The 130832-nt window shown below is 39.7% G+C and overlaps 1 protein-coding gene across 9 annotated transcripts; it reads left to right on the top strand.

Annotated features, from left to right (window-relative positions):
• Positions 1–17661: 17661 nt before the first annotated feature.
• Positions 17662–91381, top strand: LOC105061404 (uncharacterized protein At2g33490). Of its 9 annotated transcripts, none has more exons than XM_073261563.1 (10): positions 17662–18171; positions 18465–18551; positions 21361–21433; positions 49459–49533; positions 50775–50836; positions 50938–51006; positions 65476–65718; positions 65805–66056; positions 69253–69306; positions 82387–91381. In XM_073261563.1, exons 3-10 carry the CDS (start codon positions 21364–21366, stop codon positions 83449–83451), a joined length of 1890 nt encoding a protein of 629 aa, XP_073117664.1. In that variant the 5' UTR covers positions 17662–18171; positions 18465–18551; positions 21361–21363; the 3' UTR covers positions 83452–91381. The 9 variants fall into 9 exon arrangements, with proteins under 9 accessions (XP_073117664.1, XP_073117662.1, XP_073117663.1 ...); XM_073261562.1 differs by lacking the exon at positions 18465–18551 and adding an exon at positions 65411–65439 and having other exon boundaries at positions 17663–18171; positions 65511–65718; XM_073261561.1 differs by lacking the exon at positions 18465–18551.
• Positions 91382–130832: the final 39451 nt, after the last annotated feature.

Here is a 130832-nt window from a genome sequence, read left to right as displayed (position 1 = left end):
TGGACTCATGATCAGAGAATCCTGATTCTCGATCCTAGAGTCCCAGACATGTAGGACTCATAGTCTATGAGCATTAGGACTCTTCATCAGCCATCAGATCAGATAGAAACCTCTAATGTGTGTGACCCATAGGTTCGAACCTAAGCCGGTAGCACAGGAACCAATTCCTGTACTAATCGAAGTGACCATCTAGCAATGGTACCCCGATGACCGGATAGGTCGAATAGTCGCAATCGCAACACTCAGAACCTACGTGAATATGGTTACTGTAATAATCATCCTTTTGACCTCTGTGTTTAGGACGACTCAGGGTTAAACTGTCAACCCTGATTAGATCATCCGAATCGTGCTCAACTCAAACAGTCCTGTGACTCCTCAAAAGACTACCTTGGCCAAGATTTTACTAAATTGAAACACGACTGTACACAGCTCCTAAAACTGGAGTGGTCAATCCCATCTTGACACACGCACCGATAAGTCAAGTACTTGACTACACCAACAGCCTTCCGTCACTGAATTAGAAATTCAGGTAGTCCAGTGCCTAAGTGCAGTGAGTTGCTTGCAAGTCACTGTGGTGGTCTCAGGTCGGAGGGACATTTATACTCATATTCCATCGGAGCAAATCTTGACAGCAGAAATAGCTCCGGAGTCGGTCATGTTCAGTGCAGATATACCCTTACATCTCACCTGTATGCCATACCAGTGTCTCCACACTCATTGGTTTAGAGGACAACCAACCTATATGGCACACAATGACCTATGCTTGATAAATATTGTCGTCCTTGGTAACAACGTATCATTTGATCGCGAACAGATTTAAGGACTAAACGACAAATCCTCCTTTGTCGAGTCTAAATAGTCCTAAAGACTTCACCACAACATAGGAGTTCATTAGAAGATGAAACATTTTGTGATGAAAAATATCAAAATAATTTTTATTAATTCATAATCATGTACATAATAAAATGAGCACAACCGTCAACAGGCTGACGATTGACTTTGGGACACTATTCCCAACACGATGGCCTGGCGATCAATCCAATCCAAGTATTTGCTAATCGGATCATCTAATCTAATCACATATCATACATGCTTGAATTTAGATTTAATTAGATCTAATCACAACCTTAGATCATATTTAAATCAGATCAAAATATATATGTAATATATAAATCAGATTTTATCAAAGAATCAGAACAAACTAGGATAATCTTTTCACTGTAATGGATAAATCCTACAGCAGGGCAATCTTATTTTAGTTTGTGCGATCTATCATTAATTAAATTTAAATCTAAGATATTCACTATTAGATTTAAATAAAATTTAATTTCAGATCTAATATGCACATATAACAAGTCATCATGAATCTAGGCTCCGATATCACTATTGAAAAATGTAGGCCACTATATGCATGTATTTTAAAATTTTTTTAAATAAATTATAGTAAAAAATAACTAGATTAATCATATTAATCTAATATACATATGATCTAATCATCAAATCAATCTACTCTAAGATCTATGACATGATATGTTGTAAATAAAATCTGAAAAATCAAGAGATAAAATCTGCATGCATGGATGTAAGTAGTTAGATCAAATCTATATATAATTTGAGTTCATAACTCAATACTGAATGTGGATTGATGATCATCATTGCTGAGAGATATGGTAAAGAAGATTTTCATTGGTTGCTTACAACTGTACATATGTTCGGCCTCTATGAAAATCCACTCAAAGCTCCAATCTGATCGTCTCCTCGGGAGTACTAGCTCGCACAAAGACCATCTTGTCGACTGATCTAAATCTTTTATTCAAATCTCTTGAATCTTTTTAGAGGTTGAAGAAGGATTTCTGGAGGAGATGATGATAAAAAAGAAGTATGGAGAGGAGACGCTCTTCTCTCTTCTTTTTTTCTCTTCCCAAACACTTAGGAACAAACCCTAGAATTCTAGGTTTTTCCCTCACCCAAAGAGGAGAGGACTCTCCTCTATTTTTCATGTGAAGACCACTTTCTCTTCTCTCTTACACACACACAAAGAGAATAAAACCCTTTTATTTGGCATCCAGTTGTTAGGGTTAGAAGAGTCCAACAATGTTTGGACTTTACATGAGTTGTCGCTCCTTCTTTCAATTCCATGCTAAAAATAAATATTGGATGCCCCAACCAAATATTTTTATGGTAAATCAGATCTCCATTTGATTTTCCCCACCAAAAATTCCTCTCAAAATTGTTGGGAATAGTATCCCAAAGCCAATCGTCAGCCTGTTGATGGTTGTGCTCCTTTTGTATTAGTACATGAATTATAAATAAATAAAAATTATTTTGATATCTTTCATCACAAATGTTTCATCTTCTAATGAACTCCTGTGTTGTGGTGAAGTCCTTAGGAGTATTTAGACTCGATAAAAGAGGATTTGTCGTTAGTCCTTAAACATGTTCCGACCAAATGATACGTTGTTACCAAGGACGACAACGTTTATCGAGCATAGGTCGTTGTGTGCCATAGGGTTGGTTATCCTCATAACCAAAGAGTGTGGAGACACTGGTATGGCATACAGATGAGATGTAATGGTACATCTGCACTGAACGTGACCAACTCCGGAGCTATTCTGCTGTCAAGATTTGCTTCGATGGGATATGGGTATAAATGTCCTCCGACCTGAGACCGTCACGGTGACTTGCAAGCAACTCACTGCACTTAGGCACTGGACTACCTGAATTTCTAATTCAATGACGGAAGGCTGCTAGGTGTAGTCAAGTACTTGACTTGTCAGTGCGTGTGTCAAGATGGATTGACCACTCTAGTTTAGGAGCTGTGTACAGTCGTGTTTCAATTTAGCAAAACCTTGACCAGGGTAGTCCTAGTGAGGAGTCACAGGACTAATTGAGTTGAGCACGATTCGGATGATATCATCGGGTTGACAGTTTAACCTTGAGTCGTCTAAACACAGGGGTCAAAAGGATGAATTATACGGTAACCATATTAACGTAGGTTCTGAATGTTGCGATTATGATTATTCGACCTATCCGATCATCGGGTACCATTGCTAGATGGTCACTTTGATTAGTACAGGAATTGGTTCCTGTGCTACCGGCTTAGGTTCGAACCTGCGGGGTCACACACATTAGTGGTTCCTTCTGATCAGATGGCTGATTATGAGTCTTATGTGTCTGAGACTCTATGATTGAGAATTAAGATTCTCTGATCATGAGTTCCACACATTTTGGGTACAGGATCAAAATTTTAAATTTAAATTTTGAATTTGAAATTTGAACTCTTTGATCAGGGTTTCATATCGATGGTCTTTGATGCCTGATTGCCCATCGGATTTGGACTCAATATTTATGAGAGGTTTAATTAGTGATTTCATCACTAATTAACTCAATTTGATTGAGTAATTATTTTTGGATCAAGTCCAATTGAATTGGATTCAGTTTGGATTGACCCGATTATGTTAAATGTTGACCTAATCGCTAAGGTGGTTTAGTCCCTGATTTGATCAGGGGTTAGGTTTAGTTAATTCCTGATTTGATTAAAATTTTATTGAGCCTAATTAAGCCTAATTAAGTTGGATTTAATTTATTCTAATTGTGCTTAACCTATTTAGATTAGGTGGCTCAATTAGGTTCAAACCACCTTGACTTTTCTCCCTGCCCACCTCACTTCTTCTGTGGATATTTAAATTCATGAGAAGCAACTTCTCGTGAATTTTCTCCACGCAGAAGCCATCCCACACCACCCTTGTGCGCCAAATATCTAGATAAAATAAGTTGGTTGGCCACTCAATTTCAGTGGGAGGATTGAAATTGGCTGGATGATTTCTTCTCTACTATTCTTTAATAAAATCCTCAAAATTATTAGGTCCCTAAAATGATTAAGTTATAATGATAACTAAGTCATAGCCTCCCATTAAGTGAGTGATAATGAGTCCATTAGTTCAATGATCATTGGAGGCCCAAAGGCCTGGTGCTCATTGGCAAATGAATTATTATTCATAATATGATAATTGATTGAGTCTTTTGATGTGGTTAGGTTGGCCGCCAAAGTCGGGCTGATCATTTATTGTCCATTCACTAAATTAAGTCATGTTAATGGTTGGACCTAACCAGTCTTTTCAGTGGAGGCCAAAGCCTACTGATTAGGTTCTGGGCAAAATCAATTACTAGAAGTGTTTAGAGAAAAAACTGTTAAGAACCTACCCATAGATGCACATGGTTGACCAACCAAAGTTGGCTCGTGTGTAGTCTGTGTGGATTCTAGTACCCATTAAGAATTAAAGTAATTCTCGAATTGGAGGATGAGGCTACCAGTTCGTAAAAATATTAGGAAAAACTTTAGACTAAAGTCCAAGTCTTTAGTATTAATTATGTACTAATAGAGGTCTCGTTTTCCTTTAGCAGCTATGGCCACTACCCTGTCGCTCCGGTCATTATTAGATAATGACAAGCTCATGGGACCCAATTTCGATAGCTGGTATCAAAATTGAAAATCTCCTTGAGCATGAGCGGATCCTTTATGTAGTAACGGATCCAGCACCTGAGGAGCCAGCTCCGAACGCTAGTAGGCGATCCGAGACACTTACTTGAAGTGGCTCAATGACCGCACCACCGTTCGATGTATTATGCTGGCAGCAATGAATGACGAGTTCAGCCGAAGGTTTGAGAACGCCAGCCACAGGAGATGCTTCAAATGTTGAACGACCTCCTTTGGCACGCCTGACGACGTTGAAAGGCACAAAACTAGTTGTGCCATTTTCAATACTGGATGAGGGATGGGGCCTCAGTCACTGATCATGTACTGTACCATGATCGAGATATTGAGCGCCTAAGCAAATTGGGCTTTCCTCTGCACGAGCAGCTCGGTAAGGATGCGATCCTTAATTCCTTGCCCAAGTCCTTCCTCCATTCCTTACTCATTTTCGAATGACAAAGCCTGCAGTAAACTACCACGGATTGTTGGGGTTGCTGCAAAACTTTGAGAAGGATCACCAACTCCATAAGGAGTCGGTGAATGTAGTGGGAGGGTCTTCTTCTCGTCGTCAACCCTTTGGAAGGGGAAGAGAACAAAGAAGAAAAATAAGAAGGTGCAATCTCATGCTAGGACAGTAGCACAGGGTCAGACCAGAAGCGCAAGCACGACCAGAGCCAGACGGAGTGCTTCTTTTGCAAGAAGCACGGGTATTGGAAGAGGAACTGTCCTCAATACATTGCCTCCCTGGACCCAACAGGCCAAAGAAGAAGCAAGGTAATTATATGATAACTCCTTGCAACTTTTCGATTTGTGATACTACTGCCTGGGTATTGGATATCGGAAGCCCTTATCATATTTGTAATTCGATGCAGAGTCTGCAGGTCAGTAGGAGATTTGATGAAGGCGAGAGGTTCCTGAACGTTGGAGATGGAAGCAAAGTTCCAGTTCTAGCTTTAGGAATCATGAGTCTTGTAATCAATTCTCGTAATGTAATTCTGAGTGAATGTCACTATTGTCCAAGTTTTTTATTAAATATTATTTCTGTAGGCCTTTTGGTCATGTACGGTTATGATTTTTTAATAAAAAAAAATATTTGCAATATCATTTTGAATGGTGTTACAATATTTGTTAGACAATTAAATAATGGAATTTACTTACTATCATAGCCTGTTAATGTGGTTCAAAACTTCGGTAAACGCTCTAGAATAGATAATGTGTCAGAAGTCTATCTTTGGCACTGTAGGCTAGGTCATATCAATAAGAACAGGATAAACAGGTTGGCTCAAGAAGAATTCGTGAAGTTAGTGATTGTGAATCACTTCCAACCTGTGAGTCCTGTCTTCTTGGGAAGATGACCAAGTCACCTTTTACTGAAAAAGGTGAGCGAGCCAGTGAACTCTTAGGTCTGGTACATTCTGATGTATGTGAACCCATGAGCTCAAGTGCAAGAGGTGGATTTTTCTACTTCATAACCTTCACAGACGACCTATCTAGGTATGGGTATGTCTATTTAATGAAGCATAAGTCAGAATCATTTGAAATGTTCAAACTATTCCGAAATGAGGTAGAAAAATAAACTGAGAAGTGTATTAAAATTCTTCGATCTGATCGAGGAGGTGAATACCTTTCCAATAAGTTTCTGACGTATCTAAGGGAGAATAGGATTCTCTCTCAGTGGACTCCTCCTGGAACACCACAGCATAATGGTGTGTCTGAAAGGAGGAATCGGATCCTGTTAGACATGGTTCGATCTATGATGGGCTTGCTGGTCTGCCGATCTCCCTCTGGGGATATGCACTCGAATCGGCTTGTTACCTTCTAAATAGAGTTTCGAGTAAGTCTGTAGCCAAAACGCCATATGAGATATGGATAGGACGTAAGCCAGTACTCTCGCACCTTAGGATTTGGGGGTGTCCGGCTTATGTTAAACGTTTAATTACAGACAAGCTTGGACCTAGGTCTGACAAGTGTAATTTTATTGGGTACCCAAAAGAGATCAAAGGGTATTATTTTACCTTGCTGATGAGCAAAAGGTGTTTGTCAGCCTTAAGGCAATTTTTTAGAAAAGAAGTTCCTTAGTGAAAAAATTGTTGCCTCTAAGGTCGAACTTGACGAAGTTCGACAGGTGAAAAATCGACACATGTTACTGAATCTGAACCGGATTTGATTAGATCAGATCCGGAGCCCATTGATTATGCACCCTTAAGGCGGTCTGGTAGAGTACCACATCAACCGGACAGATACTATGATTTCTTGGTCCGGGATGGTGATCCTGTCGAACTTGATGAAAACGATGAGGATCCGATCACCTACATGGATGCAATGCAGAGACCTGACTCTGAGAAATGGCTAGAGGCCATGAAATCTGAAATGGAGTCCATGAAGGTCAACGATGTGTGGACATTGGTTGACCCACCCGAAGGAGTAAAACCTGTAGGGTGTAAGTGGGTCTTCAAAAGGAAGAGGGGCGCAGACGAAAAGGTGGAGACCTATAAAGCCCGTCTGGTTGCCAAGAAATATCGTCAACGTTATGGTATAGACTATGACGAGATATTTTCTCCTGTGGCAATGCTCAAATCCATTCGGATTATGCTTGCGATAGCTGTCCATCTGGACTATGAAATCTGGCAGATGGATGTGAAGACAGCTTTTCTAAACGGAGAGCTGGACGAAGAGATGTATATGATACAACCTGAAGGGTTCACATCCACAGATGAGTCTAAGGTGTGCAAGCTACAGAGGTCCATTTATGGACTTAAGCAGGCATCTCAGAGTTGGAACATACATTTTGATAGGATGATCAAAACGTATGGCTTCGTTAAGAACGGAGAAGAGCTCTGTATTTATAAGTGGGCTAATGGTCCAGTAGTAGTATTTTTTGTATTGTATGTGGATGACATTCTCTTAATCGAGAATGATGTCCCTGCATTACAGAGAATAAAGATTTGGCTATCGTCACAGTTCTCCATGAAGGATCTGGGAGAAGCTTCCTACATCCTAGGGATGAGGATCTATAGGGATAGATCCAAAAAGTTGCTTGGCTTATCCCAGTCCACGTACATTGATACTATGCTGAAAAGGTTCAGCATGAAAAATTTCAAGAAAGGCTATCTACCGATAGGCCATGGAATTTCTCTCTTGAAGAGGGATTGTCCGACAACACCTCAAGAGAGAGAGCATATGGGTAGGATTCCATATGCTTCGACAGTGGGATCTATCATGTACGCCATGACATGTACATGACCAGATGTGGCATACTCACTAGGGGTAGTGAGTAGATACCAATCTGATCCAGGAGAGAATCATTGGAAGGTTGTTAAAACCATCCTGAAGTATTTAAGAAATACTAAGGACCAGTGGCTTATATATGGTGAATCGGACTTGAGACTTATAGGGTTTACAGACTCTAGTTTTCAGTCTGATCGCGATGATAGCAAGAGTGTGTCAGGATTTATTCTTACCCTTAATGGTGGGGCTGTCTGCTGGAAGAGTTCCAAGCAGCACACTGTGGCTGATTCAGTATGCGAGGCGGAATATATTGCTGCATCAGATGCTGCCAAAGAAGTGGTGTGGCTGAGGAAATTCATCGCCGAGCTCGGAGTAGCACCCTCCCTTGTTGGTCCAGTTCTGCTCTACTGCGACAGCTCTGGAGCCATCGCTCAGGTGAAGGAACCAAAGGCACACCAGCGGATGAAGCATATTCTGCGCCGCTACCATCTCATCCGAGAGATCGTGGATCGAGGTGACGTCGACCTTCAGAAGATTGACGGGAAGGAGAACCTGGCCGACCCATTCACTAAAGCCATTGCGGTGAAGGAGTTCAACGACTACAAGTCGAAGATGGGTATTAGATACTGCACCGATAGGCTTTAGGCCAAGTGGGAGATTGTTGGGAATAGTATCCCAAAGCCAATCGTCAGTCTGTTGACGGTTGTGCTCTTTTGTATTAGTACATGAATTATAAATAAATAAAAATTATTTTGATATTTTTTCATCACAAATGTTTCATCTTCTAATGAACTCCTGTGTTGTGGTGAAGTCCTTAGGACTATTTAGACTCGACAAAGGAGGATTTGTCGCTTAGTCCTTAAACATGTTCGCGACCAAATGATACGTTGTTACCAAGGACGACAACGTTTATCGAGCATAGGTCGTTGTGTGCCATATGGGTTGGTTGTCCTCATAACCAATGAGTGTGGAGACACTGGTATAGCATACATGTGAGATGTAATGGTACATCTGTACTGAACGTGACCAACTCTGGAGCAATTTCTGCTATCAAGATTTGCTCCGATGGGATATGAGTATAAATGTCCCTCTGACCTGAGACCGCCACGGTGACTTGCAAGCAACTCACTGTACTTAGGCACTGGACTACCTGAATTTCTAATTCAATGACGGAAGACTGCTGGGTGTAGTCAAGTACTTGACTTGTCGGTGCGTGTGTCAAGATGGGATTGACCACTCCAGTTTAGGAGCTGTGTACAGTCGTGTTTCAATTTAGCAAAACCTTGGCCGTGGTAGTCCTAGTGAGGAGTCACAGGACTAATTGAGTTGAGCACGATTCGGATGATATCATCAGGGTTGACAGTTTAATCCTGAGTCATCCTAAATACAGGGGTCAAAAAGGATGAATTATACGGTAACCATATTCACGTAGGTTCTGAATGTTGCGATTGCGATTATTCGACCTATCCGATCGTCGGGTACCATTGCTAGATGGTCACTTCGATTAGTAAAGGAATTGGTTCCTGTGCTACCGGCTTAGGTTCGAACCTGCAGGGTCACACACATTAGTGGTTCCTTTCTGATCAGATGGCTGATTAAGAGTCTTATGTGTTTGAAACTCTATGATTGAGAATTAGGATTCTCTGATCATGAGTTCCACACATTTTGGTTACCGAGGTCAAAATTTTGAATTTTAAATTTTGAATTTGAAATTTGAACTCTTTGATCAGGGTTTCATATCGATGGTCTCTGATGCCTGATTGCCCATCGGATTTGGACTCAATATTTATGAGAGATTTAATTAGTGATTTGATCGCTAATTAACTCAATTTGATTGAGTAATTATTTTTAGATCAAGTCCAATTGAATTGGATTCAGTTTGGATTGACCCGATTAGGTTAAATGTTGACCTAATCGCTAAGGTGGTTTAGTCCCTGATTTGATCAGGGATTAGGTTTAGTTAATTTCTGATTTGATTAGGATTTTATTGAGCTTAATTAAGCCTAATTAAGTTAGATTTAATTTATTCTAATTGTGCTTAACCTATTTAGATTAGGTTGGCTCAATTAGGTTCAAACCACCTTGACTTTTCTCCCTGCGCCACCTCACTTCTTCTGTGCATATTTAAATTCACGAGAAGCAAGTTCTCATGAATTTTCTCCACACAGAAGCCATCCCACGCCCACCCTTGTACGCCAAATATCTGGATAAAAATAAGTTGGTTGGCCATTCAAATTCAAAAGAAAGTTTGAATTTGAATGAGCAACCAACTAATCCATGCGCCATGGTCTTATCTTGTGCACCCCATATTTTATACGAAAAAATATTTCTCGTGTAAACTCTCCATGCATAAATCAACTCATGCCCCTTCTCTTCTCACACACAAGTGGATAGGGATGAGTTGGTTTTGCATTTGAATTCAAATTTGATTTGAATTCAAATGTGCAACCACTTATCTTTATCCTCCCACACGGATAAGACACGTTCGATGTTGTTTTAAAAAGAGGAGAAAGGTGGGACGTGCGTAGAAATTTTAGGAGAGAAACTTTGGGGTGTGAGGAAAGTTTATGCGCAAGGTGAAGGTCCAAAACCTTCCAAGAGAAAAAGAAAGAAAAGAAAGAAAATTGAGCGCAGGGTTTCTAGTGTGTACCCTAGGGTTTCTACCTAGGGTTTGGGAAGTGAGATTGGTGTGCCACGAGTGTCGTGAATCCACCAAATTTTAGGAAGAGATCCATCAGCCTCTCAAGCAACCGTGCAAATGATCTGGAGTATCCGAAGAGTCGGTACACATTGATCGAAGGAGTTCGATCAACATCTGCCATCAAAAGGGTGTAATCACGAACTAGCATTCGTGAGGAGCTGATCAGACGGGAGCTTCGTGTGGATGATCCGCAGAGGTCAGATATTTGTGTGGCTGCAATGTGACGATCAGAGCCCTCCGACGATGATCAGATTGTGGTGATCGACTACCCGCAAAAGGTGATGTGTTCTGAACACAGTACTGTAAAAGGTTTACTGATTCAAATTTGAATTTCAAATTTAAATGCATGCTGTTGTATCATATTTAGATCCTAGTGTAGGGTTTATTAGTATTAATTAATGAGATTAATTAATAATTCCGCTGTAAAATAGTAATTTTGAAAAAATTTTAAAATTACCATTTTGCCCCTGCACAAAATTTTCGCTACACCCAGGACCTCGACCCCACACCCATTTCGAACAACCAACCATACGGGTGAAATCCATGATAGACATCTACAGCTAATAACCTTGGTCCAAGGGCAGTGGGTGGAATTTCCTCCCCCATAAATGGCCAAACCATAGCCCAATGGCTTAAAGAATCAGTCCTAACAAGCCTACATATTCTGGCTAATAGCCATGGGCTCAAGAAAAAAGAGGTACAAAGGAGACCCTCAAGGGAGAGAGGTAAGAAAGCTAAACTAGGAGAAACCAAGGGAGGATACTCTATTCTCCATGCCCTCTTTCTTTTTTTTTCTACTGTTCTTCAGCTCCGACTAACTTAAGCATCAAAGTATCTCTCATTAGAATATCCTCAGCAAGTGCAGACTTTCCTTGTAGGTTTTCTTTTACCATTGGTCTCGGACGGCATCCAACTTCAGTCATATTAGAACACTCCTAGAGTCTTGCGATAATAGATTGGTGCTAGAAGAAGAGCTCAGTCCTATTTTTTAGAGAAAAAAGAATATCATACAAATGAGAGTGCCAAACTCCACTTTCCATCGATAATCCATCCATCATAGCTAGAGCAGTGCTGCCCATGGATCCATTACAGTGCAACCTCCGACCGTAATAGATCCGCAGCCACTTGATACCTTGGCTCATCAATTCCAGATGCTGACTGGTGCCATGCAACGACTCCAACAGAGGATAAGATAGTAGCAATGCATGGAGCCAAATTTTCATATGACTCCTTCCCATCACAATCGGTGATCTCGCTCGCAGAGTCCGAGATCTACCCTGCAATGGCATTTCCATCATTTTTCTGCCTTTGCAGCCCACTCCTCCTATTGGAGCTTGAGGAAGGAAGCACGATTGAGAAGCTCTTCCTCCACTAGAGATTTGACCATAGCCTACTCTCCTAGGCCTCGGAGATCACGGTGAGAGGAGGAGCTTAAGAAAAAAGTCTAAGACATCGAGTGCCACATTGGTGAAATCTAGAGTGTGTCTCACTAGAACAATAATAGCCTCAACTTCAGCTCCCAACCTCCTTTCTCCCAGACTATCCTGAGTGAACTGATTCTAAATCGATTCAAGATACTCAGTTGGAGCCGTATGATGGCTCCATAGATCCCTCGATCACCTACTAGGTTACAGAACCCTTAGATGCTGTAGGATACCTCTGATGCCCTCTCTAGCTCACCTTACAAGCCACTCTCAGAAAGTCGATGCGGGTGTGATACTCTAGACTCCAATCCAAATCCATCTATTCATTCGAGCAGCTCAATAGGTTGTTCATTGCCCACTTTGACAACAGCCAAGCTTAATTGAAAATTTCTGATAACCTCTTCTCTCTTCGATAGGAAGAGGGTGAGTTGCTATATGACTATATCATGCGCTTCAACACTACCATGCTCTAGGTGCACAACCTCAATGAGTTTGTGGCAATATCAGCACTCAAGCGATGATTATGGAATGAGCGCACATCTTCTTCCTCGACAAGATTTTTTCAAAAGACTATATCGATTTGCTGGCCTGAGCTTGGAAGTATACCTTGGCCAAGGAGGCTCAAGCAATATGCAAGTAGGTGGAAAAAAAAAAGACCTTCGACAAGAAGAAGGATTAAGAAGATCTTTGGACGCCTGAGCCAAAGAAAATCCTTCCGACTGTCAAAGAGCTACAACTGAGAAGTCTATCCTGATAATTCGACAGCTACACCCCCTATCCGTCCCTCGATCCTAGATCCTAATAAAAATTAAAGGCCAGACGTACCTACATCGATCTGAGCCGATGAAGGTCCTTCTGGACAAAAGGAGCAAGAGAAAGTACTATCATTTTCACCCTGACCATAGCTACAACATGGAGGAATGCCACCAGCTCAAGGATGAGATGGAGGCATTGATCTGAAGAGATTATCTCAGCAAGTATGCTCAGGAGCAGCAGAATCAAGCACCTGATGAGAGAAACAACAGCAACTGACCGATGACCAGCATCATCAATGCCATTATCACCTCTGCCACCGGCATGGGGGGTAAGATCCCCAACTAAAAAGGAAAAAGAGATATTGTTTCCCTTTTCTGATAATATTTTTCGAGGAGAGTATACCCCTCGCTATGGTGCTGTCATTACATTATTGATGATAGTAAGCTATAATGTAAACAGAATTTTAGGTCATAATGAAAGTTTGACTGATATCTTATTTTATGATGTCCTGTGAAGAATAAAATTATCTACTAACCCAAGAGAAACATGGACGGAGCTGAGCGAGATCGAATGACGTTCGGTCTCCAATAACAGTGCTTCTAGGGCAACCTCGGAAAGCTCCTAGGGCTCGTAACAACCCAATGAGGAACCAGCCTTAAAGCAAGTCAGAAAAATTAGGTCCCTTACTAGACCCTATAGGTGGATGAAGCCTTGAATGTCCCAAGGCTCAGGGATTGAAGGTGGCTAGGTGTCTGTGAAAGCGTCAAAGCTCTTCAGGACTCCTTAAATTTGGAGGTCCCATAGATGCAAAGATCCAAGGATATCTGAGCCTACACCTTATCCCTTTAGGCCACATGGTGCTCCTTATCGATGGATAGGTCGAAGTGAAGGCCATGACAATGAAGCTAAGGAGCTAACTCTCTGAAGATCCTGCGTCCATAGGCAAATCGAAGTGGATGCCACGATAATGAAGCTGAAGAGGCTAACCCTCTGGAGACCCTGCATGGCTAATTGAGGCCGATAGGAGCTAACCCTCCAAGGACCTCACTAAGCTATCTGGCACTCCCTACTAACAGGTGGGTCAAAGTAGAGGCTACAATGATGAAAACAAAGGGACTAACCCTCTAAAAACCCTGCACGGTCAACGAGATCGAGAGGGGCTAACCCTCTCAGAACCCTGCTAGGCCACCTGGCTCTCCTTGCTTACTGATGGGTCGAAGTAGAGGCCACAATAATGAAGATGAAAGGGCTAATCTTCGGAGGACCTGCATGGCCGATCGAGACCACATAGGCTAATCTTTTGGAGACCTCGCCAGGTCACTTGGCACTTCCTATCCACAGGTGGGTCGAAGTGGAGGCCATGACAATGAAGATGAAGAAATTAATTCTCTAGGGATCTTGCACGCCCGATAAGAGCTAATTCTCTAGAGACCCCATATTGCCAGTTGAAGTCGGCAACAATGTCAATAAAAAGAAAGAGTCTTCCTTTGACAACTACAATGACAAGAGAGAAAATCTAATTGAATGGCAGAAAATCTTATCGGATGGATGGTTTATTTGTATGAACCATCGACGGTACAGATTCGACCATCAAATCGCTAGATGTTGCCACTTGGCTAGCATTGGAAGCAATTGGCCCTTTGTTGCACCCTATCTCTCGATTTTTTCTCTCCAAGATGTTGTTTCGCGACCCCTCGAGCTCCCTTCCCTAATAATGACGATGCAGATTGCGAGACGACTCATTATTAATCCCCAGGAGCTCTTTCCTCCAAGTACAATAAAACAGATGCTTTCAAGATGGAGTCGGATAGACGGTTATTTACCAGATCGACGGCTTCTTTTGTCCGAAGCCTAAAAGCCGCTTCAAACTTGAAAGTGGGGGGCAAGTATTTTGGAGGTGGCTTACCGATCGGATCGACCCCTCTCTCTAGAGGGTGCCCAAGGTGATTTGGCGAACTTACACTGCATGCAGGCCCAAGACCTCAATCCTGCACCCATTTTGAACAACCAATCATGCGGGTGAAATCCGTGACGAACATCCACAGCTAACAACCTTGGTCCCAAGGTAGTGGGCATAATTTTTTCTCTTATTAAATGGTCAGAACATGATCCAACGGTCTAGAGAATCAGGCTTAACAAACTTATAGATTCTGGCTAACAGTATATGGGCTCAATCTCTAGATAAAAGAGATATAAAGAGGACCCTCTGAGAAGGGAGGTAAGGAAGCTAAACTAGGAGAAGACCAGAGAAAGATACTTTATTCTCCATACTCTCTCTTTTTCTTTGCTCTACCATTTTCAAGCTCTGACTGACTTAAGCATCAGAGAGTCTCCCGTCAGAACATTTCCGATGAGCATAGACTTTTCTTATAGGTTCTCTCTGGCCATATGAGTTCTGAATGGCATCCAGCTCCAACAAATATGATATCAGGAAATTTACAGTTGTAATCCCACCAGAGAGCAAAATATCTTTAATTCAAACTTTCCATAGATAGTGGCAAAATTACTCAAACCACTCAGGACCTTACAACAAATTCATTTGACTAGGATCCATCCTCTGACGTGCTAAGACCGCAAACCTATTTATTCTTTGATTCAATTGGTTCAATGGGCCAGATCACTGGCCCCAAGGGGCCCACTATTAGTGGCCTGGCCCATCCATGGTCCTCCCGCCGGCTTGTTGGCCACTTGGTCAAGGTTTCAGGCCGTCCCATGCGGGATTACTGTGAGGCCCGCACCTTTTCTCTCTCTTACTTTGATTTTTTCCTCGTGAGTTTATTGAGCAAAGTTCACACGTACCCATATTGAAAAGATGAACCAAATAAGAAAATTCTAAAAGGTGGCGCAAGATCTACGGTATCATTTTGTGCAGCAAATATACTCCGGTACCATGGTTTAAAATAGTGATCATTACAAAATTCTAATGACCATTATAATTGTTCTTTAAGCGGTAGGGTTAATGTTAGCTTTATTTATAATATAACAGCCGCTACTTGATTTTGTTCTGTTATACTGATAATTTATAATAAAAATAGTGATCATTATTCACCATTTGAGGTGTTTATTGAATAATACATTTTAAGTTTAAATTTTATGCAATAGTCAACGTGGTGTTTCGTTTACATAATGATGTTATCGTTTTGGTTATTGACAACAACTCGTAGTCATGGTGACAAATTGACATTCATATTAAATATTTATTTCACATTAAAAATAAAATAAATATTTAATAAATGATAGCCATGATGTTCATTATAATAGTCATTAATAATTCTAAAGCAGCAATATGTCATAATGAGACTACTATATAATGTAACTGATTCTTTCTTCATATTTAAATATTCTTTATGACCGGATTTTTTAAATTAGAATGGTATAATCCATAATATTTTTATTGAAATCATGACATAGTTTGAAGAAAGAAGAAACAAATAAATAAGTTTAGGTTCCTTGAGACGAAAATTAAATAAAGAAATCCAAAAGTATCAAATCATTTATATTTTTATCTTTATTTTCAACAAGAAAACTGCAACCTAATATTTTTCTACATATTTTACCATTAAAAATCACATGATTATAAGCATTCCAAATTATTGGCTATTTTTTTGGATGCACGAAAGGTTGGAGCAAAAGCGGTGGCATGCATTGGTTTGAACTATAAAATATAGAGAAACGATAATAGGTTTTATTGTATTGAACCTTTAAAATTTTTACTAATGGATAATGCCCGTTCTTAGAGCAATAACTGGAAACTTTAAAACTAACCTAATCTAAAAGAAATATAAAATATTGTTAATTAAAAAGCCAAAGTGGACTATAAATATAGAGTATGATAGACGTTCGTAAGTGTCCTAAAAATTCACTTTGTAAAGTATTCATAAATGCTATTCAACTCTTATCCTTGCTAGTGTATACCACTTGGACTATTATTGCTATGTGCAGCAATTATATATCTTCTTTCTAGTACTTCATATTCCGAGTATTGTTACCACTTCTTTCATGTTCTAGATATTAGTAAGACATATATTACTATTCATTGTTGACAATAGCTCTTATTGGTTTGCCTCATTATTACGGAGGAAGTACAGATTTTGGCCTTATATTGATTGTTCAGTCAGACAACCATATCTTATTAGGTTCCAATGCCCCCCTCCTACATGGAGATGCCTTTTGGATTCAGTCGCTTTGACACGGCTCAAAAGGATAAAGTCGTACAAGGTGCCTCACGCCGCACAAAGTACATCCCGATGGTTCTAAAGTGATAATACCTTCACGTCAGGTTGGACCTGAGTTCCGATCTTATTATCCCGATTTGACCGACCTGCAATACTAGTGGCCCTTGCAGGTCTTTTCCAATATGCAGTGGTTTTCTGATTAAGGAGCCACTGTTGCGGAGGAGGTATGAATTTTAGTCTCATATCGATTGCTCAGTCAGACAATCATACCTTATTAAGCTTGGACACTCTTCTCCCATGTGGAAGTGCTTTTTGGGTTCGATCATTTTGGCATGACCCAAAAGCCAAAGCCACGAGGAATGCCTCACTCCGTATGAAATATGTTCCGATGGATCTTCAAAATGGACAATACCTTCGCATCAGATTGGATCCGCATTTCGATCTTATCACTTGACCGGCCTGCAGCACTCATGAATGCTAGTTTTATCACGCATGACAGTACATTCTGTTCATTATTTATATATTGTAGATAGTGGTAACCGTTGATCGGCCATTCTTCTTTTGGATTGTAGTAATTTTCTTTTTGGTGAGAGGATAATAGTAATTATTGGCTAGCTACTCTCAGCGAGTTTTGCTTCACTAGATGTCTTATCTTAATTAGACTGATAATCACTTCATATCAGATTCTAAGCACCGTACTTCTGATCAATAGTCACCCAAGCTCCTCCTAATCTAGGCCCATAATCTTCATCTCTTAATCAAATAATTGTATGTTAGGCTTATATTCCCATGATTAGCTTAGTATTCGGCCTTCCATCCAGCCCTTTGGCCTTATAGCAGCTTCTGCGCTCAATTGGTTAAGTTAGAACTCGGTGCTTGGCCTGTCCCTTGGCCGGTCCACCTGGTTCGACCGAGTCGCTCTCCCTTCTTCTTTCTCGTGCCTCTCTCTCGCTCTCTTCTTTCTCGCCATCGCTGTCGACGTTCTTAGTTTCATCTCGCTTATAAGTATCCTTTTGACCTGGAGAAAATCTTTACTAAATAAGGTAACAAAGCACCAAGAGAGAGCAATAGAGAGAGAGAGCGAGCGCGTCCGAAATTGAACCGTTCCCCTCCCATTCTTCTGTTCCCTGGTTATCTAGGGTTTCGATTTCCCGTTGTTTTCTACTTCTTTACTTCGATATTGTTCTTCTTCTTCGTCCCTTTTGCTTTTGCTATATAGGAATTGGGATTGCGATTGGATTTAGAATTGAGAATTGTATTTGGATTTGGTTTTGGGGATTTGAAGTTGGGTGGGGAGAGATGAAGTCCTCGCTGAGGAAGCTGCGGGGGTTCGCGCTCCACAGGCACGACTCCAAGGAGAAGAGGGAGCACCACGCCCGGGCGCACCAGGATGAGCTCCACGAGGCCTCCCAGGTTCTCTCTTCCTACCCGCGCCCCCCCCCCCAACCATTCCGTCTTCTCTTTGTCTCTCTTTCCGTTCCTCCCTCGTTCTAGAGTTCTGGCTTGAGTTTGAAACGATCTCGCTGTTCTGGGCGAAAAGGAGGGATCTTGGACGCAATTCCTCGATTTTAGATTGGAAAAGACGATTTGATTTCATAATAACCTTGGACTCGGTCATGCTGCTAAATCTCGTCACGTCATTTTGCGTTCTTTTCACCTTTTTCTGTCCTTGTCTCTCGTTGATTTACTGATAACTGGAGCTGCAGGCGAATGGCATGATCTAAATCTTTTCACCGACGCCTCCCCTGACCCGACTTATTTCACCGTAGGGAAGATGGCTTGGTAAAGCCAAGGTCGGGAAATGTAGTTTTGTGTCCATGTTGTTTCTTCTTATGGTCTCAGTTAATAAAAGCAGTGTTTGCCTCTGAAGGGATCATATCATGTAATATAAATTGTGATAATTTCTGTTTTGATTGAGGGTGCTATATGTCACCTGTATGCTTGTGATGTGTCCTCACATGGTTCAATTTTATGATTATTTACGTAAAAAAGGGCAACTTGCCAATGATGGCATGAAAAGGTTATATGCAAATTGTCTTATATCTTATGGATGCCTGTTGAATTGCCGGTGACACTACTTGAATCAAATCTGAGAGTAGAGGTTCATAAGCCTTTTACCACGGTTGGTTTGAGAGCATAATTTTAGCATATACAGGTTTGAGGCTAGATCTTATTTGAGGATGTTGTCAAGTAACCTTATATTTCACTTTGACCTAAACTCTCAAGATCTTGGAAGAAAAACAGTGACAACTCCATTAAGAGTAGACATGCTGTATATCTGTGTATGTATGCATGCATGAATACATGTATATATCCCACTGACCTTACTTATTTCCTACTATATTCCCTGAAAACTCCTTAGTTGGATTTAGCACATGGAAAGGAAAATACTGAAATACAAAAGGTCATAGCTGTTTGTCCATCCTATGCCCTTTTTTATTAACCGAGCATGACCGTGCATTTTGGCTTCAGAATCTTTTCAGCACTTATTTAAGCAATCCAGAAAAGTTTCTCATGCTATACCTGCTTGGTGTCTTGATTTCTATTCCTATCTCAATAAATTTTGCAAAAATTAAGTAGATATATACATCAGATAATCAAAAGATTTAATCAAAACGTGAATCACAACAATTCATATTTGCTCGTACATACATTGCACTAGTATCGAAGACACTGATCGGCTATTAGTAATAATATCTATATAGTTAATCAATTGAATGTGTTGTTAGTAACAAGTTTTATGTGGTTGTTAATTGACATTATGTGAATTAGTCATCGATAAATCTTTCATATCTTGCCTTGAAAATATGGTAATAGTAGAATAAAGTAAGCATTTTGTAACATGTTTCTCATGGTTGATAAATGGGTTATTTTGACCTGGTTCTGCCTGAAAAAGCTGATGCGTCAATAAAATAGATCTTAGAACCTGTCAAACCTGCTTTGTATGAAATGGATCAGGTTTGGATTCAAATTATTTAATTGGATTCAAGCATAGATTGTGTTTGGGTCATTGGCAAAACCAATTTGCTTGTAGCCCTTGTCAAAGCATTCTCAAGTTTCCTTAATTCTACAAGGTGAAGATGCATATTGGCCATCGAGTTGTAAGCAATTTTATGTGTTAATTCATTTGGCATACTCCTTTTCAACTTAGGATAATGCTCATGCTTAACATTCCATATCCTTAATTCTTGCAATTTCAATAGCTCCTTTGATATACTTATTTCTCAATGCATCCTTTCTTGTTTTACATCACATCCATTTTAACATTCTCGTTTTTGCTACACTCAAATTGTTTTCCTTATTCTTTTTATTGGCCAACATCTAGACCTATGCAACATTGTAGGCCTTAATGTTCTTTCTTGAAATTTCCTTTTAAATGTTTAGAGATATGGTAATAATTAAATTCAAGAATAAGGAAGCATAGAATTTTAAGCTAATGTCTCATCTAACTCTAGGCCATTAACTAATCCTAGGCTAGATAAAAATAGAATTTTAAGCTAGAGTCTCATCTAACTCTAGACTACTAACTAATCCTAGGCTATATCGAACCATTTGCAAGAGGCTTGCTAGTGGGGTATCATTATGATTGGAGCTCAAAAGACTTTAAAAGGCTCGAAATCACTTTAGGAGACTAGTTTGTTGCTGCAATAGTGGCAACAAGCACACAGTTTGAGATGTGATTATCATTTTCTAGATTTTAATTGAGAACAATTTAGTGAAACCTGGTTGCCCTACACTTTGAGATCAAATCTTCTCCTATGACTGTATACATTTGTGTGATTGGCTGCTAGGACATTTATTTGAGTAACTTAAAAAAGAGGACATAAAATATGCATCTCACTTTCTTGGAAGGCTCTTATGGTTTCCAAATTAATTTGATATTGCATAATCAGTTAGGAAAGCATAATATAATGAGATATGCAAATTATGTTGGGTAGATGGTCAAAGTGAATATCAATATTGAAAGTAGGGGTGCAAACGAGTCAAGTTATGAGCTACTCAATCTTGACTTGACTTGGTTGTTATCGAGCTTGAGTAGCTCAAATAGTTTTTCAAGTCTAGCTCAAGTAGCAAGATACTTCGCTTGAAGGCTTGCAAACATATTCGAGTATATATATATTTATAATAATATTATTTTTATTTATAATTTACACACACAGGTATGTATATTTGTCTGTCTGTCTATCTATCTATATATATATATATATATATATATTAATCATGAGTAGGTTAAGGCTCGAATTGGAACTCTAATTCGAGCTTAAGAATAGCTCGGTTGATATTCGAGTTGAGTTGAATCGAGTTGATCCCGAGTACTGCCTCTTTTTTTTTTTTTAATCAAGTCGAGCTTGGAATACTAAGGCTTGATTGATCTTGAGTTAGTTTCAAGGTTGAGTATTTTGAATTGAGTTGAACTCTAGCCTCTAGTTGTTCGACTTAGCTCGGCTCGATTTCACTCCTAATTAAACAAAGTTTGATGAAATTTGTGCATGCAAAGGAACCACCATATTGGCTCACTTTGTAATGCAATACTGACGGAAAAATGTTGATTTGCTTGCAATTATTAAAGATATTTTCTAAGTGGGTGCTTTATTTTTGCAGGACATGTTGGATATGAGGAGTTGTTATGATAGTTTACTTTCAGCTGCGGCTGCCGCTGCAAATAGTGCATTTGGTATATTGCTTAATGTTATATTTTATTTGTCTTAGTTGGATGAATTTAGGTGCTTTGTACTGTACTATATTTAGAGAGAAACTTATATAACTGGTTATAGTCAAGGTTTTAAATTTCGTGGGACAAAGGTATCCCGATTCTCCATAGAATGGGATGTCTGCAGTCCCATCCTGTTCCATCCGATAGTAGTCTGATCATATATCCCGATGGATATTCTCCATCTTTCTCCCCTTCTTCTTTCTTTCTTTCTTTTTTTTTTTTTTCTTTTTGTTCTTCTAACTTCTTTCTTTCTTTTCCTTTTTTTTCTTCTTTCTTCCTTTTTTTTTTTCATTTTTCTTCTTCATTCCTTTCTTTTTCTCCTTTTCTCCATCTTGCATTTGTTTCCTTCTTTCCTCATTCTTATTCTCTCCTTTCATGAATGGGTGTCAGAATCCTGAACTCGTCTTGGTCTTATTTTCTTACAAGAATGGGCCGGGACGCCCCTGTCCTGCTGGGACATAAAACCTTGGTTATAGTTATCTTATCTTTCCAGCCAAGTTATTTTGAAGAATTTATGTTATGCTTTAATTTTATCATACCATGTCATATTGTGGTTAACTGTATGTGGCTACTTCAAGCACCCATACGAAGTTTGGTGCCTTTATCTACAAATCTTTCAGGGGCAGAAGGCTGAAGCTTGCATTTTGCTTCCTTTAACCTTTGTCTGATCATATTCTGTTAATTCTGACTACCATACTTGCTGTAGCATCAGCCCATCTCTTTCCATGTATCAATGTCATACATTGGCAAAATTCAAAACCCTAGGTCAACCAATATCAGACAATTATTACCAAATGTTATATTTCAATTCAACATCGTGAGTTCTTGTAAATGTAACCATTAATCGTAAAACCTTCATCTATCTTCAAAAAAAAGCAATGATATGTATGTGTGTAGATAAAATTATTGTGTATGCATATTTTTTTTATTGTATGCATATTTATATATTTTTGACTTAGTTGTTCTTGAAGTTTTTGACATATGAAGTGCTGCAGCAGAAAGGTGGGCAAGCCAACCTGATTTATGCTTTTTTGCTAACTTTTGGTCAAATAACTTTTACTTTTTTTGTTCATGTTTGGGAAAATCTCCTAAACATGAAGTATAATTGGGTCATTGTTTTATTTTTTTAATCTGAACATGTTAGTTAAGGCTGGTTTGAGTTTTGAAATTAGTTTGCAAGAGCAGGCATGCAAGACAGTACCATTGGGCTTACATGACACACATGTATACCTTCATAGCTTGTACAAAACCTCCCTCCCATAAACTATTCACCTGCTGTCTGCACCCACTTTGAGCTAAGGACCATTGATTTCAAGGACTTGATGGCTAGGGCTCTAGTCCTTCTGATCCGATGTACTACCTGTTATTTTTGGAGAATTGTTCCACTCACATTTGCAAACCTGACCCTTAGTTACCTAATCTGGGAGTTAGTGGGGGTTCAAGAAGGCAGATCTCTATTGAAAAAAAAATTATAATAGGTTCTTAGGAGGAGGGTGTTGGATCTAGTTTTTGAAGAGATTTTGAAGTGAGTAGGCACCCTAACTAGAATTTTGGAGTTGTTGGTCATGTAGTGCTAGATCATTCTATGTTATAATAAGATCGAGATGATCCTTTAGGATATCATATTACATTTCCTTATTGGAATTATGCAGGGGATGCCTTGGGCTGACCTATGATTTTTGGATGCAGGGTTAGATTAAAAACATAAGTTACAAGTATAGAAAATTATAGAGTGAGTAGCTGGGAGAGATTGTAAGAGAGACAAATCTACTCACTTTGGGATGGTCCTGTCCTCTTGTCTTTTATATTTTAATCCTTCGCTTCAATAATGTCTTTGTTACTCCTTATTCTTTCTTATTTTATATTCTTTTCCTTTGTTATGATCTCTATTGTTATTTGTTTTCTCTCATGATATACACTAAAAATAACATTTGAGCCAAGTCTGATGTGATTTTTTTTGTCTAATCTGCTTAGTTCCTTTCCTTGTTGAAGTTTTAAACTACTTAGAAGCCTAACAGTTGATGACAAAGCCCACTAGCCCACCTACTTCTCTCTTATTCCTTTCTAATGCATTTAATATTGATAGCGGTGCACATTTTCTGAACTGTGTGCAATCACCATAAAAACTTGACCGTAAAGTTGTAAACCCTTTAAACCAAAAGACCCCTCCCAATCCAAGATTCTAGGTCCAGCTATCATCTGTCAGCCTTAGAAACCCAAGGGGAGCCCTCCATCCCCTACCTTGCTTGTAAACTTTGAAATACATCTGGATCCGTCGTGTGTTCCCATAACAGGACAACAAATTATTAAATTCATTTAAACAGGGTATGCTGAACTATCTTGAACTAGATGGTTCTAGACGTACTAAACCAAGTAGTTCGAGACGTATTGAACTGAACCGATCAAGAGTTGGGAGGGTTCAATCCCTTGATTCCCCTCCCTAAGCACCTCTGCCGGTCAACCCTCTATTCTCTCTTCCCCCTTTGCCATGATTGAAGCTTCAAAGCTCCATTGCATGCATTGGTTGCTTATCTCACTACTTTTCGATGTTGATTGATGCTGACTGATGTTGATTGATGTTGATTGATGCATTAGTTGCTTGTCCTTCTCTCCCTCTCTCCCCCTCCCTCGCTCTCTCCCTCTCTGTGTATGTGTGTGTTTGTCTTCCCTCTCCCCCGCCCTCTCCTTGGTTTGGTATGCCTCCATACAGTAAGGATATGCACTTGTACTGTACCAACGGATCACTGATCGATACATGCCCCAGTATCGGTCTGACAAATCTTATTTTATACCCCTAGTCCCTTCACTCCTTGGTTCACTGTCACATATATGACCATTCCCATTTTGTTCTGCATCATTGAGTTTCTTTGAAGGGTAGACTTTGAAACCACTTTTGCTCATTTAATTGTGATTTTATAGATTTGTTACAACTCAGGAAGGCCGTATTGGTGTCGATTGCTGTGTTGGTAGGGTATAGATACAGTACAAGTACGTACCATACTAGTTGCGTATAGGTTTGGTGCTTGGATTTTTGTTTCTTTTCAAATTGTGGTTCTTTGAATTATGATTTCAAGGCTATTAGCTTTCTCGTGTTATCTTGAGCAGACCTTGAGATTCATTAGTGAATGTTCATTCTAATATAATTGGAATTAATGAATACATATAATTGAAAATATATATACATCAAATTGATTTGAAGTATAGAATATGTATCAACATCTAATGTCTCTTGGAGCATCTATTTCACTTGTAGATGTTGGAATCCTATTTGTAGTCTGGGCTTGGGATCTAACTCCAACCCAAATAATGTGCCCACCCCTACATCCCATAATCTGAGCTTCTTGGATAGCTACCTTGATACTGATTGGAGGTTTGATATTGGGTGGCTATCTCATTTGAAAGAAGATCGAGGTAGTGAAATCTGACCCCTAATCTAGCTTAGGTTGTGGAAGGTAGTAGCCACTCAAGTATGACGTCTCAGATGAAGTATATCCATAGGGGTCATACCTTGGTCATGTGGAATAGGAACTAGTGTACAATTCAGATTCAAATACATCTAGGGATCCTATTTCGTATGCTAAATCATTTGCAGTGCTAGCACTATAACTTGAACCACTTTGAAAGGTCTGTCTTCTTTATGCAATTGTATCTTCTTAGGCATGGTTCGTCGAACCAGTCCGAATCGAGCAGTTCAGGGCATGATGAACTGTATCGGTGGCTAAATGGTGTAGTTCGGTCATTGGATTCAAAATGCTGGTAAAAATGAAGTAAGGAAGAAGGAAAGAGAGGAAGAGAGAGAAGAGGGGAGGGAAGGAGAGGAGAAGGCCGGTGGTGGTCTGCTAAGGCTGCCGATACTCCGGGTTTCATGGTTTTGCATGAGAGATTGAAGAGAGAGAGAGATAGAGAGGAGGAGAGGGGAGAGGCTACGGGGATTCCATCAGTGGGCCGTTGTGGCCATCGGGCGGTCCAAAACCCCTCTGTGGCGGTCGGGGGGGTTTGAGCTGCCTGACGGCCATCCGGTGGCCCTTTGGTGGCCTCCCCGTCGCCTTTTTCTCCCTCCTCTTCTCTCCATTCCCCCTCTCTCTATCTCTTTCTTCTCAGTTTCTCTCATAGAGGACTGCAGAGTCTGGGAGACCTCGTGGCCCTTCGATGGCCATCGTAGGTATCTCCGCTAGCCACCCATTCCTTTCCTCTCTCTACCTCTCTCCCCCTCTCTTTCTTTCTCTCTTTTCCTTCTCGATTCATCCTTTATTTCTGTGTCAATTCAGATTCAATATGGTCCGGTATGGGGGCATACCAACTTGTACCGTCGGCTAGTCAGCACGGGTCCGGTTTGGAGTCGGCGATACTTGTTCTCAGGTCTTCTGACATGCATTGTGGTCATGTCTTGCATGATATGGATGAATTGTGACTCATCGATGAATTGCCCAACACCATTGGGTTGCGCGTTATAGCTGCCATTGTCATTGTCACTTATATTGCGAGATGATTTAGGCAATCAATTATCTAAGCCTCAATATCTGAGCAAACAAGCCTCTCATCCACTCTCTTCAGCGGATTTGTAGTTCTTTTTCCTTTTCCTTTCTAGCCGATCTGATAAACTACTTTCTTTTCATGCATGCCCCTACTTTTTTTGGCTCTGCTTGGTGGGTTGATTGAGCCCACCAACTTGACTAGCCCCACCTCTCTGACTAAGTAGCATGATAACTTTTTATTGTATCTCTCTCTCAAATCTTCGGAAGGGTGTTTTAGACATCATTGTTTGCTCTACCACCTTGTATCGGACGATATGAGGCATACTGTACTGTGCTATACCATGCCATATCGATACAACCATACCATACTGAAGTGCATGCTGATACTATAATAGGATTTTATCAGTATTGAGAAATCTATATATTGTGTATATTGTTGCTTGATTACAGATAATACAATATATAGATGAGAGATTAACCATTCTAATGGTTCAAATCCCTATACTTACGAAAATAAATCAAAATAAATAATTATAAGATTACACAAGGAAAGAATTAGAAATTTAAAATTCAAAAAGAGATATTCTGGGAGAGAATATTAGAGATATTCAAGGAGAGAATATCGGCTCTATCCAACACTCCCTTCAAGCTGAAGAGTGGATGTTTTTCATTCCTAGCTTGTGAGTGATTTTTGAAATCGTGCTGTAGGCAGTCTCTTAGTTAGTATATTAGCTAGCTGATTACTTGAAGACACATAGAGAACTGTAATTAGATCATTCTCCAATTTTTTTTTATGAAATGCCTATCTATCTTAATGTGTTTAGTCCGATTATGCTGAGCTGGATTATGAGCAACACTAATGGCTGACTTGTTGTCACAATATAGCTTCATGGGTCCTCTTCCAATTCTGAGCTCACTCAGAATTATTTTCAGCCATAAGAGTTCATAAATTCCATATGCCATTGTTCTAATTTCTGCTTCTGCACTAGATCTAGCAACCACCGATTGTTTTTTACTTCTTCATGTTACTAGGTTACCGTCTAGGAACATACAATAACTTGTGGTAGATCTCCTATTAATCAATGACCTTGCAAAGTCTGTATCAGTATAAGCTTCCATTGTTAACTCACTGCCCTTCTTGAATAGAATTTCTCTTCTAAGTGTAGCTTTAAGATATTGAAGAATTTTATAAACTACATTTAGATGCTCTACTTTTAGATCATGGATAAACCGACTAACCAATCCAATCGCATAAGCAACATCTAGCCTCGTATGAGATAGGTAAATCAGTCTTCTCACAAGTCTTTGATATCTGCCTTTATCAACTGCTCCTTTTTTGCATAGCTTATGATTGGGTCAATTGGAATGCTCAATGCTTTACTCCCAAATTTTTCTGTTTCTTTAAGTAAATCAAGTACATATTTTCGTTGGGATATAGATGTCCCTTGTTTGAAGTAGGCCACTTCAATTCCAAGGAAGTATTTAAGCTTTTCGAGATCTTTTATTTCAAATTCTTGTTTCAATTGTCTTTTCAAGCATTCCCTTTCGACCAGATCATCTCCTGTTACAATAATGTCATCTATATAAACTAAAAGAGCAGTGAGCTTATCCACTTTCGAATATTTAGTAAATAAAGTGCGATCTCCTTGACCTTGCTTATATCCCATCCTTAACATTGCCTCTGTAAACCTTCGAAACCAAGCTCTCGGGGACCTCTTCAATCTATAAAGAGCCTTTCTTAAGTGACAAATCTTGTTCGGATCAAAATTTATGTCAAATACAGGTGGTGGCTCCATAAACACTTCCTTTTGCAAATCTCCATGTAGAATTGCATTCTTCATATCAAATTATTGCAAATCCCAATCAAAGTAGGCTGCTAATGACAACAAGATCCTTACTGTATTCATCTTTGCCATAGGAGCAAACATCTCTTGATAATCTACTTCATAAGTCTATGTGTAACCCTTTGCGACTAGCCTTGCCTTATACCTCTCCAATGTTCCATCAACTTTGTACTTTAGAGTATAAACCCATCTGCATCCCACTGCTTTCTTCCCTTTAGGTTGAGGAACCATTTCCCATGTCCCATTCTTCTCAAGTGCACTCAATTTTTCCTTCATGGTATTTATCCAATTCCTGTCATTTAATGCCTCATGTACAGTTTTTGGAATGTCAATAGAATCCAGGGAGGCAAGAAAACTTTTGTTTGTGAGGATAATCTATGGGAAGACACAAGCTGAGATATGGAATGTTAAGTATATTTTCTAGTCCCTTTTCTCAAGCCAATAAGTAAATTAAGATCATACAAATTAGAATTATTCATAGAGGAGGAAGAGTGAGAGGTTTTTGTGCCTTGTATCGGGTCGGATTCTTGAAGTTGCTTCTGGTCCAGAATGGGTTTCTCTTTTCTGGTGTAGACCTGTTTCGGGGATGGTCTGGAAGTTGGCATGGAGACAGGACCGATCTGTTGCTGATCTTGTTGAACCAGAATAGGTGATGGTTCAACTGGTGAAGATGGGATAATAGGAGATAAAAAGTCACAGGTTGAACAGATTCAGATGATGGCTGGACAGATTCGGATGGTGCAGATTGAACAGATTCAAATGAAGGCAGGACAGATTCAGATGGTGCAAAGTCAAGAAGAAACTGTCCCATACCCTCATCTTCTCTTTGCATAATTTTCTTCCCTAAAGATGAGGGTCTAAAGATAAAAAGAAGGGTTCTGCTTCATTAAATGACATCCATTGAGATGAATTTTTTTTTGATTTAGAGGTGATAACATTTGTAGTCTTTTTTTGCTTTTTAAATGGCCTATGAAAATACACTTAATTGCTTTAGGATCAAGTTTACTTCTGAATTGTTTGTGAATGTGGACAAACACTAAGTATCCGAACACCTGAGGTGGAAGATTACTTGTGACATGAATTTTTAGATAAAGTTCAGACAATTTTTGTATTGGACTCTTATTTCCTAAGGTGCGAGAAGGCATTTTATTTATGAGATGAGTGGATGTCAAAATAGCTTCTCCCCAAAATCTTTCAGGGACATGAGTTTGGAATAACAGAGAGTGAGTAACATTAAGTAGATATCCATTTTTGCATTCAGCTACCCCATTTTGTTGGGGCGTGTCCACACATGAGGATTCATTTAAGATTCTTTCTTATTGAAAAAAGTAGTGAGAGTTTGATCAAAGTATTTCTTAGCATTATCTATTTTAATTCTCTTTATTTCAACACCAAACTGAGTATTAATCATTTTGTAAAGTTTAAAAAGATGTTTGTCGCCTTTGATTTTTCTTTCATTAGAAACAACCAAGTTGTTTGGGTACAATCATCAATAAATGTCACAAACCATTTTGCCCCATTTATATTAGGAATTTTTGAAGGTCCCCAAACATCTGAATGAAGAAAATGGCTTAACAGACTTTATTGAACTTAAAGGAAAGGGCACTCTATGCTGGCAAGTTCACAAACATCGTAGCGAAGGTTTTCAACAGAATATTTTCAAACAATGGTGGAAACATAAGCTTCAGTAAACTAAAAAGAGGATGACCATGACGATAGTGCTGATGCCAAATTTCATATTTATTTGAAGTGATAAGATTATCGGTGAGGGCACTTGTGAATGAGATAGCATCTGTCGATTCTTTTTCACTATGATTTCTTCATGTCTTCTAGATAGTAGAGCCCATTCTTTTCTCTAGCAACTCTAATTGTCCTCCCCAGGGTTCGCCGTATCGGGCCGAACCGCCCGTACGGGGCGTACCGAGCTGGATCGGTGCTCAACGGTCCGGTTCGGACCTTTTTTTCGAGAAACAGCCCGAACCTGTACCGAATCGAGCGGTTCGGTCTGTTCGCTTCCATACCATCCAAAACTGGACGGTATGGTCTGGTTCCGGTTCGGTGTGAACCGAACCGTACCGACACCCCATGTGCCAAAAGTGACGAAGGGGGGAGGGGGGCCGGAGATCACATGCATAAAAAGCCTTACCTGCTTTGGAGTTCTCTGAGATGTCTCAGAGAACTCCCGAGGGTCCGAAGGTCTCAACGAAACCGTTGAGACCTCCGAAAAATTAAAAAAAAAAAAAATTCTATAAATTGCAGGAGTGGTTCGAGGAGAGGTTGATCTTTGGTCGAAGGTAGGATAATGTGTTATTTTCTTAGTAAATATTTTTTTTTAATTTTTGTTGTTAAAAATAGGATAAGAATGAGAAAAATGAAAATAAGAGAAAATCATGCCAAAATCTTGTGATTTTGGGATGATTTAATTATATGTGATAGATCTTTGGAAGATCTACACGATGACACCAAAATTATTAATTTTGTTAATTATATATTTTTTAAATATTTTTAAATATTTATTTATTTAAAAATAAAAAAAATTAAATTTTATGAAAAAAATCAGAGTTTGGGAATCATTTTAGAATGATTCAAACTACTTAAATCTAATTTCTATTTTTTTTAAATATTTGAAATTAAAAAAATATTTTTTAATTATTTAAATTTAAAAATTTAATTATAAAATAAAAAATATATAAAAATAGTGTTATATTTTAGTTAATTTAAAAATATTATTTGAAGCTTATAACATATTTATTTTGAATTTATAAGTTTTAAAATAATTATTAAAATTATTTTAAAATTATATATAATTATTTTAATTATCGTTAAACTATCGTTGTTTGTTATACTTGCATATATTTATAAGAAAAAAATTTAGAGCATGACGTTCGTTCACTTTATTAATCAGCTATTTTATAGTATATATTTATTTATATAAAAATTATTAAAAAAATAAAAAAATAAAAAATCAGTGTTAGTTTTGAAATTGAGAATAATGTTTAGAATGATTCAAAATAATTGAAATATTTGAATCTAACTTGAGATTTTTTTGAATTTTTTTTTGTAAATATTTAAATAGTAAAAAATATTATCAAATAAAAAATATATGTAATTAGTGTTATATTACAGGTAATTCGAAATAATTAGTATTTTTTATATCTGTAGAAATGAGTAAGAAGAAAGATCAAGAGCGTGACATCGATTGGGATCATGGCGAGATGCTCTCGGCTCGGCATCATTGGAGATGCAAATGGTGCAACACAGAGTTCAAGGGAGGAGGAGTGACTAGGTTGAAGCAGCATCTAACTGGTGGTTATTCTGATGTTCGATGTATCGGAAATATCCGCAAGAGATCCGACAATTGATGAAAAAGCACTTTGTTGATTCGAAAGCAGCGAAGGAAAGGGCAAAGCAGAAAAAGATCGAAGTAGACCGTCGAGCTGCAGAGCCACCTTCTTATCACTCTAGAGAGTCAGAAGAGGCTTCTGCTCCAGATGATGAGGGCACAGATTGAGGCTGCCATTCATGCGAGCTTGGCGGATCAGTACCAGCAGGAGATGGTCCGATACAGAGACCGATTCGGACCATCATGCTATGAATCAGGATTTAGATCAGCGACTGGTAGGGAGAATTCGAGTTCAGGAGGACCACCTCAGTCAGAGAGCCTGGTGATAGAGGGAGCAGACGCAGCATGTCTTCTTTGTTGAGAGCTTTTGGCAGTAGGAGGAGGTCCTTCAGAGATATTTCAGCAGGAGCCAGCATTCAGGATTTGGATCCACATGCTTTGTCCAGCAAGGATTCAAAGCAGCAGAGAATTGACAGTATGCTGAAAAAAGATAAGAAAAGATATGTGGCGAGCTATTGGATCATGGTTTCATTTCAGCCATATTCCAGCAAATGCAGTAGCCAATCCTTACTACCGATCTGCTATTTCAGCCATAGAGGCTGTCGGCAGGGTGTAGATCCTCCAGGACTTAAGGACATCTATAGTCAGCTTCTTGACAGCAATAAGGAGGATCTGCAGAGATGGATTGCTTCTTACAAAAATAAATGCCTACATACGGTTTGATAGTGATATGTGATGGTTGGACAGGTCCCTACTAGACGGAGCATCATTAATTTTTTGACATACTGTGATGGAAAAATATTTTTTTACAAATCAATCGATGCTTCAGATAAGATGCACGATGCACATATATCCTTGGTCTGATGGAGGAGGTGATTGATTCAGTGGGTGAGCAGCATGTCGTGCAGGTCATCACAGATAACGGACCACAATATAAGGCTGTCGGAGAATTGCTGATGGAGCAGCGACCGCAGATATACTGGACCCATGTGCTGCACATTGCATTGATCTTATATTGATGGATATCGGAAAGATTCGCAGGGTGCAGCAGATAGTGGAGATTGCCCAGACCATTACTAGATTCATCTACAACCACACATGGGTTCTTTCATTGATGCGGACGTATACTGGGGGGGATTTCTTACGATCGGGTATCACACGGTTTGATAGTCTTTTTCAGAAGAAAACAGCCCTACGTCATATGTTTGTCAGTGCCGAGTGGCAGGAGAGCAGATATGCGAGGGCCGGCACTGATGGAAGTCATGTGGAGAATTTGGTGACGAGTCAGTCATTTTGGCAGCGGGCTGAGAAGATAGTGAAGGCTATCAAGCCTTTATATGAGGTGCTTCGCGCCGTGGACAGCGAGAGATACCTTAGATGGGCTTCCTATATTACATGATGGAGAGACAAAGAAACAGATCAGTGAGAATGATCCCAAGCATGCTCAAGAATTCATTAACATTATTGAGCGCCGTTGGGACTATCAGATGGGCAGAGATTTACATCTAGCTGGTAAGTTTGGATTCAAGAATGTTTTAAAATATTTTTTCGAAGCATGAAAATAAAATTATGCTTAATCAGTCTTGAAATTTATCTGCAGCTTATTATTTGAATTCGAGATTTTAGTATACTATTCCGGAGATAGATATGGATAGCGAGCTTCTTGCTGCTCTTCGCAATGTCATATATAAGATGGTGCCCGATCCAGAAATCGCTTCGTTATGTCTGCAAGAGGTATGCTAGTTTAAAATAGATGTAATTATTCAACTGAATTCGATCTGATATATTTATAAATAATAAATAATTTTATTTCAGATGAAACAGTTTAGAGAGGGATCAGACAGTTTTGGAGTCCCATCAGCTGTCGTAAGCAAAAAGCAGATGAATCCAGGTAAATTACATATCAATAATGAGCAATGTAAATTGATATGTAATTTTGCTTAATAATATCATAAATTTGATATATAATTTTACTTTTGTAGCTGAATGGTGGATTTATTTTGGAACGTCAGCAGAAAATTTGAGACATATGGCTGTCCGTATTCTTTCTCAGACGGTCTCTGCTAGTGGCTGGGAGTGTAATTGGTCCACTTTCGTCTTATCCACAGCAAACAGAGAAATTGTCTGACACAAAAATGCTCGACGATCTTGTATATGTTCACTACAATCTGAGGTTGAGGCTAAAATGTATTCAGGAGGAAGTTCAGTTGAAGTACACTGATCCGACGCTGGATGATTATGCCGACGAGGATGACGATCCGATCATCGGATGGCTTGCAGGTCAGCAGCAGGAGCCAGAGCTTGATGAGTCAGGATCCCCTTCACGACCAGCCAGTGTGGTGGCAAGGGAGATCAGGGTGGATCCAGGGCAATGGGCAGAAAAAAATATTCCACATAGAGTTCCAGCTGATCAGCCACAGTCTGAGGGGACACAAGGGACTCATTCATCACATGACTCGCTATCCGATACATCTTCCAGAGATTCGAGCGAGAGATGTATAGACGTTCCTCCCGGCAGCTAGCAAGAAGGCATCCATCCTCCCAATCACAGGAAACTCAGTCACAGAGGGGCACAAGGGGGAAAGGAAAAGACAGTTGCACGTGCACCACTCTCGAGAGTATAGGAGCGATCTGGTTCAAATACGGACACCAGGGAGAGTGATGATGATACTGGTAGTAGTAGCTATGGATCTGATGATCAGGGAGGAACTGGAGGACAGGAGACCATCGTTTATGAGACACAGCCACAGGATGATATTCGATTCACCGGTGAGTCTCAGTTTACGCATGTCACACAGGATAGAGATCATGGTGGACGAGTCGGTAGAGATCGTGGGGAGCCGATTTCATATAGACGACGGGCTCCTAGACGTCGTCCAGCACATGATGCAGCTGCGAACGATCTTGTACGTGGAGTAGGGTCCATGGATGTATCTGGATCATCCTTGCATTATGGATCCTATTATCCACAGCCACCTTATGATCCATATGCATATGGTGCATCCGAGGCATCATCTTCTAGTGGTTACTACCCTATGCAGCTTGAGCAGCTCCATGATCAGATTTTGCTACTGGCATATTTGGATGGACTCCTCCACAACTGTACCATCATCTCGAGGATACTTCTCAGAGTCAGAATTTTAGCGAGAGGTCTAAGATATCTTACAATCCAGAGAGGATGCCTTATGGGATGATGAATATTCGAGAGTACGGTGCAGCTTGGCTAGAGGGTTGGACTGATGTCCCTTCAGACTATATTGATGATCCAGATATCTACGAGCGTCACAGACACTCGACAAGAAATTAAATGCAGAGTACATCTTAAGGTTCGTATATCAGTTATTTGGCTTTGTACTTAAATATTTAGATACATTTTAATGCGTATTTTATATATTTTTTCTTTAGTTTTAAGATGACATAGTTGAAGTATAATGTAAATAAATATATGTTTGAAATTTTGGATCAAGAATCTTTGTACCGCAATCTAACTCCAAATTGAACCCAAATATGTCAATAATATGCAATATAATGCCATATTAGGTTGTATTTATCAATTATTAACTTTAAAAATAAAAAAAAATGAAAATCGAAAAAAATTATGTACCGGTACCGGATCGGTACGCCGGGGTGTACCATGTGTCGGTACGGTACCGATACCATATCATATCGGTCCGGCACCGGCACGCCGACCGGTACCGGTACAGCGAACATTGGTCCTCCCCATAGTTTGGTCCTGAAACACACAATGAGTGTCAAAGAAAGTGATTAGGTAGTTCAAATTTTTTGTGATTTGATGAATGGAGATCAGGTTGGTAGATAGTTTGGGAACATGTATGACATTTTGCAATGGGAGAGAGGATGTTAGTCAGATGTTTCCTTGACCAGCAACCGTGATTGGTGATCCATCAGCCACTGTTATTTTGTGGGTTTTAGGGCTCGGTTTATAAGTAACAAATTTTGTAGGGCTACGGGTCATATGGTCTGTTGCCCTTGAATCAACAATCCATGAGATTGAATGTACTGTATCTAAGACATTAATAGAATCAGAAATAAGGTAGTTACCGCTCTAAACAAGTGAACATATACTAGAAGATTTAGAAAGGAATTTGAGTAAACCTCGTAGCTTTTCAATTTCTTCTTTATTAAAGTCTCGGACATCATTATCAGTGAAAATCGAAACCTCTTGAGAGCCTCCATCTTGGTTTGCTAAGTGAGTCTGGCTTCTTTGCCCCTTAAAGCTTCCCATTCGACTCAAAATTTGTTTCTTTCCGTGCAATTTAAAACATGTTTTTCTTGTATACCATGGTTTTTTGCAATATGTGCACCAAAGGCCACCTTTATTGGACCTTTATTAGTTTACTATTTCTGATTTCCTGCATGTTTATTTTCACCATCCTATCTTTGTAGAGAGCAATACTGATCCTTCAATAGGCCATGACCTAAGCATCACCATTCTTTTACTTTTCTCAGCCTGAACAAAAGAGAACACCTCATTAAGAGATGGTAGTTGCTCTTTGCCTAAAATTTGGACTCTCATTGGATCAAACTCAGCATTCAATCTGTTAAGAACTCAAAAATCCTGCTACTTTCAACAAAATTCAGGAGTGTTTGTGTATCATCAACATATTTCATTTTTAGATCCTGATGGTGGTCAATTTTCAACCATAGACTATTTAATAGATTGTAGTACTCGGTAACAGAGAGAGTACCTTGTTTAGCGGATAAGATTCTGGTCCTCAATTCAAAAAGCATTGCTGCATCTTGCTTCTTCGAGTTTGTTTGTCTGATTATTTTCCAAATGTCTTTGGCAGTTGAAAGAAACATACAGTTTCTGCTAATTTCGAGAAACATCAAATTTCACAACTATGACATGATCATGAAATATTCTTCATCCCATGCTTGAAACTTTGGATCCTCTTGGCTAGGGCCCATACCATTCAGATGACTTGGCTTGCCTTTTGTCTTCAGAAATATCTTCACTATTTGTGACCATTGGAGGTAATTCTTCCCATCAAAGCAATAGGAAGAATTCATACTCTGAAGTTCTCCACTCGATCCATTAGGAGGATAATCGAAGATAGACCCAATGGGGTTGGAAGTGTTGGAAACTTCTGACATCTTCTACCACGGACTGAAAAATAAATCATCAAACCAAAGGATTTGTATACTCGACAATGAAGGTCAAGCACACGAAAAAATGGATCGACTATGAAGAAGCCAAATCCCTTTGAAGACAATGAAGAGGTCGACAATAAAGGTCGAATAGGGTAGTCGACTACTCGACAATGAAGGCCGACAATGGCGATCGGCAATGAACGCCGATTATGGTGAGCAGGTTAGGATGACGATTCCCGCTCTGATATCATGTTGACAAATCTGTATATTGTGTATATGTTGATTGATTACAGATAATACAATATATAGATGAGAGATTAACCATTCTAATGGTTCAAATCACTATATTTAAGGAAATAAATCAAAAGAAATAATTACAAGATTACACAAGGAAAGAATCAGAAATTTAAAATTCAAAAAGAGATATTCTGGGAGAGAATATTGGAGACATTCAAGGAGAGAATATCGGCTCTATCCAACATGGTGAAGAGATATTATGGGAGAGAATGTCGGAGATATTCAAGAAGAGAATATCGGCTATATCCAACAATCAGTATGGAGTTCGATACCGAGATGGCAAATCTTGTGATGATAATTGGCTCCTTGTTGACCTCTGTGGCTGCTCGGCTAGTAAGCATGACATGTTCTGCTCATTTTTTTGTATCAATCCCAGCCTCCCTTGCTATGGAACTAGCTAGTCGAGGAGACAATCCTAACTCATCAAGTTTTGGCTAGTTCTACTACCCTTCAAGCAAACTAATCATCAGATCCTCCTTATCATACGTGTAATCATTGTAGAGTGGATCATCATATTTTAGCTCCACCTCCTCTTGAATGCACTTTATCTGAATCTAAAATTATAGTTGTCATATACCAGGTCATTCAATCGATTTCGTATTAGGCTGTTCCTTTATTTGATGTTTCTGCCGCTTGCTTTACCCAACAAATTTTTTCTATGTCTGTTAGCATGAGGTCTATGCTGTGGGCAACATATGAGGTCCAGAGTGTGTACCCCACAGACTAGAACTGTGAGCCATTATTTGTAGTTACTTGCATAACATATTGCTCCCCTATCTGTTTAATTACGTTCTCCATCAAGTTGAGGATGTAGTGGGCATCGTACACCTTATTGAAGAATAAAATTTACTTATGGAAGAATCTCTTCTAATCACGATATGTTAAAAAATAAATGATGGTTTGGTTGCTAGATCTTGTCCAACCATCACACATTAAGGTCATACTGTTGCTTTAATAGGAGGCTATGCATCTCTCCGACTCATTGTTACTGTCAAGTAACTCATCATGTATATCCTTTGTCCGAGGAGGATCTATACCTGGTTTGACCCTTTGGATGGAGCTAATAGCAAACTAGGAGTACATGTTGCCACATCATGCAACAGGATATCCTTCATATCCTTAACAAGTATTGTATTTATTCTTTGCTGCTTTGTATCTCTACCAGGATAGACATGTGGATCTGCATCAAGAATGGTTGCCCTAAGGATTGCCAAGTTGGAACAGATCTCATGCCGGCTGGTCGGTGGTATGAGTCGGTATGCTCCCTATCGGACCATATTGAATCTAAACTGACACTGAAATGAAGGATGAACCGGGGAGAAAAAGAGAGAGAAAGAGAGAGGGGGGAGGGAGGGGAAGGGAGGGAAGGAAAGGGAGGCCGGTAGATATGCCAATGGTGGCCATTGGAGGGCCGTGGAGGCTGCAGAGGCCTTTTGGGCTTCGTGGTCCTCTACGAGAGAAAATGAGAGTAGAGAGAGATAGAGAGAGAGGAAGGCAGAGAAGATAAGGGGCTCCGTCCCTATTTCGAATGCATGGCGGCCGTGGGGCTGTAATAGGCCATCTAGCCATTGTGACAGCTGCCCGACGCAGCCCTCCGGTAGCCTCTCTCTGCTTTCCTCTCCCTCTTCTCTCCCTGCCCCTCTCTATCTCTTCTTGCATCTCGCGGAAGACCGCGGAGCCCCGACAGCCCTCCGATGGCTTCGACAAGCCACCGCTGGGCTTTCCCTTTCCTTCCCTCTCCTCTTTTTCCTTCTCTCTCACTTATTTTCACCAGTGTTCCGAATCGAATGCGTGAACCGTACTGATTAGCCGCTGATATGATTCAGCACGTCCTGAACCATCTGGTTCAGTGAATCGTGGGTGGCCCTTGTTGGTATATTGTTGGCCTTCTTTCCCTTTTTGTTGCTAAAGGATCCAAACATAGATGCAATCCGATTGCCGCCTTTTCTGGCTCCTCCTGCAGTCTGGATCTATCTTGGTGAACGTGGAACTAGAATCTGACTCGTACTTTGAGAGCCCAAATTGAGCTCTATGCTTGGCAACCTCCTCTACCATTGGTCATTTAGACTGCCTTGTATTGCAACCTCATCTAGATTCAATGTCTCATAGTCCTTCTTATCTCGTGTGGTAATGAAGGTGACTCGGCTGCCTGATGCTCAATCTCTGCTCATTTCTTAGCACTTTTCCACTTGCTCTCCTTAAAATTGGCAAAGTGCTTTTTGAATATTTGATGGACCTTTTAGACATTTCCAGGGGCAATCATGCCAGGCTAATCCCCAATCAGATGCTATTTCAACCTCATTAGCCCTCTCTATTTTGTGTTACACTACTTGCATATCTAGTGGTGTTGGCCGAAAACATTATACATGGTCCCTATCTGTATCAAGGTGCTTCTTCTTCTTCTTTCTTGGATCCATTTTTGCATGTTTGATGACACACATCATATATTTTTAATTAGATCAATGATTATTGAATTAATTATTTAAGATTAGATAATTTATATCATAATGAAAAATGATCGAGTTACTTCAAAAAGTACTTTTCCATTACCTACCCATATTACTAATTTTTCATAATTTTTATATTTTTAACATATTTTTAATTAATTTTTAAATAATAAGTTAATATTTATAACTATTTAATAATTATTTTAATTTGGATTAGTTTATAAGCCTACTGGGGGATACTAGATATATTTTGTTTAGCCCATGGGTATACACTAATAACCACATATTTTTTAAATTTATTTGAATTTAGGTTTAGGTTCAGGTAGCCACAATGATGCTCAATTTTAAATAAATTGCTACCAAATTGAGATAGCAAGTAGTATGTGTAGTACATAACATGCTACTAATTTTACAATCTTTTTTTGAAGATTATTTTATTTATTATTTTTAATCTAAAAGTATTTTTTTTTAAAATTTAAAAAATTACATGATCAATGAAAATTTATGATTTCTTCTTCAATGCATAGATCATCCTTAGATCTGTAGCATATCATGAAATCATGTCAAAATACAAAATTTTGCATGATCTTTCCGCATTTCCTCCCTTTTTTCCTATTTAAGGCATGAAAGGAGAAAAGAGCGGGATTGGAAGGGATGAGAGAGTTCTACCTGGATTTGAAGAGATTTGGAGCTCAAGTCTCCAAATTCTTAGAGTACCCCCTCCTATTCTTTGAAAAACCAGAAAAAAAAATGAAGAGGAGCAAAGAAGGCACAATAGGTTTTCTCTGCACCTCCCTCAAATAATTGGGGTGACACAAGCCCCGAACCGGCTCAAACTATTGTAAACTGAGAGGAATAGGGTGGTTTGGCTTGATTTGGGTTGAGTCAAGCTGGTTTGGCGGCTGTAGTGAACCATTAAAGGAAATCGTTTAGGTTGTTGTGGACTAAACTGGGTGGTTTGAGTTGGTTTGGCCTTCCTTTGTTACAATTGCCTCCATTTCAAAATCAACCGAGGAAATAAGTTTAGAAAAGCAAGCTCCAAATGTTTTACGATATTGCAAGTTATCCTTTCAAAATCTAACCTTCCGAATCGTAAATTGATGGACACCTTAAAACACACAATACATGATATAATTTGCCTCCCTGCTTGTATTATTAAAGAAGTCTAATTATACTATCTCAGTATATCTTATAATATCTGTCTTGGACACCTTAAAATACCCAACACATAATATAATTTGCCTCCATGCATGTGTCATTAAAGAATTGAACTATCGCTGTCTTGGTACATCTTATAATATCTGTCAAGGTAACATGTCTCAGCAAAAACCCAACCTTTCTAACATGGTCACACATTTTTTCCTGAAACCTTCAACACCAATCTACTCTCTTCCTAAATACTAGCACATGATCACATAAAGAATGTGCTGCAATGCTCGGAGGACTAAAAAGGAAACGAAATCATAGGGTTTAAGCTGACTTTCATGCAAGCTGTCCTGCTTTGTAAAGCAGGACTGGAAGTAGAAAAAGAAAAGATGGAATGTGGAAAATTAGTGATCTACACCAGCCTTAATTGTTAGAGGATTCTGATAGATGATAGAAATCCTTAAGTTTCATGTTAATATTGAACAAATAATTTTCTACACAGATTTTGTAGCAGCAAGTAATATGATTTTATTTTGGGTATCTAAACTAGTTTTCTGCATAATTTTCTGACAATATATTTTTCTTTGGAAACTGATTTTGTAAACAAGAGAATATATAGAAGATAATAGTTACTGAAGCGACACGATTACCAAAAAAGTTTACCGTGCTATTTATGCAGTTATTCACAATTTTTTGGAACCAAATTCAACTATCTAAGAATGAATTTTAGTGTTTACTTAAAAATTGAAATTAGTGATTTACACCATCCTTAATTGTTAGAAAAATCTGATAGATGATAGAAATCCTAAAATAGAAGTTTCTTGTTAATCTTGAACTGTCCGATGTTAGCCTTAAACAAAGTTCCAGAGAGCAGTGATAGAATATGCAGACTTAAGTAATAGGTTGGAGCACATAATTGAGGATGATTGATGCCTGCAACCTCCACTCCACAAAGCTGAACTTATCTAACTAAAGATTTGGGACTAGTGTTTATTTTGAGACTCGTTAGGAAGTTTGTTTCCTTGTTAGTTGTTTTGTTAATGAATTGTTATTCGAATAAGTTGTGATTTAATTAAGTTTATGTTTGGATTTTTCTTTAATTCCAATAAAATTTGGTACATTTTCTTGTGATTCAGTTAGGATTTCGGTTTCTTTCCCTGGTGAATCGTATTTTTCCTCTTATTTATTGCAAGTGGTTCTCCAAAAGTGGGAAAACAATGTTTGCATTGCATCAAATTGGTATCAGAGCAAGTTCTGATCCCAGGGCTTGCATGTAGTTTCAAGAAAATTCCCACACCTAGTTGCATATTCATTTTTTTTTTTTTACCAACAAGAGTTGTCTAGTATCCATTAGCTGCCATGTCAATCTCCAATTCCAATCAAAACCTATTTAGCAATGACTGGAAAGCTGCCTATGAAAGGCAACAAGAAGTAATCATGCAACAACAACAATCATTGAATCGATTGGAAGCTTGTATGGCTGAGATCAGAAATATGCTCCAAATATTTCAATTTAGAAACCAAACAGTCGAAAATCCACCTAGGGGTGATAGGCAACCTAGAGGAGCTTTACCAGCATAAGACCTGGTAGCAGAGTTCGATGACCCAGACCATCTCACAAATGCCCAACATGAGCCCAACAACAAAAACCTTAGGACTAAAGACAGGTGGGATCAGGCGATTAAAATTGACGTAGGTGAGTTCGAGGGCAAATTAAATCCAGAGGAGTTCTTAGATTGGGTAGAAAAGGCTGATCAATTCTTTGAGTGGAAAGAAATACCAGATGATAAAAGGGTTAAATTTGCTAGCTTGAAATTGAAGGGACATGCACTAGTTTGGTGGAAACAAGTCCAATTTGATAGGCTAAGTAATGGAAAGGAAAAAATTAACTCATGGGACCACATGAAAAGAAAACTAAAAAGAAAATTTTTGCTAGTTGACTTCAACAAGACGATTTTTCAAAAGCTTCACAACCTAAGGCAAGGAACTAGAACTGTGCAAGAGTACACTGAAGACTTTTATTCACTATTTGCACGAAATGACATTAGAAAAATAGAAGAACAGACAATAGCTCGCTATGTAGCAGGTTTACGACCCCAAATTCAAGATGAATTGAGCTTCTATGACCTCCAGAAGGTTGATATAGCCTATAGTCGAGCCCTTAGGGTTGAAAATAAACTAAAAAGATTGACTGTTCGTGGATTTGAAGGTAGAAGTAAAGGACCCATTAAGACAAACGGTAGCATACAAGTTAAACCTGCCCAAGAATCATTAGGAAAAGAACATGGAGTCTTAGGTCCTAAACCTCTCGGAGTGATTTGCTACAAATGTAGGAAGACAGGACATAAATTTTCAGAATGCCCATTAAGAAAATTTAACCCCCACATAAACCTAATAGAACATGAAGATGCAAACATTAATGAAGATGAGGAAGAACAAGTAGAGGATGATCATTGTGAAGCTGAGGGTGCCGATCTAGAAGCAGAATATGGCGCCTATAATGAAACGGAAGGACAATCACTTGTCATGCATAAGTTGATGATAAACCCTAAGGTCCTAAGCGATAACATATGTTATAGGCATAGTCTTTTTCGAACAACTTGTGCATCTAGCGAATGATTGTGTAAACTGATAATAGATAGTGTGAGCACTGAAAACTTTGTAGCTAAAGAAATGGCCGACAAGTTAGGCTTGAAAATTGAAAAGTTAAATAGGCCATACAAGATAGCATGGTTCAAGGGTGGTGGTGAGGTTCTAGTTGATCATAGGTGCCTAGTTAAATTTTTTGTTGGAAAGTATATGGATGAGATTTGGTGTGATGTAGTTCCTTTAGAAGTATGTCATATCCTATTAGGTCGGCCCTGGCAATTTGATAGAAAAACCATTCACGACGGGGAAAAGAACACATACACATTTACAAAGGATAAAGTGAAAATTACATTGCACCCACAACGAGAGGAACCAAATTCTAGTGGAGAGGACCACTTCGTAAACCATAGTAGTGGTGGAAGGTAACGGGTAATGACTCTTAGCGAAAAGCGATTTCAAGTAGATTTAGAGGGGTCACCCATAATTTACGCTTTGATGAGCAAAGAAGTTTCTGAGGTGAGTACGATTCCAAAGGAAATTTAACCACTGATCTTCAAATTTTCTGACATCATTCCAGAAGAACTTCCTGATGGATTATCATCTATGAGGGACATCCAACATCGTATAGATTTAGTTTGGGAGCTATCCTTCCTCACTTACCTCATTATTGAATGAGTCCCTTTGAGTACGAGGAGCTACATCGACAAATGACAGAATTGTTAAGGAAAGGCTACATTAGAGAAAGTCTTAGTCCAGTAGGGGTACCTATGCTCCTCATACCAAAGAAAGATGGATCTTGACAAATGTGCATTGATTGTCGTGCAATAAATGAAATAACCATCAAATAGGTTTCCCATTCCTAGGCTTGATGACATGATAGATATGCTTAGTGGAGCAAAAATCTTTTCGAAAATAGATCTCAGGAGCAGATACCATCAGATTGGATAAGACCCGGGGATGAATGGAAAACAGCTTTTAAGAGACGTGAGGGGTTGTATGAATGGATAGTTATGCCATTTGGTCTATCAAACGCACCAAGTACTTTCATGAGAGTGATGAACCAAGTGCTCCATCTTTTTATAGGAAAGTTTGCTGTTGTCTATTTTGATAATATCCTAATATATAGTTCGTGCCTCAAAAGTCATTTAGGACACTTAAGGAAAATTTTACAAACCTTGAAAGACAATCATCTTTTTGTCAATTTGAAGAAATGTACTTCCTCACTAATAGCTTAGTCTTTTTGGATACATTGTATTGTTCGAAGGATTGAAAGATGACCCCGCTAAGGTAGAAACCATCCAAAACTGGCCACCTCTAACTACAGTCAGCGAAGTTAGGAGTTTCCATGGGCAAGCTTCCTTCTATCGTCGTTTTATGAGAAATTTTAGTTCTGTGATTGCTCTCATCACTGATTGTTTGAAAACAACAAAATTTGAATGGACCCATGAAGCCGAGAAGGGTTTTGATCCTATAAAAGCCAAAATTACTAGTGCACCAGTGTTGGTGCTCCCCAACTTTGAGAAAATTTTTGAAGTTAATTGTGATGCTTCTAAGATAGGTATAGGTACAGTCCTTAGTCAAGAAGGGCATCCTGTGGCGTTCTTTAGTGAGAAGCTGAATGAAGCACGAACTAGATACTCCACATATAACTTAGAGTTCTATGCTATTGTCCAAGTTTTATGTCATTGGAGACATTATCTAATTCAAAGAGAATTTGTGTTGAACACAGACCATGAAGCACTAAGATACTTGAACTCCCAAAAGAATCTTAACAAACGACATGCAAAATGGACTGCCTTCTTGCAAGAGTCTACTTTTCACTTGAAACACAAACCAGGGTTACTAATAGGGTTATTGGTGCCCTTAGCCGACGAACTAGCCTATTAGTAGGCATGTCCATACGAGTTGTAGGATTTAAATCCCTTAAAGAATTGTATAAGGATGACCCATACTTTGCTTTAATCCTCGAGGCTTGTTTAGAGAAAGGCACAGACCCAACAAATAATTTTGTCATTCAGAATGGGTATTTATTTAAAGGACCACGGCTTTGTATACCTGAAGGATCACTTAGAGAGAACTTGGTACAAGAATTGTACAGTGGAGGTTTAGGAGGACATTTTTGGTTGAGACAAGATTTTGGGATTAGTACAAGAAAGATACTTTTGGCCTAAGATGCGGAGAGATATTGTGAGATTTGTAGAGAGATGCCCAACTTGTCAAACTTTTAAGGGCCATAAACAAAACACAGGGTTATATATACCTTTACCAATGCCTATTGCTCCTTGGGAGGACATCACCCTGGACTTTGTATTAGGTTTACCACGAACTGCTAGAAATGTAGATTTAGTTTTTGTTGTTGTTGATCAATTCACAAAAATGGCACATTTCATACCATGTCAAAAAACATCAGATACATCACATATAGTGAACTTATTTTTCAAACAAGTAGTACGTCTCCATGGCATTCCTAAATCTTTCACATCAGATAGAGATACTAAAATTTTTTAAGCCATTTTTGGAGAACTCTTTGGTCTAAATTAGGAACAAAATTATAATTCAGCAGTGCATACCATCCCCAAACAGATGGATAAACTGAAGTGGTCAATCGATCACTAGGAAATTTACTAAGGTGTTTAGTGGGAGAAAAGCCATACCAATGGGACTTAATTCTACCACAAGCTGAATTCATCTATAACAGCTCTATTAACAAAACGACTAGAAAGTCTCCTTTTGAAGCTTGTATGGCCGATCTATTCCTTACTTCCTGGATAAAAACCCTTTATCCTTTTCCGAAAGAATCAGTGCTGTTGCAGAAGCTTATTTAAAAAATATTGAGGAAATGCATCAAAGTATCCTTGATAAGCTACAGTTTCTTCTCATAAATATAAGGAAGCAGCCGATCAACATCGAAAAGAGAGTGTTCGACGAAGGGGATTTTGTCATGGTCTATTTCCAAAGAGAAAGATTTTCGGTTGGTACGTATAGCAAACTGAGTAGAAAGAAATTTGGCCCTTACTGCATTATCAAAAGATTAGGGCCTAATGCTTACCTACTAAAACTTCCAACTGACATACCAACTTCATCAGTCATCGATCTATACAAAGTCCATGGAAATCCCCCAATAATTTTGAAACCAATGGTTCGCCTTTTCACGACACGAGCAACAATACTACGGACCGGATTGAGGGCATTGTGGATGTGCGTGACACTACTACACGTCAAGGAGTGACTCGACGATTCCTTGTTAAGTGGGAAGGACGATCATTATTAGATGGTAGCTGGGTGGAAGAAGCTGAACATCAGAGTCTTCACAAAGACTTGTATGAAAACTACACGGAAGCCATCTCGATGGGATCAAGATCTTTCACCTTGGAGAAAATGATGCGAGCATCAACTAGCTTTCATGGTAAGTCTCTTAATAAAGTTAAGTCTCTTAATAAAGTTTAGTCCCATATTTTAATTGGATAAGTTGAGGTTAACTAGATCCAACCTTAAAAGAAAAAAAAAACACCTAAGCTAAACCTTTCCTAAACTGAACCAAAAACTGGATTCGAGAGAGTTCTTCTCTACCTGAATTTTGAAATTCAAATGGGAGAGATTTAAGCAACAAATTGGTGGAGATATCTTAGCAACAACCTGGAGTTTGAAACTAGAAGTTTGTTGAGATTTCAAGGGGAAAAGTCAGTTGTTGAAAACTGACCTCGTTGGATATAAAAAGGAGAGTGCCGATTGAAAAAAAAAGGAGGAAAAAAAAAGAAAACAAAAGAAAATTCTGGATCTACCTCTCCGTCGCCCTATTTGGTTGTTATCTTCTCTGTAATCTGAGCTTGGATTGGCCCCTCTTCTCTATCTGAGCCTGGATTGGCCATGCCTCCCTCTTATTACTGCTACAAGTGTTGCTGGATGCCCCACGCGGAGTTGACGGCTGAATGTAGGTTTCCACGACTTCTTTAGAAACTGTAGTGACCTCCATGTTTGCTGTCCTGTTGTGCAGAGCAGAGAATTATAGGCTGAAGTAATTACGGTGCTGATTTGTTGCTGAAAATCAGTCCAAAACAGTTGAAAGTTGGAGTTACTTGCAGCTGAAAGGAACTTTGATGCTTCTCAATAGCTTGGGCTGAGGTATTAGTTATAACCCAAAGCTCTCCACTTCCCTCTAAACTTATCTAAACCGATTTGAAACCCATCTTTAACCTAGAACCTGCTACCTCCACTCCACAAACCTGAGATTCGTTAGGAAGTTTGTGTCCTTGTTAGTTGTTTTGCTAATGAATTGTTATTCGAATAAGTTGTGATTTAATTAAGTTTATGTTTGGCTTTTTCTTTAATTCCAATAAAATTTGGTACATTTTTTTATGATTCAATTAGCCATTTGGTTTCTTTCCCTGTTGAATCATATTTTGTTCTCTTATTTATTGCAAGTGGTTCTCCAAAAGTAGGAAAACAATGTATTGCATCAATGATTCAAATTTTATATGCTGTAAAGAATAATGGCAGAAAGAAACATAGTGACAACTGGAAGTCAAATGTTAGTCTTCTTCGAGTGGCTGTGCATAGATTTTGTGAATGGCATCCTGATTGCAGATCTTCAGAGAAAAGATGGGAAAGAAAATTGCACTAATATTTTTAAAGACGGAATTGATTTTCAAGTATTACTGATTGCCAGTCGAACCTATTTAACCAACAAAACTTATTTAGAGAATACAGTGGTTTATAAAATAAATGCAAAACAATAAGATCTATTCAAAGCACAGAATAAATAAGGTCTATTCAAGGTGCAGAAGAAATAAAGAATTTGAATAGACAGGCGCAGAAGAAATAAAGAATTTGAATAGGCTATGGATTTATGATATAAGGAAGATGATTAAGAGGGAGGAGGAAAAGTAGAGAGAGGGTTGGGTGGGGGGGACCTTAGCCAAAAAGTTTCTTTTAATCGTAACCAGGAGAAATTTTCAACTGGCCTTTCTGGGTTCTTGCACTCTTAATCAATCCTCTAGAATTTTCTTACTTTCAGACTTGTAGGACTGTCTCTTACGAGTATAGAAACAATACCCTCAAAATCTCAGTAACTGATCCCTTAATTTGACCTTTATGCAGACTCTTAACAGGCAATGGCTATTGTAGCATGTTCCGTTCATGTTACATAATGTAAAGAGTCCGAGTCCCTTATTACTTCGCAAAAGTCAAACTACTCCGGAAACCTGTTAAAAAGTAAAAATCAAAAACCAAAACTATTTGATCAGAAATAAATTTGGGGCCATTGGATGAGAATACAGTCGTGTATCTCCTCAAGGATGTCAATTGCTTAGTAGCTGGAAGCAGGAATGGATGCACCCATGTGAAAGCAGGTCTCTCTTTAAATAATAATAATAAAAAAAAAGAATATGGAAATACATAGGAAGCTGGTTAGGGACGAGTTTTAGAAGTGGGCAGCTATACTAATTCGAAGTTTCTGGCTGCTCCTTTGCAGCATGGTTGGTCCGTGAATGCCTAGCATGCTTATCTTGCAGTCTCAGTCCCTGGTTGCTTACGGAAATCCTGAAGATGTGCACAGGGCAGAGATTTGTTCCCATTGCATCCTCCTTCAGTGCATAAGAAGCAAGCCACGATTTCTGCTACGTCAAGTACTCTTTTAGTCCCCTCCAATATCCTTTGAATGCTTGCAATGTACATAGAGATAGAAGAAAAGAAAATTGAACTACTTATAGATGTTTCATCCATTTAATCGTATTAACTTTGGCTTGTCACATTGAATGCAATTAGAGTCATGGATTGTCATTGCCTGGGGTATGCATGACATGTAAGCTGACCTTTTTGTCTTATATGCGAACCATATTTTAGGCGTTAAATGGTAAGATGTACAAGTATTCCTTGACTATTGTTGACCATGGAGTCCATACATGTACGTGTCTCGACATTGATTTGCTCCTTCTCTTATGACTATATGGAAGTTATATATCTTCTCTTAAAACTGGTATTTAGAAATTAATGTTTCTGATAAAAACAACAGACACTCATCCAAGTATTTCATATGCGCACACCATGTATACAAATCAAATACTTTGCTGTATAAATGTGTGGCTAGTTTACTAAATTTTTTTTATGTTTTGATTAAGGGCAATGTAGGTTTGCCGGATGAGAGGAATTTCTGTTCTATATTAGGAAAAGGAACAAAAGGAACCATGAGTAAACATATTACTAAAAAATGAGATTAGTCAATGGTTTGCAAATTGGAGCAAGCCTTTTTTTGTTTTTTTAATGGGAGGAGCAAACCAGTTTTACTAACTTATCGGAGCATCTGGTATGAGAGCTATTGTTTAATTTGCTTAAGTTTAACATTTGGTACAAAGATTGCAATATTGCTCTTATTGGCACTTTGAATCAGAAATCTATAATATGTAGTTGTTGGCTACATTGTACCATCAAATATGTTTATGCTCGACTCTCTCTCTCTCTCTCACACACACACACGCGCGCACACACGCACACACTCACTTACTCACTCTATGCATTTGCTTTCTTATGCTCTTATTGTATAAATCATACATCACTAGTCTACAGAAGAGCATCACAGGTTTTTGGTTGATAGTGCTCTTTAAAAAGGGATTTATGTGGCCTTGCCCTTCTTTTATTAATTTTTATTTTCCAAAATCAGTTTCATGCACAATAATCTTGGTACTACTTTTAAAAAAAAAAAAAAAAACTTTTCACCCAGATTTATTGTTTGCAGAGTTTTCAGAAGCCTTGCAGGAAATGGGTACCTGTCTTCTTGAAAAAACTGCATTAAATGATGATGAAGAAAGTGGTGAGTGCATCTGCATTTCTTTCTTTTCCAGTCATGTGGTGCGTAATGAAAGTTACCAGTCTAATTCAAGTAAATCACGGAGTCATCACCAATGAGCCATTCTGAAGTTGCTATTTTCCTATAAAAACTGAACATCTATAACTCTATATCATCTTCTTAACCTAATATTTATGCAACTATATGGTGTTACTGACCTAGCTGTATTTATTTGAACTTAGTAAACTTGATGGTTTAATAGAGACATAGGTCTTTGCAATTTACTCCATGTTTTCTGCTTCCATCTGTAATATTATATAAAGTCAACTCTTTGTGACCAATCTTTGCCTCTTAATCTGAACATTTCAACTCTATCACGTGTAATCACATGAGATCAAGCTTGCTAGGAAGCAGATGTTCCTTAGAGAACCCGACATGGTGACATCAAAATCTTTTCATATGGAAAGGGAAATATTATGCCCACCTTCCAAAGAACTATCATCTCTCTCATTCTTTTTCTATAATCACAGGATTATATTTTCTTTTTCATGCGCATTGCACATGCTGAATGCAGGTAACCATAGCAATGACCATCCAGCCTTGTCCCACCAATTTGTGGTTGGCATCATTGGTTCTTATTCACCAAGCAATGCTATTGGTGACTAACTTTTTTTTTTTTTTCAAAGAAATAGGGCCACATCTGATGTTTTTTGAAGTTTTTCCATATGTTTCTCTGAACCTCCATCCATGTTACCTTAGATCTTCCCCTTTCTTTTCTACATCCTTTAACAAATTATAATACCCTCTTTATTAGAGCCACCTGAGCTCTTTATTCATGTACCATCTCAGTCATTTCTCCATCACTTCATTCTTAATTTGTGAAACTTCTAGAGCTCTAATGTATTTATTTATCACTCTGTTTTTTTATCTCCTTGTTTCAATTTATCTCCTTGTTTCAATTTAATCTTATTTTTTTCCCATCAATCAACGACATATCATTTGCAAATAACAAACACTATGTTTTGTCTTCCTCAATATTGGTAGTAAGATCATTCATAATTACTGTAAAAAAGTATGGTCAGGACCATCAAATCCCTTATTTAGACCTTTCATAAGGCTTGAAGAGGTCCTTTCTACTTCAGGAAGAAACTATGCAGTTTATATATTAAAATGCTGGAGAGGTATATTGTCATTAATTAAACTTATTATATCATTTGTTAAAAATCCTTATGCTCTTATTATTTGCATTTTGTGAATGCATGCAGGGCATGTTTTATTACTACTGGGGAAAGTGCAGTTTGAACTTCAGAAACTCATAGATAGCTATGTGAGTTTTCATTGATGTGCTCAGAGCACATAATGTTCCTAGTGCCTTGAACAATGCTTTCACATCAGCAATGCAATAATGTTTATCTATTTCATTGTCAGCGTGTGCATATTATGCAGACCATTACGACCCCCTCAGAGTCTCTTCTCAAGGAGCTTCAAACTGTAGAGGTCTGCTCTAGTTTACTTTTCCTTTTATTGTATCAAATAAATGGCTGATTGTGTTATTAGATTATTATGTTTTATGCAAGTAAATTAGTGGCTTTATTGTTTCTTAAGGATATTGTAGTAGTATACAAGGTGCACGTGGACATTAAACTAGTCAAGATATGCCTTAATATGATTATTTGATTAAACCATTGAGCAGGTATTAGGAAAATCCTTAACAAATACTTGGATTTTGTGTAATGAGTTTCTTGAGAAGTTAGTGGCATAATTATAAATATCAAAAGATTTCCTGTGCTGTCATGGGCACTAAATATTAATATAATAAATCCTTTATTGATTTATTTCACAAAAAGTTCGCATGCACTAAATGGAACCTGACATTGGTGGAGGTGTCCATATCCTTTTTTTAAGATCGACTTTGCAATTGCATCTTAATATTAAGAGTATGTGCAGAATAATTTGGAGTAAGAGTAGGGAAGCAATGATCACAAAAATGAAGTAGGAAGTCGGTGTATAGAAAGTGTATATTAAGAATTTTATACAACATATATAAATTAACTCAAAACAATTGTTTTGGTGGTTTTTTTTTTTTTTTGAGATATATGCGATTTAGGAATGAAAATGTTAAAAAAAAATATTTATCAACTCGAAGCTTAAACTTAGTTGAAATATGGTATTAAAAGTAGATGCTTGATGTGAAGTTTTACACAAGCATTGAAAACCAAATATAGCTTCTAATAAAGAAAATTCTAGCCTATATTGTTTGGTTCAGGCTCGAGACAAAAAGTGGGGTTATGTGCCTCATGCTAGTTAAGGCAAGGCATCTTAAAAGAGGCATCCAAAAGACTCATAAGGCAAGCACCTTGCTTAGCCCTAAGGCACTCAAAAAGCATGCCTTCAAGAGATGATTTATTGGCTGATTTGATGGAGAGGGCATTGGGTGCTAAGAGGAAATTTAAAAAGGAAAAACCATTCCATCAAGAAAAGAGGGAGGAGGAGAGAAAACATGGTGACTTTATGGATTTTGTAAGGCAGCCATTGTTAACTTTGACTGATAAGTCCTCTAATCGTCATGCTCTTTGATCTATTAGATGTAGGGACTTCATTCTCTTCTTTTATCTCTTGTAATGTTGGGCTCATCACCCCTTTTCCCGTGTTTAGAAGCTTAGAGAAGAAATGAAGGAGAGAAGTGTAAAAGGAGAATGAGAGAGAGGATTTTGCGAACCTCTTGTAGCCTTGTTCCTAGTGTCTCTCTCTCTCCATTTGTCCATGCATGATAAAAGGGGAAGTGATTATAGGGGTGTTAGACATGCATGCATGCATATATACATGCATACGTTAGAGCATTTATATGTATCTTGCACCTTACTTCGCTAATATGTGCCCCTTGCTTTGTGCCTTTTGCCTAAGCTGCAGGAGACTTTGTTGCCTTACTCTACGCCTTAAGCCTTTATAGCATCTTTAATCTCAGCTATCTATAAATTGGATGTCGACTGAGGCTTTATCCATTTTTTGCATTGCTAGTGCTACATGATTATCACCAACTTGCTCATCTAGATATTGGATACCACACTTTTTTTTTTGTTTTGGGGGATGTGGGGTTTGTAGAGTTTGAATCCTTGGAGGCAAGGACTAGGCCTATGAAACAAATCATTGGTGGTGCAAAATTTTTCAAGCTTAACACTCTGTGTATTTCCACCCACATGTAGAATGAAATAGAAATTTGGATTTGTTATAATTTTCTGTGAAACAGCATACAACATCCTCTCTATTCACCTTCCATTGTACTGATGGAATTATTTTTAAGCGGTGGTCATCACTAGTCACTTGTTGATTCAGTCATCAATCAAAGATCCCAAATCCATGTTGAGAGAGGCCACTTGAAGTTTGGAGGTTGATTGATTGCTCAAAGAGCAATGGCCTGACCAATATTGTGCTACTCCTATGGTCATTAGGATGACCTATATTCATGTTTAAACAAAAGAAAGAGGAGGCAATATGAACCATTAGTACAAGGAAATGAGCTTCACAAACTTGCCTTATGCAACAAGGTGCTTATGCCGTTGTAGTTTTTGCTACTTGGATGAAAAGTGTAGTTTATCATGACTCAAGTCTTCAAGGTGTGTCTTCCAAATAAAATCCAAACTTTAGCTTGTACCCAGCAGTTTGGCTTTGCTGAGGTAGTAGTATGAACATGCATGCTTATGCTTACAAGAAAGCTCAATCCTCTTAATAGGATATAAATGATTCTAAATTAAATGAATAGATTGTGTGATAAAGATTTTTCTGAGTTGGTTGGGTAGGCAAGGATAGACGTTGGTATTCATTGACGCCTTATCATTGTTGTTTTTAGCATAAGGTCGTCCATGTCATCAAAATAACTAGCACATGTAAAAGGACACTGGTGATAACATTGCTTTGGGTGAGATTAGTCAACCTTCTTTAAGATTTTGTGAGCCTTCCAACATGAATTTGGAATGTCTAATTGACAAGTGAATCAGTTTAGCTTACGAAAAACAACTTTGTCTGTTGTTTCCAAGTGGCACCATCCATGTACGTCTTCGAGAAGTTAACTTGTGGATAATATCAAATTTAGTCGAGTGATTATACAAACTATGTTTGGGATTGCCATTTTGGATAGATTTTATATGTAACCTTTGTAGTGTGAGTATTGTGTTTTTAAGAGAGATGCTGATGTAGTTTATGTTTGAAATAGGTTTGGCTTTAGGTTATATTTCGCATTACTTTCACTTTTCCTATTTTCAGAAATAGAAAAAAATTCTATTTCTCCCTTTTTTATTTTTAAAAACATGTTTAGTATAGTCAATTATTTTTATTTTCTGTAGACAGTGAAATGAAAAAATATTAAAAAACCAGCCCCTCTTACAATGGCAAGCCTCAACAAGCTCCACTGCCTTTTGCAGTCACCTCCTTTGCCTCAGTTCGTGGTGGTAGTGGTGGATGGGAGCAAAGCATCATGAGTGGAGGCTAGGGTTTTGAAACAAGGAGGGCTTGGGGTTCAAGATAGAGAGGAGGGCAGCAATCTGAACGTTGTCAATAAAGGAATCGGTTTTAAGCATTGGCTGAGAAGAATAGGAGGAGAGCGGGGATAAGAGATAGGAGAAGATAAAGGTGGTGGTGAAAACCATGGTAGGTTAGTGCCGGTGACAGTAATAGAGTATGAGGTGTGGTTATTTGGGTGGTGTGGAGAAGGGATCGGGGAGCTGGAGGAAGGGGGGCAGGTTGCTAAAAGAATGCTTAGATCCTTGTTTTATAGAAATGTGAAACCAATACTTTCTTGCTTTTTTAAGAAATTAAGACAATAATTTTAAAATAGAAAAAAATAAAATACTGGTAAGAAACATGTTTTTTTAATCTTGGTTTTTGTGTTTGTTTAAAAGACAGTGCATGGGAGAAACGTGATGACAAACATGCCCTTCGTTGTTGATATTTTTGGGGTTTTATTTTCAGTAATTTTGCTTTTTTTAAGGACAAGTTCGGATTTTTAATTTTTTTGTGATTTCTTAATTTAAATTGGATCTCTTTTTCTAAGGTATTTTTTAGCCCAGTTTTGAATCAAGTTGGTGCTTGCAAGTCCTATTGATGTCTAGGATGGGCTGGACAAGGTTTCGAGTTATTAGGCTCGCCTTGGATCGATTTTGATGGCTTTCTATGTTGGGTTTCCTATAGATACGAGATTTGCTATTTTTAGAAAATTTAAGAGTATTTGCTTCTTTTATTACTCTTTTCTTCTAACAGTCCCTAGTTAATTAAGGAGTCCCATTTTGTAATTTTGTTACATCTCCAGCTATGAAAGGAGGAGATCAGATAGTGTAAAAATTACGGCCACCCTCCCCTCCCGCCACCTGACTCCCCCCAAAAAAAAATTCTTTTGGTTGTATTGTTATTTTGAGGTGTGAAATGAATTCAAATTAGATCTGAAAATTATCTTTGCATTTTACTCTAGGTTATATAGTTCTGCATGCAAAATAATTGAGTGGTCTAGCGCATGAGGCTCTTGGGTTCTGGGGAGGGTCAAATATACGCACCCATATCTCCACATGTGGAGAGGTGGTTTCTGCATTTCAAACCTGTGACCTCTAGTTTAGAATGGAGTAATTTGATCACTCTGCTGAGGCTCACCCTAAAAGAATGGTGTCCCAATGAATGAGGTTTTCATCAATATAATCTTATCCTTGATAAGAACAAGAATAGAGAGATGGTTTGGGATGCCAAAATTGCCTCCCCCTTTGGGATCAGAGAGTCTCTTTATATAGATCTTTAATAGAAAAAAATATAGTAATACAGCCTATACCAACAACTATACAAAACAGGATAATCAATAATATATTACAGCCCCAAAGATAGTAATACAAACTATAAAAATATAGCCTATATTTAGATTCCTGCTGATTGCTAAATATATTCCTACTGATTGCTATATTTAGATCCCTGCTGATAAGGTATTCTTGGATTTTGCATATATATTTAGATCCCTGCTGATAAGGTATTATTGGATTGTGCTATATTTAGATTCTTGCTGATTGCTATCTCTGTTGATAAGGTATTTTGGATTTTGCATATATATTTAGATCCCTGCTGATAAGGTATTCTTGGATTGTGCTATATTTAGATTATTGCTGATTGCTATCCCTGTTGATAAGATATTCTTGGATTTTGCATATATATTTAGATCCCTGCTGATAAGGTATTCTTGGATTGTGCTATATTTAGATTCTTGCTGATTGCTAAATATATTCTACTGATACTTCCCCTCAAATTGATGCTGGGGAATCTTGCAGCATCAATTTGCTACTGATAAACTTATGTCGATCAAAGGAGAAAGCCTTCGAGAAAATATCAGCGATCTGATCTTTGGAGGGCAAGTAGAGAAGAGTAATAATTTTTCTCTCAAGAACATCATGAATGTAGTGACAATTAATGTCAATATGTTTTATGCGTTCATGTAAGACTGGATTCTCAGCAATTCGAATGGCATTAGTATTGTCAGGATATAGGGGAGTGGGTTCATTGCACGGAAAACCCAATTCCAAGAGTAATCCTCTTAACCAAGTGACTTCAGAACATGCAGCAGACATTGTGCGATATTCAGCTTCAGTGGATGACCTAGAAACCCGATCTTGCTTCTTGCATTTCATGAAATCAAGCATTGTCCTAAAAAGACACACCAACCAGTAATAGATCTCCTAGTGTTGGGGCAAGCTCCCCAATCGGCATCAGCATATGCAGACAAGGACAGAGAGGTTTCAGAAGAAAAGAAGTCCTCGGTTAGGAGTACCCTTGAGGTAGCGGAGAATACGATGAACAGCAGCAAGATGTGTATGCCTAGGAGCAGTCATAAATTGACTCACATTATTCACAGCATAGGCAATGTCTGGATGAGTAAAACTGAGATAAATGAGGCTCCTAACAAGTTGCGATAATAAGTAGGATCATCAAGTAGATTGTCAGCATCACTCTGAAGTTTGAGATTTACTTCCATAAGTGTGGCATCAGTGGGACTATTTTGAAGCTGAGCAAGAGATATTAGATCATGCAAATATTTCTGTTGAGTCAAATGTATGCCTTTTTGGGTGTGATGGGCTTCAACACCTAAAAAGTAATTAAAATATCCAAGGTCTTTCATCTGAAATGACCGATGCAGCATATCTTTGATGTGCTGTATTCCAAGAGTATCATCACCTGAGATCAATATATCATCAACATACACTACAATAAGAGTAAGACCATGAGGGGACCTTTGCAAGAAAAGGGATGAATCTTGTTTGCTCTGCTGAAATCCCGCCTTCTGAATGGTACGTCGCAGCTTAGTAAACCATGCCCGTGGTGCTTGTTTGAGCCCATAGAGTGATCTCCTCAATCGACAAATCAAGTCTTGTGATGGCAAAGGCAATCTTGGAGGAGGTTTCATAAAAACTTCCTTATGTAGATCTCCATTCAAGAAAGCATTTTTGACGTCCATTTGAAATATAGGCCAAGATTTTAATGCAGCTAATGCAAGAGTTCGAATAGTTGTCATTTTAGCCATAGGGGCAAAAGTGTCTTGATAATCAATTCCATATTCTTGATGATTCTCCAAAGCGACTAATCGAGCCTTGTAGCGTTCCAAGGATCCATCGGATTTCATTTTGATAGTGTAAATCCATTTACATCCTATGGGCTTGATGCCTGAAGGACAGGAAATGAGATCCTATGTGTTGGTTTTGATCAAAGCATCTAACTCCTCTGCCATAGCCTGTTGCCAACATCATGCTTCACAGCCTGAGAGTATGTATTGGGGATGGGAATTGTAGACAAAGTGGAGAGAAAGGATGTTTCTGTGGAAGTGGATGGAAAGCCATAGCGATCAGGTGGGCGAGTGGATCTCCTAATATTGAGAAGTGAAGGAAATTCAGAAATCGGTGCAAGTTCAGATCAGGGTCAATAGCAGGGTTAAGAGGTTCAGCTTGACCAGCACCTAGTGCTGTGGGTGTATCCCTTCGCTTGTAGACCATCCCTTGTTTGAATTTGCTGGAGGAATCTACCTTATGAGTTGTGTCAAATAAATGTATAATGGAGGAAGAGACTTGGGAAGATAATGACGGATGGTGAGAATAGAAAAATATTTGTCAAAGAATACGACATTTCGAGACACTCGAATGCGTTGACTGTGAGGATCATAACATCGGAACCCCTTTTGATTCACCGCATAATCCAAGAATACACAACGAGCAGCTTGAGCAGAAATTTATGACGTTCAAGTGGAGGAAGGTGAACAAAACAAAGACAACCAAAGGGATGAAGACTTCTATAATTTGGTTGTTCTTTAAAAAGTTTAAAATAGGGACTGACATTCTCTAATTTTTTCGAGATCTGACGATTGATTAAAAACACAGCAGTCCTTATAGCCTCATCCCAAAATGTTGGAGATACTGCAGCATCAAGAAGCAGAGTGCGAGCGACATCAAGGATGTGTCTATGTTTTCTCTCAACAACACCATTTTGCTGAGGAGTATAGGGGCAAGATCGTTGAGAGATTATTCTTTTGTCTTGAAGAAATAATTGAAATTGATTTGATATATACTCTCCCCTTGAATCTGATCGTAGGGTCTGTATACGTTTGTCAAAATGAGTTTCAACCATCGACACAAAGGCTTTGAAACAAGACAACACATCAAATTTTGCACGCAAGAAGTAGATCCAAGTGAACCTATTAAAGTCATCGATGAATGTGACAAAATATTTGTAACCCGAAGAGGATATAATTGGAGCCAAACCCCAGACATCATAATGTATAAGTTCAAAGGATGATTGCGATACACGATTGCTCAAAGAAAATGGAAGAGTTTTGCTCTTCCCTTGGCTACAACTAAAACAAGGACATTGCTTTGGAATTTCAAATTTATTATGAATCAAATCTTTCTTGAACATTAACAACAATTTATTTGAATTTGGATGTCCTAATCTACGATGCCAAAATAGCCATTTCAACTTCATGAGATGCAGACAAACCAGAGGGTTGCGGGAATATGTGATCCACAGTGAAAAGATGCCCATGCTTACTCCCTTTCCCGATCACTGTCCCTGAGTTACATTGCAATGATTGTCTACAAGCTGTCCAACTGAAAGAAGGTTAGTGGACAATTGTGGAATAAGATAAACATCAGAAACATTAAAGTTTTTGGATTGAATTCTACCCATTGCCATAATAGGCAAATTTTTTCCATCAGCAATGTGAACTTTAGATTGACCATGGTAAGGAGATATTGAACAAAGGGTTTGTGAAGAGGATGTCATATGATTGGAGGTTCCAGAATCTAACAACCAGGGCCTAGAAGTATTTTTACCTGAAATTCTCATGGCAGACAAGGCAGACTGAATCATAGCTTGAATTGATTCAGTAGTGATTGAGTGATTACCAGCAGGTGTGGCAAGAGGAGAAGATTCTTCAGCTAAACCAACTATGGTGTGGTATGCCTTTCCTCTGTTCTGAGGTCTTCGCCTACATTCAGTCAAGATGTGGCCTCCCTTCCTACAATACCTGCAGAATTTCTCCTTACAATCTCGAGCAATGTGTCCATATTTTTGGCATGAATAGCATTGTAACTGCTGGGTATCTTTAGCTCTAGGTTGCTCTCTAGAAAGAAAGGCAAGATCTGAATTGTTTACAGCCTTAGAATTATTGGCAGTTCCTTGTGAGAGAAGCCGTTGTTCTTCACGAAGAACCTCCTGAAAGCACTCATCTAGATTAGGTACAAGTTTTTGATTCATCAAATTTTCTCTAACAGTCTCAAAATCAGATCTTAACTTCATGAGAAAATGATCTCTCATATTTTTGGCTTGCAAAGTTTGAATTGCCACCAAAGCTTCCGTAGGAACAGTTTCATATATGATAGAGTTGTATTCCAACCACAAGTTCATAAAATCAGAATAGTATTCCTGAACAGTCTTTGTCCCCTGAGTATATTCACCAATCTCAATCCCAATATTTGTATTTCCTAGAATCATTGTCTTGATGATATAACTTCTTTAAAAAACTCCACATGCTTGCAGCAGTGGTGTGTGCCCGCAGATTTATTCCAATTTGAGGTTCAATAGAACTCACAATCCAACTCATCACTTTTGCATTGTTTTTCTGCCATTGTTTTACTTCTTTTTCATTTCCTTTATCTTCCCTAGGCTGGCCTTCACTTCCAACAACAAAACCCCAAAGTTCTTGATCCATAATGAAACATCTTAAATGAAACTCCCACAAAAAATAGTTTTTTCCATTAAAATATATAGGAATTACAGCAGTTTTGGTGTTGGTATCCATCAGGAATAGAGATTTCGAAAGCTAGAGAGATCAAAACAGAAATATGCAACGAACCTGACAGAAGTTTCTCAAAAAAATACCAGACTTCAGATTCCCACGATTTCAAGATGCTGCAGAAGAATCCTTGAATGAGGGCAGCGACTCCAGAAAGCCCTCTAGATGAGGATGGTAGTTTCAGAAGCCCTTTGCTCTGATACCATGACAAGAACAAGAATAAAGAGATGGTTTGGGATGCCAAAATTGCCTCCCCTTTGGGATTAGAGAGTCTCTTTATATAGATTTTTAATAGAGAAAATATAGTAATACAACCTATACCAACAACTATACAAAATAGGATAATCAATAATATATTACAGCCCCAAAGATAGTAATACAAACTATAAAAATACAGCTTATATTTAGATTCCTGCTGATTGCTAAATATATTCCTATTGATTGCTATATTTAGATCCTTGCTGATAAGGTATTCTTGAATTTTGCATATATATTTAGATCCCTACTGATAAGGTATTCTTGGATTGTGCTATATTTAGATTCTTGCTGATTGCTATCCCTGCTGATAAGGTATTCTTGGATTTTGCATATATATTTAGATTCCTGCTGATAAGGTATTCTTGGATTGTGCTATATTTAGATTCTTGCTGATTGCTAAATATATTCCTACTGATAATCCTTGCATGTGGAGAGGCTGTTTCCTTGTTTCAAACTCTTAGCACCTGGGTCACAATGGAGCAACTTTACTATTGCACCAAGGCTCAGCTTCCGCATGCAAAATGCATTTGTAACCTAATTCTTGAATAAGTTATTTGGCAAGTCTATTAAAATCAGGAATACTCTAACTTGTTATATTCATTCTTCTTAATCAAATATGACATGAATTAATGACTAAGATTAAAATAAAGGATAATGTTGTCTAAAGTTGATCAAGGAACTTGTTCTCTTGAGTGACCAAAACTTTTCTTTTCTCATCAATTCTTTTTTGATTAATTATTTTTTATTGCAATTGATGTCATTTGTTATCTTTTGATGAATCTAATATTTTATAATTATTTGAGTGTATATTTTGTTAGCAAATTTCATTGAAAAAAAAAAAAACAAATAATACGTTTTCCAAGCACCCCTTGCTTTTACCATCTTCATAATGTATATGTTGCTGCTTATCATGTAATTTCATGTTAATTTGGGAATGGCATGGTGTCCACCTGCAATAAACTAATTGTAGAGGTACCTTGGATATGTTTCTCAATCTTTCATTATATAAGTATCAAGTTTTCTGCTAGTATGGTCATTAAGGTTGAAGGCTTAGCTCCTAGCATGGTTGAATGATCATGATCATGTAATTGACAAATTTGCATGCATGTAGAAATTTCGATGACACCAACTATCTAGACTGATGCTTTTCCAATTTCGATAATTGTCTTGTTTTGGGGTGATTTGTCTCTTCTGCCAAATTTGTGTTTTGTGATGCTTTAAAGTAACACATGCATTTATGCATCGCAAAGCATTTGGAATTCATAATACAACTTCATACAAAAAAATCATGGTTCCATTTTGTACCAACACAGCAATAATCTTTGCATGAAGATAGTGTTTATTGCTTCTAAGTCATAATGTTGGATAAAAGTTGTATGGACTTGGAGTAGGAGTTTTGACAAGTCGAGCTTGACCAAGCTAGGCCCAGCTAAGCTTTAAACTTGAGCTGCTCATGAACAATTCATTTGTGATATCTAGTGAGAGCCTAAGATCCTTCAGTGCTTTCATATATAATTCAAACTAATTTTTACCATTATATTAATTTAATAATTATACTAATAGAAATAGCTTTTTCACTAATAGTAACTAAAACAATGTTATATATTGTTTATTTATTTATTCATTCCTATTTCAATTTTAGTCAAGCCAAGCTCTAGTTTGGCTTATTTACTGACCAAACAAGCAAATTGAGCTGATTTCAAGCTGAGAATGAGCTGTGCACAAACAACTTGCTTGTTTGACAGCTTTTATTGACTCTTCTATGGAGCATGCTAAATGCAAATATTTCCAACATTTGTCTACAATCTACAGCTAAAGCTAGGTGGATAGGTTTAGGATGTAAAGCATGTTTATATGGTATAATGGTCTCTCTCTCTTGCTCTCAAGAAAAAAGCATACTATTTGGCAGCAAGGTTTGTCCTATCGGTCGGTACCGTACCGTATCAGGCATATCAGTGCATAGACTCGTACTGTACCAACACTTGGTATATGTCATTGTCTCGTACTGTAACACGTACCAACACTATAACAGGATGGTACTGGTATGAGGTCCGGTATTGATACAGTGAACCTTGTTCGGCAGCCTCGCCTCCCTCTTCCTCCTCTATTCTTCCAAATCTTACTTTTCGCATGGAAATCCTAGAGGCACTGTGGTAATTTTAATTACTAATTGGTTATTGAAGGAGGCTGACAGTCTTTAGCTTAAATTTTTTCTACTTTATTTTTGGCATAAGTATTTATAGGAAAATAAGATGAGCATCATATCCAAGATCTATGATTCCAACAAATCTGGACCAAAACCATATCTGATTTTCATTCTTCTATTAATGAAGTCAAATGTTAGGATTATGAGGCACAATTTTTATCATGACAATTCAATCAAGCCTGTATCCAATTATTACGAGTGTCAGTGGAGTATATTGAAACATGAAAACTATCGTATGGTCCAAGTTTGTTGCTGTATTAGGTGTCTGTTTGTTTATTATTTTATTAGAGTCATGGTCCTTAGGTTGCTTAGCCTTGAAATAGCTTGGGCTTTGAGTTACTTGGCCTTCATGGTACTTGAATCCTTAGTCACCTATTTTTAATGTATTCGGTTACTTGTTTCTTGAATTAGGGTACGCTACAGATATCGAGCTTATAGGATAGCCAAAGGGATGCTTGAGATCATGTAATGTATGAGTTTGTGTTGTTAAGAAACAAAGTGGTTTCTTTCCTCTTATCCCTCCTCATTCTCCTAGTTTTCTCTCATGTCCTTCTTTCACTGTCTCCTCTCTCTCTCTCTCTCTCTCTACTGTCTTCTTTTCTCTGTTCTTTTCTTCTCTTTCCTCCCTATTTCCATGAAATTCCTCATGCATTAGGCCCATCTACTCTCTCTCTCTCTCTCTCTCTCTCTCTCTCTCTCTCTATTGTCTTCTTTTCTCTGTTCTTTTCTTCTCTTTCCTCCCTATTTCCATGAAATTCCTCATGCATTAGGCCCATCTACCCATAACAAGGGCATCCCGTAAGTTGTGCTGCAAGTTTGGTATCAGAGCTAAAGATCCCACCTTGTTCTTCCTTCTTTTCCTTCATTTTCTTTCCGTTCTCTTCTTGTTTCCTTTCCTCTCCATCATGTTATCAAATAAAGAATTATATTTCAAAATTGTTGTTTTTCATTGCCATGTTAAATACAAGGAGAATGTTTTCAAGCAAAATCATGCACTTGTACCAAAAAAAAAAAAGCAAAATCATGCTGATTTGACATCCATCAATAGTGATCTAGCATTGATAAAATACTATTTTGAAATCAATTGCGGCAGCTTTAGGCATTTGATCTGTAGCAATTCCAGTTCATCATCACAAGCTTCCATGCATCAAGTTTCAAAGGAAATCTTTTTGGCGCAAGCCAACATTGAGTTTCATGTGGAGCCTGCAATTAAGCTTTGTCATGTGAAGAGCTTCCAATCCAAGATCCATCATGCAAAGATGCCACTTAAATATTCGTTGATGATCCATCAGATGTCTCAAATGTGGAAGATCCAAGACCAAGATCAAGCAATATGAAAATTCATTCCTTGTTGATATTTTAGATCCATCATCCGTCACCATCAAACGGAGGATCCATAGCTTCCTATCATTAATTGGAGGCATCAAAACAACCAACTGATGGAGTGTTCATAAGAAAGTTTTTTAAGTGGTCTACATCATTAAATCTTGAAGAGTCATAGCCTCATAGGTCAATCAAGCATTAAAGCAACATGAAGGACTCAAGGACAAGATTTGTGTGGCAGAAGTGTATGATGAAGTAACTTGGGCCTTTAGTTACTTGGCATTCAAGTCAATTGGGCCATGTCACTCCATTTTTTTTTTCCTAACATTTTGGGTTACTTGCTTCGTAAGTGAGGGTAAGCTATATTCCTGGAGTGTATGGGATAGCTAAATGGAGGCTTGAACTGTGAGCTGTGTTGTGTTGAAACAGTGGTTTCTTTCTTGCGTGCGTGCCTGAATGTGCGTGCATGTGTTTGTCTGTCAATCTCCTATCCCTTTCTTGTCTTCCTTTCACTCTCTCTTCTATTTCTCTATATTGTCTTCTTTTATCTACTTATCTCTACTCTCCATTTCCATGATTTTCCTTATGCATTAGGCCTATCTGTGCATAACAAGGCAGTCCCCCAAATTGTCCTGCATCATTTATAGGTAATCTTGGCTCTTCATTAATCCAGAACACTGCAATCACCGGATTTAATTTCTAGCTGTACTTTCTAATTTTCAAACTATGTTAGAACTGAATTCTTTCCCAGGTCTAAAATAACATCCCAATCCCTGTGCAGGGAAGGGGGAAAGAGCCTAAACTCTAAATGCTATTCTAACCCTTTTGCCCTCAGGTAGTGTTGTATGGACACAAGCCCACATGCATAGCACAGCAGGAGAAAAAGGCGATTTGGGGATACAAATAAATAATATATTGTATAATAGAAAACATTAAATGATATTGTTTATTAAGGTCCTTCCAGGATGCATGTTTCTCATCCTTCTTAATGGCTTAAGAATTTTAGAAAAATGACATTTTGCTAAGTTATTCTAATGCCTATATTTCTGGTCAACCTTTAAGAATAGACAAAGCACACTCTTTACATTATTATAGTGGGTCAAACAAATGGAGCCTAACTCTCTACCAATTTTTAGAAGTTGCAACTAAAATAATTGTTAAGTATCCAAGTGTGTAATGCTTATCGATAGATACTCAACATGTATATGGGAGATGGATGTGAGTGTTCATGTGACATAGACTTCAAGAAGTATCCCTTTCCTTTGTTTATGCAGGTAGAGAAAAACTATGCTTACATGATCATGTTCAACGAGTTCCTTTTGACCTGAAATTCATAAAGAAGATTTATTTTATTGCACAAACTTAGAGCTTTACCATCAATTTCCTATAAAAAACCAGATTAGTAAACAACTAACACCTCTTAGAAGAAGAGTCCATAAAATGTCCCCTTTGTTATTGACATCCTGTTGCCCACCAAGTTCTTATTGAAACTTCTGTTTTCTTTTTTTCTCCTCTATGTGTCATATATAATCATCAATTTCTGTTAGCAAGGTGTCTTTCTCCATCCATATAGATGCTCACATATTTCTGAGTTTAAGTGCATTAGATTTTTTTTTTGATACATCTCTTTTGTCTCTACATTTCTGTTGATACTCTAAGTCCCCTGTGTGATTAGTTCAGACATATTTAAATATCTGCTATAGTTTAAAATTCATGTTTAGGGGATGCTGTTTGTATTTGTTCTTGAAATAACATGTTTGCTTCTGTTCAAGAAGGCATAGACCTTTTAATGAGACTATTTGCCAGTGCAGGAGATGAAACGCCAGTGTGATGATAAAAGGTATGAATTTGACACAATTTTCCCCTTTGTTAATAGAAAGGATGCCATGAACTTGGGTATATCTTTTCCAGAGATTTGTATAAGTTCATGCTAGCTGCACAAAGAGAAAAAGGAAGGTCAAAACATGCCAAAGGTGAAAGTTTTTCTCCACAGCAGTTGCAAGCAGCTCGAGAAGATTATCAAGAGGAGGCAACTCTTTTTGTGTTTCGCTTAAAATCATTAAAGCAAGGGCAGTCCCGAAGTCTTTTGACACAGGCTGCTCGGCACCATGCTGCACAGGTGGTTTTGACTTTCAAATATTAAAAATGTCTCTTGCCTGATAGGGAACTGATGTAGCATTTTTCCTGCTCTGTGTTTTGAATCAGTTAAATTTGTTTAGGAAAGGAGTTAAATCTCTTGAGGTGGTTGAACCACATGTCAAAGCAGTGGCTGAACAACAGCATATTGATTATCTGTTCAGTGGACTTGAGGATGACACAGATGATGATGATGATGATGATGATGATGATGTGGATGATACTAGATATGATGGCAGTGATGATGGGGAGTTGAGTTTTGACTATGGACAAAATGACCATGGTCAAGATCATGTTTCTGTTTCTAGAAACTCAATGGAGGTAAGAAGATACCTAGTTAATCTGGGGTCTCATCTAGTTATCATGCCAATATATGTATCTGTTTTAGTAGTGTTTATTTCTCATTTCAGTTTAGTTCAAACCTTGCATGACTGACTTGAGCTAGCTTAGACAGTTTTTGCTTAGATTATGTGTGTGTATATGTTTCTGTACACAATATATGGGTTTCTTTTTGGAGGGCATTAGAGAGAGAGAGAGAGAGGAGAGTCCAATTCATATTAGTGCAAGATATACAATAAATTATGTACATTTATAACTCACACAATTAATCATGTTTACAACTTGTAATTTGCATGAAAGCCAATAGATGTTTTGGACATTTGCTACTTATATATCATGCGGACCCAAAATGGATGATTCCTATTGAACTAGTGTATCAAGATGCATGATGAGCATATAATGAATAACCCACACGATAAGTCATGACCTACACATCTTAAAAGACATGGACCTCCAATGCATTTATTTGCTTCTAAACAATAAATTTAATTACAATTTTTACTATTAATATTACAACTCAAAATATTTATATCTTTTATTGTTTCATATTTGAAATTGTCTAGTTCATGATTCACAAAGTTGATTATCAATTTACATGTTGTTATTTGGTATTTTGCATGACTGGAATTTGGGTTTAATCCTACCTGCTAGACTTATTGTTCAAAATTACAACTCATTTGCATATTGCCTGGAAGTAAACAGGAAACAGAACTCATTACCTGAAACACGCACCGTGAAAGAAAAGTGCTTTAGCTAGGTATAACTTTCAATGGACTGGGGCATCATGTAATACAACACAACTGGTAGCAGTAACACCTCCCAAAATATTCAATATGACATGATGTACTGTTTGAGCTACTCAGCATGAGCGTACATCCAAACTAATGTTTTTTGCTACTTCTTTCATTCAGGATCTTTTTCTTTGAGAAAAGAAATGTTTGATTTGATCCATCCATGCTTCTTTGCCTATCTTCTGTGTTCTCATGTGTCAGTCCACAATTGTGTTGATGCAAAATAAGATTGCACGGCATAATCTGAGTTGGCATTTTCTCCTCATGCCTAATGAAGAAGCAATGTAAAAAATGAGTACATTATCTTGTGTATCAGTCAAGTTAATAATGGTTGGGCAGTAAAGAGGGAATATCAGCATAAGACAGGCATCGCTGAGATAATTATAACTGGTTACTAGGTAAATCTGGGTGGTGTTGGGTTGCAAATAAGTTACACAAGCTGGTCAGTGCCAACAATAGTTTATAAAGCAAGGGAAATAATTGGAGAATATTTGTTTTATACGTAGTGTAGGTTGGAATCCCTGCCTTGGTGGAAAGTGCACCTTTTGTCTGACAGGTTTTTTGGAATGTCAGCGCAAGACATGCATAATATATTACTTTGAGGTAAATCTGGGTGGTGGGTTGCAAAAAATAAGTTAAGCTTGTTAATAGCTACAATCAAGGTTTTAAATCTCATGGGACTGGACTGTCCCGATTTTTGCATGGAATGGGACACGTCATCGTTCTGCCCCATCCCAATACTTGAGATAGAGAATATCTCAAGACGTCCGATTGGGATGGTGGGATGCTAGCGGGATGGCTCTGTCTCAACATATGAGCTGGTATCCCATCTTGATGTCCATGGGATGTCTTGTTGGGACTTGAATCCATGGCAACAATAGTTAATAAGTGAGAGAGATAATTTCAGATTATTTATTTTATCTGTAGCATTGGGCAGAATTGTAGCCCTACTGCAGAGTGCACCTTTCGTCTAATAGGCTTTTGAAAGATGTGGGAAATGACTTTGAAGTAGAGAGAACTCTCACTTCATATGACCTAGCCTTAGTTAAACAATCCAATGTAGCTGGAATGACTAATGGTATAAATCAAGGTTCGCTGTCTGGACTCTCGGTACCGAACCCCATATTAATACTATCCTATTACATTATTGGTATGCGCTTTGGTATGGTATGAGATAGCATACTGAACATCGGTGCTGTACAAGATGGCGTATCGAGTATCGGTAGTATACAAGATAGCATACCGGTATGAGAATAGTATGGTACCGTACACCTTTTATAGGGTGATATGGGGCTCTACAGCAGGCCATGGTATAAATCTTATCCTTCTTTTCTTATTAGATGAGGATAATTAATATCCGATTGCATTATAATAAAATGGAGGAATAAGTAGATATATTATATAGAACTTGCACGAGATTTTTTTGACTGAAGCTATTGAATGCTAATTTGCTCTTGAGCAATTGCAACTTTATTTTGGTAAGGGCATAATTGAGTCATTTACAAGAGAATCTAAACTTACCGGTGAGGACAGAGACTAGACTTATGCTCTTATCTATTTGGTCAAAGGAATTGCTAGTAGGCTAATGTGTACTCAACAAATGCCCATTTCCTGGTCTCAAGAGGAAAAATAGCTAATTTTGGCCCATAAGTCCCAGGAACAACATTGCTGGAGATAAGTAGGGTTGAAAATTAACTGAGAAGGTCTGCCCATATCACTTGGTATGCAAAGATGATTACACATGAGAAAAGAAAAGGAAAAAGAGTGTAATTAAGGTACTAAAGCTGTTCCCTAGTAAATAGGAGACTCCTATCTGAGCTGTTTTCCTTATTATTCTTCAATGGTATGTTTTTAGAAGTCGCTACAAAATTTATGTGAAATTTCAATAACTTGTGTATTAGACATTTGATCTTTTTTAGGCAGGACATGTCACTGCCAAATTAAATTTAGTTGCATGTACTTTATCTCATCTACTATCCATCAGATGCCTTCTTTTTCCCCCCTTTTTTGGGTGAAGAATAAAGACCTACATGGGGTGGTATAATGATGTCCACATCAGATAGCCTTAGAATCCATAATTGGCTCCCAATTTCTCACTTCTAGGTTTTTAATAAAATGCTGGTTATATTTCTCAATTGATGGCACTATTCTAGAAAATGGCTCTGTATTTTTATATGTTTCTTCTTGTTATTATCAGTTATATTTTATTTGACATGTCCATGATATCATTTTTATCTATTTCTACACTTTTTGAATGTTTTAAATATTATCATCTCCAAGAACTCCTTTCTTATTACGGGTTGGTGATTGATTAATGGGTGATGCATTTGTTCACACTGATCACTCTCATTCATAGAACCTAATGCTATTGTTTCATTGACATTCAGTTAGATCAACTGGATCAAACAAATGCTCCAACATCAACTACTGAAACTGCACAGGTAACACTTCGTAGATCCTTTAAATGCAATGCTAATTGGTTTTTATGATTCTTGTCCGCACTGCTTGTCATATGTCTATACCCTAAAATCTGTGGCTAGCATTGCCTTCTTTAATACGTCACCACCTTCTAACTATAGGAGATTCTAGTAGTCTTCTTGGTATAAAGCATCTGATATTAAATTTCACCTTAGTCATATTTATTTTTGAACTTCCCCCCTAATCTGGTGGCATCATCGGTCTAAACACATCGCCATTTAATTATAAGAGACTGCATTGATATATCTATTACTCCAAGTAAAATGCCATTTGTGTATAAAAAGAAACTTGTCTCACTTTCATTTAATCTCATTTTTACTTAGAAGTAATCTCCAACTTAAAATTGCAAAGCAAAGTTCTAATTGCGTTCTTTTGACACCTAAATATATAATTTGGGTTGTCAATCTGGATGGGTCAAGTTGAGTTTGGTTTAGGTCAAACTTTGGTTGCCTTAGAAGTGTTTAACGCAACCAAACTTGGCTTTGAGAGTATTGAAAACAAGGTCTGCTGTTTTCGTACTGGTTACTGTAGTGGTCTTGACCAGTACAACACGGTATCAAGTCATATTATACCAACACTTGGTATGATAATGAATATCAGTTCCATACCAGTACAACATTTTTTGACTTTTATTTTTCTACTTTTTGCTTTTATGGTTATTTTAAGGTTTATGAACGTTTAAATTATAATTTTAAGTGTATGTTAGTGTTATTTTGTATCATATTGGTATGAATAGACCACTTCATTGCTTAATGGATGCAATGGATGTTTTTGATCTTGAAAATACATATATCATATTGATTTAAATTACCAAACATGTACTGACATTTAGTTACTCATGGAGTGTCTGCTGCATATAGACATTGGGGCCTTGTTCCTAGTTAGGGCCTTGGATATGACTCCAATCTAGATACTGAGCTTGCCCCTGCATTCTATAATCTGTGCCTCTTGGATGGTCACCCTGATAATCATATATTGGATATTGGGTAGGCCATCCAATTTTAAGGGAAAATTGCGGCATTAAAATTTAGCCTACAATCTCTGCATGAGATTGTGGATGATGGTAGCCGCTCGAATACAATGTTTAGATGCAGGATATCTATTTGTGTCGTAGTGGTTCTGCGAAATAGGATCTAGTGTACAGTAAGGATCTACATCATCTAGGAATCCTATTCCATGTGCTTTATCATCTGTAGTAGTTTCACATCTTGAATCACCTCAAGGGGCATGTCTTCTATATGCTATCATATCCTCATGGGCCTTTTGATGTGCATCATGGTCTCTGTCCTGCATGGTATGAGCGAACCACACCTTGATTGTGAATCAACCAGTGGCCAGGCCATGTCCATTGCTACCTCATTGGCTATCAAATGCATCATGCACTATCATTATCATCATCACTCGTATATCGAGATGATCTAGGCATCCGGCCATGCAAGGGTTCAGTGGTCTTAAAATCTAAATGAACAGGGTTCTCATTAATTCTCCCAACGCATATGTAGTTTTCTTTCCTTTCCATTTCTTGTTTTGAGAAATTAGTTTTTCTTAGCTGCCTGTACCTATCTGGCTTTGTTGAGTGGCTCAACTAGGCCCATCACCCCCACCGGCCCTACCTTTCTGATGGATCAAGTACCGCCTCCTTGTCGTATCTCTGGAAGAGGTCTCAGATATAGAGCCTTGCAATTCCAATCAGCTCCATCTTGACCTCTATGGTTGCTTTGACTGCTTGGGCATCGGATGGTTGCAAGCATGGCATGTTGCTCCGCCCATTGCTCTACATTCATCTCAGCCTCCTTTGCTATGATAGTTGAGGAGATGATACCTACTTATGAAGTTTTGGCTATTGCTGCTGGCTCTCAAGCCAACCAATAAGGGTCGTGGATTCAGTACAAGAATCCGTGCCGGTTGCCGGTCAGTATGGTACCATACCGTACCATACAAGACTACATACCGTATTGATAATAAAAAAAATCCATATAATGGTACAAAAAAAAAAAAGAAAATCAGGCCGAATCGGTCCCAAATTGTATTGAACCGGTCCCAAATTGTACCGAACCGGACCAAACGGCCCGATATCGGGTGGTTCGGGCTGATATCGTATCGAACTGATTGGTTCGGTCTGATTCGGGCCATTTTCTGAAAATCCGATCTGAACCGGATCAGTTCCCTGCCAATACGGCATGGTACGGATTGTACCGATTCAGTTCGGTTGGTATCGAATACCATGCAATCAATTATGGGATCCTCATCATTATAAACAAAGTATTTGTGTAGTGGAACATCATTTGTCAACCCCACGTCCTCTTGGATGTGCTTTGATTTGAACTGTAGATTGCCTCTTGGATGTGCTTTGATCTAAGTTGTAGATTGTAGTGCATGTATATCAAGTCATTCAATTTCTTCTATGTTAGGCAGTTCCTCAATGTGCTATGTATTATGGAGAAGTTGACTATGTATGCTCACAACCGCTATAGGACTATCTACGAGAGGATTTGAGTTGCTAACCTCCAAAGATTTTTCGAAGATAGTCAAAATGGAACTACCATTCAGCTACAAATGCAATCAAGTTGGATTTTACGTACCACTCATTATAAAAAAATTAGATATTGGACCATATTGGTGTCCAAAAGTACAAAATTCACGTTGTCTTTGCTTGTCACACTTAAGGTTATTGATAATCAGAATTGCTTGTATATCTTTCATGTTACAAGAGGCTCTATATATAGAGCAATAAAGATCTAGGTACAATGAACCTATTGATCTCCTAATGATATATTTCCTAAACAGGATTTGATATATTTTCTGTTTAGGATTATATAATTTCTCGAATAAATTACAATAGGAAACAAAATAATGGCAAATATCTCCTACTCTAGATATGGAAATACATAAATTACAATTTCTGATTTGTAAACATAAATCAAGGGATATAGGGATATCAATCAACACTTTCCCTCAAGCTGGTGCGTATATGTCAAATGCATCAAGCTTGTTACATATATATATTACCCTCAACCTCGAAGTGATTTGATGAAGATATCTGCTTGTTGATCGTTAGAATTCACAAACGAGATAGTGATTTCTCTAGGGATGATCTTTTCTCGGATAAAATGGCAGTCAATCTCTATATGTTTAGTCCGCTCATGAAAGATTGGATTGGAAGCAATGTGCAAGGCTGCTTGATTATCACAAATGAGTTTCATAGAGCCTACATTGTAAAATTTCAATTCTTGAAGCAGTTGTCTCAACCATATAAGTTCACATGTAGTAGGGGCCATAGCTCGATATTCTGCTTTTGCACTTGATCTGGCAACTATATTCTGCTTTTTGCTTTTCTATGAGATGAGATTACCCCCAATAAGAACACAGTATCCAGAAGTCGATCTTCTATCATTAGGAGATCCTGCCTAATTTGCATCTGTATGTGCAATAATGTCTTTGTGGCCTCTATTTTCATAAATCAACCCTCTTTCGGGAGAACCCTTAATATATCTCAAGATCCAAACCACTGCATCCCAATGATTGTCATAAGGAAAGTTAAAAAACTGACTTAAAACACTAACAGCGAAGGATATGTCTGGTCTGGTCATGGTGAGATAATTTAATTTTTTCATCAGTCTTCGATACTTGTCCGGGTCTGAATAGGGCTCCCCCTGATCTAGTAGAAGTTTCACGTTTGGATCCATAGGAGTATCAATTGATTTACAATCTAGCATCCCAGTCTCTTCCAGAATGTCAAGGGCATACTTTGAGAGATGGCGATGCCTGTTTTTGATTGGGCTACTTCAATCCCAAGGAAGTACCGCCACCAGTCCAAGTCTTTAGTTTGGAAGTATTGAAATAAATACTGCTTTAGGCTTTTGATACCGTCATGATCATCATCTGTAATGATAATATCATCCACGTAGACCACAACGTAGATGCATAGATTAGAGGACAAATGTTTATAAAATGCAGAGTGATCTGCCTCACTACGGATCATACCAAATTATTATATGACTTTACTAAATCTTTCAAACTATGCTCGGGGAGACTGCTTAAGGCCATATATCGATTTGTGTAACTTGCAAACCAGACTCGTCTCCTTCTGAGCAACAAACCCAGGTGGTTGCTCTATATAAACTTCCTCCTTAAAGGCACCATGTAGAAAGGCATTTTTGATGTCCAGCTGATATAGAGGCCAATGGTTCATGGCAGCCATTGATAAGAAGAGCTGGACTGACGCCATCTTAGCAACAGGAGAGAATGTGTCTCTATAATCAAGATCAAAGATCTGAGTATGACCTTTAGTCACAAGACGTGCTTTCAAACGATCCACTGTCTATCAGGGTCCACTTTAATAGTAATAACCCATCGACAACCAACTGTAGATTTTTCAGGAGGAGAAGAAACAAAGTCTGTGTTATTGGATTTCAAGGCTGCCATCTCATCAATCATCACCTGACGCCATCTTGGATGGAAAAGTGCTTTCTGGATAGTTTTAGGAATAGAAACGAAAGACAAGACAGAAACAAAGGCATAATGGGATGAAGATAAACGATGATAGCTCAAGAAATTATAAATAGGATAAGGATTCAAGTATAGCGTATACCTTTACGGAGAGCTACAAGCCGGTCAGTGGAATGTTCAGGTAGACTCGGGGTAGGTGGAGATGCTGGAGCAAGAAATGAATCACTGAATCTTAAGTGGGAAGTCTTCAAAATCTCAAGTTGTGGTCGACGTTGATAAGTGATACGTGGGCATGGTGAGGAATGTATCGGCTGAGCAAGCGGAGCAGGAGGTTCGAGAGAAACAGAAACTGACAGACCAAGGTAGGGAATCGGAAAGAGCTGAGAGATGGATTCAGGCTCCATCGGTGGGCTGAAATAAGTGTGTCCTCAAAGAAGGTGACATCTGCAGATATGTAAAATCGATGTGTGGAAGGAGAATAACACCGATATCCCTTTTGAACCCAAGATTAACTAAGAAAAATGTATTTAATAGCACGGGCAGATAGTTTATCAAGACTTGGAGAAAGATCATGCACAAAATAGGTAGAACCAAAAACATGAAGGGGAACAATGTAAAGAGGGTCTTAAGAAACAAAAGAGAATGAGGTACTTGGTTATTTAAAATAGATGATGGCATTCGATTTATCAAGTAACCAGCGGTGAGGACAGCATTACCCCAAAATTTTAAGGGTGCATTAGCATATAACAAAAGAGTACGAGCTGTCTCAATAATATGACGATATTTTCTTTCTGCTATGCCATTTTGTTATGGAGTATGTGGATAGATGGACTGATGAATCACGCCATGAGATGCCATGAAAGAATTGAAGGGAGCAGAAAAATATTCTTTTGTATTATCACTACGCAAAATGCAAATAGGATGTCCAAACTGAGTTTGAATTTCATTGCAAAAGTTTTGAAAAATAGTAAACAACTCTGAATGATCTTTCATTAAGAATATCCAAGTACACTTTGAAAAATCATTAATGAAAGTAACAAAGTACCTATATCCTAAGATAGAACTGACACGACTAGGACCCCAAACATCAGAATTAACGATGTCAAAAGGAGATTGCTTGATTATTTATCTTGGAAAGGATGCCTGAACATGTTTTTTAAGTTGACACGACTTACACTCTAAAGACTGCAAATGAGAGAGATGAGAGATCATCTTTCTTAGTTTATTTAGACTCGGATGACCTAGACAACGGTGAAGGAGACTAGGAGACTCTGTGACGGCACATATGGTAGAGGATGGAGATGGAGATAATAAAGTTCTTGTGATTCAGATCCTACATCAATCGTCTGTCCCGTACTTCGATGTTGTATAAGAAAAAAATCAGCAGTAAAGATTATAGAGCAATCAAGAGTGCGAGTAAGTTGACTAATAAAAATTAAATTAAAGGAGCAATTTGGTATAAAAAAAATAGAATTTAAGGATAAAGAAGGGAGATGTGTAGCTTGACCAATGCAGTGGCTTTACCTTTAGAGCCATTGGCAAGGGTGATGTCATGTGGTGTCTTGGGAGATGATAATTTTAAGAAAAGGAAAGGATTACCAGCTATATGATTAGAAGCATCAGAATCCAAAATCTAGGATCTCCCAAACGAAGAATGAAAGAGGCAAATCGTAGAATTATCAGTATGGGCAACAGTAGCTGAAGATGAAGCTTGTTAGGTTGCTTTAAACTGAAAATACTCTTGTATTCACTGTCTGATAAAACATTCTGGTTGTCACTCTCAATATCTGATGTCTGAGATTGTATCACATTAGTTGATTTCTCTAAAAACCATACAAAGAATAGCACCGGTCTCGAGTATGGCCCAAGTGATTACAAAAAAAATATTGAGGGCAATTACCAGATCCAAGGCCCCCTCTACCACCACCACGACCACGACCTCGGCCTCCACGGTCAGCCGTGTTAGAGATAAAGACTGAAGAGAAAGCAAAGGAAACAAGGCCCTTCTTCAAATCTGATGCGGAAGCCATGAGAGAATGATTTTACTAAATAGATCTGACGACGAGATGATGACCAAAAATAGGGATAGAACGACGAAAACTAAAACAGAGGCAGAAATGTGAGGGGATAGAGACAGTGTTATCAGGGATTGTCGAAGATACACGGCAAGGAGATCCGACTGATTAGAAGCTTTTCAATGGAGGATAGTGGGTCCATCGGATTTTGACAAAGGCTCTGATACCAACTTAAGGTTGTTGATAATCAGAATTGCTATATATTAAGATTTTTCATACCAGTATCAGTGGCGTTTCGGTCGGTCGGCTCTACGGTACCGAATCGAGACGAACCAACGAAGGAACCCGGAGCCGAATCGGGAGAAGAAAAAGAGAGAGAGAGGGAGGAAGAAAGAAAAAGAGGGAGGGGCAGTCGGTGGGGCCATCGGATGGTCTCCAGCTAGCCACCGTGGTCGTCGGAGGGTGCAGTCCATGGCGCGGCGTTGTGGGTGCCCCTGTTTTATGAATTTTTTTTTTCAAATTAGGTTTTAAGTGAAGTCGGTCGATTTTTTTTTAAAAATCTGAAGTCAGCAACCATGAGTTTAAAACAAAAAAAATGAAAACAGGCCGCCGCTTGTTTCGAAAAAGAAAAGTGCGGCTCCGCCCGCTCGACCGCCTCTGCATTTTCGCCCGCTCGATCGTCCTCAGGCCATCGGCGTTGGCTCGCCGGCCATCGGGGATCTTGCGATGGAGGCACCGTCCGTCCGGTACGTCGCCCCCCGATCGGGCTCTCTCTCTCTTTCTCGCTCTTTCAAGTGCCCTATTGGGCGATAATAGGGCTCGAAAGCCCTCCGACGGTCACAGCGGGCCATCGCCGACCTCCGACGGCTCCCGACCTCGAACGGCTCCCACCTCCTCTCTCCTCTCTCTCTTTCTCACTTTCTTTTTCTTTTCCTTCCTGTACCGCCGGTATACCATTTGAATTGGTCAACCATGCTGGTTCTCCATCGATCCGATATGGTACGGGATGTACTGGCTGATTCGGCATGGTACAGAAAATCCTGTTGTATATCTTTCATGTTACAAGAGGCTCTATATATAGAGCAATAAAAGTCTAGGTACAATGAACCTATTGATCTCCTAATGATATATTTTCTAAACAGGATTTGATATATTTTCTGTTTAGGATTATACAGATTTCTGAATCAATTACAATAGGAAATAAAACCATGACAAATATCTCCTACTCTAGATATGGAAATACATAAATTATAATTCCTGATTTGTAGACACAAATCAAGGGATATAGGGATATCAATCAATAGTCACAACTATCCGCACACCAAAATTGTAGGGGCCCTTTCTAAGAGCTTTTGTCTGTGAAACATACACAACATATTATATTATATATCCACTTAAATCGACAAAATAGTGTTCCCAAGTTGCACTAAAATTGACCTACCTCCTCCAAACATTTGGCAACAATGACTGGACTAGGCTGCATAGGGCGATCATCAGTTCCTTGTCCAAGTAAACAGTATATTGGACCTTTGGGTTGAGGTAGTAGGCTTCCAAGACATATAATTGATTTAATTAACAAACAATTGATTGCACGGTTATATTTTACGATAATAAACAAGTATTAAGGATTATGCTTGGATTACCTGCTAGATGGAACTTCTTGCCCGCTTGGTAATCCAACCTACTCTCAATGATATCAGTTTACTCATCAGCATATTTCAGATTCGCCTTCCTGATCCTTGCCTTGGCAGTCATTATCATATGGTATGAGGTGCCCATGTGGGGTATCTCATGCTATCCATGGCCCTAAACACTCGATACAGTGGTGTGTGCCTTAATTATATCAGCCTGCTTTGAAAATTGCTAGCTTGTCATTAAGCCCTCTATATGACTCCCTTCCATGCCATTACGGGCATATCTATTCTCCTACCACTTGACACTCATGAACATTGGATGCAGGCCTGTCTTCTTCTCAAAGTGCATGGCGAAGTGGGTGATTGCTAACCTCATGTCACACCTGATATTCTTCATCATCAAAGCAAAAACCCATGTGCAGTTTATATGAATTTTATAATAGTTTGGGCTGTTTTTAGTACTTGCTTCAGCTTGTGGATCCTGCCAATGTCCATCAGCATCAGGTCTATGGGCAGCACATAGGGTCCAGAAAATGGCCTCCTAATCATTAGAATATGTATTGTGGTCCATTATCAGTAACCGCCTGTAAGACATGCTGCTTCCCTATTTAATCAATTACCTGCTTCATGTCAAGGATGTGTTAGACATCTTGCACCCTCTCAAAAGCATCAAGCCATAAACTAATGAAAGAATGTTTTCTTATCACAATATGTCAAAAAAAATTCATAATGTTTCATTGCTCGGCCCTGTCCAACCATCACATATCAATGTCACACCATCTCCACATCTCCTTATCCTTGGCCAGCGTAGAATCAATCCTCTGCTGCTTTGTCAGTCCATGCTGGGAAAGGCATGTAGATCTAAGTCCATGGTGGTGGCCCTTGCTAGTCTATCTCTTGTCTTTTTTCCCTTCTTGCTGGTGAAGGCCCTAAACATAGATGATATCCGGTTGCCATCTTTATCGACAACTTCTATCATTAACTTGCTCCTCTTGGTTTGGATTTATTCTAGCGGACTCAGAGTTAAAATCCTTCTAATTGTGTGAGGGGGACTGAACCCTCGATCAAAGTGGTTTCGCTCGGTTAAGATTGGTTTTAGGCCTTGCGGCTCTTTACCAACCAACCCGAACATTGAACTGACCCTATGCGATGCCAGTTTGGATTGGTTCAGTGATCCTTGGTTGAGAAGATGTGGACCAATATCCCTTTAAGTACCTACATATATCGACAAATACTGAGCATACTGACTAGGTATGATATTGGTTCCATATAGGAGGTTAATGCCTCCCTTATTGACACATGGTATAGATCATGGTCCGCAGAACCAGAGTGGAACCCATGCCGGCTGGTCGGTGGTATGGTTCAGTATGCCCCCGTATTGGGTCTAAACCTATGTGACAAAGAAAGCAGAGGAGAGGGAGAACTACAGAGATGGGGGGAGAGATAGGGAAGGAAGGAAAGGGATGTCAGTGGAGACACTGCTGGCAGCCAGAGAGCTATCAAGGCCTCCGGAGTTCCACACTTTTCCAAAGATATGAGACTAGAGAAGAGGGAGGGAGGGAGAGAAACAGGAGGGGGAGGCAGCGAGGAGGCCGGTTGTGGCCATCGAGGCCCTCAAATGGTCGAATCCCCCCCCTCCACAGGTCGCTGTTGGGTTGAAATAGAAGTGACCTGCTCCTATTTCATCGTGTCTAATTTTTTTCGTGATGCACAGTGAAGTGGGCAATAGGTATGAACATATAAGCAGGTAAAGGGTACATTTGTTGAGCTACTAAGGAAGTAATTACCCCTAAAGAGGCTAGAGCAAGATCTAATTGAAAATGAATCGAATTATTGGTTGTCATAAAGACCTTTAATGCCCACATCCTAATCGACCCTCCCTCTCTCGGGTAGGGTTGGAAGTGGCCCAAGTCGGGTCGGGCTGCATCGATATCTGAGCCCAGCTTGGAATTTTTTATCAGGCTTTTGGCCGGGCTTAGGCCCGAAAAATTTTGAAAATGAAGGCCCGAGCATAAGCCCGAGCCTGGCTCAAACCCAATCGGGATGGCTCGAGCCCAAGATCCAGCCCAAACCCCTCCCTCTCCCTTTGTTTCTCTCCTCTTCCTCTCTCTCTCTCTTAACTTCCATTCCATGTGATCTTTCGTGATGGCGGACCCGATTGCCATCGGAGCACTGTTGGAGCCAACGGGGAACTCAGTAGCTACTGTGGCATGACGAGGAAGGTGGTGATTTGAGAGCGCGAGGAGGCCGAGATCGCGAAGAGGGAAAGGAAAGCGTTCAAGGTTGGAGGCGGCCATTGCAGCACGGAAGGCCGCGGAGGAGGATGCCCAGAGGGAGAGGCTTCTCGAAGGGCCCCGAGAAGGGGCTCTTGATTGGGCTGGATCGGGCAAATCATGGAGTAGATGTGCCCTTGGAGATGTCGACGTCACAAATCAATGAGGTCGGGGTCATTGGGGACAACGACGGTGGCACGGCCATCGTCAATAGCTTTGAGCTGAAGTCCATCTTGTCCTTCTACGCCAAGGTGAGTCAGAGATGTCGGGGATCTCCGGGGATGGCTGAGGCTTGGGGGTGGTCAAAAGAGACGAAGGGAAGGCAACTCGACCAGGGCACGGTGGATAGCGCTCAATTGGGAATTAGTGAAATACAAAGGGCAGCATGGCGCGTCATGCACTGTGGGATTTGAAAATTTCAGGCTGAACTTCGGGCCCGGGCAGATTCAAAGGTATACCTGAGCGCGGCCCGAAATATGAATGGGCCTCAAAATTAGGCCTGAGCCCGGCCTGAGCTGTTTCGGGCCTAGCCCGAAGCCCGACCCGAAGTCGGGCCGACCCAATGGCCCTTGGGCCGGCCCGAGCCCAATTTCAGCCCTACTCCCGGGGGAGGAGTATGTGTTTCTAAAAGATCTTTGATACTATGTCCAATTCCGAAGTTAGTTGTATACATATGACTAGCAATGAGCAATATCGGTCAATCATAAACTTTGCATTTGTGGATAGAATCCCCCAAGAAGGATTAGAAAGCGTACGTAGCAATTTCAATGCTATGCCTTGAATCACTTGGCCATCTCTTGTACATAATCTTATTATTGATCAGAAACTAAGTGAATAGCGAGTCATTCTACTTCTGATAGGCTATGAACTAGATTAGAATCATTCTCAATGAATCCATACATATTGCCAACTTCATTGTGCATCACGGAAAAAAATTAAACACGATGAAATAGGGGCTGGTTCTGGTTGCCCCTGTTTCAACCCAGCGAAGGCCGTTGGGGGAGGGGAGGATCCAGCTGTCTGGCGGGTTTTGGCGGCCACTACTGGCCCCCTCGCCGCCTCCCCCTCCTTCCATTTCTCTCCCTCCCTCCCTATCTCTCTCTCTGTTCTTGTCTCTTTGGGGGAGGACAGAGCCTCGGAGGCCTTGGCAGCCCTCAAGCGGGCACCGCCAATATCTCTACCAGCCTCCCTTTCCTTCCGTTCCTTTCTGTCCCTCCCCCCCTCTCTTTTTCTCTTTCCTTCTACCTTTGTTTTTGCTGGTATTATGAATCGAATGCCCGAGCTGCATCGATAGGTTGCCGGTATGGTTTGGCAAGCCTGCAGTTGCCCGGTTCGGGGTGGTTTGGTGAACCATGGACTATAGATGCTGTGCCAAATTAGTAGTGTATCATGTGTCAGTATAGGGGAATATTGTTTTATACGTTCTTGCTTGTCATGATGGCAAGATGCATTTGTCTTAATAGCTTTGATCCTGAGAGTTTGCTTGGTAAATAAAATTATAAAATAGGAGCATGATTTGCCTTGAGCATTATCATGTTCTAGCAAGCCAAGGTGATATAGGATTAGAGTGATTGTCCCTAAATTTTTTCCAACAAGATTCCTTTAAGATTTGAGCTTGTCTTTTGCCCTAAATTTTCTGTCCCTCTATATGAGCCTCGTCATCGCAGATTGCAGAAATTTTCAGGTCAGCAGCTTTTAAAATATCTCAGAGTTCTTTCCCTGTCTGAAGGTCTTTTTCTATGATCATCAGCTTGTTTTGCAAGATCTTGGTTGCCTTGTCCTTCAATTATTCATCCTCTCATGAGGTTTATCTACAATCATTCAGTGTGCTTATTAATTTGCATCACTAGTGGCTTGGTTGGATTATTTCTAGTTGATCCCAACAGGGTAGGTAAACTACTAGTTAGTCTTTACACTACAATATGGAGCAGTGATGAAATCATGCCTTACAGAAAATATATTAGTTGGAACTTGGAACTTGCTGGTTCTAGAATCTTCTGGGTTGGCTCACGTTTTCTGTAATGTTGTCAAAGATCTGTACCACACTGACCCTGCAAGTCTCACAGTTCTCTAGTTTAGTGAATTTTCAAAAGAAAATGTATGTGTTAATTAAAATATTCCATTATTGCCATTCTCTTGTAAGATTTTATATTCTTTAATAATAAAAGGGGCGCCCTAGTGCATCAGGCTCCCACCACTGAAAGTCTCATGTTTCTATAGTTTAGTGAATTTTTCAAAAACAAAAAATGTATGTGTTAATTTAAATATTCCATCATTGCAATTCTTTTGTAAGATTTTAAATTCTTTAGTTATAAAAAGGGTGCCCTAGTGCATGAGATTCCCACCACTGCAAGAGCTAGGTAGGATCAGATGTATGCAGCCTTACCCCTCCACATGGAGAGGCTGTTTCTGCATTTCCATCCCCTGACTCCCAGGTTACAGTGGAGTAACCTTACAATTGCACCAAGGTCCGCACTCAAATTCTTTAATCATAATATTTAATTATTTAGAGACTCCATACTGTTTAGCTTATTGCTGTAATTTAGGTCTGTTATTACTTATTATTACATAAAAAGAATTTCGGAATCTGTTTTTTATGATTTTGGGAAATTAAGCAATTCATGCAGCATTTTTTTTTCGCTTTTGATATTTATCCCTATTTTCTTTTGCAGGACAATCTTGACCAGAGCCAAGCAGAAATTCCATTCAGCAGGGGGCCTTGGTCTGTTAGCCTGTCAGCACCACTTTTAGCTGATAAGAAGTTTGAACCATCTGAAAGGATAAAACAAATGCAACCTTCATCAACAAGGAAGTCTAACACTTATGTTCTTCCCACACCAGTTGATGTGAAAACCTCAGATTTAAGAGGGTCAGGAACTTCACTTGATGCACCTCGGCTGGAAAGAAAGGGTGGCTGGCCCACACAGTTGTGGCATTCGTCACCATTGCAGCCAAACATGCTTGTGAAAGAATTCAGAGATGATGAGCAGTCAAGCCCCACCAGATTGCCTAAAGCATATTCGGTAATTAGAGAAAGCAACACTAGTAGTGGCCCCATTAAAATGCCCCCTCCGTTGAGTGAGGGATTCTCATTGCCACAGGTAAATCCAGTCTATGCTTCGGACACTAAAAATATAAAGAGACAAGCTTACTCTGGTCCTTTGACAAGTAAAGCGTGGCCAGGTAAGCCCACATTTTTTGCAACTGATTCCACATTGTCAGTGGATTATCATCCTGCAGCTTCTACAAAGCCAACACGTATTCCCACACCTCAGCCATCTACATCTCAAAAAATGTCCTCTAGTGCCTCACCTCCTCCTATAACATCACCAAAAATTAATGAACTTCATGAGCTTCCAAGACCTCCAAACAGTGCAGTGAAATCTACCAGACCATCTGGTTTGATTGGACATTCAGGTCCTTTGGTATCTAGAGGTCAAGAGCTTCATGCAACAATCAAGTTGCCATTGATTGCATCACGCACAGCATCACCGCTACCAACACCGCCCGGGGTTATGACTCGCAGTTTTTCTGTACCCTCTAATAGTCCAAGAACATCAACAACACCAATGCTAACAGTTGCCAAGTTATTGGAAGCTCCTCAAAATGAAAGCAGAACTACAGATGTATCTTCACCTCTTCTGACCCCAATATCTTTGATGAATGTGCAACCTGTGTCAACACTATCTGAATCAGTAGATCAAGACACAAAACAAAAGGTAACTCAGAGATACTAAATAACAAATGTGATATTATGCAATCACTTTTGGATATTTAGTTTGTTGATTATATTGTTTAGCAGTAGTTCAACTAAAGTGACTGCTTGCTTAGTGTTGTATTATGATGTTTTTGTTGCTATAAGCCCTGTAAATGGTTGGGTAAAATATTTCTTTTTCTTGAAGTATCAATCTCTTAGTGGGCTTAGTTTCTTTTATCTACTCTTGAAGTAGTTGGTTTTGAAGTTACTTTTTGTATGCGGTTAACAATATAATAATGTAACAAATGACATACAGGCACATTTGTAGATATGAACTAATATTTAAAGCTTAGTGGTAGTCGTCGTCTGTTTCTTTTGTTTCTTCTTGGGTCATGTTAGTACTTTGTTGTTGTGCATTTTCCAATGAGTAATGCCAACAAGATCTGCAGGTGCTTTTGGTAGGGCTTTATTCCTCCATTAAAGAACCTAGGATAAAACAAAGATTCTGAATCTCTAGAATTCCATAGAGAGCCACTTAATTGTACAAGTTTCCTTTCCAAATGAAAAGGAAATTTTGGAGGCTTCAGCATGGTTGTGATATTATGCCATAATATAAATTCTTCTATAATAAGGTGTTTATGTGTTTGAAACATGACTGCCATTTGTCTAAAATATGCTTCCTTGATTTGCCTGTTTTATTATCATGGTTTTAATCAAGCTTCCTAGTCTCAGTAGTGGATCCTGTATTGGTACCATATTGCTCAATGCAGGAGTTGGTTCACTGTACTTGGTGCGCCCTCCATATGGAGTGTGGGTTTGATACCTATGTATGGTATAGTATTGTCCAGTATGGGGCAGTGCACACTGGTGCTGCGAACCTTGGTTTAGGTAATGGACTTAAAATGTTGTTAGATAATGGTGATGACAATTATTGCTTGTCACTGAAAATGTTCACAAAGTTCAATATCATTTTCATATTAAGTATTTTAATGAATGTATTTTTTTTTTTAATTTTAACATAGTATTGAATGTATTATTATTTTAACACAGACAACAGTATCTAATTTTATCATACTCATTTTTCTCAGTCATAAGCTGTTCGATACCTAATAACAGCTATTGGCATTTGGAATCCTACTGTTAATCTTGCTCTACAGTATTTGAATTTCCTGTATCCTAAAGTCGTATGTTCTAGAACTTACCTAGTTATAGTTCAAGTGGTTATAAATGGATGTCTGATTGAGCTAGATCTGAAAAAAATCATGTTGAGCCCATATAAATCAAGAATCTGCTGCATCAATTTTGATGTACACATCTGGAAGCGCATATAGGTATTGACCTCTCCCTAAATTTGATCTGTAATAACTTAATATTTGAAATAAAGGTCCAGACATGAATTTCAGCAGCAAAAATTATGACTTCTATGTCAGTTGCAGAAAATCTACATGAGTGGGAACCTTGTGTTTTGTTTTCGAGTCTTAAGTTGAATTTGAATAACAAGAAGTAGGAGGAGGATAAATAGATGGGAGAGGAGAAAACAGAAGTTTATGTATTATCTATAACATTTTATGTGATTCTTTTTCACCTTTCAAACCTTGAATGGACTCTAAATTATGAACTAACAACTTCCAAAAGGAAAATGGATAGGTTAAAGAATGCTAGGGACTCGTTTGGTTCATAAGAAGAATCTTCCCTTGTTGGAGTGTTTTTCTTAGGAAGCTGATGCCCAGGTAAATGATGCATGGAAAAGTTGTTTTTGTATGTTTGGTTGGCCATGAGAAAGTGACATATTTTATAATGGCTTATGTTTAGTTGAATATTTACTTTCTTGGAAAAATTATGTAAAATACTTGTTATATCCTTAATAAAGAGAAAGATGTTACCCCCTTCTATCTAACAGCTTAAGGGGCACTTCTAGGAAATTATCCCAATTCCCAGCCCATGGGAAAGTGACTTTCCCATGGCTCACATTGGTTTTTCTTTCTCATGAACTGGGGGAATCTTATTCCTATGGGAAAACTACTTTCTCATCTCTCTCCTTTGAAAACTCTAACCAAACATGAGGCATTTCTCCATTTTCTTGTTGACCACACTTCCCCCTTCTCTTTTTGTGAACCAAACGAGTCCTAAAAGTTTTAGCTACTGAAGATATTGATGCTTTTTTCTTGTATTTGTCCTTTTCTTGCTTCTTTCTATTCCTTTTTCCTTTTCTTTGTCACAATTCTTTCCACTTTCTCTCTTCTCCTTCTATCCCTTTGTTTTCTCCACTTTTCTTGGCAACAGCTCCTATCTGCAAGCCCTTTAGGTGCAAGACACTACCTCATGCCTCATAATAAAGGTTGGTAGCTCCATCATATACTGCTGTGTTTTTAGTACTGCTTTGTATAAGTAGTGGTTATGGCTATCAAACAAGCAAGCTGTTCATGCATGACATGCTTTTGGCTGGAATTTCAGTTTGATGTCTGCTTATTCAACTACAAAACAAGCCATCTTGAGCTAGAATATCAAGCCTAAAATATAAACGAGCCAAACACCCAAACACTAACTTGGCTCAGCTCACTTATTTTTGACTTGTTTAAGCTCAATTACATGTCTAAATAAGAATATATATATATATATCAATAGTTAGTTTTATTTATGTATTTAAATAAACAAATAAAAATTTGGTTTTATCATGATTGTTAGATCTTGATCTAAAAGCTGAAACACTCTTTAATTTAAACTATTAGATGGAGATCTCATGGCTGGAATTAAAGTCTGAATGTCATGTAAAGACTCAGTCCTAACCATCACCACCTCAAAATTCAATTAGATCTACTATCCTCTCATTTCCTTCACTCGCATCCATGGTGAATTCACACTCCTTCACCAATACACTCCAAAAATACTACTAGTGTGTTCATGCTTTCAACTTTTCACATGCCTTTTTGCCAGGCCATGCAATCTTGATGGATGACAGCAGCCCCTTGGCATTCACTATTAGCCATCATCCTTTCTCTGCACTAGTCTGACCAAATCTCAAGATCTGGCACAAGCTGCCATCGCTGCCTCTAGAATGATCCTCAAATTCTTTCTTGCTAACCCAATCTCCAAAGCAGATGCCTGTCTCTGGCCATCATCTCTGCTCTTTTGTCCACCACTTTAACCCGATCCTAGCCTTAAAGTTGCAATATCGACACTGTTCAAGCGTAGCTCAAGTTGTCTCAGTTACAAACAAGTTGGCCTTGAGCTTGGTTTATCCAGTGCATGTTGGGCTCGAACTGAGCATGTGGCTGTCCAGCAAAACTCAAGCTGGCCCTAGCTTTCTCGAGTTTGGCTAATTTACATTCCTAGTTGTGGTTGCCCACAACTTAAAATTGTAGTGTGTTCGTCGTTGATCCATGATCTCAACCTTTTAATTAAGGAGGCTTGGAACTGGCATTACATTCCTCATGAAAAAGTTCCTGAAACAGAAAATAAACATGAGAAGAGCTTCTAGGCTTACAAAGGTCAGTAGGCAAGCCAAAGATTGGGTCATTTATTGCTTGAATATATTGCCTTTCAACCTAAGTTCATTACCCTTCTCCCAGATCACAACATATAATTTCCACATATCTGGACACTTCTAGATCGCATATAACTTTTTAGGACTAACCAGTGGATATAGATGAAGTCCTCAATACATTTAATTTTATTCTAAAGTTGAATTGCTTATGTTATTTGCATTGGTAGATTTGGTGCTCCATTCTACATCATTGTCAAATATCATTGGTTGTGGAAACAATTTTTTGCCCATAGACTTGCATCAAGATTGATGCCTATAAGATTGTGAATTGATAGGGCATATGTCATTTATCTTTTATCCAGTTTATAAGCTGATATAGACACCAACATCGATATATAATTATGGCCAGAATCTTTTCCATTCGCAATTTCCTGTTTCTGCCTCTACAAGAGTTTCATCTAGTCTTGTTTGTAAAAAACCATCCTTTTCAAATGATTTGTGCAATCTTAAGTTCTTAACATTTCAGTATATGCTTATGGTCGAAAGTTTCATGCAACACCATGAAACCAGAATCAAAACATTTGACCTTTGCTCAGAATCAATCTGAGAGTCAGATCTCCTTATGGAGTTACCGTGAAGACTGACTCATGAACCGTATTCTCCATCACAAGGAGTTGACTATGCTGATTTTTAGTCATTTCCTCATTGTGCAACTTTTTAAGCATTTTCTCTGGTCTAAACTTAGGTTTTGCAAGTTTTAAGCATTGCAACATTACACTCCAAAGTATAAGAAAAAATAGAGCTCTTGAGGCAAGTATGGTTATCCTGAAACTCAGATCGTGCAAGCTCTTAATTTGTGTTATATTAGATTTCCATCAAATTTATATCATATTTCTTTAACATCATTTTTTAAGGATATGTTTTTTGACTCTCTCAAGACAGAACCAATGAAATGATACTTGTAATGGTCTGAAAAATATAATATTCTGTAGGATGGTGACTTTTTTTATCTGTGGCCTGCTTTATTTTTTTAGATTTTTTATTCTTTTCCTAATTTTAATTGATAATTTTATTCAAGTAACACTGTCAAAGAATGGTTGAAATTCAGATATAGGCTAAAGAATGGTTCAGTTTCAACATTGAGCTGGCTTGTTAAGGTGCACTTTGAAGTCACCCAAGAAAATTATTTTACATCTATAAAGTAAAACTCCACAAACTATGGTTGAAATTGGATCGAATACGGATCGGATATCAATACATTGTATCCATATTTGTTTTGTTTGATGAATACAGATATGGATATCGATATCACAGGGGTGCAAAGACTCATATCCATATTTGTTTTAAGCAGATATGGATACAAATCAGACATTGGAAGTATGGATATAAATATAGATATAAGTTGGATAATTAAATTTATGGCCACAGAATCAAAGATGTTACTAAGTTGATGGCAAATCAAGTTAATAGCGTTTGAATGTGGTTATATATTTTTTTTAAAAGTTCATGAGTGCTATATAAGATTAAATAGGATTACAAATAGCATCGGATATTTGGATAAATCGGATAGTTGTTTATCTATATGTATATCTATTTTTCTTTGACGGATATGGATATGGATACAGATATTAGTCGGATGCTCCAATTTCTATCCATATTTGGATAGATTCGGATGCGAAAATAGATCCGGACAGATATTATCCGGTCTACTTTCATCCCTATGACACTATTTGCATCAAACAGAGTAAATTCAATTTTGGAATCAATATGTAGATCCCCTTTTCTTTTTTCTTAATCTTGTTCAGGATATCTGAGTCCATGTGCCTCTACATCAGCTTATGGCCAGGAGACTCAGATATTAACAAAATGTCTTATCTGGTCAAGGTATCTCCAAAGCTATTGTCTGTTGCTCCTGATCATTGGATTGCTTTATATAATTAAAGTTGATATTGTCTTGAGGGTTGGACTCTGCTTTAAGAATGTTGGTTTGATACATGACCACAATGCAAACTTATTCCAAGGTTCTGAAAAATGGTAGCAGTATGCAGAGCATCGCGGTTATCACGTAGCATTTTTGTGATATACATGTCATCAGCTGGGTGTTTAGGTGGAAGAGGATGTAGAGGAGGTGGAGAAGAGGAAAAGGTGAAGGAGCACAAGGAGGATATGGAAGAGTAGGTTGACACTGTAGGCAGATACAGGTTAAGAGTACTACCTGAGGCCCCTGTCTTTGCCCAGACTGCATATGTGGGCTGCCTAGGGTGATGCAGGTGCCTGGCTGACATTCTGTGGTCCAATCATTTGTCATTACCACTGGGGCTTTGTGCTGGGCTGTATTATCGCATCCACCACCTACTTGTATGGGTTTATTTCTATTGCCTGCTCAATTGGATCATCAAGTTACATAAACTAACTCCCCAAAACCTTTAAAAAGGTTATGAATTCCGCTTTTATGTGTTAACTGTAAATTGCCTCTGTACTAATCATTGTGGAAAGAAAGAGTTATTTTATCAAAGATGTTAGGTCTTTGATTCATTGTATAAGTTCAATACCATAATGAAAGGAATGCAGAAGTTTGTTGTTAGGTATTTGACCAAATACATCTAGTTTCTATAGAACATATCAGTAAAATACCCTTAGAAGGGAATAAGGCTAAGTGGAGCAAAAAAGGTTTTCCATGAGATGGGAAATGGAAACTATCAGCACCAATAAAGTTTGTAAATTAGGGCTGAAACCGGATTGGATATGAATCCGATATCACCATATCCATATCTATATTTGTTTTGTCTGACGAATATAAATACGGATATTATTCGGATGCAAAAATTCATATCCATATTTGTTTTTAAACGGATATGGATAAAGTTTGCATACTGGAAGTATGGATATAATTATAGATATTACTTAGATAATTAAACTTTATGACTATAGAATCAAAGATATTATTAAATAGATGATAAATCAAGTTAATAATATGTTTATATGGTTGAATGTTTTTTTTAAAAATTAATAATTATTATATAAATTATATAGGATTATATGTAGATTCGGATATTCGGATACGGATCGGATAGTTGTCTATCCATATCCATATCCATTTTTATTTGACGGATATGGATACGGATGCGGATATTAGTCGGATCTTCAAATTTCTATCTATATCTGGATTGATTCGGATACAAAAACGAATTGGATGGATAATATCCATATCACTTTCATCCCTATTGTAAATAGGTGATTGTCTGATAATAAGCAAGGATAGCTTTTAATATTTTCAATTGATCTGTAATCTGACTTTGCTGATAGGATTTTCCCCGATTTGCGGTGAAAGTCTGAAACCAGTTCTCTAGTTAATTTGTGGATCTGAAAGCTAGACCTAATTTTCAAACTAGGATAGATAAGTGGCTTGCAAAAGTATAACTGATCCATACAGATTCAATCGAAAATATAGCTAGATATTGGATGTAATTTATAATTTTGAACTGCCTGTTGGATACAATTTATAATTCAAATCTGTCTCAGATCCAATCATAAGTCATGAAGTATGCTAGATCTAGGTCCAATCTTCAATTAGGTAGGTTTACATTTATAAGGTAGTACTAGGCATATCCTTATGTTTCACCATGTAGAAGGTAATGTGACAAGAAAGAGAGTGACTACGCCCTCTCTCTTGCACTCTGCAAGCAAAATTGATTAAGATCTGGCTCTTGAAGCATTGGTCTGGCACAAACTTGAACCTCTTTTGGGATTGTTTTGCATTGGATTTATCCCAGTTTCAATGCTATGATGTCTGGTAGATCATCTGAGGCCTTAACATACTTTATTGAAGATTTGGTTCTCTCTCCTGGTTCACTATTTTCTTGAACTTCTAAAAAATAGTAACTGGTTTGATGGGATGAGACAATTTTGAGCCTATATTGTATATGATTCTAACTTATATGCCCATGTTTCAGATTTTCAGTGAATTCTTAGACGAAGATTATTTTAGAAATTTCTGTATATTTTGGAAAGGTATATTCTTTATATACATGTAACATATGGAGAGATGAACTACTAAAGAAGAAATAGACATGCGTCTTTTCAAGGTGAAAATACCTATTTTTTAACTAATGCTGTAACTATTAACTATTAGAGACTATAGAATATTTGTTAGCACTAGGCTTACTGTGTTATCTGATTGCCTCATATGATAAATGTATATATTACTTAAATGTGCTAATTGTTGCTATTTTGCTTGCAGGGCTTTTATAATCGGAATGCCTTTCGGGTGTTCAAAGACAATAGAATTGGAGAGCAGTCTCCTCATGCAATTTGTGTACATTATAATCTGTCTATTCTTAGTGTCCCCCAGCCCCCATGTATTCCTGGTTTTTGTTGGCTATTGATTATAATTATGATGAGAACAAGCACCAATGCATCAAATAAGGAATCTTAATGGTGTACTTTGATTCATTAATGAGAGTTTTGGTCCGTGATAACCATTAGAGATTCTCTTGTTCACCATTTCCATTTTTCTCTCCAATCATTAATCAGAAAATGAACCAGACTTTAGTGTGAATGTGAAACCGTTTTGATCAAATCTTAATTTTTGTTTTTTCCTGGGGAGCCCATCAGATCTTCATTTGCTGTTTATTGCCCGCTGTTAAAATCTCTTCAGATCCAACATTTGTTATTGTTTGGAAATTCTGGTTGTCATGGAACTGTCTTTTTCACATCTCTTTTTTAAAAAAAAAAAAATTGATGCGATTAGGAGTTGAAGGCTTGACTATTTAGCCCTTTTGTACTCATCTTTGAAGGGGTGTTGCCATTTTATTTAGTGAAATGTTGTAGGTGTTGCGTAGATACGAATCCATCTTTTGTGATGTCCTGCCTGTGCCAGTATTTTGCTGTTTGGATCCTTATATTGTTCTTGTAAGGTCTTGAAAACAGGCTTCACTTCCCAGGTATCTCAGTCTAAATAAAATTAAATTATGTTTTTTTTTTTTCTTGATCACTTGATGGCATCTCCAAGTTACATGATTTTTGTGGAAATAGTTAGAGATATTGAATCACATCCATTGGCTCGGATTGTCGTTATGGACCTTCATTATCCAAAATAGATCTGAACTAATCCGATTGGAGATCTACTTCTTGAGTCTAGCCAAGTCTGGCTCTCTCTCTCTCTCTCTCTCTCTCTCTCTCTCTCTATATATATATATATATATATATGTATATGTATAGGTAGTAGAGGGGTGAAACATTTTAACGCTTGGTTTATTTTCACAATAATGATCAAACAGGTGGGTGAATCAGCAGAGAGAAATCCGGCCTAACATTTGTATCCAGTCTTTCTAGCTCTGCGATTGAATAAAGTTAAAGAGCACACAAGACTGAGTTTGTAGTAAAGATTTATTATTTGTCCAACAATATGATCAAAAGCTGACTCCAAAAAGAAAGAGGCGCAAAAGAGGAATAACAGATGGTTATGATCTATTAGAAAGTCTTATGCAGGGTGATATCCGAATTTTGGTAGATGTTGAGCAGAACTCAGCTCAAGGATTTAACCTGAGGCAACAAATTCCTTCTTTAGAGGGCCTTGGAAATGATCCAACCAAGCTTAGCCACTAGTAGGGAAAATTAATAAGCACACTGAATGATTGTAGATAAACCTCGTGAGAGGATGATGAACAATTGGACAAGAAAACCGAGTTGTTGTAAAACAAGCTGATGATCATAGAAAAAAGACTTTTGAGGCCGGAAAAGAATGAGATATTTGAAAATTTTGACCTGAAAATTTCTGCAGTCTGCCATGACAAGGCTCATATAGAGTTTCTTTTGTTCTTACGAAGGGCACAAGACGAGTTCAGCAAAGGAATCTGTTGGAAAAAAGTTTACGACGATCACTCTAATCCTACATTGCCCTAGCTCTCTAGAACGTGATAATGCCCAAGGCAAATTATGAATCTATTTTATTTTATTTTTATTTTTTTACCATGCAAACTCTTGGGATCAAAGCTGTTAAGAGATCATGTTTCTACCAAGACATGCAAGAGAGTACAATAACAATATTCTCCTGAATTAAATACACATGATCCACTACTAGTTTGGCACCATACCATGTATCAAAAAGAGGGGCAAAGCCCTTGTATGGTACCGGTATCGTACTTAGTATGCCTTGTATTTGTTGATATGGATGGGTACTTAAAACCCAGGGATATCGGTCTGTATCCTCCCAATGAAGGATCCCCGAACTGTTCCAATTGGTGCCGCATTGAATCGGTTCAACTGTTCTGGTGGGTGAAGGGCCAGAGCTAGTCTTAATCGAGTGGAACTGCTCGGTGTGGGGTGGTTCAGATCCCTTCACAGTATGAGGGAGATTTTAGCTCCAGGTCCATTAGAATACATCTAGACTATATGCGGAGCAAGTTATTGAGAGAAGTTGTCAATAAAGGTGGTAAAAAGAAATCATCTATGTCTGGGGCCTTCACTAGCAAGAAGGGAAATTAAGACCATAGATAGACTATTGGCCTTTCCCCACAAAGACATAAAGTAGCAAAGGATTGATCCTATGTTGGTTAAGGATTAAAAAAAATGATGTGCGGAGATGGTGTGACATTGAAATATGATGGTTGGACAAGGCCTAGCAAGTAAGTAAAACATTATATATATATATATACATACATACATACATACATACATACATACATACATACATTACATATATATGTGTGTAGGGAAGTAGCATGTCGTACAGGCAGTTACTGCTAATGGACCATAATACATATTTCAATAATCTGGAGGCCATTTTCTAGACCCTATGTGCTACCTATTCCATGGGCTCAAAGCTGATGGATAGTGGCAAGATTTGTCAGGTGAAGCGCATGCTAGAAACAATCTAGACTATTGTAAATTGCATATAGGTTTTGGCTTTGATGAGGAAGCATGTTGGGGGTGAGATATTGAGGTCAATAGTCACCTGGTTCGCCATGTACTTCGAGAAGAAGACAAGTTTGCAACAAATGTTTGTCTCAAGTGGTAGGATAACAGATACATCTGTAGCAGCATGAAAGGGAGTCATATATAGCGTTTAATGACAAGCTAGCAATTTTGGAAGTAGGCTAGGAGATTAATTAAAATGCACACACCATACCATTGAATGTTTAAGGCCGTGGATAGAGAGAGAGAGAGAGAGAGAGAGGTACTCCTAGATTGGCCTTTTATACTATAAGATAATGATTGCAAAGGTTGAGATTAGGTAGGCGAATCCAAAATATGCTGATGAGTAAACTGATGTTATTAAGAAGAAGTGGGATTACCAAGTAGATAAGAAGTTGCATCTAGCAGGTTGTTATAGCCCAAAAAAAAAAAAAAACAGAGCAACCGGGAAGAAGACTCCCGGTAGGAGTCTTCTTCTCCGGCGAATCCCGAGCAAATTAGGACTCCTAGGACCCCTCGGAGTCCTAGGGTGCTCTATAAGAAGACCCCCTCCCTCTTGAGACCGATCATTGGCCTCCTCCCTCTCTCTTTCTCTCCGTTCTTCTCGATCGAAGGCCGCGGACACCCTTTGATTTCTCGTCGTGATTGCCGCCGACGAGGTCTCCGGAGGCTGAGGTAAGTTTTCCTCTTCCTCCCCTCTTTCTTCTCCTTCCTCCCCGTGCATTTGTGCGCGGCTGCCGGCGACAAAAATCGCCGATTTCCGATCGGGAAAGGGACCTCTGTTTTTGGGTCTCTTTTCCTTGAAGTTTCCGGCGCCGGCGATCGGAATTGATCGCCGGCCACCCTCCTCCGTGACCGGGGGAGTGATTCCCGTCGGCCGCCGGCCTCCACCGCGGCGGCCGTGGCCCGAATGGCCGGTCAAGGCCGAGGGGACGCCGGTCCCCTGTTCCGGCGCGGGAAGAACCGAGAAGAAGAAGAAAAAGAAAAAGAAAAGAAAAGAAAAAGAAAAGAAAAAAAAAAGAAAAAGAAAAGAAAAGAAAAAGAAAAGAAAAGAAGAAAAAGAAGAAAAAGGAAAGAAAAAGAAGAAAAAGAAAAAGAAGAAAAAGAAAAAAAAAGGAAAAGAAAGAAAAGAAAATAATAATAATAATAATAATAAAATATATATATATATATATATATTTATATATATATATATATATATGAACAAATAAGTAATTAAGTAAGTAAATAAATAAATAAATAAATAAAAAAAAAGAGAAAAATTGAAATTGATGAGAGAGAGAGTTTCTCTCTCTTCTCTCTCTTCTTTTCAGTCTGAACTCTGACTTTCTCTCTCTGAAATTGAATTTTCTCTCTCTACTTTCTCTCTCTAGAATTTTCTCTCTCTAGGATATTTCTCTCTCTTGATGGATTCTTCTCTCTCTAAAGTTATTCCTCTAGGATTAGCATAGTAGGAGGTCTCATCTAATGATTTTGATCGAGTTTAGGAAAGAGTCGATTCTAAGTGAGGTTTTGAGTTGGGATTTGTTTAGATTTAATTTTGAATTAAAATTAATGTAAAAATATAATTTTGGATAATAGGCACGGAAGAATCTCCTAGAAGTTAGTCGATCCGTTCATTCAGTGCTCCGTGAAAGGTAAGTAATGAATCATCTTCTCGAGATATTCCATATTTATTCTGAAAATAAATAATTATTCTCTGAAATTATGCATGATTTATGGAATTATGTCTTGAAAGAAAAGTGCTTTTGAAATGTTATGGTATATCGATTTATGCACATGTTTAGTGAAAGATTATGATATATATTGTGGTACTAAGTGTTTTGATATAGATCGGATTTATGCTCTCAGCCTAACTATGTTTCAGTGGGCCCCGCCAATGGGGATTATACGTTGGTACTTTGTGGACCCTGCCAGTGGGGGTTGTGCGCTGGTATTTGTGGACCCTGCCAGTGGGGGTTGTGCGCTGGTATTTCTGGACCCTGCCAGTGGGGGTTGTGCGCTGGTATTATGTGGACCCCGCCAATGGGGGTTAAACGTTGGTCATAGTCAAGGCTGTTGAGTTTCGAGTGTTTTGAATCGAATCGGAAATATTATATGTGAATATTTGAAATTATTGGATTTGCATCAAATCAGCATGAAATATATTTTTATGTTTATTTGTAACATTATTCTTGAAAATTATATAATATCTGAAATATCTGGTTGAGATATTTGTTACTTACTGGGCTGTCTAGCTCATTACCTTTCTTTCTATTTTTCAGATTCAGACAATTAATTTCGAGCGTAGGAAGAAATATTGGGACAGAGCTTTTAGAGGCGAGATTTAGCATTGTCAACTTTATTGAACTTAGATCTATTGTTTTATTGTTAGCAAAAATTTTATTGGATGTAAGACATTTGATTTAATTACTTGAATTACAGTTGAATAATAATTATTTGAATTTATTCCGCTGTGATGCATTGATATCGTGATGAGATGCCTTGCATGCTTATGGAGAGAGTTCTTCATAAGTATGCGGCGGTTGTCATGACCCTCGATTCACAATCTCGGGTCGGGGGCGTGACAATTAATATGGTATCAGAGCATAAGTGGATAAATTATGACACATAGAATTTGACATAGTATGAGTGTAGGTGGGTAAATATTAGGAATATTGGGACGTTAAAGTATGAGCATCATAATAAACCCAAGGAAGAGTTTATGCGCTTACTCAACAGAATCCACAGGCTTCCAATACAATGATGACAGGTATGAAAAATTTCGAGGACGAAATTTTTTTTTAGGGGTGAAGAATGTTATAGCCCAAAAAAAAAAAAAAAACAGAGCAACCGGGAAGAAGACTCCCGGTAGGAGTCTTCTTCTCCGGCGAATCCCGAGCAAATTAGGACTCCTAGGACCCCTCGGAGTCCTAGGGTGCTCTATAAGAAGACCCCCTCCCTCTTGAGACCGATCATTGGCCTCCTCCCTCTCTCTTTCTCTCCGTTCTTCTCGATCGAAGGCCGCGGACACCCTTTGATTTCTCGTCGTGATTGCCGCCGACGAGGTCTCCGGAGGCTGAGGTAAGTTTTCCTCTTCCTCCCCTCTTTCTTCTCCTTCCTCCCCGTGCATTTGTGCGCGGCTGCCGGCGACAAAAATCGCCGATTTCCGATCGGGAAAGGGACCTCTGTTTTTGGGTCTCTTTTCCTTGAAGTTTCCGGCGCCGGCGATCGGAATTGATCGCCGGCCACCCTCCTCCGTGACCGGGGGAGTGATTCCCGTCGGCCGCCGGCCTCCGCCGCGGCGGCCGTGGCCCGAATGGCCGGTCAAGGCCGAGGGGACGCCGGTCCCCTGTTCCGGCGCGGGAAGAACCGAGAAGAAGAAGAAAAAGAAAAAGAAAAGAAAAGAAAAAGAAAAGAAAAAAAAAGAAAAAGAAAGAAAAGAAAAAGAAAAGAAAAGAAGAAAAAGAAGAAAAAGGAAAGAAAAAGAAGAAAAAGAAAAAGAAGAAAAAGAAAAAAAAAGGAAAAGAAAGAAAAGAAAATAATAATAATAATAATAATAATAATATATATATATATATATATATATATATATATATATATATATATATATATATATGAACAAATAAGTAATTAAGTAAGTAAATAAATAAATAAATAAATAAAAAAAAAAGAGAAAAATTGAAATTGATGAGAGAGAGAGTTTCTCTCTCTTCTCTCTCTTCTTTTCAGTCTGAACTCTGACTTTCTCTCTCTGAAATTGGATTTTCTCTCTCTACTTTCTCTCTCTAGAATTTTCTCTCTCTAGGATATTTCTCTCTCTTGATGGATTCTTCTCTCTCTAAAGTTATTCCTCTAGGATTAGCATAGTAGGAGGTCTCATCTAATGATTTTGATCGAGTTTAGGAAAGAGTCGATTCTAAGTGAGGTTTTGAGTTGGGATTTGTTTAGATTTAATTTTGAATTAAAATTAATGTAAAAATATAATTTTGGATAATAGGCACGGAAGAATCTCCTAGAAGTTAGTCGATCCGTTCATTCAGTGCTCCGTGAAAGGTAAGTAATGAATCATCTTCTCGAGATATTCCATATTTATTCTGAAAATAAATAATTATTCTCTGAAATTATGCATGATTTATGGAATTATGTCTTGAAAGAAAAGTGCTTTTGAAATGTTATGGTATATCGATTTATGCACATGTTTAGTGAAAGATTATGATATATATTGTGGTACTAAGTGTTTTGATATAGATCGGATTTATGCTCTCAGCCTAACTATGTTTCAGTGGGCCCCGCCAATGGGGATTATACGTTGGTACTTTGTGGACCCTGCCAGTGGGGGTTGTGCGCTGGTATTTGTGGACCCTGCCAGTGGGGGTTGTGCGCTGGTATTTCTGGACCCTGCCAGTGGGGGTTGTGCGCTGGTATTATGTGGACCCCGCCAATGGGGGTTAAACGTTGGTCATAGTCAAGGCTGTTGAGTTTCGAGTGTTTTGAATCGAATCGGAAATATTATATGTGAATATTTGAAATTATTGGATTTGCATCAAATCAGCATGAAATATATTTTTATGTTTATTTGTAACATTATTCTTGAAAATTATATAATATCTGAAATATCTGGTTGAGATATTTGTTACTTACTGGGCTGTCTAGCTCATTACCTTTCTTTCTATTTTTCAGATTCAGACAATTAATTTCGAGCGTAGGAAGAAATATTGGGACAGAGCTTTTAGAGGCGAGATTTAGCATTGTCAACTTTATTGAACTTAGATCTATTGTTTTATTGTTAGCAAAAATTTTATTGGATGTAAGACATTTGATTTAATTACTTGAATTACAGTTGAATAATAATTATTTGAATTTATTCCGCTGTGATGCATTGATATCGTGATGAGATGCCTTGCATGCTTATGGAGAGAGTTCTTCATAAGTATGCGGCGGTTGTCATGACCCTCGATTCACAATCTCGGGTCGGGGGCGTGACACAGGTAATCCAAGCACTCCAAAGAAAAAGTAAAGAAAAGAAAGGAGAATTAAAGAGTGTAATCAATTTCCACCTTCTAACATTCATTTCATTTGAGAAAGAAAGCTTGTGAGGATTTATTATATGACATATTGGCTGAGCAAATCTTCAAACCATTCAATTAAACTTCTTTCAAGCATTCAAGGAGGTCATTGCATTCAAGAGCTTTCACTGTCGACTTCTTTGAGCTACAAAAAGTTTCATTTATTCAAACCTTAAATTGTTCATTTATTATACTCTTGTGTTGTAACAAGTTTTTTTAGAAAAGAAACTTGGAGATTTAGACTGATCCAAGTCCGTAATTAGAAGATTGTATTTGATTAAGTTGAGAAAACTTTGTAGATAAGATTGTGGTCGGTGAAACTAATTGGATTTGATTATGAGCCTATGCAAAATAATCAGATTGTACTCAAGAAGTGATTATAGTTAAAATTTCCAAGTGAGAGGACTTGGGGAGTGGAGATATGTGTTGAGTTTAGTACTGAGTTTATAAATTTTATATATTTATGATTATGGTTTGCTTTATTATTTTGATTTGCATCTCTTAAATTATCTTTAAAGTTTCTTTTGTATACACATCACTTCCACGCTTGAACTCTAGTTAGAGTATGTGATTGCTTTAAATTTTTGAAGAACCCAATTCACCACCCTCCTTCCCCTCTTGGATTGCTATCTGTGGGTAATAGTCAGCCCCTTGCTATCAACCCAATGCCTCATTTTGCCACATCCAAACTACTTCTGCAAAATACCATGACCTACTCTCGCTAAAACTTGGATGACCTATGTTCTCAAAAAAAGCCATTGATCTCAAATCCCTATGAAGGTCATACAATCAGTTATTTCCTCTACTGTGTTGCATGACCGAACTAGCAAGATACTTAGCTATGCAAGAAATTATTTGTAAGAATTATTCTACCACATGGACTTTGGACCATCCAATAGAACGTTGCCACATCATCCAGTGAGATTAAAAAATCCAGCAAAAGTTGGATTCGAAATGGCTGACCATGATGAGCAATGTGCTTTATTTCTATTCACATTTTTCAACCAAAAATAAAATAAAATTTTGAATCACTGAATAATATGGTAATATTTTATTAGATGGTCTAAAGTCTATATGGTAGGACAATTCTAACCAACAATTTCTTCAACTATGTTGATGTCCTTGGACACACACGCCATTCAACTATTTCAGTAAAGGCTTATATAATGCTAAGTCCTTCACCGTCTTCAGCCACAACGGTAAGCCTCCAACCCATACCTGCACATGTGACCATGTCCACCATTTTTGTCCACCTCCCCCAGTCTCTTTGAACCGGGTTCATGCTTCCATCGTGGTGAGTTGGGACATTTCAAAACTTCCCATTGAAATCCTCTTAAATGCTTCCATTGTCTCTAACTCGGACACTCATAAAGAACTCGTAAACAATCCTAGTCATTTTCTCATCACAACCCATCCCATAACCTACATATGGTTCTACCAAACCGTCTCACCCTAGCCATGCCCACACCTACCTCTACTGCTACTGCCCCTGCATAGTCCATTACACCACCGTTAAAACCTTCCAAGCCTTCAATCACCTTAGCAACCTCGACTGATAGTAATCATCTCTCGTGTCTGCAAATCCCTCCTGGCCTTCATCCCAGAAATGAAGGGGATCTCTGCCTATTTGAATGTTGTAGCTTTTTCTCGAGGTCTTTGGAAGGAGCATCAAAGTGAAGGTCGAAGGCTCCTGGACCCCTAAAAAGCTAAAGACAACCATTCCATTGTTTCATGTCAAGCTGTCCACCATCCCATGGCCATGGGTCTCATTTGTGGCGATGGGTTCTCCTTATCATTCAAACAATGGAATCAATCTCAGGGCGATAGGCTGCACTGTCTGAAGTATAAAGTTTGTGGCAGCCTATGGCACTTAACTAGTTATATGCAAGAATGTTGAGTCCATTGCCTCCATTTCTAGCTATAGTGTTCCTTTTAGGCAAATAGATATAGGCTTTGTTGGGAGGATTTGATGAGCTTCAACCTATATTTCTTCTGTGAAGATCTAGATGCAAGCCCCAAAGCAGTTGAAGTATCGTAGGACCATTCACTTTCACGATGAAGATAGTTGTTAATTTCTCTTCTCTACAAGTCTTCCATGAAGACTCATCCTCCTCCCAAGGTGATGATGATCGTGACGACATCGGCAACAGTGAACGAGACTTTTGGATGGAATCAATAGATTAGATGTAGCATCAATTGTTTAAATATAATGTTTGTTCTTTTTTAATTTTTAAATTATATAAATTTTTGGTTTAGTTATATGTTGGGTTCATGTATGGGTTCATATATGGTTGGGCTCATATTATCATAGTGGTTTATATATTGATATATAAATTTTTATAGGATGTGATAGCCTCACACATAAGAGGCCTTATGTATTAAGAAAATAAAAAGAAAGAACCCTAGATATATATATTCTCTCCCAATTTTCAATCTCATTTTCCACTTCAATCTCCTTCCAAATCTCATCAAGTTGGTAAACAAAGCCAACAAAAGTGGTATCAGAGCAAGGAAGATCAACAAGATTTGAGTTTGAAGGCAACAAGTGGGAAAGAGAGCACCATTCAATAAGATCTCTATGATAAGTTCAAGCAACATGGGTATGAGCATCAATCAACTTTCTATTCCTATTTTTGATGGAGAAAACTATGATTATTGGAGCATCAAGATGAAGACCCTCTTCATTTCATAAGAGATTTTGGGATTTGGTGGAAAGTAGATATGAAGAGCCATCCATTCCAACTAACCAACAAAGAAAGCAAATGAAGGACTACAAAAAAAAAAGATGCCAAAGCCCTCTTCTTCATCCAACAAGTGGTGTTGGACAAGATTTTTTCAAGAATCATTAGAGCCACCAAATCAAAGGAGGCAGGGGATATCTTACAAGAGGAATTTCAAAAAAATATCAAAGTGAGAACTATCAAACTTCAAACTCTAAGAAGAGAGTTAGATAATTTGAGAATGCAAGAAAATGAGAATTGAAAGGATTACTTCTCCAAAATCATGGAGATTGTTGATCAAATGAAGAGCTATGGTGAAATCATCATCGAGCAAAGAATATGTGAAAAAATTTTGACTAGTTTGCCTCCAAAGTTTGATACCATAGTTATTATTGTTGAAGAATCTAAAGATCTTTCTATTTTAAGTGTTCATGAGTTGATGGGATCGCTGAAGCTTATGAGTAAAGATTGTTTAGGCACAAAGAATCATCATTAGAAAGTGCCTTTCAATCTAAGCTCAAGGTGTTTGACAAAAGTTCTCAAAGAGAACCATCTAGTCATGTATAAGTTAAAGAGAAGTCATTTAAAGGTGGAAACTAAAATAGAGGAAGAGAAGAAATATGAGAGGAAGAGGAAAGGAAAGAAGTAACTTTTCAAAAAATCAAAATGATGAGAGCACTCAACCTAAGTGCAATATATGTAAAAGGTCTTCTCATGTAGAAAAAGATTGTTGGTTTAGGGAAAACCCCAATGTTACAATTGCAAAAAGTTTGGCCATGTTCAAAAAGATTATAGGTACCAAACAAGTGAGCAAGCACACTTCTTCAAAGAAAATGAAGACGGCCAAAGCACATTCTATACATGTCAAACCGTGGAAGAGCAAAGAAATGATATATGGTACCTTGATAGTGGATGTAGCAACCACATGACCGGTGACAAGTCCATCTTTGTTGACATTGATAGTTCTTCAATCTCACAAGTCAAGATGAGAAATGGTGCACTAGTCCAAGCAAGAGGCAAAGAAAATTATAATTGATACAAAGAAAGGAAGTTAATCCATGATGTTCTACTTGTTCCGGACTTGACACAAAATCTTCTAAGTGTTGGATAATTGATTGAGCATGGGCACATGGTGCACTTTGAAAATAATGGATGCAAGATATATGATAAAGGAGAGAAAAAGTAACTTATGGCAAATATCAACATGGAGAAAAATAGAAGCTTTCCTCTCATATTGCATTATGCAAAGAATGTTGCATGGAAGATGACGTGAATGATAGTTATGGCTATGGCACAAAAGGTATGGGCACTTGAACTTTCAAAGTTTGAGAAGTCTACATGAAAAGAATATGGTGTACGGTCTACTGGCATACAAGAAAGAAAAAAAACTTGTGAAGGATGTGCACTTGGAAAACAACATCGAGAGGCATTTCCAAAAGAGTATGCATGGAGAGCCAAAGTACCATTGGAGCTTGTTCATACCGACATATGTGGATTTATGAAAACTCCTCATACCGATAACATCTATTTATTACTTTCATTAATGATTACTCAAGAAAACATAGATGTACTTTATGAGGCATAAGTCCGAGACATTCATCATCTTCAAGAAGTTCAAAAATCTTGTGAAAAGACAAAGTGAGCACTATATCAAGGTGCTAAGAAGTGATAGAGGTGGTGAATACAACTCAAATGAATTTGAAAAGTTTTGTGAAGATGTTGGTTTGCAAAGATAATTGACCGTTGGCTACACACTGGAATAAAATAGAGTTGTCGAAAGAAAGAACTGTACTATTTTTGAGATGGCTAGATCTATGCTCAAAGATAAAGGCCTTCCAAATTCTTTTTAGATGAAAGCGGTGTATACGGCGGTGTACTTGATCAATAGATGTCCAACAAAAGCTCTCCAAAATAAAATATCATTTGAAGCTTGGTCCGATAGAAAGCCTTCAGTGAAGTATTTTAAAGTCTTTGAATGTGTATGCTATGTACATATTCCAAAGGAGAGGAGGCACAAACTTGATGAAGTAAGTGAAAAATATATTTTTTTGGACTATAGTTCTAAATCAAAAGGCTATAGATTTTTTAGCTTGAAGCATAATAAAGTAATTATAAAAGGAGATATTCTTTTTAATGAGAAGGCTACTAGGGATTGGAAGGATAAGAAAGTTGAACAAAATATTGTTACTCTTCATGAAGAAATTCATGATGTTCAAAATGAAGAAAATGAGGATGAAGGTTCACCACAAACTTCTCTAAGTGTAAGTCCATCACCAACTTCAAACTCAAGCTCATCTCCAAATTCCACTCCCACAAGAATGAGAAGCTTAAGTGATATTTATGCGACTTGTAATTTTTACATGATTGAGCCTAAAACTTATGAAGAAGCTATACATGAAGAAGTGTGAAACAAAGCAATGCAAAAAAAATTGATGTGATTGAGAAGAACCAAACTTGGGAGCTAGTGGAGAAACCAAATGATAAGGAAGTCATTAGCTTGAGGTGGATCTACAAGACAAAATACAATTTGGATGGGTCCATTCAAAGATACAAAGCAAGATTGGTAGCAAAAGGATACTCTCAACTATTGGGATTGATTATCAAGAAATTTTTACACCGGTGACATAATTAGAACTCTCATTTCTATGGCGGCATACAAAGGTTGGAAACTACACCAACTTGATGTAAAGTCGGCATTTTTGAATGGGTATTGGAGGAAGAAATTTATGTAGAACAATCTCAACACTTTATCATCAAATGTCAAGAAAGCAAAGTGTACAAATTGAAGAAAGCATTGTATGGGTTGAAGCAAGCACCCCGAGTATGATATTCTTAAATTGATGCCTACTTCAATGGAAAAGGTTTCCAAAGAAGTCCAAGTGAACCAACACTTTATGTGAAGAAGCAAGATAATGACATTCTCATTGTCTCTCTTTATGTTGATGATTTGATCATTATCGATAACAATGAGAATATGATTTTAGCTTTCAAAAGTGATATGATGAGAAGATATGAAATGAATGATATGAGTTTGCTCTGTTACTTTTTGAGAATTGAAATCAAGCCAAGAGAAGATGGTATTTTTATTTGTCAAAAGAAGTATGTAGAAAGCATTCTCAAGAAGTTCAAAATGAAGAATTGCAATATTGTGGCAACATCTTTGGTGGTAAATAAGAAGTTCATGAAAGAAGATGAAAGTGGTGAAGCCAATGCACCACTATATAGAAGCATTGTTGGAAGCTTATTGTATCTCACAACTACAAAATCGGATATAATATTTGCATCAAGTTTACTTTCTAGATTCATGCAAAAGCCAAGCAAGACACTTTGGGGTGGCAAAAAGAGTCTTGAGATATATCAAAAGCACCAAAGATTATAGCATCATGTATGAAAGGAGCATAAATGATCATGTGAAGTTATTTGGATTTTATGATAGTGATTGGGCTAGAAGCATTGATGATATGAAGAACACATCGGGCTATGCATTTTCTTTTGGATCCAGTGTCATATCTTGGGCATCAAAGAAGCAAGATATTGTAGCATTGTCATCCACAGAAGCCGAATATATCTCAACTACTTTGGCGGTACAATAAATAATTTGGTTGAGAAGAATACTAGAAGATATGGGTGAGAAGTAAGAAGAAGCCACTACACTACTTTGTGACAACAAGTCTATTATCTCTATGACAAAGAAATCTATCATCATAGCCGCACCAAGCACATCAAAATCATGTACCATTTTATAAGAGATGTGGTAGAAAAAAAGAAGTTGAAGTGAAGTATGTGAGGACTCAAAATCAAGTGGCGGACATTTTCACCAAGGCATTATCTAAAGAGAAATTCATCTACTTTAGAGACCTCATGGGCATTTAAGAACAACCATTAAAGGAGAGTGTTAATGTCACGCCCCCGATCCGAGATTGTGAATCGAGGGTCGCGGCAACCGCCGCATACTCATGAAGAACTCTCTCCATAAGCATGCAAGGCATCTCATCACGATATCAATGCATCGCAGCGGAATAAATTCAAATAATTTATTATTCAACTGTAATTCAAGTAATTAAATCAAATGTCTTACATCCAATAAAATTTTTTAATAAAAATAAAATATTAGATCTAAATTCAATTGAAGTGTTGACAATGCTAAATCTCGCCTCTAAAAGCTCCGTCCCAATATTTCTTCCCACGCTCGAAATTAATTGTCTGAATCTGAAAAATAGAAAGAAAGGTAATGAGCTAGACAGCCCAGTAAATAACAAATATCTCAACCAGATATTTCAGATATTATATAATTTTCAAGAATAATGTTGCAAATAAACATAAAAATATATTTCATGCTGATTTAATGCAAATCCAATAATTTCAAATATTCACATATAATATAATCATAAATCCGATTCGATTTCAAAACACTCGTAACTCAACAGCCTCGACTATGACCAACGTTTAACCCCCATTGGCGGGATCCACAGAATACCAGCGCACAACCCCCACTGGCAGGGTCCAGAAATACCAGCGCACAACCCCAACTGGCAGGGTCCACAAATACCAGCGCACAACCCCCACTGGCAGGGTCCACAAAGTACCAACGTATAATCCCCATTGGCGGGGCCCACTGAAACATAGTTAGGCTGAGAGCATAAATCCGATCTATATCAAAATACTTAGTACCACAATATATATCATAAATCTTTCACTAAACATGTGCATAAATTGATATACCATAACATTTCAAAAGCATTTTTCTTTCAAAACATAATTCCATAAATCATGCATAAATTCAGAGAATAATTATTTATTTTCAGAATAAATATGAAATATCTCGAGAAGATGATTCATTACTTACCTTTCACGGAGCACTGAATGAACGGATCGACTAACTTCTAGGAGATTCTTCCGTGCCTATTATCCAAAATTATATTTTTACATTAATTTTAATTCAAAATTAAATCTAACAAATCTTAAAATCAAAATCTCGCTTAAAATCAGACTCGTCTCTAAACTCGATCAAAATCATCAGATGAAGCCTTCCCCTACGCTAACCCTAGAGGAATAACTTTAGAGAGAGAGGAATCCATCAAGAGAGAGAAATATCCTAGAGAGAGAAAATTCTAGAGAGAGAAAGTAGAGAGAGAAAGTCCAATTCTAGAGAGAGAAAGTCAGGGTTCAGACTGAAAGAAGAGAGAGAAACTCTCTCTCTCATCAATTTCAATTATTTATTTATTTATTTATTTATTTGTTTATTTACTTACTTATTTGTTCATATATATATAAATATAAATATATATATATAAATATATTTTATTATTATTATTATTATTATTATTATTATTATTATTTTCTTTTATTTTCTTTTCTTTTCTTTTTCTTCTTTTCTTTTTTTTTCTTCTTTTTTTTTCTTTCCTTTTCTTTTTTTTCTCTTTTTCCTTCTTTCTCTTTTCTTTTTCTTCTTTTTCTTCTTTTCTTGGTTCTTCCCGTGCCAGAACAGGGGACGGTGTGGCCCATCCTTGGTCGGGCCGTTCAGGCCACGGCCGCCGCGGCGGAGGCCGGCGGCCGACGGGGGCCACTCCCCCGGTCACGGAGAAGCGTGGCCGGCGATCAATTCCGATCGCCGGCGTCGGAAAATCCAAAGAAAAAGGCCCAAAAGCAGGGCGTCTTTCCCGACTGAAAGATCGGCGATACTCATCGCCGGCAGCCGTGCACAGGAGCATGGGAGGAAGGAGAAGAAAGAGGGGAGGAAGAGGGAAACTTATCTCAGCCTCTGGAGACCTCGCCGGCGAGCAATTACGGTGAGAAATCGGACGGTGTCCGTGGCTCTAATTCGAGAAAATCGGAGAGAAGGAGAGAGGGAGGAGGCCAATGATCGGTCTCAAGAGGGAGGGGGTCTTCTTATAGAGAACCCTAGGACTCCGAGGGGTCCTAGGAGTCCTAATTTGCCCGGGACTCGCCGGAGAAGAAGACTCCTATCGGAAGTCTTCTTCCCGGTTTTGCATCCCCTATTTTTTTTTTTTTTTATTTTGGGCTTTGATCTGCTGGCTAGGCTGGGCTTGGTTGGGCTATCACATTCTTCACCCCTAAAAAGAAATTTCATCCTCGAAATTTTTCATACCTGTCACCATTGTATTGGAAGCCTGTGGATTCTGTTGAGTAAGCGCATAAACTCTTCCCTGGGTTTTAGAAATCTGTCCACCACCCTTATGTTGTCCTTCATGAGTTCTTTTGCCAGCTTGATTTTCAATATTTAGCGGGCAGCTAGCAATTTTATGATCCATCTGACCACATTTGAATCAAGCACCTATATTCCAATAGCAATCCTTGTCTACATGATTTTTGCCACATCTGGAGCACGGCTCACCATCAATCTATTGAGTCTTATTGTCTACTGCTCTCTGAACTTTTGATGTTTTTATTATTATGATGCTCATACTTTAACGTCCCAATATTCCTAATGTTTACCCACCTACACTCATACTATGTCAAATTCTATGTGTCATAATTTATCCACTTATGCTCTGATACCATATTAATTGTCACGCCCCCGATCCGAGATTGTGAATCGAGGGTCGCGACAACCGCCGCATACTCATGAAGAACTCTCTCCATAAGCATGCAAGGCATCTCATCACGATATCAATGCATCGCAGCGGAATAAATTCAAATAATTTATTATTCAACTGTAATTCAAGTAATTAAATCAAATGTCTTACATCCAATAAAATTTTTTAATAAAAATAAAACATTAGATCTAAATTCAATTGAAGTGTTGACAATGCTAAATCTCGCCTCTAAAAGCTGTCCCAATATTTCTTCCCACGCTCGAAATTAATTGTCTGAATCTGAAAAATAGAAAGAAAGGTAATGAGCTAGACAGCCCAGTAAATAATAAATATCTCAACCAGATATTTCAGATATTATATAATTTTCAAGAATAATGTTGCAAATAAACATAAAAATATATTTCATGCTGATTTAATGTAAATCCAATAATTTCAAATATTCACATATAATATAATCATAAATCCGATTCGATTTCAAAACACTCGTAACTCAACAGCCTCGACTATGACCAACGTTTAACCCCCATTGACGGGGTCCACAGAATACCAGCGCACAACCCCCACTGGCAGGGTCCACAAATACCAGCGCACAACCCCCACTGGCAGGGTCCACAAAGTACCAACGTATAATCCCCATTGGCGGGGCCCACTGAAACATAGTTAGGCTGAGAGCATAAATCCGATCTATATCAAAACACTTAATACCACAATATATATCATAAATTTTTCACTAAACATGTGCATAAATTGATATACCATAACATTTCAAAAGCACTTTTCTTTCAAAACATAATTCCATAAATCATGCATAAATTTAGAGAATAATTATTTATTTTCAGAATAAATATGAAATATCTCGAGAAGATGATTCATTACTTACCTTTCACGGAGCACTGAATGAACGGATCGACTAACTTCTAGGAGATTCTTCCGTGCCTATTATCCAAAATTATATTTTTACATTAATTTTAATTCAAAATTAAATCTAACAAATCCCAAAATCAAAATCTCGCTTAAAATCAGACTGTCTCTAAACTCGATCAGAATCATCAGATGAAGCCTTCCCCTATGCTAACCCTAGAGGAATAACTTTAGAGAGAGAGGAATCCATCAAGAGAGAGAAATATCCTAGAGAGAGAAAATTCTAGAGAGAGAAAGTCCAATTCCAGAGAGAGAAAGTTAGGGTTCAGACTGAAAGAAGAGAGAGAAACTCTCTCTCTCATCAATTTCAATTATTTATTTATTTATTTATTTATTTACTTACTTACTTATTTGTTCATATATATATATATATAAATATATATATATATATATATTTATTATTATTATTATTATTATTATTATTATTTTCTTTTATTTTCTTTTCTTTTCTTTTTCTTCTTTTCTTCTTTTTTTCTTCTTTTTTTTTTCTTTCCTTTTCTTTTTTTCTCTTTTTCCTTCTTTCTCTTTTCTTTTTCTTCTTTTTCTTTTTCTTCTTTTTCTTCTTTTCTTGGTTCTTCCCGTGCCAGAACAGGGGACGGTGTGGCCCATCCTTGGCCGGGCCGTTCAGGCCACGGCCGCCGCGGCGGAGACCTGCGGCCGATGGGGGCCACTCCCCCGGTCACGGAGAAGCGTGGCCGGCGATCAATTCCAATCGCCAGCGTCGGAAAATCCAAAGAAAAAGGCCCAAAAACAGGGCGTCTTTCCCGACTGAAAGATCGGCGATACTCATCGCCGGCAGCCGTGCACAGGAGCATGGGAGGAAGGAGAAGAAAGAGGGGAGGAAGAGGGAAACTTACCTCAGCCTCCGGAGACCTCGTCGGCGAGCAATTACGGCGAGAAATTGGACGGTGTCCGCGGCTCTAATTCGAGGAAATCGGAGAGAAGGAGAGAGGGAGGAGGCCAATGATCGGTCTCAAGAGGGAGGGGGTCTTCTTATAGAGAACCCTAGGACTCCGAGGGGTCCTAGGAGTCCTAATTTGCCCAGGACTCGTCGGAGAAGAAGACTCCTATCGGGAGTCTTCTTCCCGGTTTTGCATCCCCTGTTTTTTTTTTTTTTTTTTTTGGACTTTGATCTGCTGGCTGGGCTGGGCTTGGTTGGGCTATCACAGTTAAAATATAATGTTTGTTCTTTTTTAATTTCTAAATTATGTAAGTTTTTTGTTTAGTTATATGTTGGGTTCATTTATGGGCTCATATATGGTTGGGCTCATGTTGTCATAGTAGTTTATGTATTGATGTATGAACTTTTGTAGGATGTAGTAGCCTCACACATAAGAGACCTTATGTATTAAGAAAATAAAAAGAAAGAACCCTAGATATATATTTTTCTCCAATTTTCAATCTCATTCTCCACTTCAATCTTCTTCCAAATCTCATCAAGTTGATAAACAAAGCCAATATTGATCGTCAAAACTCTGACTACTTTACAACATACTTCTAGCTATTTGCCTATCTGAAAGTAACGACGCTGGAAATGAAACCCCTCTGGAACCTTCTCAGTATGAAGTTGGTGCAATTTCTTGTTGCATGGCGGCATCCTCTCTCCACTCAGTAAAGGCTTTCGGAGACCCCTTATTCCTAAGAAAACAAAGATCTTTGGGTGGCTCTACTTCAACAATAGAATATTGATCGTTTAAACCTCGCAAAAAAGAGCATCAACAGCCCAAATGCATGCCCTCTTTGATCATCTTGAGAGAAGTTGGTGGACCATTTAATCCTAGAGTGCACCTACTCCAGAACGAACCGCACTCTCATTTTATGGGACTCTTCGATTCCCCCCACTCCAAGCACATATCATGACTTACGGACCAAATGGGTGTCTTCTCTCACATCAAAAGGCTTAGCTACAGCAATGGGTGCACTAGTTTTAGTCACCAGCTGGTGCTAGCATTTTTTTTTTCTTTTTATGCTTTGAATGGTCGTCATGTAACGAGGGAGCTTCGATCATTACCTCTCTGATTAAAAATTATCCGTTGAACCAAGTCCATCACGATTTTTGGAACGGTTAAACAAATGAGCGACACACGTACAAGTTTTCATGGGGTGGAAAAAAAAAAAGATTTCCCCATCACATTCGTCTTCGTTGGTCTTTTTCCACAGTCCGACCTCCGCACATCTGCCGGTTGGTCCGGGACGAGACCGTAGCCTAAGATGCCACCGGGAGAACGAGCAGCGTTGAGCTTCTGGTGGGTGGGAAGGGAGAAGAGCCACCAGATTTGGGACAGAGGCGGTCTAGGAGGTCCATAGGGATGCCACGGCCAGTGACGGAACACACCAAAAGCCTGGCAGGTCTTGCCCAAGGTCGACCATGGGCACGGAGTCGGGCTCGGACGCCACGATGGACCGGTGGTCAGGCCATGCGTGAGAGTTTGGGACCTCATGGATGGACTCGAACTCGAGGTGGCAAGGGTACTGGTGGAGGCAGAGGGTGGGACTCATCAGAGAAAAAACCATCCCGCTGGTCTCCAGCTCCCACTCTAAGTTCCCACTGTACCATGCATCTGCGTCCTCCCGAGCTCTCCTCTCCGCGTTCTATTACTTGAGAGCCTTCTTCTTGGGGTCCTCGAGGTCAACGACAAGGTTGCTCTCCTTGAAGGAGATGGAATGGCGGCGGAGGACGGAGGCATATATTTTGGCAGAGGCCGTCATGGAAATATCTCCTTTCGCCGTGTGGTGGGATGGATGAGGTTGCTCTCCTCGAACGTGTCTCGCCACCCCTTTCTCCTCCCACTCCGCCACCCCCCGACGACGATGATCTCCTGCTGGAAAAAAGTTTGGAAGTGTTGGGATATACCGACCGACCGGTTCTATCCGACCGACCGACCGACCGACCGAGAGTATGTCGGTCGAGCAGACCCTTTCTGCCCTCCCGACCGATTGCACCGGGGGGTCCGGTGTCTGACTCCCGCGACGGGCCCGGCTGACCATAGGAGGGGTCCGAAGCTCTACCCGGCGCCCTTCAGCTGGCCACCGACCCAAGGTTGGACGACTCCTCCAAGCGCCGTACTACCACCAGGGACTGTCAGCCCTGACAACGGCATGCGACGCTACCGCCTAGCGGCATTATCCCGCCTATGGCTTTGTCAACCCTAGTGATTTGACGGCCCCATGGCGATTTGACACCTTTACGGCGACTCTGACATTATACAGTGAATTGACAATTCTTCAATTGTCCGTGCCATTAATGACGGCGCCATACCATGCTCCACTATATATATCGGGGAAGGCAACAGTGCTCAGGGGTCCTTCCGAAAACTCTCAGGCTTGCTCCCTTTCTTTCTCTCCCTCGATTGAGCTCTCTGTCTTCATTTCACTGTTGCCCAGTCTCCTCTCTGACTTGACCGTCGGAGGGTCCCCACCGGAGCCGCCTCCGGTCAGTGTGGACTTTCTTTTGCAGGCGCTCGTTCCCGATGACCAGGCGACGAGGAGATTGGCCGCAACAAATTGGCGCGTCAGGAAAAAGGAAACACGTACAGGACGTTACGGTACGCTATCCCCACGAAATTCGAGATGACAAAGATGAGAGCTCAGCGATCGAGGGTCATCGGGTCGGCGAGGTGCTCTTCCCGTCGGGAAGAAGCCTCTCCTCCATCCTCCACGGCGGAACCCAGCTCTTCGCACCCCGCGGTGACCACGGAGGTGCAGATCGCGGCGATCGTACGGCAGATGACCGTGCTGACGGACGCGGTCAAGAGCCTTCAGCAACAGCCAGTCCAGCTGCCGCCATCACCGGTCGGGCAACAGGCGGCACGTCCGATGCCCTTCAGGAGCAGCCGCCGACGCCCGCATTGATCTCCGTCGCCTCCGCAGGAGCACCTGCCACAACGCTCCCACGGAGAGGAGGAGGGGCGGCCGCGGTGCGACACCCATCGGCTCCGACGGTATCTCCCTCCTAGCTAGAACGAGCGAGGAAGGAGAAGTGGCCGCGAACGCCGTCCGCCTTTCTCTCGGACTCTTCCGAAGACTCTACTCCTGGGGTCTCCCAGCACCGACGGATCGACGACTACGAACGCGGTTCGACGAGATCGACCGTCGGCTTGTCCAGTTACAGGTGGACGGGCAGAAGTCCTCGAACGACGTTGACTTCCAGACCGCCCAACCTCTCTCCCGACTTGTCCTTGACGAGCCGATCCCCAGTCGGTTCAAGATGCCGCACGTGGAGCCTTACGACGGCTCCACCGACCCCATCGACCACCTGGAGAGCTACAAAGCTCTCATGACGATCCAAGGGGCAACCGACGCTCTCCTTTGCGTTGGCTTTCCCGCCACGCTACGCAAAGCTGCCAGAGCCTGGTACTCCGATCTTCGATCGGGGAGTATCCACTCCTTCGGGCAGCTTGAGCACTCCTTCGCGGCCCACTTCAGCATCAGCCGAAAGCCGCCCCGAACATCGGACAACCTTTTCTCTCTTAAACAAGGAGAAAATGAGACCCTCCGACACTTCGTGGTGCGATTCAACGCGGCCACACTTGAGGTCCGAGACCTCAATGAAGACATGGCTATCTCGGCCATGAAACGGGGGCTGAGGGCATCCTGATTTACCTACTCCCTGGACAAAACCCTCCCCCGGACGTACGCTGAGTTGCTGGAGCGCACGTACAAGTACATGCACGCGGACGAGGGAGCTTCCGACCGACGCCTGGCCGAGCCTAAAGGCCCGAAGAAGAAACGGAGAAAGGGTCGGGACCCTGCTGTGCCTAGCAGGCCCCCGACCGACGGTCGGGTGTCGCCCCACGACGGGACAAGAGGTCACCCCGACGTCAGAGCCCGAGGCCGACACGCTCCAGGTACGATTCCTACACTCCCCTCTCTACTCCTCGTGCACAGATTTTGATGGAGATCGAAGGGGAAGAGTACCTGCGACGGCCTCCGCCTTTGAAGGCAAAGGGCCTCGACCGACGGAAATACTGCCGATTCCATCGGGGCCACGGCCACAACACCGAGCAATGTATCCAGCTTAAGGATGAGATCGAAGCCCTCATCCGCCGGAGGTATCTCGATAAATTTCAGAGGAACCCGCCGGCTCGACCAGTTGCCGACTGGTGACCCCAGCCGACTGAAGAGGCGACCGATAACCGACCAACGGCCGGGGTCATCAATATGATTTTCAAACGATTGGACCCGGGGACGTCTGCTGGGGGGGCCAATGAAGAAGCCACGCTCGGATGATGTAATTGCTTTTTACGGAAGAAGATGTTCGGGGCATCCAAATCCCTCATGATGATGCTGTTGTTGTCTCGACAACAATAGCCAATTATGATGTAAAGAAAATTTTTGTAGATAATGGAAGCTCAATGAACGTTCTATTTTACTCGACCTTCTCACGGATGCGACTGTCGGCCGACCGACTCAAAAGAGTCTCTACGCCCCTGATAGGCTTCGCTGGGGACGTAGTCACAACGGAAGGAGAAGTCACTTTGCCCGTGACGGTCGGTACCGAACCACGACAAAGCACGGTCCTCCTAACTTTCACGGTCGTCCAGGTGCCCTCGGCCTATAACGCCATACTCGGAAGACCCGGACTAAACGCTCTCAAGGCGATTGTCTCGATGTACCATCTCTTGGTTCGATTTCCGACCAAAAACGGAGTCGGAGAGAAGCGCGGAGACCAATAGCTCGCTCGCCGATGCTTCCAGATCTCCGCTCAAAGCGACGAGTTGAGGGGCTCCCTGACGATCGACAAACTAGACCAACGGGAGGAGGAAGAACGAGGCTCGTCGGTCGAACAGCTCATGTCGATCCCGATAGCGGAAAATCCCGATCGGAAGGTATGGGTCGGGTCTCAACTACCTGACCCAGAATGGCAACGGTTGACAGAGCTGCTGACAGCAAACACCGACATATTTGCTTGGTCGGCAGCAGATATGTCGGGCATCCCCTCGGAGACAATAACCCACCGACTCAACATCGACCCGATGATGAGGCCGGTGAGGCAGAAGAAAAGGTCTTTTGCTCCCGAAAGACAGAAGGCCATCGACGAAGAAGTGGACAAGCTGCTCGAGGCGGGCTTCATCAGAGAGGCCACATATCCCGATTGGCTCGCTAATGTTGTCATGGTCAAGAAAGCCAACGGAAAGTGGAGGATTTGTATTGACTACACCGACCTGAATCGGGCCTGTCCAAAAGATAGCTTTCCACTTCCAAAGATCGACCAACTGGTGGATGCGACGTCCGGATTTCGACTGCTCAGCTTCATGGATGCCTTTGTCGGGTACAACCAGATCCGGATGGCACCCGAAGATGAGAAGCACACTGCCTTCGTGACCCCCAAGGGCCTCTACTGCTATCGAGTAATGCCCTTCGGGCTGAAGAATGCCAGCGCCACCTACCAACGGCTGGTCAACAATGTCTTTAAAGATCAGATCAGGCGCAACATGGAAGTGTACGTCGACGACATGCTGGTAAAGAGTGCGCAAATCTCGGATCATGTCTGGGATCTCGAGGAAACCTTCCGCACTCTACGACGACACTGGATGAAGCTGAACCCGACCAAGTGCGCCTTCGGAGTGACCTCGGGGAAGTTCCTAGGATTCCTCGTCTCACAGTGGAGAATCGAGGCTAACCCCGAGAAGATCAGGGCCATCATCGACATGCAACACCCGGACACCAAGAAGGAGGTGCAGCAGCTCAACGGAAGGATCATCGCGCTCAACCGATTCATTTCTCGATCGGCTGAGAGATGCTTCTCGTTCTTCAAAACCTTGCGACAAGCCAAGCAATTTTCTTGGCCGGACGAGTGCAGGCAAGCCTTCGAGGATCTGAAGAGGTACCTGGCCTCTCCGCCACTCCAAGTGAGATCGGAGGTCGGGGAGGTTCTGTACCTTTACCTGGCCACGTCCCCGGAGGCGGTTAGTTCGGTGCTCGTCCGAGAGAACGAGAACCGGGTCCACCAACCGATATATTACGTCAGCAAGGTGCTCCACGAAGCTGAGACTCGATACTCGAAAGCAGAGAAAATAATTTTCGCTCTAGTCATTTCGGTAAAGTGACTCCGTCCGTACTTCCAGGCACACGCAATTGCGGTCCTCACCGACCAGCCCCTGAGAGCCATCTTGCACCGCCCTGACACATCAGGACGGCTGGCGAAATGGGCTGTAAGACTGAGCGAGTTAGACATCCAATACCGGCCATGACCTGCCCTCAAAGCTCAGGTTCTGGCCGACTTCATCGCCGAATGCCCGACGACCGACCTACCATCGGGGGAGGGAAGCCCCACGGAGGTCGGGACCTCCGACTGTGACCCCGATTCGGCCTGGGTGTTGCACATCAACGGAGCTTCCAATGCTCAAGGGAGCGGGGCCGATTTCCTACTCGCCAACTCAGAGGGGGTGGTTACTGAGCACGCCCTCCGATTCGACTTCAAGGCCTCCAATAATCAGGCCGAGTATGAGGCGCTCGTCGCGGGTTTGAAAGTAGCATTGGAGCTCGGGGTTGACCGACTCAAAGTCTTCTCCGACTCTCAACTGGTCGTGGGGCAGATCAAAGGCGAGTTCGAAGCACGAGATCCGACCCTGGTCAAATACCATCAAAAAGTAAAAGATCTCGTGGTGCCCTTCGAATACTTCGAGATCTCCCACATCTCCAGAGCGAAAAATGCTCGGGCCGATGCGCTCTCCAGGCTCGCGATGTCCGACTATTGCGCCTTGGGCCAGACGTTCGTGGAAAGTCTTGAACGGCCGAGCGTCGACCGGGCCGAAGAGGTGCTGCAATTGACGGCAGAGCCGAGCTGGATGGACCCGATCGCTCACTACCTGACCGACGGATCTACCCTCGAAGACCCTGCGGAGGCCAAACGACTCTGGTGGGCGGCTTCCCAGTACGTAATGATCGACGGCCGACTGTATAAAAGGTCATTTTCTCTTCCCTTGCTGAAGTGCCTGGGGTCGACCGACGCGGACTATGCCCTCAGAGAGGTACATGAAGGAATCTGTGGCGATCACTTGGGGGGCAAGTCCTTGGCTTACAAAGTCCTGCGACAGGGCTACTACTGGCCCACTATAAAGAAGGACACTGCTGAATTGGTTTGGAGGTGCGAGCCATGCCAGAAGTATGCCAACATACAACACCGACCCGCCAGCCAGCTCGCTCCGGTCATCGCCCCGTGGCCCTTCGCCCAGTGGAGAATCGACATACTCGGACCTTTTCCCCCGGCATCCGGACAACAGAAATTCATCGTTGTCGCGATCGACTATTTCACTAAATGGGTGGAAGCCGAACCCTTAGCACAAATCACTGAGCGGAAGATGGAAGACTTCGTACAGAAGTCCATCATCTTTCGGTTCGGACTGTCAAGCACCATCATTACCGATAATGGACGACAATTCGACAACCAGAATTTCAGAGACTTCTGCGTGAGGTTTCGCATCACGCACTGACTAACCTCGGTCGGGCATCCACAGTCCAACGGCGAGGTCGAGGTGACCAATCGGACCATATTGCACGGGCTCAAAACCCGACTGAATGAAGCTAAGGGCCTCTGGGTCGAAGAGCTGAACTCCGTCCTGTGGGCGTACCGGACGACACTCCGTATCCCGATCGGAGAATCACCTTTCAGCTTGGCCTATGGAATGGAAGCCATGATCCCGCTGGAGATCGGATTGCCATCAACTAGGGTCGAGCAATACCGAGAGCCGGAGAACTCCGAGTGTCGGAGGGCCGACTTGGACCTCTTGCCCGAGCTCCGACGCGAGGCACAACTTCGTATGGCTTCTTACCGATAAAAGGTGGCCCGATATTACAACGCCAGGGTAAAGCCAAAGCTCTTTCGACCTGGAGACCTGGTCTTGAGAAAGGCGGAGGTCTCGAAACCCTTAGATCATGGAAAATTATCCCCGAACTGGGAGGGACCCTACAAGGTGGCCGACGCCTACGGACCGAGAGCTTACCGACTGAAAACCCTGGAAGGGAAACCCATCCCCCGAATCTGGAACACCGACAATCTGAGGTTGTACCATCAGTGAACTCTGTACCTCCCACCATTTGGAATACGAACTCAGTTTAAACTTCGGAGTCTGGAATTTCGACCCTTCGATTGGGGTTCGACGCTCGTCAAGGAATGCGGGCCACCGACGTCCCAACACGGACTTCACGTTCTACTTCGGGCCGTCAGACTGGCTGCCGGTGTTTCGACGAACGTTTAAAGGACCGACGCACTTGCGAAAATGGGAGTTACACTCCTTCTACAACTTTCGGCTAGAACATTCGGGCAGAACGATCAGCCGACTCGCCGACCCCCTCCGGCGGGAAAGGCAAAAGCGCCAACACAACCAACGCCGCATTCGCGACTTACCGATCGAGTCGAAGCCGGTCGAAGGGTATTCGGCTTACCACTGTTTATCACATGGCGCTACACAAGCGCCTGACCAAAGTCTGGGTAAGGGGAACTCGACTTACCATCGCCTTCCCGACCAGACACGTCGGCTGCGTGCGACAATATAGCAGACGCAGTCTGACCGATCACATCGGACGACATTCGGGTCATCGGGGTGCGCCCGAAAGTCGGTCGACTTTCTTCCCCACGAACGACCTTCGACTCCGCCAGTACGACGACTCAGCGCGCTCGTGTCTGGAAGTCGGTCGACCCCCGACTTACCCTAGGATGACGTGCGTTTGACTCTGGCATTCGGTTTGCGGCCTAACGATGGATGTTCGGTCTAGGTCCTGAGACGGGCGATCAGTGGTCGGGGTTCGTCTTGCTTACCTCACACTGAACCGCCGACTACCTCGACTAACGACTCGGGGTGACGATTGGGTGTCCTAATGCGGCACGCCAAGGCTGCGGCCCTCCACGTTATGACCCTACGATTACAAGCACATTCCAGCAGGCAAGAAAAGGAAGTCGAAAAGGGAACTGAAATTCCTTAAGTTTATTTGATTACAAAATCGGGCCGAAGCCCGGTTACAAGTGTGCTAAGGAAAAAAAAATGATAAAGGAAGATAAGGCCGTGATCATCCTTCGGAGTCAATCTCCTCGATTGACGGAAGCTCGGGGATGACCGGTGTATCCACCAGGATCGGCACTGGGTCGATGGCCGAGGCAGGATCATCGATCGTGCTGGATGGCGGTCGGCACTGGACCATGGGTCTGAGCCTGGTCAGGAGTTAGGGCCGTCCCTCCCTCGGCAATCTGTTCCGGGACGGCCTCTCTCGCCGCAGCAACGCCCCCCGACGACGGGTCGGCCATCTCTTCCGTGGCTTGGTCCTCAGCCCCCGGTGGAATGATGCCGCTGAGGTCCAACTCTGGGTACAGGGCTTGGACTGCATCCCGACCATCCTCGTACCCCACCGATACGATGCGAAGCTGGACTCCAGTTGCTCCTCTCGATACCGGTCGGAGCCACGAAAGTCGTCCACCGCCCGACTCACCGACTCCTTCGCCGACCTTGCCTCCGCTTCCGCCCGATCGAGAGAGTCCTTCGCCGACTCCGCCTCTGCCTTTGCTATGTCGGCATCAGCCTGGGCAATCGACAAGTCCTCCTCAGCCTTGGCGAGATTCTCCAGGCTGACCTGGAGCTGCTCGCATTCGGCCTCGAGCTCGACGACGATGCCGTCCCGCACGCATCGCAGACGGTGCCAGTCCGACCCTTGCGCTTGGCTTCTTTTCGGGCCGACTTGAGCTCAGACCCGAGACGAGAGACCTCGTCCACCAACTTCGCCTTCCGGTCGGTCGACTGCTTCAGGTGTTCGACCAGCATCGCCCTGTCGGCTTTGGCGGCCGCCGCCCTGTCTTCCAAGCCGCCGGACGTTCTCGAACCTTCGATACCCGGCTTCAAGTTCGGACATGGTATAGATCAGCTGCGGACGCGGGCACTATGTCAGGAAAGCGAAGTAATGAAAACATTAAGGAAAAAGGAGGCGAAGTGGAACTTACCTCGACCATGGTCGGGTAGAACGAAGATAGCATCTCGGTCACTTGCCGAGACCTCAGCACCTCCATGTCGGCTGGGTGGAGGATCCCCTGGCACAGTCTCCTGGCCAAGTTATGGTCGGCTAGCGCCGACGCCCCTTCGGGGATCTGAGCGCCAGGTGGCACGGTGCGACTCCCGACCTCGTGTCGTCAGCAGGGTCCATCGGGGCTTTCCCCCGATCGGCCGCCCAGCCAGTGGATCCGGTAAGGAGGGGATGCTCGAGTTTGATGCAGCACCCCCCGTTGCAGCTGCAGATGCCGTCGGATAGCGTTCGGGTTCCCGAACGGCGTCCGACGCCACTCCCGTCGGCGAAGCCGCCGACATTCCTTCAGCCGCTTCCTCCGTCGACCGCTCCTCCAGTTGCACCGTCGGAGCCGAGAGTGCGATCACCAGCTCCGACTGATCGGTCGCCGACGCCGCGACGGTCGGCATCGCTGTGGAGGGTTTCCTCGGCGGTCGTGAAGGTCGGCCCCCGACGCCGGCCTCTTCCTCGCCGCATATTGTCAGATTTCAGCGTCGGTCGGCCTCATCCTCGGCGGTGTCCCTGCGATGCCGACAGAAGGATTAGTATATGCACGAGAATGAATGCCAAATAAAAAGACAACCGATGGATCGGGCGATACCTAGACGGGGGACCAAGCTCAGGCCAGCGTCATAGAGGGCTTGTTCGGTAACAAGCTCCCTCTGCTTCGGGACCGACATGTCCTTGAGTCGGTGGAAGTCCTCCCGATCGTCCGCCTCCACCGGCTGTTCTCGTTCGCCTCGGTTCGGGGCGCGCCCCAATGAGAAGGGAAGCCCCAGGGAGAAGAAGAAGAAACAAAGAAAAACTGGTTCTTCCACCCGTGAATGGACGATGGAAGGCCAGTGATGAAGGAAAGACCCTTCCGGGGGTTGAAGAGCCACCACCCTCGGGCCTTAGGGTGGGGTCGGAGGACAAAAAATGCCCGAAAGAGAGAGATACGAGGGTTGGTCGGCAGAAGCTGACACAACAGGGCGAAGCTAATTATTAGCCGAACAGAGTTCGGCGCCAGTTGCGCCGGACAAAGTCCGTAATAGTCTAGCAGATTCCGGACGAACTCCAGAATCGGAAGCCGAAGACCAGCCCGGAGGTCCTCGACGTACAGTGCCACCTGGCCCGCCGGTGGGTTGTTAACCCGACCGCCGGCCCCTGGGGCAGAAAGTTGAACTGCTCCGGGATATGATACTGATCCCGAAGCCGATCAACATTCGGTCCCGAAAGTGAGGAAACCTCAACTTCCAGAGTCGACCGAGGGTCATCGGTCGGGTTTCCCGACCGAGCCCCCTGAGATGAGGTTCCGGCCATAACACCAGAACCAAGAGGAAGACAAAACCAAAGGAGAAGGAGAAGGAAGAAAGAAGGTTTAAAGGAAAGCTAGGGCAAAACAGGAAGGAGCACAAACCCCGGGTGGACCCTTGCGAGAGTGGGAGAGGAGGCAGCTGCCGGCGACGACGGAAGGACCGCTTGGGCAGAGTCTCCGCAGCAAATCGTCAGGAATGGAGCTTCAAGCACAAGTGGCCCTATATATATAGGGCCGTTCAACGCCGAGATGACGCCGCGCCGACCGAGATTTCTCGGATGGACGACACGTGGCGGCATCCGGGCCCCCTTTCGATCCGGCGGTTCGGTGCACCATCCCGGAAAGGCCACGCCGCCTTCATTAAATGCGAAGGACGCCGCCCGAGACCCCCGACACGTGGCGAAGGGCCGCGATTCGGAATTGAATTGCCCGCGACGATTCGCGTCCCCGATGGGATGCCTGACAGCGACCCGCGCTCCCAGAACTGGCGCCGGACGGTGGTTTCCGTTCCCCAAAATTGTCGGACACCCGATCGCCTGACCCGGATCGTCCGACACCCGATCGCCTGACACCGGATCGTCCGCACTCGATCGTCTGACACCCGATCACCTGACACCCGATCGCCTGACACCGGATCGTCAGGCACCCGATCGCCTGACACCGATTGTTTGACATCCCGATGACGGGACACCTGACGTCGACTTGATCAGGACCCTCTGCCGGTGAGGTCGGCAAACTCGGTCCAGGACGCAGCAAGGAATCCACTCCTTTCGCCCGACGTCCTACCTGCGTGGAGACGCGGGCCGATGCGACATCAGGCTCAGGAGTGGGGGGGGCAACTGTTGGGATATACCGACCGGATCCGACCGACCGACCGATCGAGAGTATGTCGGTCGGGTAGACCCTTTCTGCCCTCCCGACCGACTGCACCGGGGGTCCGGTGTCCGACTCCCCGACGGGCCCGGCTGACCATAGGAGGGGTCCGAAGCTCTACCCGGCGCCTTCAGCTGGCCACCGACCCAAGGTCGGACGACTCCTCCAGGCGCCATACTACCGCCAGGGACTGTCAGCCTGACAATGGCATGCGGCGGTACACCTAGCGGCATTATCCCGCCTATGGCTTTGTCAACCCTAGTGATTGACGTCCATGGGATTTGACACCTTTACGGCGACTCTGACATTCTATAGTGAATTGACAATTCTTCAATTGTCCAGCCATTAATGACGGCGCCATACCATGCTCCACTATATATATCGGGGAAGGCAACAGTGCTCAGGGGTCCTTCCGAAAACTCTCAGGCTTGCTCCCTTTCTTTCTCTCCCTCGATTGAGCTCTCTGTCTTCATTTCACTGTTGCCCAGTCTCCTCTCTGACTTGACCGTCGGAGGGTCCCCGCCGGAGCCGCCTCCGGTCAGTGTAGACTTTCTTTTGCAGGCGCTCGTTCCCGGCGACCAGGCGACGAGGGGATTGGCCGCAACAGGAAGAAACGGACTTTTTCTTTTTTTTTTTTTTCATCTCACCAATTCTGGTGCGTCGCTCGTTAATTGAATTGTTCCAAAATAGATGGATTTGGCTCAATCAGTAAATTTTTCTTGGGTTGACCATTTAAGCGTTGAAGTATGAGGAGTCTGAAGTCCGCGTCGCTACTGCGCAACTTTTCAATGTAACTTCTTGGAAGTCGTCGCCCATGCAACATCCTGTTAAGGCGTTGGGCAGGAAACTTCGCTCACACGACCAAGCAACCGTGTGTCGACGTCTCACGCACGGTCCGCAACTATCCCTTCATTGTAAACAGCACACTTGAACAATCCATAACCAAACTTCAATAATAACAATGTGGGAGGATCGCCTCCTTCATTACTTTTCAAAAAAAAGAAAAAAAGGATTAACAGGCTAAGGCTAGCTCATGGTTTTGAATTTGGCAAAAACCTATTAAAAATTTGAGTTTTGCAACCTAATTTTCGTATTTTAGATTTGCAGTCCCATTTTTTCTTCCAATCTAATCGCCATATCAAACAAAACAAGAAATTAACAAAATAAACAACAGCTGAAGTAGTATAAGAAAAGAGGCACCTTGCATGATTAAACAACTAAGGCTTAACTTCCCATCTTTAATGCCCCAATAACCAAAGAAAAGCAAAGAAATGAGATTCTTCAATCAAAAAAAAAAAAAGAAGCTCTCCTGGCCTTTCCCCATCGAGCAGTTCAAAACAACAATCTAGATTCTAATTACTTGCTACATCCAATAAATTCAGTAGGAAGGAAAGAAAATATTAAAGAATGAAAGAAATTTTGGTTCTCGACTTTTTTCAATGGCCACCGATCTCTGTAATGTTAACTTTCAAATGAGATTGAGGCTATTAATCTGAAAGAAACACCTGATATTGAAGGGGTTATGTCATTATGAGCTTATGCCAAATTAAGTGGAAGTTTTAACTAGTATTAGGGATAACAAAGTCAGAAAAAAGTTTCAGCAGGACATGAATTTCTGAAAGGAACCATGTGACAAATGAAGATGCCTTTGAGCTGGTAGGATGGACTATTAGGGATTAAGATTGACTAGACTTTGCTACATGCAGCTGTGTGTCCAACATAAAGGTTTTCAAGAATGACAACTCCAGCCAGGACTAGAATATTGACCACTCTAGAGTCCTTTGTTTCCAAAACCTATCTGGCAAGAAAAGTCACCTTTCTCTTTGGCTTTTTCTACTTTTTTCAATAACAACCATTTTCTTAATAGGCTGAATGACCCAACTCAACACATTATACCTGCATCTTCTCATGACACTCATAGACAATTGTCTAGGCAATGGTTGATTATAATTATTCAACATAGAATTTAGCACATACAGGTCCCATTTTTGTTGGTAGTTAAAACTGAAATAGGTTCCTTTATTCCTTTTCATTCTTCTGTTTTCTATTTCCATCTTTTTTTCCCCCAAGAATGGGTCTGAAATTTTATTTGATTGGAACTCTAGAATAAGTTAAAATAGTTGAAAATGTGGTTTAATTGGATGGTCAAGAATGGCTGAAGAAATGTCTGCTGAAAAAAATGAGAGAAGTAAATCTCTCCAATGACATGGCAAAATTATTTTGGCTCCCTTGGTTGTATACTTTTTTTCTTTTCTGTTTTTTTTCCTCCTCCAGATACGGTGGTTATATTCCTATTGCCCGGTTGTAGGTGCGGACTGAAGTAAGAATACAACGGTCAATTAATTCTTTTTGGGCACTTCTTTAGGGCTTATTACAAACGAAACAGGAACATAAGGTTGCGATCTAGTAGGGTAATACTTTCCAACCAAGACCATAATCTATTAGATCCCGAAGCCTACCCATCCAAAAATAAGTCTAGATCCTAGTGTGGGGTACTTCAAAAGACTCATTAGACCTATCAATTGGCATCTAGATATGAGAAGTCTCCAGATATATTGGACAATCATCAAATTTATTGATAAGCTCTAGAAGCCACTTCTCAAGAAAGTGACATATTTTACAAGCTCAATTTCTTCCATGACCTCAAATATTCATAAATGTTGTAGCTTTAAAGTAATATTGATAAATTTCATAAGAACTAAGAGGAAACCATACATTATATACTAGTTAACCTATCATAGAGTTGAGGATGTAAACATGGGTTAATGTGATTCTAATCCACAACAACCAAAAAAAAGGGTTCCTTGAGGAAAGGGGAAGGATAGAAGAGATGGTATCAATGAGTGTCAAGGAGTGAGAATTATGCAAGCCATGTACCGATGATAGGGGGGGATAGTGAGCAAGGCACCCATGCCTATCGATAGGGAAGGCGCTATTGTGGAGTTGGAGATGGTCCTAAGGAATACTCTTCTCCTTTTAGATTCAACTAAAGGGTCCCTTAGATGGAAAAAAAAATGGTGCTCCTTGGCTTTGGTGGTAAATCATGGGCTTTTGTAACTAAAGGACTATTTGCACCATATCTAGATCCCAGCTACGGTCAAAAAGCCGATATAACAACAAAGGTTGTTTACATCCCATCTTCTTAGAGCAAGTACGATGTGGATCAGGTTTGACGGACTTAGAGAAGATGAGGGTCTTAGGACTCTTACTGTATCGGATAGAGTTTCGTCACAATAAATTTTACCAAGTATGGAGGAGGGTTTGGTCATGATATTAATATACAGGTTGAAAACTCATGATCTAGCCATGATCAATCATATTGCATATAGGAGTAGACCAAGATGATTGAATTGGCCTCAGAGATACTATTAGGTACAAGAATTGTATTATAGGCTAAAATAAAGAGGGCCAATATGAGCCATATTCGGATAAGCTAAGACTGATGAGATATGATTATCAATCAGATAATTGGTATAGAACGATCATATTAATAAACATGCCTAGTGGAAGATAACTATAGTCAATTACTAGAATTGATAAGAGTGGAAGCCAAATATAGGACCAAAATTAGAGTATGAAACTATTATTTATTAATATAAATAAGTAGAACTTATACTTTGTAAAAGTCCTTCGATAATCAAAATTAGTGCATTTTATCTTATCTCAGCCTATCAAAATTTCTTTCCTAAGAGTAGTTGCAAGTTTCTACTGCCGTAACCTAGCATTACACTTCTACTGTAGCCTAGCGCTACACCCCTCTATCATAGCCTGATACTATGCCCCTTATCTAGTTTCTTCAAATAGTATTGTAATGGTAGCAAAAGTTCTTGAAGGTCAAGATATTTGGATCCATGCTACTCTCTATAATTTATTTGATCACTTTTCAACTGATCCAATGTCAGAGGTTCACTTGCATGCACAAACCCTTGTCATTTCATTTGTCACCACTTTTCTTTAGAGCATCTAAATGAAACTCCATTAGTAGGTTTTGGCAATATATCCCGATGGCATAGAAAGAGTGCCAACAAGATTTGTAACATATCTAGTGAGATTTTTTATAGTTGTCACATCAATTCTAAAGGATCCTATAGGAAGTAGCTATAAAAATATGGCCACAATACCAAAGCGACATTTGGAGTAGTATGTAGTATGTGAGGCCCGATTTAAGGAGGCCTTTTTTCGTATGCCATGTGGGGGTCTACAACATGCAGACCTATGGCTTCTCATTGGGGCAACAACGTACACCCATCACGAACATTTCCTATTTGGCTCTACACAAAACAAAAGAAGTGAACCCCCTTTCTTCTCCCACACCCTCTCTCTCTCTCCCTCTCCCACTCTCTCCCTTTCATGCTTGCTCTCTCTCCCCTTTCTCTCTTGCGCTCACCCTCTCTCCTGGTCTCTTCCTCTCTCGCATGCTCTCTCTCTCTCTCGTTATCTATCTCCCGTACTCCTTCCCCAACCCTCTCTTTCTCTATCTCCTGAGCTCTCCACCCTCCATGTGTGTGTTAGTGTGTGAGTGGGTTGAATAGAAGAAAAATAGAGGAAAGAAGAAGAAGAAGAAGAGAAAAAAAAAGAAATAAAAAAAAAAAAGATGTGAGGCCTTTGCCTCTCACCCCCTCTTCCTATTTCTTTCTATGTGTGAGTGTCCGTGTAGGTGAGTGAATGAGAAACAGAGAGAAGAAAAAAAGAAAAAAAAGAAAAGAAAGAAAGAAAGAAAGAAAGAAAGGAGGGAACAAGATATTTTCTCCTTTCTTTCTCTCTCCTTCTTTTTTTTCCGTCTCCCTTCCCTCTCCTCTTCTTCCTTATCATTGCTGTGGTGGTGACGGCTGCTACCATGAGGAAACTCTTCATTAGGGCAAGTATGATTAAACATCTTATTTTATTGTATGGCTAATCTTAATTATAGGTATATGGGTAGATGTTAGAACTTTTGGCATATAATTAAATTTTATTAAGAACTGAGTGTTAGATAATGGAATGAAAAGAGGAGACCGTTAAGAAGAAAATAGAGTGTTAAGGGAAAAGAACTTTAAGAGAATTGAGAGATTAGAGGTGAAGTTTTGAAGGCAGATTGATTTTATCCTGTTTTAATATAAAAATTTTATCTTCTTATTGGCTAAGTGGTTTAAGCTGAAATTTTAGCTAAAAATTGTTAACTTATGGATCAACTTGAAGATGAAATTTGAAATTTTTTGGATGAATATAGCTAGGATAAATAATTAGTAGAGAGCTGTTGTAAAGGAAAAAGATGAAGGAGAGGTTGCAGCATCCTCCTTCACTTTCTTTCTTTTTCACGGGATAGTGAAATCCTGAGAATTGAGAGACTTAAGAAGATAGAGAGGGTTGCTAGAAATTAGTTTAAACCTTATTAGATTATTAATCTAACTATGATTGTGCATTATCAAGTTTCGAGAAACCATGATAAAGCAGTTAATTATTTGGTTGTTGGCATCTTAAAGTAAGTAACAGTTATATTTTATAATCAATCAAAATTAAATAGATAACTATATCATCTTTGGATATGATATAACTTATTGTAAGTAATATTTATATTTTATGATTAATCTGAATCAAATGAACATTTAGATCATCTTTTGATACATCACCAGTCATTATATATAAGTAACATCTACATTTTATACTTGATCCAAATTAAATGGATCTTTATGTCATCTTTTGATATGATATCAATTATTATAAGTACCCCTGACATGCTATCATGATCAACTTGAATCAAGTAAAAATCATCATATTCAGTTAAAATGATACCAATTATTATAGAGACATTTAGATTTGATTATGCATGATATTATTATATATCATCTCTATGACATGATACATATTATGATAAATGATACTTCTATTTTATCATGATTCATCTGAATTCAGTGATAATTATTTTATTTATCTGAAATGGTACAGACTATTGTAGATGCAATCAAATCCGATTGTACATGAAATTATTGTGCATCACCTCCTTGACATAATGTGCATCACTTTAATTAATTTTTGATTTAATTATTTTTAAAATATAAATACTATGATACATTGATTAGTGAATTAAGGTTTATGAGTTAAACTAAATGACTTTACATATTATGATCAGATCAGGCTTGACAAAATTATGATTATAACCTGTTAGAATATATGTATCATATAATTATATCAAGTTATCTTGAAGCCGTATAAAAGACGTATCGAAAAAATAAAAAAAATTGACTTATATGTAGTTAGTGATATATATATTATCTGACTTTCAACTTATTGTGTATGATGTCCGAACTTGAGATATCCACTATAAAGCATAAGCATGGACCTGAGATGCCCACCATGGAGAGGTAAGCATAGACTTGAAATGCCCATCATGGAGCGTAAGCGTAGATTTGAGATGCTCACTACGAGATGTAAGAGTGGATTTTTTTTTGAGATCTCTTATTATAGAAGCAATCGTGGTTCCGTACCTTAAGGGTTGAGAGCGAAAAAAAATAGGTACTCATGCTTAAGTATAGTATTATGGAACTGAATATATATATGTTGGATTTTTGTACTATTTAATGATTTTCATGTTATAGAAAAGCTGATATGAGACTGTATCTCGAATATCTTTAATTTCATAACTTGATCTTGATCAAATTGATATTGCACCATTATGATGTATTTAAATTACATATTATTATGATTTAAATCTATTTTATAGATATATTTATTATTTACTGAGCTATAAAGCTCATAAACTTTCACTTGTGATTTTCAGATTTATGAACTATTTTTAGAGATCAAATCTTGGCATTTTGGGATTTGTGTATAGAGATGAGGTTGATCTATAAAAGATGATTATTTTTGAGATAGTTATGCTTAATGATGTTGTGTAAAATTAATATAGATTATTGTAAAGTTAAGATTAAAATTGAAATATGAAAAATTATTTATTCTGTTATTACCATTGCCTGGAGTATACCATTTTGGATATTATATTAAAATTTTGTTAGGCTGAAAGCTTTGTATACCTATAAGAACAGTACTCTATAGGTATGCGGTGGTTGATCACATCCCTTATTTTTATTTTAATTTAAATTTAGAGTTCGGGATGAGATAGTTAAAGTGGTATCAGAGCATAGATTTAGTGAATAGGAAGATATTAAGATCAAGACATGCGTTGAGTGTCAGTGGGATAGTTATTAGACAATAATATGTAAAAAAAATTATCTTTGTCATTCTAGGCATAGTTATTACTCTTATATTTCAATTTATATAGAATTTTGAAATAAGTTCTTAATGATGTTTTAGTAATTGAAGATGGTATCAGTGGTGTTATGAATATTGATAGCATAAAAGCAATAATTGCAACATTGAAAAGTTTTCTTACAATTAGAGTTTATCATTATACTAGAGATAAACTACTAATTACCATTTAAGTAATTTTGATGGTTATAAATTATTGACATCTTGCTTAATTAGCATGAGCTAGGAGTGTATATTTATATTGTTAATAATTCTTCTGAAGAATGAAATATGTGAGTATTGTTATTTCTTGTTATATAGAATGTTAAGGTTGATCAACTAGAATTTGGATAATATTTATTAAAAAAAAAAGAGAAGAGAGAGAGAAAGAACTTATGTACTACAATATTAGAGAATAGATACTAGAATTAAGGAGTACAGTAGGATTTAGATATGCGAGAATATGATTTTGGATTGTAATAAAAAGGATTAGATGAATTCAAATATCCGTAGTAATCTAAATAAGTGCAACTAGAGTACTCAAGAATTGGAATGGATTAGAATAATATAGTAAGTGGTGGGTGGTAACTCATAGGTTAGGTGAAGATTTTTGATGTATGATTATATGAGAAAAAAATCTTAGTAAGAAATAGTCAATTGTATGATTATCATTTAGTGAATTTTATTTTTGATAAGAATTATTTTATATGAGCAATTAATTTTGTAATATTAATTGCAGATCATGGAGATAATTGATGATATATCCTCTAAGATAATATTAGCTGAGATAATAAGAAAGTTGGGACTGACAGACCCAATATATGGGATAGAGATGAACGAAGGATAATTTATTAAATTCTTTGTTGACATCATTATTAGTAGGAGAGATCAACCCCATGAAGTAATAAGAACCATGGGTCCTTCTAGGGTAGAGCAACTGAGGTTGAAGAAAGAGCCGACAATCTATACTTTTAAGATCCTGAAGCACAGGTTTCATTTCAAAGTATAAGATATTAACTTTTCAGATAAAGAGTATAACAAATATTCTTTTCAAAGGATAAGAACTGAATATAATGCTGTAAGAACGGAACTACAGTAGTTGAGATAGGATTATGATAGACTGAGAAAAATAAATAAAAAATATATTGATGAATATTCTATCCTATTGTATTAGGTGATGAGACTGAGATAAGGACTCTCTTTAGATTCTAAATCATCATCTGGAGAAAATTGATGTAGTACTGGAGGAAAGAAAAAAGAGCAAAGAAAGATATGATTTATTATTGCGTGGGAGGAGTTTATGCTATATTTGATATCTTGATTTGAATTTATTCAAATTCTATTTTATATTGGAGGATTCTGTAGTGATTAATTTTGATTATATTATTAAAAA

Source organism: Elaeis guineensis, chromosome 8 (assembly GCF_000442705.2).
Source record: "Elaeis guineensis isolate ETL-2024a chromosome 8, EG11, whole genome shotgun sequence".
In the NCBI taxonomy this organism is placed as follows: domain Eukaryota; kingdom Viridiplantae; phylum Streptophyta; class Magnoliopsida; order Arecales; family Arecaceae; genus Elaeis; species Elaeis guineensis.
Note: the sequence above shows the minus strand (reverse complement) of the source record. Positions and strands in the feature narration are given on the sequence as shown.

Excerpts from the sequence above, each read along its gene's own strand:
- LOC105061404 (XM_073261561.1), top strand. The coding sequence starts at position 18,058 with ATGAAGTCCTCGCTGAGGAAGCTGCGGGGGTTCGCGCTCCACAGGCAC. Across the intron at positions 50,837-50,937 it reads AGAAACTCATAGATAGCTAT|CGTGTGCATATTATGCAGAC; the intron begins GTGAGTTTTCAT and ends TTTCATTGTCAG. Across the intron at positions 51,007-65,475 it reads AGGAGCTTCAAACTGTAGAG|AAAGGATGCCATGAACTTGG; the intron begins GTCTGCTCTAGT and ends CTTTGTTAATAG.